Genomic DNA, 144,179 nt, shown 5'->3' on the forward strand with positions numbered 1-144,179 from the left:
CTCCACCTCACTGGGAGGGGGCCAGAGACAATTACTCAATGCCGACACATCTTTCTAGCTAATTTACACGCTGTAGCTATGTCGTGCTTCGTGACCTCTGACTGTTTCATCCGAACATCATTGGTGTCGACGTGGATAACAATATCCCTATACTCTCTACACTCTCCAGTTCTAGACTTAGCCAGCACCTTCTTCAGATTTGCCTTAACGCCAGTAGCTCTGCCACCTGGTGAACAGTGTATGATTGCTGGGTGATTATTTTAAGTCTAATACTGCGGGTAATGGAGTCGCCAATTACTCTTTTTTTTCAAATTGTCAGAGCTAATGGTGAGAGGCTTCGGTGGCACAGTCCCGGTAACGGGTGGAGGAGAGACCAGGGAAGGCTCGGCCTCTGACTCCGACTTGTTGCTTAATGGGGAGAACTGGTTGAAAGTTTCTGTCGACTGAATGAGTGACACCGGTAGAGCATACCGACAGCATTTCATTCCAGAAGCCTTGAGAAAGTTGTCTGGCTGCGGGGACTGTGCAGGGGGATTTATACTACTATCTGCACTTACTGGTGGCACAGATGCTGTTTCATCCTTTCCTACACTAAAATGACCCTTGCCTAACGATTGCATCTCAAGCTGGGCTCGCAGCACGGCTATCCGGACGTGCAGCTACTGGTTACCATTGACGAGCAGCTACTAATAGCTAGCTGGTGGCTATCTCTCCTTGTATTTCTCCTGAAATTGTATGTGTAACGATTCTCGTCCTCTTCTTCTGATGAGGAGTAGCAAGGATCGGACCAAAATGCAGCGTGGTATGTATCCATAATGATTTAATGATTTAATGAATACAAAATACAAAAGAACAAGCGAATCAACATGAAAACCGAAACAGTCCCGAATGGTGCAAACACTGAGACGGAAAAATAAAACACCCACAACTCAAAAGTGAAACCAGGCTACCTAAGTATGATTCTCAATCAGGGACAACGATTGACAGCTGCCTCTGATTGAGAACCATACCAGGCCGAACACAGAAAATCCCAAATTATAGAAAAAAGAACATAGACAACCCACCCAACTCACGCCCTGACCATACTAAAACAAAAGACATAATAAAATGACTTAAGGTCAGAACGTGACAGTATGATTCTTTGTGAGCGCTGTTCAGATGAACTTTTAAGTTGCTTGGGTTTTCCCTTTCATCTCTGTTCCACACGCTGCCATCTCCTGACACTACATTTGCTTTTGTCCTTTCCAGCAACATACTCAAAACAATCCCATACAGCACTTTTCCTTTTGTTGCCGCCATTGTTCACACCTATGGTTCACACCTGGAGCTCGCCCTCGGATGTCTTCCCTGTTAGCTACGGATGTCTAGTGATAGTGATGCACAAGCAAAGCCTATTTGAACCATTGCCATTTGCTGGCAGCATTTACCTGTCAGATTCAGTAGCTTGAAAACCCCATTCGATTTTTGCCCAATGGAGGAAAAAAAACGAAAACTAAACTATTTATGATGCTTTTCATTTTATTTTGCAGTCAAAGACAATAGTTTCAGTATAGTTTTTTAAAATGTTTAAGTGTTTTTACTCATTATTTTATTTCATTTATTAAATTGTTTATCCAAATTGCATTTTTATTTTAGTATCAGTTTTTGTTGACTGTAATAACCTTGAATCGACGGATAAATATCAAGAATTTAAATGACCATTGAGTAAACTCTGGGATCCTAGACAGTACCTTTAAGAATCCTGTTACAATTATGGCAGTATCATTCACGTTTAATAGTGACTCAAAAGAGAAAACACAATGTCTACTCCAGTTTTATTGACAATAAACAACAAAAGCAACACTCAACATATATGAACGACAACTAACTCAAAGTTACAGTTGACAGAAACAACTCATCTTTACAAAAAAATGTGACTTTACCATAAAGACTGTTCAGTTGGGTGTTGGCACTATGGAGTATCATTGTTGGTTTCAGTTCTTCTGGATTTCACACATTCTTTTGGAGCACATCGAGGGAAAGCTGCTTCCACAGTTTATATCGTTCCAGCCATATTTACCTTAAAAGGAAACATGGCACAGAAATGACCTCTCAAATAATCTCAGGTGTTCACACAACAATAGTATAGTGTGTTTGCGGTGTGTGTGTGTGTGTGTGTCAGCTTTATTTGATGAATGGATCAGTGAATGATACTGGGCCTACTGTACCTTCCCAGTTAATCACTAAACATGGCTCTCTGCCACCGCTATTATTGGGCTCTCCTTTCTTCCAGTTCTGGTAATCAAATTCAGAGCCGTCACTCCAAAACCATAGTCTGTCCTGTGGGGAAGAAGTGAGGTCTCAGTATCAAATAAATCCCATGTTATTATTATAATTGTATGCCAATAGATACTGCAGTGACCTTTTTGTTGTTGTTGAGTACATCTATAAGATCTTCCAAACAGAGATCTGACTTTATCAGTGACCCTTGAGGTATTGATGAGTTTACCAAAGATATTACTGATCTGTGAGTATACTCCACCTGAACAGCATCAAATCCTCCGATCCAGGTAGTTGAGAAACCGCCAGTCTTGCTCGCCACCACTTCCTGTAGAGATTGATACTCCGCAGAGCTGTGCACAGATGCCAGGTTTGCTCCAAGGGACACACAGTGGCGCTACAGTGAGAGGTAGACAGGGACAAAGACATTTCGTAATGTAAGTATTAGTCAGCAGTCCAGTCTGTGATAACTTATCTTCTGGACTCTCACAATCAAATATTGTCCATCGCAATTAATGCTCCTTTAAAAAAATGCTCGAGGAGATATTAGATTATCTCTGTCTTAACCAATGTCATGTAGGTTCCAATATACAGTAGGCCTTAATTAACATACATATATTTATAAATATGCCACGCTTTAAGGGTAACCTCAAACCAAATAAGCGAGTTGATTTCGATCGAACTTTCCCTTTAATTCACAGTAGAGAGTAACCATAATACCTCTGCTAGGGGCCATGACCTTGCAGTCTCGACGAACATGAAGCAGCGCGATCCAAATTGGAACCAGCCTGTGGGGCATTGGTTCCTGTTCTCTGCTGCCACTACTCCCTCCTCTTCTCCCTTAGCTCCTGGAAGGAGGACAGACAGGCAGGAATTCAAAATGGACAAGTCATAGCAATGTTGTTCACAAACAACCGCCCCTGCACACAACTGTTATTCTGATTAGTAGAATCATCAACCTGTGAGAGGTGTCTACCTAGTAGATTAATCTACTGACATAAGTTTCATGGACAGAGATTAAAAACTATAATTACCCAGAAGCAAAGCCTGCTCAAAGTCCTGGAACAGTTCTAAAACTGGAACACAAAAAAGAGTGAAGGTAGGGCCTCAGCACCCGGACAACAACAACTTCAACTAGCTGGAGTTCCAGGGATCGACAGGTAAGGAGTGTTTTGTAAAAAAAATGCTGTAAAGTGTGAACTAAAGTGTATATTCTTGGTTTGCTGTGTGTCCTACCTGTTGCTCCATTCAGAGCAACGGCAGCACAGAGCAGCAGAGATATGGTCAACATTGCCATGGTGGTGATGATGGTCTCCTATAATCAAGGTACTGGAACAATCAGAGGCCAATAATGCTAGAAACATCCAGAATTCTCTGAAAAACAGCATAACAGCAAATTAAACAGTTTATTACTTAATGTACATGAATGGAGGACTTACCTGTTAATGTGAATCACTGGTACGTTCTGCAGGTTCTGTTCATCCGGAGAAAGAGGAGCACTTTTACACTGTCAGCTACAAATAAGTAGCAATTTCAAACAATTGTTAGCTGGTAATGGTGTTCCATAGAGCTGATTTGAGGTGTGTTCAAATTCCAGATATGAATGGCTTTTCATGGCAATGTCCTTTGGAATGTTTACCTATCGTGTGAGCTATTAAAGATTATCCCAAAAATTAATGGTTACCTAGTAAATGGTTTTCCATGGAACTAGTATCCTGTTGAATACAGTTCAAATGCCATATTCATGATAATGTTATTGGGAATAGTGTTGCATCCAGGGTTGGGGCCAACTAAAATAGAAATTCTTGACATCAAATAAAATCAAGTCAAATTTGATTGGTCACATACACATATTTAGCAGATGTTATTGCGGGTGTATTGAAATGCTTGTGGTCCTAGCTCTACCAGTACAGTAATAAACTAACAATTCACAATAATACACACAAATCTAAAAGTAAAAGAATGGATTCAAGAAATATCTAAATATTAGGACTAGCAATGTTGGAGTGGCATTGACTAAAATACAGTAGAATAGAATACAGTATATACATATGAAATTAGTAAAACAGTATGTAAACATTATTAAAGTGACTAGTGATTCATTATTAAAGTGACCAGTGATCCCATGTACATAGGGCAGCAGCCTCTAAGGTGCAGGGTTGAGTAACCGGGTGGTGGCCTTGGGATGTGGTGGCCCTGTTCCCTGATTTAAGAGGTGATGACCACTCCACTCCACTACCATTGTCAACTCTCTCCTGACATGAACTGAAGCCTCATGTGCCCACTGATCCACTGGCACATTCAATGTTTCCTCTCCAAGTACTGTGAGGACCCCAATCTGTTTTCTCTCATTACTGTATGTAGAGTCAATCACAAACACAATCACATTATTACACATCAATGATTTTACTCCTTGCTTGGACAAACTCATTCTTAGCTCTTTTGTCTAACTGTATAGTGTGTTGTGTTATTGTTTTTTGTCTTCCCAGTCAAACCCTGTCCTGCACTGGTCAAGCCTCTGAACACCTCAACTCATGCCTCATACCCTCATTCAATCACTGCTGTGATCCCTTCCCGACACTGTGGAAGTAACTCATAATATGGTCATTTAAATGTCTTTATTAAACTCTTTAGGTTAAAATAGTTTGTCTTTGATGATTTTTGAAACACACTTTGTCGTCTCTGTGCGTTCCGCGCCTATACCCTGGGTCTCCCATCCTCCTCAATGTTTCAAGTCCCCAGCCTCCACTGGCCCAGTAATATGGTCAAGTGCCACAAAAAGGAAAATTACAGTTGGCCCAGAACAAAGCAGCTGGCCCTTAAAGCTCACATTAATAATATGCATGTCAATCTCTCTTGGCGCAAAGAAGAGGAAAGATTGACTTCATCACTACTTGAACAGTGCCTTGCGAAAGTATTCGGCCCCGTTGAACTTTGCGACCTTTTGCCAATTCAGGCTTGAAACATAAAGATATAAAACTGTATTTTTTTGTGAAGAATCAACAACAAGTGGGACACAATCATGAAGTGGAACGACATTTATTGGATATTTCAAACTTTTTTAACAAATCAAAAACTGAAAAATTGGGCGTGCAAAATTATTCAGCCCCCTTAAGTTAATATTTTGTAGCGCCACCTTTTGCTGCGATTACAGCTGTAAGTTGCTTGGGGTATGTCTCTATCAGTTTTGCACATCGAGAGACTGAAATTTTTTCCCATTCCTCCTTGCAAAACAGCTCGAGCTCAGTGAGGTTGGATGGAGAGCATTTGTGAACAGCAGTTTTCAGTTCTTTCCACAGATTCTCGATTGGATTCAGGTCTGGACTTTGACTTGGCCACTCTAACACCTGGATATGTTTATTTTTGAACCATTCCATTGTAGATTTTGCTTTATGTTTTGGATCATTGTCTTGTTGGAAGACAAATCTCCGTCCCAGTCTCAGGTCTTTTGCAGACTCCATCAGGTTTTCTTCCAGAATGGTCCTGTATTTGGCTCCATCCATCTTCCCATCAATTTTAACCATCTTCCCTGTCCCTGCTGAAGAAAAGCAGGCCCAAACCATGATGCTGCCACCACCATGTTTGACAGTGGGGATGTTGTGTTCAGGGTGATGAGCTGTGTTGCTTTTACGCCAAACATAACGTTTTGCATTGTTGCCAAAAAGTTCAATTTTGGTTTCATCTGACCAGAGCACCTTCTTCCACATGTTTGGTGTGTCTCCCAGGTGGCTTGTGGCAAACTTTAAACAACACTTTTTATGGATATCTTTAAGAAATGGCTTTCTTCTTGCCACTCTTCCATAAAGGCCAGATTTGTGCAATATACGACTGAATGTTGTCCTATGGACAGAGTCTCCCACCTCAGCTGTAGATCTCTGCAGTTCATCCAGAGTGATCATGGGCCTCTTGGCTGCATCTCTGATCAGTCTTCTCCTTGTATGAGCTGAAATTTTAGAGGGACGGCCAGGTCTTGGTAGATTTGCAGTGGTCTGATACTCCTTCAATTTCAATATTATCGCTTGCACAGTGCTCCTTGGGATGTTTAAAGCTTGGGAAATCTTTTTGTATCCAAATCCGGCTTTAAACTTCTTCACAACAGTATCTCGGACCTGCCTGGTGTGTTCCTTGTTCTTCATGATGCTCTCTGCGCTTTTAACGGACCTCTGAGACTATCACAGTGCAGGTGCATTTATACGGAGACTTGATTACACACAGGTGGATTGTATTTATCATCATTAGTCATTTAGGTCAACATTGGATCATTCAGAGATCCTCACTGAACTTCTGAAGAGAGTTTGCTGTACTGAAAGTAAAGGGGCTGAATATTTTTGCATGCCCAATTTTTCAGTTTTTGATTTGTTAAAAAAGTTTGAAATATCCAATAAATGTCATTCCACTTCATGATTGTGTCCCACTTGTTGTTGATTCTTCACAAAAAAATACAGTTTTATATCTTTATGTTTAAAATCTGAAATGTGGCAAAAGGTCGCAAAGTTCAAGGGGGCCGAATACTTTCGCAAGGCACTGTATTTGTGAGAAGTATTGACATGTTGAAAGCACTAAGCTGTCTGTTTAAATGACTAGCATACAGCTCAGACACCCATGCATACCCCACAAGATATTCCACCAGAGGTCTCTTCACAGTCCCCAAGTCCAGAACAGACTACCCGAAACACACAGTACTATATAGAGCCATGACTACATGCAACTCTATTCCACATCAAGTAACTCATACAAGCAGTCAAATCAGCTAAAAAAAAACAGTTAAAACTACACCTTATGGAACAGTGTGGGCTGTGAAGAGACACAAACACAGGCACAGACACACGCATAAGCACACACACTCTACCCATGTACATATGGATTTTGTATTGTAGATATGTTGCAGTAGAGTAGTGTCTAACAATGTGTTGTGAAATGTAATGTTTTATTGTATGTAATTGCCTTAATGTCGCTGGACACTTGGAAGAGTAGCTGCTGCCTTGGCATAATAAAATAATAAATACAAAATACAAGCACAGCACGCATTGGTCAACCTCCATCGGATTTAGCATCCCCACACCGGAGAGGTAACTGACTGCACATTGAACACATGGGACATAGCAGAGGAGAAGATCCTACTCTTCGGAACTGACAACGGGGCGAACATGGTCAAGGCTATTACAGTATAGACAAGAGAATACCTGTGATCAACAACAACCAGGCCTGGCCTTAGCTTTGAACGGTGCGGCAGAAATGTCTGAATCTGACTCGGGCACCGATGATTATTCTTATAAAGGCTAGGCACCACAGCCTAATTTTTCTCCCCTTTACCAGTTGGATGTAGACACAAATATCATACTTTATTGTATTGCAATGTTCCTGAAATATATTTTAAAAATATGCAAATATAGTAATATCTCGTTAAATATGTGCATATTGTCATATCGCGCGAAATCCATTTTTCTTGACACTGGATGAAGTCAAGTCTATCATTTTGGTTTCATTTTGTTAAGACACTCCAGGACTTGACTTGTCCAGAGAAGATTGCGGAGAAATACTTTTTTTCATCATTCTATCTGTTAAATACTAAAGACATGCACGTGAATAGCATTTTTGGTGCATTTCAACAAATCTTTCTGGGCAAATCTGGAGAATGTATCTAAGGATAACCAAACAAAGTGGGGTATGTAGTATGGTAAACTAAATAACATTTACATGAGACTTCAGGAGACAGCAGAGGGAGCACGCCAGCATCCACATCGACAGGACCGCAGTGAAGAAGGTGAAAAGCTTCAATTTCCTCAACGTACACATCACTGACAAAACAGTGTGGTGAAGAAGGTGCAACAACAGCGCCTCTTCAACCTCGGGAGGCTGAAGAAATTAAATTTGTCTTGGCACCTAAGACCCTCATAAACTTTTACAGATGCACAATTGATGGTATCCTGACGGCTTGTATCACCGCCTTGTACGGCAACTGCACCGCCCACGCATCACTGGGTGCACACTGCATGCCCTCCAGGATACCTACAGCACTCGATGTCACAGGAAGGCCAAAACGTTCATCAAGGACATCAACCACCCAAGTCACAGCCTGTTCACCCTGCTATCATCCAGAAGGCGAGGTCAGTACAGGTGCATCAAAGCTGGGACCGAGAGGCTGAAAAACAGCTTCTATCTCAAGGCCATCAGACTGCTAAATAGCCTTCACTAGCCGGCTACCACCCGGTTACTCAACCCTGCACCTTAGAGGCTGCTGCCCTATGTGTACATAGACATGGAATCACTGGTCACTTTAATAATGGAACACTAGTCACTTTAATAATGTTTACATACTGTATTTTAGTCAATGCCACTCATCCTAATATTTAGATATTTCTTGAATCCATTCTTTTACTTTTAGATTTGTGTGTATTATTGTGAATTGTTAGTTTATTACTGCACTGGTGGAGCTAGGACCACAAGCATTTCACTACACCTGCAATTTGAACTTTATTCAACAGGATACTAGTTCCATGGAAAACCATTTACTAGGTAACCATTAATTTTTTTAATAATCTTTAATAGCTCACACGATAGGTAAACATTCCAAAGGACATTGCCATGAAAAGCCATTCATATCTGGAATTTGAACACGCCTCAAATCAGCTCTATGGAACACCATTACCAGCTAACAATTGTTTGAAATGGCTATTTATTTGTAGCTGACAGTGTAAAAGTGCTCCTCTTTCTCCGGATGAACAGAACCTGCAGAACTTACCAGTGATTCACATTAACAGGTAAGTCCTCCATTTATGTACATTAAGTAATAAACTGTTTAATTTGCTGTTATGCTGTTTTTCAGAGAATTCTGGATGTTTCTAGCATTATTGGCCTCTGATTGTTCCAGTACCTTGATTATAGGAGACCATCATCACCACCATGGCAATGTTGACCATATCTCTGCTGCTCTGTGCTGCCGTTGTTATGAATGGAGCAACAGGTAGGACAAAAATATACACTTTAGTTCACACTTTACAGCATTTTTTACAAAACACTCCTTTCCTGTCGATCCCTGGAACTCCAGCTAGTTGATGTTGTTGTTGTCCAGGTGCTGAGGCCCTACCTTCACAATTTTTTGTGTGTACCAGTTCTTGTTTCAGAACCTTTGCTGGAGAAAAACACTGAGAAAAGTGTGTGCCTAGTTAGTTGCACTTGTTTTGAATTTGGCCAGTACGATAGTAACTTTTTCACAATACTGAGTCGAGTTGAACTGCACTGGGCTGGCCTGGTTACGAATCCACTGTAGTTGCTGGAACTGTGCTGGGAAAGGCAATGTGAAAATAAAATATCTGAGCCAGCACATGACAGTTCGGGTCGGCAAAGGGTATAGAACAGTCCCATGAACTTTGCAAAGGCAGCGTTGATTTTATGTGTTTTCTTGTCTTTAACTGCATTCTCTATAGAGTCCCTTGAAAAGACAATTTACTTTGAGCAGGCTTTGCATCTGGGTAATTGTAGTTTTTAATCTCTGTCCATAAAACGTATCTCAGTAGATTCATCCGCAGTACTACTAGGTAGACACCTCTCACAGGTTGATGATTCTACTAATCAGAATAACAGTTGTGTGCAGGGGCGGTTGTTTGTGAACAACATTGCTATGACTTGTCCATTTGAATTCCTGCCTGTCTGTCCTTCTTCCAGGAGCTAAGGGAGAAGAGGAGGGAGTAGTGGCAGCAGAGAACAGGAACCAATGCCCCACAGGCTGGTTCCAATTTGGATCGCGTTGCTTCATGTTCGTCGAGACTGCAAGGACATGGCCCCTAGCAGAGGTATTATGGTTACTCTCTACTGTGAATTAAAGGGAAAGTTCAATCAAAATCAACTCGCATATTTGGTTTGAGGTTACCCTTAAAGTTGATTTGGCCTCATTTTTTTTATAGGCACCGCACGTGTCATGTAAAATATTGAACCTCCCCTTGAAGTTATTGTTTCATTGGAATTTTCTTTAAGCGTGGCATATTCATAAATATATTTATGTTAATTAAGGCCTACTGTATATTGGTTAAGACAGAGATAATCTAATATCTCCTAGAGTATTTTTAAAGGAGCATTAATTGCGATGGACAATATTTGATTGTGAGAGTCCAGAAGATAAGTTATCACAGACTGGACTGCTGACTAATACTTACATTACGAAATGTCTTTGTCCCTGTCTACCTCTCACTGTAGCGCCACTGTGTGTCCCTTGGAGCAAACCTGGCGTCTGTGCACAGCTCTGCGGAGTATCAATTTCTACAGGCAATTGCGGGGTGCAAGACTGGCGGTTTATCAACTACCTGGATTGGAGGATTTGATGCTGTTCAGGTGGAGTATACTCACAGATCAGTAATATCTTTGGTAAACTCATCAATACCTCAAGGGTCACTGATAAAGTCAGATCTCTGTTTGGAAGATCTTATAGATGTACTCAACAACAACAAAAAGGTCACTGCAGTATCTATTGGCATACAATTATAATAATAACATGGGATTTATTTGATACTGAGACCTCACTTCTTCCCCACAGGACAGACTATGGTTTTGGAGTGACGGCTCTGAATTTGATTACCAGAACTGGAAGAAAGGAGAGCCCAATAATAGAGGTGGCAGAGAGCCATGTTTAGTGATTAACTGGGAAGGTACAGTAGGCCCAGTATCATTCACTGATCCATTCATCAAATAAAGCTGACACACACACACACACACCGCAAACAGACTATACTATTGTTGTGTGAACACCTGAGATTATTTGAGAGGTCATTTCTGTGCCATGTTTCCTTTTAAGGTAAATATGGCTGGAACGATATAAACTGCGGCAACAAATTTCCCTCGGTGTGCTCCAAAAGAATGTGTGAAATCCAGAAGAACTGAAACCAACAATGATACTCCATAGTGCCAACACCCAACTGAACAGTCTTTAAATATTCAGTAAAGATTATTTGTACTTGTTTTGTTGTTTATTGTCAATAAAACGGGAGTAGACATTGTGTTTTCTCTTAAGAGTCATTATTAAACATGACTGATACTGCCATAATTGTAACAGGATTCTTAAAGGTACAGTCTAGGATCTCAGAGTTTGATCAAAGAATTATACAAACAATTTCAGTATAAATTCCAGGTGAGATAGCCACCAGCTAGCTATTAGTAGCTGCACGTCAACCAGTAGCTGCACGTCAGGACAACCAACTTCAGCAGATTGCATGAAAAGAGCAGAAACATAGCAACCATAGCAACCTCAAATGAGTTTCAAAAAAAGAGAAGAAGCACTGGTTAATTCATTCCTACAGTCCGAAAATTCCACGAGACTGCGATGAGCCAGCCTTCAGAAAATTCAACCGAACACTTGATACCAAATGTAAAACTCCTGCTGCTGTTAGAGCGAACGGCTTGATTGCTTCGCAAAACTATACAGCAACCCAGAACGTTAAGGAGATTCTGAAAGAGGCATGAAAAATAACCATGTGGATAGACGGATGGAGCAAGAAAGGACTGACTGCTTCGTTTATGGGCATATCAGCCTGTTTCTATCACCCCACCTCCATCAAGGAAATTGAGCAAGCTGAGGAGACTAAACTGCTCGGTGTAACCTTGGATTGTAAACTGTCTGGTCAAAACGTATTGATGCAAAGGTAGCTAAGATGGGCAGCGGTCTGTCCGTAATAAAGCGCTGCTCTGCTTTCTTGACAAGGCTATCAACAAAACAAGTCCTACAGGCCCTAGTTTTGTCACACCTGGACTACTGCCCAGTCCAGTGGAGGCTCCGCAGAAGAAGAATGAGAGTACCATCCTCATCAGTAAAATTTAATACAAATAAAAATAGTGAAACAATAAAAAAAGTTATCATTTTTTAGATTAAACTATACTAAATACATTCATGTCAGCAAATAATTGATTAAAACATATCGTTTTGCAATGAAGGTCTATAGCAACAGTACTCGCTGGGGTAGCACCATGGTGTAGCCGGAGGATGGTGTAGCCGGAGGACAGCTATCTTCTGTCCTCCTCTGGGTACTATATTTGCAATGAAGTACATTGATCTTTCAGCTAAATGCCAAAACAAAATCATGGAGCACATAAATGCCTACATCAGATCGAAGCTGGGAAAAAGCTGAATCAATCATGACGAAGGTCTGCGTATTCAAACCTCACTACACAACGGGAAAGTAAGAAGAAAGAGGGATGTTGTCAAGCGGCATATCAACACCACTGCATTTTGGGTCAGGCCAGAATTGGCTACTAGAGGACATGACACAAGGGCAACTACAAGGAGCTTGCAGCGTTAAGATGCTTTACTTGCTGAACATATGGAACTTTCGACTGTGCTTTCTGGGATGTCGGTAGGGCCTCGGGTAGGGCCTCGGGTAGGGCCTCGGGTAGGGCCTCGGGTAGGGCCTCGGGTAGGGCCTCAGCACCTGGACAACAAAAACTTAAACGAGCTGGAGTACCAGGGATTGACAGGAAAGGAGTGTTTTGTAAAGAATGCTGTAAAGTGTGAACTAAAGTGTATATTATTGGTTTGCTGTGTGTCCTACCTGTTGCTCCATTCAGAGCAAAGGCAGCACAGAGCAGCAGATATATGGTCAACATTGCCATGGTGGTGATGATGGTCTCCTAAAAACAAGGTACTAGAACAATCAGAGGGCAATAATGCTAGAAACATCCAGAATTCTCTGAAAAACAGTAAACAGTAAACAGTTTATTTTGAAATGTACATGAATTGAGGACTTACCTGTTAATGTGAATCACTGGTACGTTCTGCAGGTTCTGTTCATCTGGAGAAAGAGGAGCACTTTTACACTGTCAGCTACAAATAAATAGTTAGCAATTTCAAACAATTGTTAGTAATGGTGTTCCATAGAGCTGATTTGAGGTATGTTCAAATTCCAGATATGAAGGGCAAAGAATGTTCTTTGGAATGGTTACCGATCGTGTGAGCTATAAAAGATTATCAATTTTAAAAAATGATTAACTAGTATTGGTGTTCCATGGAACTACGGTAGTATTCTGTTGAACAAAGTTCAAATACCATATTAATGGTAATGTTATTTGGAATGGTTTTGCATCCAGGGTTGGGGCCAACTAATATAGAAATTCCTATTCAATTATTGACATCACTTATGAAGTGGAGAATTGACGTGGTATTCAATTCGAATTCCAACAAAAATACCTTAAAGGGGCAATCAAACAGTCGAAACAATAACAAAGCGTCCTAACACTAACCTTAACCCTACCTTAACCCCTAACCCCTAGCCTAGCTAATGTTAGCCACCTAGCTAATGTTAGCCACAACAAATTAGTAACTTATATCAAACATGGATTTTTTAAAAAGCACCTGGAAGATACTTGGAAGAATATTCTATGGATCGATGAGTCAGAAGTATAACTTTTTGGATGACATGTGTCCCATTATGTCTGGCGAAAACCAAACAGTGCATTCCACAGTAACAACAGTCAAGCATGGTGGTGGTAGTGTGATGGTTGGCTTCCTCAGGACCTAGACGACTTAATAGAAGGAAGCATGAATTCTGCTCTGTGTCAGAGAATCTGATAAGAGAATGTCTGGCCAACAGTCTGTGAGCTGAAGCTAAAGCGCAGCTGGGTCATGCAGCAAGACAATGATCCAAAACACACAATCAAGTCTACATGAAAATGGCTAATTTGAAGTTTTGGAATTGCCTAGTCCTAATTCCACTTGAGAGGTTGTGGCAGGACTTGAAATGAGCAGTTAATGCTTGAAAACCCACAAATGTCACTGAGTTTAAGCAGTTCTGCATGGAAGAGACGTGAGAGACTGATCAACAACTACACAAAACGTTTGGTTGGAGTCATTGCAGCTAAAGGTGGCACGACCAGTTATTGAGTGTAAGGGGGCAATGACTTTTTCACACAGTGGCATTGGGTGTTGCATAACTTTGTTTATTAAATCAATTAAATAAGTATGTAATTGTTGTGTTATTTGTTCACTCAGGTTCCCTTTATTCAATATTAACTTTTGATTTGATAACATTCAGTATGTAAAGTATGCATAAGTAGAGAACATTTGAAAGGGGGATAATACCTTTTCACCGCCCTGTATACATTTTATTTGGGGAAAAAAAACATTTGGGATGTTAATTGTTTTCAGTGCAAACTTAAAACTATAACCAGAAAAAGTATGTAGAAAATATAAATATATTTTGAATAAGATCTGAGAACTAACAATCATTAAAATAAAAGCTAAACAGTCAGGGAAAATAAACAAAATTCCCAAAATGATGCATTTATAAGTCATTTTGTCATGGCATGGGACCCCAATGGATTTCGTTATGTTTGAGACACTCCGGTAGCATTGCAATAAACTAGCTTTAAAACAGCTAATTCTATCAGCCCCTGGCATGAAATGTAGAATTGCAGGACATTTGCTTTGCCACTGCACATTTCAATCTCAGACTGATGTAAAACTGTAAAATTGCAGGAAATTTGTATTAAAACTGCAAATTCTCTCAGCCCCATGGCAAGATGTGTAGAATTGAAGAAAATGTGCTTTCAAACCGCAAAACTATCACTGCGTCCAACAGGAGGACCTCAAAAGAAATTGGTCGGCAAAACGCACCATTGGCCACTGCCACCACCTAAGCCCCATTTGGATCCAGAAAAGGCCCTGACATCAGATCATACTAATTTGAGTGTCCCGGATTTACATTTATGTCCACACCTTCGTCGAGGTTGCAGCAAGAGTTGGTCCAAGTGGCTGCATAGCACGATCCCTAATAAACACTGTTCGATTGTTGGACCTCTGCACATGTGTAGTTGTTGACCAAAAACCACTAACTGATAATGAAATGGTACATATGCAGAAATACACTGCCATTGGAGCTGCCATTGGAGCTGCTGTCTTTTAACAATCAATACTTCTGGCTTTGTAGGATATGTTTGTTCTTTTATCAAAAATAACCAAAAGGTGACATGTGAAAGTGATGTTTCAAACATGTTACTCAGTCTGACACAATAACAACAAGGGCTCATAGGAGTTATCACTTTATTAAATGAGCTCATTTCATACAGACAAAAAAACAGATCGTTGGGTTCTCTCCCTCCTTCCCTCTCCTCCCTCTGTCCCAAAAGCACACCAGGTCTCCTGACCAGGAAGATACAATAGAAACAGGATTGGAATGAAAAATTACTGATAACAATTTTACTCACAGAACATTAAAAAGTGACCTCACTTGTTTTGCTATACACAGAACAGGGTACTTCTAGTATAATTAGCTAGTAGCCTGATCCTGCTGAGATTTAGTTATGAAACCAGCAAAAAGGCATGTACATCAACACACAGAACAGGAGGGAGGGGGTTGATAACTGGTTTGTACTTAAGTCGCTGCATTTTGTCCGTGGCTGACATTTTGAAAGCAGCAAGTCGGAATTGTCCGTGATGGGCGTCGGCATTGTCAGGGGAGGGAGGCTGGCTGCACCATCCGACCCCGTGTCGCCATCAAGCCCCTCAGGTTTACCCTTCACATCCAGCGGGTATTTTTTAAACATTTATTATGGCTTCTCTGCAGTACAACATGACACTTTCACACAATTTAAATCTCTTACATTGGGCGCCCATTGTAATGAATGGGTACAGGGGCCGTGCATTGGCCAAATGGTTGTCTGGTAAACTCACAGCCCACAATCACATTTCCCTGTCAAAAGGTCAGTACGTAGGTGACTTAAGGTTAAAACATTTTTTTTAAAAACAACATTAAAAACCAGGGAAATATATTAGTTGGAATCGTACCACAGATATAGTCTGATCAAATCTGGATATATCCAACCAAACATTTTCAGTACAACTTTCCAAACATACCAATGTCGTGGGTTCCAAGTACAGTACATGTATTCTGGAACACTCTACATAATGCCCACAAAACAGTCGGTGCCTCAACCTCTCCCTACACGAGAACACCAAGTGAGGTAATAAATAAAGCCGAGAGATACAGTACAATCACACGTTATGGAGGCGCGCGACCAGAGAGAGAGAGGAGAGAGAGACATCAACAAACAGGGAGGGAAAATGTGGTCTTTTGTTTTGTATTTAAATCTTGAAATCAGGCCATTGAAACTGATTGTATTTACAGACTTTTGAATGGAACTGAAAGTGGTCCGTGACGAGTTCAACAGGTAACGGAAAAATAAAACACTGTAATAAAAATAACGAGGGGAAATTAAAAGTTGGTGATATTTACAGGGCGGGAGAAGAAAAGAAGAAAAGGAATCCAAACCAATATGCTCCATTTCACGCAAATCAATTGGGATTCCGGGCTAGGAAGAAGATGGCTTCAGAGAGATAGGAAGAAAAAATGTGTTCTTTAAACCAACGTCAGCACATGTGACGGTTGTTTCTACAAGTGGGTGGTAGAGGTGGTACAATATAACACGCGTGTACTAGAAAGCTTTCAAGTGGTCAGTACTGAGAACTGATCTAAATCTACAACACTGGCTTTTCAAAACGGTGCAGATTGGATTCGGAGTACGATTATTCACATGAACAACAACACATTATCATCACACACACACACACACAAAAAAAACACTGCCATTCCCTCACCCGCATCAATTTCTCACTCATTCTCATTCACTCCCACAAGCACAAGACTGTAGGGCTACTATGAACTCGCTATCGGCCACACTACACCAGTAACAGAGTACGCGTCTTCACACACAAGATCTAGACTCCATTTGAGAATTAACAGAACGGAACTGGAATCATGGTCTGTTTCAAATGTCCAAACTGGAGTCAGCTACTCCATGTAGGATACTGGTATGTCCACATGGCTGAACCCATAGTTGATAATCCCTTGGTCCTCTACAATGATGGGTGCAACACTGACAAAGATTCTAACAAGTGTGCTGTGAAAGTCCACTTTCTATATACACGCCGTCAAGCACAGCGTGTATATACTTACATTTTTTTTTTTTTTAATCAGGAGTTCTGGAAAGTTCATGCTATGAATGCATGAGTGCCAAATTAGCCAGAACCAGTTTTTGAAATCAAACATGTAACCTCACCATACAATATCTTTTATGGTATGCCATATATTGAAGCCAATAGGAAGGTGACATTTCACTACCACAGCAGTCTTAAATACAGGAATGAAGGTCCTATAGATGGTTGTCTTCCCATGGACAGTAAAGGGATGCTCAGTTTGGGACTGTCTGAGAGATGCTGCTACACAGATGTGAATCATGGATGTCTCAGTCTCCACACGAACACCACCAGCCTCACCATCTGTCAAACCCTTTCCTTCAGATCCTCAACACACACACTGGAAATTTGCTAGCAAGTATGGCTACCAATTATAAACTTGAACCCTCCCCTTTCCATGTAAAAATTCACAGTGCCTTCGAAGCAAAAAATAAAAAATAAACGGAAAAAAAAATTAAGCAGCTGTCATTTCATATTTTTAAATATAATTTTATAAAAAGTATTAAAACAAAACACGGCATCTTCCTCCCTCCATCTGGCAACCAGAACCATTTTATCCAATTTGTCTACAAATGACTGTAACAGGGAAACACCTCAACTAGCTTGTAGAGACAAACTCCTGTAGAATTTGTGTGTGGTTGTGGCAGAACTCTTCATGAAGTCTTCAGTTAAATAAATACACATTAGAATAAAAAGACAAAAAAAAAAAAACTTGATTAAAAAAAATATATATTATAGAGAGGACCTGCCCCACCTACTGAACCTTCGAATGCCACCCTCAACAGCAGGAACATGAGTGTTATAAACAGGCAGAGAGAAAGAGGGAGCTGGGCCAAAGGAGATGCAGCCAGGGAGTGGAATAATACTTAAGGTGTCATCAATACATGAGAAAGTGTGTGTGTGTGTGTGTGTGTGTGTGAGAGAGAGTGTCGAACTCTGCCTGTAGTGCTGATCTAGTTTCAATGAAATGTAACAAAACTACCTTGTCAGCTAATGATACCCTCTAACGCTATAAATGGTTTGTTCAATGTATGTACAGTACAAAAAGGTATGTTTGTAACCGATGGGGAGAAATAACAAGCAGCGAAGTAGAAAGAAGCAATATAGTGTGTGTGTGAGGGGGGCTGGCAGACAGAGGGTTGGCAGGGATGTTTCAGGTGCTGTTGTTGAGTGATCCGGGTACTGAGCTGTGCTGAGAGGAGCCGTCTAACCCAGAGCCATCTACTGAGGGATAGAGGATAGAGAGGAACAGAAGTGGTAGAGAAGAGGACAGTGTTAGATATTTTGAACGGGTATAACAGATTGATTTTGCTAGTCAAGTATAAACTGTAAACATATGCCATTACGCAGCCAAATTGTAGTAAGACCTCAACTAAAACAGATCAGAAAACATTTTCCAGATTTCCAGATAGAGGACCTCCTTAAGACTACAAACATTTACAATGCACAAAGGTGTGGTTACTAAAACATAAAAGGAGACAGACGTGTGGTTCTCAGGCTAGTGCCCCTTTGGTTGGCTGCTGTCTTATACAGAAAGGATTACAATGACCAGAAACATGGACAAAGAATATTTGAAGCAATAATGGAAGAGCCATTATTTTTGCCATTTGTAAGAGCAGTCATCTTACTATCCATTTCCCTCATTTCATGTGGATTTAGCCTAGAACTCCACCGAACCCATGTCTGCAAGCCAATTACTACTCCATGAGGCTAGCTGCAGATACGGGAATGAATGATTGACAGCTACTCTATCCACTGTGTGGCACTGAAGTGACATGGGTAGCCAATTACTATGTTTGGGATTGGGGGGTCGTACCAGATGAACTGGACTGTGCGCGGGCATGAGGAGGAATTAGGGTGGATTTCAGTTGGGGCTGGATTGACAGCTCTGGAAGGATAGGAGAGAAAAAGAAAGATAGGAAAAAGCATTAGATTTATAAGAAAGAACTGGTACAAGACTGTGGCAATTTTAAACACCCCAACACATAGCTATACAATGTTACACATAGAAAACAAACAAATATATTTCGAAACTTTCTATTGTAGATATCCTAAAAGGACATGCAGAATATATGCATGGGTCAGGTCCATCTCAATTCTTGAATGGGAGTTTCAATTGATTCCCTGAATTTTAATTGAATCAACCACTTTTGGGTTACAAAAAGGTCAGGGGGTCAACATGGTGTACAGACCAGTGGTGCTGAAGTTGAAGAGCAGGGGCAGCTGTCGGCCGCTAGGCAGCCGGGCGTTGGGCTGGCGCAGCTCGTCGAAGAAGGCGTGAGCGCAGGCCTCCAGGGGTGAAAAGCGGGTGACCGGGGTGTACTCCAGCAGGCGCGAGCACAGGGCGACGGCCTCCGGAGGGGAGCGAGGCTTAAACACCTGCGAGAGGAGGTACAAGTACACACACAGCATGAAACAGTTTCAGAAAAAAATAAAGACATTACTTGAAAGACAAAAACATAACCAGGTTGACATAACTATTTTTTTTTTAGAACCATTTACCTTTGTCCAGGGATGTGCTTTGATTTGGGGGAATTTGAACTCTGTGTAGTTGGGGTTCATTTCTCGGATCTGTTCCCGTGTCGGAGTTCCCAAAACCTGAGTAGCAGACATACAAGTACACAGTTAGTAGCGTACAATGGTTGTCATTTTGAATCTCCCCACGTCACTGATTATTATAAACTGGGTGGTTCGAGCCCTGAATGCTGATTGGTTGACGGCCGTGGGGCTGTTCTTAGGCACGATGCAACGCGCGCCTTATTGTTTAATTATATCACTGATTATTACTCCCCTTGCTTTCCCCCACCACTCACACAAAACATTCTCATTAGCCAAATGTCCTCCTAATGTTGGTATGCAATCAGAATGGAAGGTATTTTGTCCCTGTAGTGTAAACCACATACAAACACACATTCCTCCTATTTACTCACCTTGATGATCTCCACTAGCTGGTCCACTCCGCTGTCCCCGGGGAAGATAGGCTGTCCCAGTAGCAGTTCGGCCAGCACGCAGCCCGCCGACCAGATGTCGATGTTGGCCGTGTAGTCGGTGGCGCCGAAGATGAGCTCTGGGGCGCGGTAGTACCGTGAGCAGATGTACGACACATTGGGCTCCCCGCGAATCAGCTGCTTCGCGCTGAAGGTAGGGTAAACCGCAGAGGTTGAAGGTTAGACTAATAGTCTTCGAAGCTAAATCTAGGTTAGGCTAATATAGTATTCTAAGCTAAGTCTAGGTTAGGCTAATACAGTCTCCTAAGCTAAGTCTAGGTTAGGAGGCTAATACAGTCTCCTAAGTCTAGGTTAGGCTAATACAGTCTCCTAAGCTAAGTCTAGGTTAGGAGGCTAATACAGTCTCCTAAGTCTAGGTTAGGAAGCTAATACAGTCTCCTAAGCTAAGTCTAGGTTAGGCTAATACAGTCTCCTAAGCTAAGTCTAGGTTAGGCAAATACAGTCTCCTAAGCTAAGTCTAGGTTAGGGTAATACCAAATACTTTTTATAACTAACCCAAGATAGAACAGAGCCTGTCGTTCCCAATGGGAGCAAATTAATCATAGTGGGAAGAACAAGCAAGGAGATAGGCAGAGCCAAGCACGAGCTAGTGAGATCCTATTGGTGCATTCTAGCATTTATTAGCATATTTGCATAAGGGAACACCTACTCTGTGAAGTGCACTTGTGCAATAACTCAATTTGTCCCAAAGCCCCAACATTTTTTAAGGAAGCTTTGGCAAAGGGTAAGGTCTACAAAACACAATCCACTCCGTTACAGATTCTAGTCCTACTAAATCTAGCTTAATAAGCTAATGCAGTCTTCTAAGCCGAGTCTAGGTTATTCTAATACAGCCGTGTTACAATACTTTCATCTCTACCTACTGCAACAGTTATCGCTGGTAAGGTAAGCAGTAGATGCTCAGCAGTAGAGGCTAATACTGAGCCCTGCAGGTCTAACCATGTGGTATAGGATTATACACGACCACATGAGACCACCTGACCCATTGACATTTGGCGATAACTGTGTTATACAGTTGCTTGATAAACCCGATGAATGAGGGGTGGAGCTCACGCGTCTCAGTGTAAATTATTTTTTCAATGCTGAAGTAAATATCTTAAGTGACATTTTTACTTATTGATTTACAATTAAGACAGTCACAGTACACTTTCTATAGAAAAGCAGCCCTGTGTCTGCACAGTAACAGCAATGGATGTAATATGTGCAAAATACACAATGAAAAGGGTGTGAGTAGGAGATTGTAACTAAGGATACAACTGGATCAGTGTTCAGTGGATCATTTCACATTGTGTCTGGTTGAGCCCATTTATTCAACACATTCAGTCAGGACACATAGGACCCAGGTTTACTTCAATATTTCGGTACCAGTCAGTAATTTCGGTTCAATAGTATATAAAACACCGTCTATGTGGAGGGAAATACCTGACCAGCTTACCTCCCAAAGTCACAGAGCTTTAGGATGGCAGTTTCAGGGTCCACCAGCAGGTTCTGGGGTTTGATGTCTCGATGGCAGACACCCTGGGAATGGATATAGGCCAGGCTGCGAAAAAGCTGGTACATGTACACCTAAGGAGACACAAAATGGCCAACGTAGACCAATTAGAACCATAAACAAATCAATAAGGTGGCTTATTTTGTGTCAATGCCAAGCCTGTTTGGGAGTGTAAAAAAAGTATAGTTCATAGTTGAATGACTTATACTAGACAATCAAAGTCTAATGAAAAGACATTGAGGCAAGCGAAAGTTGGACAATGAAAGAGAAAGGGAGGGAGTTTACCTTGACGTAAATGATAGGAATGATGCTTTTGGCCTTGTTGAAATGCCGGGCCACCCTGTACACGGTCTCCGGGACAAAGTCCAGCACCAGGTTGAGATACACCTCATCCTTCTGTATAGGGGGGGGGGGAGAAGAACAGACTATCATTATACGCCAAATGACTGCACCAGTCATAACTCGATATGTACTCAAGTTATTCATGCGTTTTGAAAATCCCAACTTCGTAGTGGGAAGAATGACTCGTATGAAGAGGAAACAGACCGCTCAGGTCCTCAGCATTCTCATTTCAGGATTAAGGTGTGCCAAAAACAATGGATGGCAACCTACCTTTTCTCCACTAGAGTAGAAGAAGAAGCGCAGCCTCACGATATTGCAGTGGTCCAACTTTCGCATGATCTGTAGCTCTCGGTTCTGCATAGGAAAGGTATTAAACAAAAGCACAGTTCGGGAATTGAACAGTGGAAAAGGGTTTCTAATTGCCCTGTAAGTGAATTGATCTTTACAATGCGTGGGATATGTGTTTGTTCAGTAAGGTGAAGGCAAAGTGTCCATTTCGGTCACAGAAAAACATAGGCTACAAATACAAATTTCCTCCTACAAAGTCATATGGAAATGTTTCTTCTAAAATGACAAAAGGTGTGTCCTGTATTCAGAAAAACAAAGTAGCCTACTCATAACATTATAGGAATTTACGAGACAAATCCAAAAATGGATATTCCTCATCTCATGACATAAAGAATAAGACAATTTAGTGTTGCCATGATACAGTATCACGATACTACATTTTCTATGGCAATACCCCCCAAAGCAGACTCAGAGTTATGGTCTGTTAAAAACCAGATTTATATAGAGTACCAGTCAAAAGTTAGGACACCTTCTCATTCAAGAGTTTTTCTTTATTTTTGTACTTAATTTTCCACATTGTAGAATAAGGGCGAAGACATCAAAACTATGAAATAACACATATGGAATCATGTAATAACTCCCCCCCCCCCCCAAAAAAAGTGTTAAACAAATCAAAATATATTTGATATTCTTCAAAGGTAGCCACCCTTTGCCTTGACAGCTTTGCACACTTTTGGCATTCTCTCAACCAGCTTCACACGGAACACTTTTCTAGCCGTCTTGAAGGAGTTCCCACATACACTGAGCACTTGTTGACTGCTTTTCCTTCACTCTGCGGTCCAACTCATCCCAAACCATCTCAATTGGGTTGAGGTCGGGTGATTGTGGAGGACAGGTCATCTGATGCAGCACTCCATCACTCTCCTTCTTGGTCAAATAGCTCTCACACAGCCTGGAGGTGTGTTTTGGGTCATTGTCCTGTTGAAAAACAAATTATAGTGGGACTAAGGGCAAACCAGATGGGATGACGTATCGTTGCAGAATACTGTGATAGTCATGCTGGTTAAGTGTGCCTTGAATTGTAAATAAAATCACTGACAGTGTCACCAGCAAAGCACCCCCACACCATCACACCTCCTCCGTGCTTCATGGTGGGAACCACACATGCGGAGATCATCCGTTCACCTACTCAAATTTGGAGTCATCAGACCAAAAGGATAGGTTTCCACCTGTCTAACTAATGTCCAGTCCTCGTGTTTCTTGGCACAAGCAAGTCTCTTCTTATTGGTGTCCTTTAGAGGTTGGTCATTTGCAGAAATTCGACCATGAAGGCCTGATTCACGCAGTCTCCTCTGAACAGTTGACGTCGAGATGTGTCTGTTACTTGAACTCTGCAGCATTTATTTGGGCTGCAATTTCTGAGGCTGGTAACTCTAATGAACTTATCCTCTGCAGCAGAGGCAACTCTGGGTCTCTCCTGTGGCGGTCCTCATGAGAGCCAGTTTCATAATAGTGCTTGATAGTTTTTGCGACGGCACTTAAAGAAACTTTTTTTTAAATCTTGAAATTTTCCACATTGACTGAACTTCATGTCTTAAGGTAATGATACTGTCGTTTCTCTTTGCTTATTTGAGCTATTCTTGCCATATTAGGGCTATCTTCTGTATACCACCCCAACCTTGTCACACCACAAATGATTGGCTCAAACCCATTAAGGAAAGAAACAAGAAACAAGACACATCTGTTCATTGAAATGCATTTCAGGTGACTACCTCATGAAGCCGGTTGAGAGAATGCCAAGTGTGTGCAATGCCATCAAGGCAAAAGGTGGCTACTTTGAAGAATCAAACATATATTTGGATTTGTTTAACACTTTTGGTTACTACATGATTCTGTGTGTTATTTCATAGTTTTGATGTCTTCACTATTCTACAATGTAGAAAATCGTACAAATAAAGAAAAACACTTGAATGGGTAAGTGTGTCGAAACTTTTGATATATACACATACACACTGACCAAAAATATAAACAACATGTAAAAAAAGTGTCAGGCCAATGTTTCAGGAGGTGAAATAAAATATCCTAGAAATGTTTCATACACACACAAAAAAACAAAAAAAACCTCTAAAATGTTGCGCACAAATTTGTTTATCCCCGTTAGTGAGCATTTTTCTTTCACCAAGACATACAGGTGTGCCATATCAAGAAACGGATTAAACAGCATGATCATGAAGTTGTCACAACATAATGCCAAAGATGTCGCAAGTTGAGGGAGCATGCAATTGGCATGCTGACTGCATTTATGTCCACTAGAGCTGCTGCCAGAGAATTGAATGTTCATTTCGCTATCATAAGCTGCCTCCAACATCGTTCTAGAAAATTCGTCAGACCACGTGTATGACGTCGTGCGGGCAAGTGGTTTGCTGATGTCATCATTGTGAACAGAGTGCCCCATGGTGGCGGTGGAGTTACGGCATGGGCTACGGACAATGAACACAATTGCATTTTATTTTATGACAATTTGAATGCACAGAGATACCGTGACGAGATCCTGAGGCCCATTGTGCCCATGTTTCAGCATGATAATGCAGGTCCCCATGTTGCAAGGATCTGTACACAATTCATGGACGCTATAAATGTCCCGGTTACCAATCTATTGCATCTTGCCTATGCCGCTCGGTCATCCATATGTACTGTTAGGTTCTAATTTTCAGACTTAAAAAAAAAAAAAAAAAAAAAAAAAAAAAAAAACTCTACGGACACTATAGAAGCTTAACCAAGTTGATTCTTCCCAGAGGGTCCATACAGCTGCATTCAGACAAAAACATGGTTTCACCTGTGGTAATATGCAAACCCCACTTTGATAAAGAGGAGACTCCCCCCACTAAACATTGCATCATTATTGCGTATTAGGCAGTTGTGGAATTGTTAGATTACGTGTTAGATGGTACTGCACAGTCGGAACTAGAAGAATTTCACTTCACTCACATTAACATCTGCTAACCATGTGTATGTGACCAATACAATTTTATTTGAGTTCTTCCATGGCCTGCATACTCACCAAACATGTCAGCCATTGCGCATGTTCGTGATGATCTGGATCGACAGCGTGTTCCAGTTCCCGCCAATATCCAACAACTTCGCACAACCATTGAAGAAGTGTGGGCCAACATTCCACACCGGTATTTGGGGAATGTCTCCCATTCTTCTCTGCAGATCCTCTCAAGCACTGTCAGGTTGGATGGGGAGTGTCGCTGGACAGCTATTTTCAGGTCTCCAGAGATGTTCGATGGGGTTCAAGTCCGGGCTCTGGCAGGGCCACTCGAGGACATTCAGAGATTTGTCCTGAAGCCACGCCTGCGTTGTCTTGGCTGTATGTTTAGGGTTGTTGTCCTGTTGGAAGGTGAACCTTCACCCCAGTCAGACCCTGAGTACTCTGGAGCAGGTTTTCGTCAAGGATCTCTCCGTACTTTGCTCAGTTCATCTTTCCCTCGATTCTGACTCGTCTCCCAGTCCCTGCCGCTCAAAAAGATCCCAGCAGTATGATGCTGCCACCACCATGCTTCACTGTTGGGATGGTGCCAGGTTTCCTCCAGAAGTGACGCTTGGCGTACAGGTTAAAGAGTTCAATCTTGGTTTCATCAGACCAGAGAATCTTGTTTCTCATTGTCTGAGAGTCCTTTAGGTGCCTTTTGGCAAACTCCAAGCGGGCTGTCATGTGCCTTTTACTGAGGAATGGCTTCTGTCTGGCCACTCTACCATGAAAGGCCTGGTTGGTGGAGTGTTGTAGACATGGTTGTCCTTCTGGAAGGCTCTCCCATCTCCACAGAGGAACTCTGGAGCTCTGTCAGAGCAACCATTGGGTTCTTGGTCACCTCTCTGACCAAGGCCATTCTCCCCCGATTGCTCAGTTTGGCCAGGCGGCCAGCTCTAGGAAGACTCTTGGTGGTTCCAAACTTCTTCCAGAACGATGGAGATGATGAGGCAGCTGTGTTCCTGGGGCCCTTCAATGCTTGATAAAATCCTGCCTCGGAACTCTACGGACAATTTGTTCGACCTTGTGGCTTTTTGCTCTGACATGCATTGTCAACTGTGGGACCTTATATAGACAGGTGTGTGCCTTTCCAAATCATGTTCAATCAATTTAATTTATGACAGGTGGACTCCAAGTTGTAGAAACATCTCAAGCATGATCAATGGAAACAGGATGCACCTGAGCTCAATTTAGAGTCTCATAGCAAATGGTCTGGATACTTATGTAAATAAGGTGTTTCTGTTTTTTTTAAACAGTTTTCATTTGTCATTATGGGGTATTGTGTGTAAATGGAAGAGAAGAAAAAAAACATTACTTTAAAAAAAATAAGGCTGTAACATCAAAATGTGGAAATGCATGTGTCTGAATACTTTCCAAATACACTGTAAATTATGTGCTACAGATTTGAAAATAAACAAATGTGACTCTGGGTGACAACAAGGTTGTATTTCTCCAAGAGACTGGCCGCCATACCTTGAACCTCTTATCCTGCAGCACCTTCTTTATGGCCACCATCTCCTGGCTGTCGATGAGGCGTGCCTGGTACACCACACCGAAAGAGCCATTCCCGATCACCTTGATGTCCGTGTAGGACACCTCCTGTGGGCGGTCGGGACCCTGCCCAGATGTGGCCACCACCGTAGTCACCTTCCCACTGTCCCCTGGGAAATAAGGACACAAGTCATGTCAAAAAAAAAATAGACCTCTTTTCAGATTTGAAATAGAGGAGATTAAGAGGGTTTTGTTCATTCAGTGGGTACAAAACTGAAGAAAACAGACCAAAACGGGGTTGTAGGCCTATTATCTGTACTCTAAGAAAAGCTGTTTTGCTAACGGTGTGACATAATGAACATGACCAAGGACATTGTTGCTAATATATGGTTAATTTATACGTAAACAAGGGCTCAAGTGTATTGACATTTTTGGCCTGGAGTGGTGTAGTGGTTAACATCCCCGTCTTCAACAGCGTGACGGCGTGGGTCGGAATGCTCTACCCACCGCTACTTTGTCACATACCCTCACTGACTTCCTTACTTATAGACTCTTAAAAAATATATATCTGAGGCTTATGGCATTGACAGCATTTAGGGCAAATGATAATAGGCCTTTACATAGCCAAAACAGAGTAAGCAATTACTCAGCATAGAAAATAGGCCTAAAGGGTCATGTTAAGTAAGGATATATTTTTTTAAAGTGGGTGAAATACCATCTAGACTTGTTTCAATAAATTATTTGTCGTTGAAAAATGAGTTACTGAATGTCCTACTGAACTCAACCCAGGGCTCGTGTTATTAACTACCTCGTGTTTGTGTAACCACTACAGTAGCTACCTGCCTTGTTGGAGGACGTGTGCTCCTTTGAACATCATTTGACCTAAGGAACACGAGACTTGCGATCCTCCAATAGGGCCCATCATCGATCTAACCCAATACACTTGAACTCAAAACAACGGTTACCTACAGGCCACCTCAAACAACTGTGTGTTTGGTGGCATGGGACAGAGAGTTCAGATGACAGAGTTCTGAGGACAGAGAGTTCTGAGGACAGGACAGGGCCAGTTGGCTGGTTGAACTGGAGACCTTAACACTTTGCACGGAGAATGACCCCGCTCTAACTCTGCTCAGATCACTCAGCCTCCCACAAACAAATGATGTGTGTGTGTGCACAATCACCATGGTGATGACATAATACAGTGTGCTCCTGCAGAATGACATGTCCAGGTGTATCAATTCCACACCCTCATGTGCAGAAATAGAGGGAGTTGTTTTTAAAGAAATGGTTGAATTTATGGACCTGTGAACTTGTGCAATAAATACCAGAGATCTGAGACAAAATTCAACTTTGGTTAATTTAGTCAAACGCAATCAACGGCTAGACCAGTAGCCTATATTCTTGCTAGTGTCAAATCCAAACCACAGAAATCTTAATGACTTGTCCCACATGAAGCATGAAAAAAACTTGACAAAAAAGGAGACCGGTCATCATTTGGAACGCCACTTCACCATTTCAAAAGCATCAGCATGTCCGGTTGTCCACATCTTTGCTTAGTGTTTCACCAAGATTGACTTATACCATTAGGTTTGAGCTCCAACTTTCACCATCACATATAATACGATGTGGCTGCAGATCAGACTTGCCCCAGAACTTGTTTCCTCCGGACTAAAGATCCCAAAGCTTCTGCGCATGTGTTTATTCTCTACTTTACACACAGTCTCTGTTCTAGCCATAGAGAACAGGCTACTTTGGCAAATGGAGGTCATTTAATAAAAGATGGATAAAAGCTGAATCAATGTCTGCAAGATCACACAATGATAGGTAGAATACTAACAGAACCGAATATAATAGCATAGTATAACGTTACTGTAAGACAGGCAAAATTCGCTCACTGTACATCACCTCATCATAAGGTGAATGCACCAATTTGTAAGTCGCTCTGGATAAGAGCGTCTGCTAAATGACTTAAATGTATGTTAAATGTTAAATCACTCAAAACAACACTGCAGGCTACTGCGAAAATAACACTAACTCAGGGAGATCTAAACGCATACGGACATTTCACCAGTAAAACTTGAAAAATTATCATTCACCATTGACAGTGAGAAATGTGCAAGGGACCACAAATCTGTGCAGTAAAGACACACATGAAGAATGTGATCTGCACATATGCTGAAGCTTCGAGACCTTTAGTCAGGGGGAAGAAGGTCTGGGAAAAGTCAGATCCACAGCCAACAAAATGTACTCTGCATGACAAACATTGATCATCATGGTGGATAAAGCCATCCAATTCCAATGTCCACTACAAGGCACAAAGTGGAAACATGCTCTAACAAAAAAACAAAAAACATGTGCAAAGGACGCATGGAAGTTGTTGATGTGCCATGTAAGCAAGTATTTCAGCTTGTCATCTTCCTTTTCTATATCTACTAGCCTACTTCTTGGAGAATTACTAGCTCATAATATATTATACAGCTGGCTAGTAGTTACATGTTTCACCACTTTTTATCAAGTTCTGTATCACCTGTTAACAGTCACTGTATAACTGGAGATTTCTTTCTAGGCTGGTTACTTATCTGAGCTACTGGATAGATACGTATCCACTATCGACCTAATTTGAACAATAGGTAAGCGTGTGCTTAACATGAATCAGTGTTGGGAAGCACAAAGCTAGTTGTTTTCTGGCTAGCTTACTTGTCAGCCGTTATGAACAAACAATTAGGCTACCTATGAACCAACAATTAGGCTACCTTGCCTATGCAATATTTATTTCAATTAATACTGTCGTTTGTAGTGTCACGTAACTAGCTCATTAGGTAAAGAATTGTTGTTTGAACTAGCTAGTTATCACTGATTCGTTTGCTTGTTAAAACATCAAAAGCACTCTACTGCTACTGTAGCTAACTAGATTGAATCTCCTTGTAAACTAGTTAACGTTACCACATAGCCATCTAAAACCCATCTGAGATGCTAGTTATCCATCTGCTATAGCTGCTGCTTACAAGTTAGCTGGCATGCCTTAGCACACGTAGCTACGGTTGTTTATGTTGCTTATGGTTTCTTGATATTTAGCTAGCGTTACAGTATGGTACCTCGAGGTCATTAATTAGCTAGCATGCTAATATACACGGAACAAAAATATAAACGCAACATGTAAAGTGTTGGTTCCATCTTTCATGGGCTGAAATAAAAGAGCCCAGAAATGTTTCATACACACATCCTCAAATGTTGTGCACAACACGTGTTTACATCCCTGTTTAGTGAGCATTTCTCCTTTCACCTGACAGGTGTGGTATATCATTATCCTGATTAAACAGCACGATCAGTACACAGGTGCACCTTGTGCTGGGGACAATAAAAGGCCAATGTACAGTTGTCTCAAGTTGAGAGAGCGTGCAATTGACATGCTGACATGTCCACCAGAGATGTTGCCTGATAATGTATCTACTATAAGCAGCCTACAACTTCGATTTAGAGAATTCGACTGTTTGCCCAACTAGCCCCACATCCGCAGACCACGTGTATGGCGTCGTATGGGCAAGCAGTTTGCTGATGTCAATGTTGTGAACAGAGTGTCCCGTGGTGGTGGTGGGGTTATGGTATGTGCAGGCATAAGCTATGGACAATGAACACAATTACATGTTATCGATGGCAATTTGAATGCACAGAAATACCACGACAAGATCCGGAGGCCCATTTTTTTAAAGGTATCTGTGACCAACAGATGCATATCTATATTCCCAGTCATGTGAAATCCATAGATTAGGGCCTATTGAATTTGTCAATTGACTGATTTCCTCAATCATATGAATTGCAGCTCAGTAAAATCTTTGAATTTTTGACATTAATATTTTTGTTTAGTATAACTAATCTAGACCTAGCAAGCTAGCTAGCTAACGCGAATTACTTAGTTTTTGGCGTGGGTTAGCAAGTTACAGTAACTAGTCTGCTAACTGACAACTCAACCGTTCAGACAACGACAGTTAATCAAGGCAGTTAACTAGCTAACTCGTTTTTAAATAACTAACGTTACAACAACAATGTTCGCCCTGGCAATCGTGCAAAATTGACCACATTCGCTACGACACTGGACTGTAGCTACAATGTGTGTCTTTCAATCAGCCAAGGCAATATTTTTCAGAAAACACATCATAATAAACTTACTGGCCAGCTTTAAATTTGAGCATCCAGACGAACTGCTCCCCGAGGCCTGCTGGACCCCGGTCTTTCCTGTGCTGCTCCCCACCGCAGCGGCTGATCCGGTGGATGCTGCAGCGGCTCCGGGATTACTTTGTGGCTCAGCAAACGAGCTAGTTCTGGGCCGCCCGCTGCCGCTCATATCTCTGTGCAAGGGTAGCGGGCGGGGGGCTAGAGATTCACACCAAGTGAGTTTAAATGTTGCCTCTTTTGACTGCAAATGCAATAATCGTTGTAAAACAGACAGAATTTGACACCGTTCCGATGAGTCCTCCCTTGCACTGCCTGTCTGAGCTCGTAGACAGTAGAAACTGACAAATTGCATTTTCTCCTGGGAAATGAAGTTCGATTTGGCTGTGGCTCACGACTGTTCCCTTGTCTTTGAAAATACCCATAGAACTACACTGCTAAAATAAGTGTTGAGTTTCACCAGAGGTGGCGCTTCCGTCTGGGATTTCTTGATTTCTACCGTGACAGTAAAAATAATGTATACACGAAAGGGAGTACAGACATGAAAACTACAAATCCCATTATGTTTGAGATAAGAGGAGATCTCGTAAGAGTAAGAGTTTCACATAAAATAAGGGTGATTGCTTTCCGGCATCCTTTGGACCCTAACTGTAACCATTTTTACATTTCAATGGGGTTATAGTTAAGGTTTCAATGGGGAGAATCCCAAATAGCAGACTTAAAAAAGAATCCTTAATATTTATTTCAATACCCTTCACATGCCTCTGGTGGCCTTACAGCAGAGCCCTCCCACTTCTCACACCATTTTAGCAAATTCGGGGGTTTCCTGACCTGGACTTGAACCCAGGTGTCTGTTTCAGAGGCAAATACACAGTTCACAACAATGATGTCAGAAGTGGAAAGTGACTCAAATGTAGTGCCTGATGTCAACTAAAGGACAAACAAATAGTGTCACCCAGGTATTGGTTCTTTAAATCAACACACTGCCCAAGATCTCTGAATGGTCTGGTACACCAAGTTTTGGATTGACGAGCATGAGATTGAGCTCACATCTCCACCTGCCTTGGCAGGAAGGATCTTGACATTGTAATTGCAGGTAATCCCACTTTAACATGACTGATGGACAGCTGTGACATGTCTACTTGTGTATAGAAAATCAATCAACAAAGGGAATCTCAAAATACTGGGGATTTCACTTCGTGGAAGCAGCCATAGTCGACTGTGTGGGGGAGTCACAGGTTCGCGTTCTCTGAATTCAGATTCTCTTCCAGTCATCATTTCAAGTATCAGTACTCACTCAACCTTCAGGCATAACATCTACAATTGGATAAAGTAGTTATTTGTTATTACCGACCTTACAGGGGCACTTCCGTTAGAATCTTGGGTCAGTTGTACAGAGATGGATTCCATCAAACCAGCACACTCACATTCACTAATCTGACTCAGAACAAAGTCGAAGACCAAGGATATTGTGTTAGGTCTTTTAATATTTTCAATATTTAGTTGTTTATTTTGCTTAGAAATATTGCACATGGTCAACATGCCTGTTTATGAGCTCACACTCATCTCTCTCATTCTAAAATTCCTTCTCCAAGGTATGGACAGTTTATTTTAAGCACAATCATACAGTGTACACGCATTCGTGTGTGTGTGTGTGTGTGTGTGTGTGTGTGTGTGTGTGTGTATGTATGTCTGTGTGTTTGCGTGCGCACATGCATGTTCATGGAATCATTTCACGCCTCACCTTTGCAAGACTCAACAAATCTTTGATAAATTCTATGCGTTTGATCTTGGACTATCTCATTAATATAACAGTCAAGGTGGCATATAATAGTCCTGGTGACTGTAAAAAAAATACTGCCTCCAGTATATGTGAAGAACATATATGATTGATAATGTCTTATTGTATGTTATGTGAAGGGTGTGGCCGAGTCCATACATGCATGTGCGCAAACACACACACACAACATCTATATGCACATATGGAAATATAGATATTTTTCACACATCCAAATGTATACAGAGAAATAAAGGTACACCCATAACTACCCCAACTCTTCCCAAAACAAGTGAAGAGGCAAAAAGTGCTATTTGAATGTCTTTGACTTTAGTTAGTTAGCTATGCTCTATCTCTTCAAATATAGCAATCTCAGAGAGTTCTTCTTATGCCATAGTTGCTAGAATGGGTCTTCTGACTGTACTGTAAATATCTATGGCACAGACCCACATAACCCACCCATTCCAAATGTCCTATTGCACCATTTAATAAGGAAAAAAATAAAGTGGCAGAGGGAAGAGAGAGGGCTCCAGAGAATGCCCTACGGGGCTGGTCTAGGATCTGTTTTCCCTGAACTAAACTCTAACCAGAGCCATCCTGAGCTACGTAACAGAACTGACCCCGGACCAGTGCTTAAGGGCACTTTCTAACAACACTTAGTTAGTTAGAGGGGCAGGGAAAGGAAGCAAGGGGGAAAGGGGCTCCAAATGGAAGAAGGGGGGATTGATAACATTGAACAACAAGGTTATTTCTAAGAAACAATCTCTAAAAATAATACTTTCCTGATTTAAATTGCAGTCACAAGACCACACATTGTGCAAACACCTGATTTCAACGTTTAAAAACAAACTGCCTGCCCCCTCCTCTATGTGTCTACTGAGCAGTCATGGGAGAGGGGGAATGGCCCAAAGTAAAATTTAGAAGAGGGGTTGCGTGGGCTGTTTCCAAACCCCTTTTATATAAGTTTATGCTGGAGATACACCAATGAGAGCCACAAGAGAGAAAACAGGCCACAGAAAAAACGTGTTATTTCCACTGCAACAATACAAGATAAAGCAACATATCCACTGGGTGACTCCTAGACGTTGGTTATAAATCTACTTTTGCTTGTCAACTGTCACTTGGGAGCCAAGTGAGCCATGTCACATCATCTGCTTCCGGCTTCCTTGGTGGAATCCGCAGCCTCTTGAGTTGACCAATGAATGGACGATGTGTCTCGTTCAGCCTTTCTCTGTGCTCGTTTACAGCCAACCAATGTTGAGTTTGTTGCTTTGTCACGCATCACCCTTCAAGCTTTACATATTTCATATCTCATAACGGCGTCCACAAGGGGGGAAACCTCAATATACAACATCCTCTCCAGCCAATAGGAACTCAGCCTGTCTGTGACGTTGATTACTGATTGGGCCAGGGATTGGTCAATGGTCACGCTGAGTCCAGCCTCCCTTTTTCGGGAGCCAATGGTTGACTCACTTTCTCCAATCTCTAAAAACTGTGCAGGCCAAAGGCTTGGTCAGGCGAGTGTTGAGTTGACTGGCAGACTGTGTGTGTGCAGTGTGTGTCCAGTTCAGTGCTGTCTGTTGTTGCAGCATAGAGGGGCTGTGGAATTTCAGTGGATGTTACATTGGATACATCCCAACCACTGTGCTGAGGAGTGGAGGGAGGGAAGTCAATGGCAACAGAGGGCTGCAAACTGAATCCGCACAAATTGTTACAAAGTGCCATTGTGTACATCTGTGTGACAATGCTCGTGACTGCCACCCAAGAGTAACAGTCTGAGTTGGTGGGGTGTGTGTGCGCGAGAGAGAGACAGTAAGAATGTGTGTACCAGTGGAGGCTGGTGGGGGGGGAGCTATAGGAGGACGGGCTCGTTGTAAGGGCTGGAGTGGAATAAATGGAACGGTATCAAACATATGGAAACCACGTGCTTTACTCCGTTCCTTTAATTACATTCCAGCCATTACAATGAATCCATTCCAGCCATCCCCCTCTCCTATAGCTTCTCCCACCAGCCTCCACTGGTGTGTACCACAGAATGTTCTGTGTCAAACTACAAATGTGCTGAGGGTACAGCCAGTACAGAACTGTGCCGAAGTGAAACTGATGTCCTGTTACTACATGTACAAGGACATGCTGTGGGACACAACAACACTCCTCTCTCTCTTTTGGCACTTTCTCTCCACCTACTATTCTCCATTCTCTTGCTTTTCTCCTTCTTTCCATCTCTCCTTCTTTCCATTCCTACAATTTGCCCACGTTCCTGGGCTCCTCGGGACTCCGCCCTCTTTCTCCTGGCTCCGTCCCTGTACCATCTCGAGTGTTGGTATTGGAGGAGCCGATGGCGGCCGAGACGGAGTCCGTTGAACCCATGACCCCTGTTGTTGACCCGCCGGGCTCAGAGATTCCGGGGGTTCCAGGTGTGGCTGTCTGCATTATCTTCTGCCTCACCTCCCTGATCTTCAGCTGCAGACACAGTTTGGTGGGGAAGGTGTCTGAGTATCGTGCCTGGAAGGCTGCAGTGGCCTGAGCTAGATGGGGGGGGGGGCAGAGGACGAGAGGAGAGGGAAAGAAGATGAGCCCTCTCTGAAGAAAAATAATTGCAGTGCAACCTTTGCCTGGTTGTATCAGAGACTAGTTGGTTGTAATCTGGCCTTGCTCAACCACAAAATCAGTATACAAGGTGACCAATGACAGTCAACAATTTGGCTACATGAGCCAATGAGAGAAGAAGATGGTGCCGGGCGGTTACCTGAAGGGAAGAAGCCGTGTTCCTGGAAGAGCTGCATAACGAGAGCCCTGCGCTGGTCCAGAGTCCTCCGGAGAGAGGAGTACGGCACTTTGTCCATCTCCCCCAGGACATCCTCAGACTCAGCACCTACAGTAGAGAAATGACGGTGATTGAGAGAAGGGAGGGATGAGAGATAGTTGAGAAGCATGAGTTAAATGAAGAGAGAGTGAGAGGAGAGGGTGGTGATTGAGAGAAGAGAGGGATGAGAAGAATGGAGAAAAGAGGAGGCACCGAGGGGAATCCAAACTAATGAGTGAGAAAAGAATGCGAGGAGGAAGGGAAAACTAACTAAGGAAAAAGCTACAGGGGCCTAGCCAAAAGTAGTGCACTGCATAAGGCACCATTTAGGACACAAGACATCACCTATAACAGACCTCCGTACACTCCACACTACATACCAGCTCTGTCGAAGGTGAAGATGTCCCCCTCACACTTGACCTCGCTCTTTGGTGTGTTGGGCTCCGAGCTGCAGCTGGAGAGACGGCTCCGAGCGGCAGCCTTCCTCCTGGGAGAGCTGGGGTCCTCTGCAGACGAGTCCAGGTCTGAAGGGGAGGAGAAGAGGAGGAAGAACAAGAGAATGGGGGGAGAATGATACAGAAGAGGAGGAGGAGGAAGATACAGAGGAAAAGGAGATGGGAGTGAGTGAAGAAGGCGGAGGATAGAGGATGAAGAGAAGGCGTTTTAACCACAGAATCCAATAGAACACCCAACCACAATATATCCTACCTCTGTTTTCAACGGAGGAAAGAAACCTGTTCAAATTCATTTTAGCGGCCATGCTAGATTCTTAATACATTTTCTTTTGAATATGTTCGACAACTCTCTCCCCAGTCATGCTTGTTTCAGGATAAGGTTTAACCCGACAGCGCAGCTCAAAGCCTGAATCTTGAAACTGACCAAGATAGCAGGGAAGAGTATTTGGCATGACACTTCCCTCCTCTCTCCGGTTCATTTTCCAGGAGACCGTCATCAGACAGGCCAGAAAGGTCATATCGGACCCCATACGCAGAGTTCCAGCTAATGACAGCGATGAGGCGTTATATGGTGCCTAGATGCAGGCTGAACAGTTATAAACATCAGTTTGTCCCCCTGTCAATAAAAGTGCTTAACAGCAAGGGAGACATAGAGGCAGACTGAAGCTGGCATGAAAAGGCCTTAAAGGGATACTTTTGGATTTTGGCAATGAAGCCCTTTATCTACTTCCACAAAGTCAGATGAACTTACGGTTACCATTTTAAATGTCTCTGTGTCCAGTATGAAGGAAGTTAAGTTTTGCGAGCTAATCCTAAATCCGTTTTTCATTTAACCCTGGCAAGTCAGTTTAAGAACAAATTCTTATTCACAATGACACCGGCCAAACCCGGACGACGCTGGTCCAATTGTGCGCCGCCCTATGGGACTCCCAATCACGGCCGGTTGTGATACAGCCTGGATTCGAACCAGGTTCTCTTTAGTTACGCCTCGAGCACTGAGATGCAGGGCCTGAGACCTCTGCGCCACTCGGGAGCCGTGAAACTGAAAGCGTTATACAGCGTTAGCGCAATGACTGGAAGTCTATGGGTATGTGCTAGCATTGCCAGAATCCCAAAGTATCTCTTTAATCGTGTGGAACTGCCACCTGGTCGCAGTCTTGCCTGACATGAACTTATGAGCTTTTTGTGTGATTGGGGAGGGGTGTGTATAATGGGGTGTTCTTCTCAACTGATTCTATGTATTTATGTGGAAGCAGAAGCACTTTTTGAACATTTTGTTTGATTTAACTAGGCAAGTCAACTAAGAACAAATTCTTATTTACAATGACGGCCTACCAAGAGGCAAAATGTAGGACAAACCTCACATCACAACAAAATCTCTCTCTCTCTCTCTCTCTCTCACCTGTGGAGTTCCTCCTCTTCTTCCGGTAGCTGCCCAGTATGGCTCGGGGGGAGGTGGCCAGACTCTGTAGGGTGGGAGAGGGCAGCACTTCTTCTGGTCTGAACTCTGGCAGCTCGGCAAAGCGCTCCTCGAAATAGGACCCCGACAGGACCCTGTACAGTTGAAATATAGTTTGATTTTATGACACCCATGTTGGGATCCAACCATACCCGGTTCCACGAGTGGGCAAAAAAAAGGGGCTTGTGCACCTCAGTTTTATTTTCACTATATAAAAATAGTGTGACAGGTTGGGTCAAAAAAAAATATGCATCTCCACTGTGGAGAGAGCGCCACGGTGTGTGTAGGGGGGCTCTCGAAAGCCACTGGGGCGGTTAGGTATGACTCCTCTGGGTTTCCATAAAAAGCAGGGGGGAAAACACTTCTCATCTTTGCGGTAGGCTAAGTGAATAATGTGATACGCCACCGCCTGTCATTTTTTGATTTATACTATAAGGGCGGGTTCAAGTTTACCAGTCTGGCCCTGGTGAGGACGCCGTGTTGGAGACTGAACTGTCTCCTTCCTGGTTCTCTCCTGTTGCTATGGGGGGGAGGGGGGGGCTCTGCAGGAGTGTCTCCGGAGCCTGGAGAAGAGAGGGTGTGCTCTGACCCTTTCCCCGGGAAAATGACTGCACTGCAATATGTTCCTGGGTGTGGCATGGAGGTTGTGTCACTGCTGGGGCGTCTGGAGACAACCCCAGTGTCCACTGTGCCTCTTTCAGGAGGGAATGTATCTTTCTGGATCGAACCCTCAACGCTAGTGATGTAAGCACCAAGCTCCAACCAACTGATTCCCTGGCTACAAATTCTTCTCCACTTGGTCTTAACTGTCAACTGTCAAAAATGTACCACATAGTGACAACAGAGAGAAGCAACGCGATGGTGATGTGTTTTCAGATCCTCCCATTGCACCCCTCCCCCATCCCTGTCACTCACTTTTCAATGGCGTCTGAGGGCTTTTTGAGCGGCGGGGGGCGGAATTTGGTCTTCTTGGCTGAGGGGGGCACGTCCCTGTCAGTCTGTGGGGGAGGCGGAGGAGGGTCCAGTCCTGTGGTAGGGTGGAGAGGTTCCCTCGGTCCAGCCTGGGGGAGAGAGAGAGAGAGAAGAGAGAAGAGAGAAGAGAGAAGAGAGGAGAGAGGAGAGAGAGAGAGAGAGAGAGAGAGAGAGAGAGAGAGAGAGAGAGAGAGAGAGAGAGAGAGAGAGAGAGAGAGAGAGAGAGAGAGAGAGCCTTGTCCTTGATAAGTGCTTGTGATAATTGTTTACATCTCGATAATCCAATTGTTTGCATTGCGTTTTGCAATCTCTACAGAAGTCATTGTTTTCGATGGGTGCTTAATCTTCAGCAAAACCCAGAGTCTCGTACCTCTTTGCTGTGGCCCCCGTTGCCACTGTCCCCTTTGTTGTGGCCCTCATGGGGCCAATCTTCTGCCTCCCTGGACTCCTCTGGTTCAGGCGTCCCAATCTCCTTCTTTATCTCACTCTCCCTCTCTCCATTCCCTCTGGCATAATCTCGGTCATCGTCCGTATTCTCTTCTTTCATGTGGCTGGCTCGACCACCGTCTTCTTCACTCCCTGCAGGAAAATGCACAATAGTGGCTCATGATTCCTAGTAATAATATATTGTAACATAGCTAGTTATAAAAGAGGCAACTATAGCAAAATACATGCACTGAAAGTACATTCAAAAAGGCCATAAGCAGAGAAGGGAAGAAAGGGGAGGTGGAAGGAGAAATGGAGGCGAGAAAGTGAGGGGAGGCGGACTACAGTTTCGACGTACCTGCTGGTATTTTGCTGCTGGACATAGCCATTGAGTTAGCACCAGGTTTGCTATATGCCTCGGCATCCTCCGTCGTATTCTCTTTCTTTATCTGAGCCTTGTTCTTCCGTTGGGCCTGGCCCTCCACCTGTGACTTTTGCTCCAACTCTGCAGTCAGGTGTGGCATTCCCTCTTCATGTGACCGGGTAACGTCCTTTGAACCCTGCACGCCGACAGCCGAGGCTGATGATTGGCCAGACACTTCTTGAGCCAAATTGGGGGGCACGGAGGTCATGGCGACCACACCTGACGCTAGGGTGATGCTTGGGGCCGGGTAGATGGCGGTGAGGAGTTGACGTCCCGTCCCCGGGGCTCCAGGGGAAAGGGCTGGGGCTAGCAAGGGCGGTTGGCCCGCTACGAGAGGCTGCATCAGGGCCTGGCCGGCCGGAGAAATGGCGGTGAAGCCCAGAGACTTCAGGGACGACGGCAGGTAGGTGGGTCCTGGAGAGAGAGGGGCCTGGACCGTTGCCGTGGAGACCACTCCAGTGCTGGATTGGACATAAGTGATCCTAGAGTGAAGAAGAGACAAAAAGCAGATGGGTTAGCTATGAACACACTGTTCTGATGAAGGTCAATTGACCAGCCACAATAAACTAAAAGCAACTGCCATGTGAAAGTAATAGTGGGACATACAGTGCATTGGAAAGTATTCAGACCAATTGACTTTTTCCACATTTTGTTACGCTACAGCCTTACTCTAAAATTGATTAAATTGTTTTTTCCCCCCTCAATCTACATACAGTACCCCATAATGACAAAGGAAAAACTGTTTTCAGATCCTTTACTCAGTACTTTGTTGAATCAGCTTTGGCAGCAATTAAAGCCCCGAGTCTTTTTGGGTATGCCACTACAAGCTTGGCACAGCTATATCTGGGGAGTTTCTCCCATTCTTCTCTGCAGATCCTCTCAAGCTCTATCAGGTTGGATAGGGATCGTCGCTGCACAGCTATTTTCAGGTCTCTCCAGAGATGTTAGATCGGGTTCAAGTCCGGGCTGTGGCTGGGCCACTCAAGGACATTCAGAGACTTGACCCGAAACCACTCCTGCTTTGTCTTGGCTGCGTGCTTAGGGTTGTTGTCCTGTTGGAAGGTGACCTTTGCCCCAGTCTGAAGTCCTGAACGCTCTGGAACAGGCTTTCATCAAGGATCTCTCTGTACTTTGCTCCATTCATCTTTCCCTCGATCATGTCTCCCAGTCCCTGCCCCTGAAAAACTTCCCCACAGCATGATGCTGCCACCACCATGCTTCACCACCGTAGGGATGATGCCAGGTGTCCTCCAGACGTGACTCTTGGCATTCAGGCCCAAGAGTTCAATCTTGGTTTCATCAGACCAAAGAATCTTGTTTCTCATGGTCTGAGAGTCTTTAGGTGACTTTTTGCTCAAAGCAGGCTGTCATGTGCCTTTTACTGAGGAGTGTCTTCTGTCTGGCAACTCCACCATAAAGGCCTGATTGCTGGTTGTCCTTCTGGAAGGTTCTCCCATCTCCACAGAGGAACTCTGGGGCTCTGTCAATGTGACCATTGCGTTCTTGGTCACCCCCTTCTCCCCCGATTGCTCAGTTTGACCAGGTGGTCAGCTCTAGGAAGAGTCTTGGTGGTTCCAAACTTCTTCCATTTAATAATGATGGAGGCCACTGTGTTCTTGGGGACCTTCAATGCTGCAGAAGTGTTTTGGTACCCTTCCCCATATCTGTGCTTCGACACAATCCTGCCTCGGGGCTCTACGAACAATTCCTTTGATGTCAAGGCTTGTGTATTGCTCTGCCATGCACTGTCAACTGTGGGACCTAAATATAGACAGGTGTGTACCTTTCCAAATCATGTCCGATCAATTGAATTTACCACAAGCGGACTCCAATCAAGTTGTAGACACATTTCAAGGATGATCAATGGAAACAGGATGCCCCAGAGCTCAATTTCGAGTCACATAGCAAAGGGTCTGAATACATTTGCAAACATTTCTAAACACCTGTTTTCGCTTTGTCATAATGGGGCATTGTGTATAGATTGATGAGGACACTTTTAAAAAATCCAGTCTGTAACGTAACAAAATGTGGAAAAAGTCAAGGAGTCTGAATACTTTCCGAATGCACTGAACATACTGTATAATCAGACGTTTATTGTAGGTTTAAAGTGAGTACCTTGTTGGAGGCGAGGTCAGCAACACAGTCTGAGGGGGTTTGATGCCCGGAGTCATCAAAGTGGCTGTTGCCATGGATACAGGGAAGGGACTCCCAGGATGCACTGCTCCAGCAGGGTGGACATTTGTCTGGACCATTGGCATGGGGGCGATGTGGATGATCTGTGCAGGACAACACACACACACACACACACACACACACACACACACACACACACACACACAGGTCAGCAAGGAGGCTAGTGGTCCACATGCATACTTGCACCATCAGAGTTGTGGTTTTATTCCCGCAGTAACAACAAATTGAACTGTAGATCATGTTTGCTTTATGCCTATATTGTGATCATCACAGTGTGTGCCTATGTATTTGACCGATGTTCAAGCCTTTTTTTCCCGGAAAGAGGTCTACAAGTTGCTGTTCTGTGGTATGCTTGTGTGTAATAACCACTACCTTGTTTCCTGGTAGAGCACCATTTTGCACAGGAAGGGGAGGGGCCACGTGGGAGATGGGCTGAGGAGGAGTAGAGCCTGTTCTCACTGTTGCCATGGGAACCAACATCTTGCTCTGCAAGACTGGAGACTGGGCTGATGAAAGAGAGAGAGAGAGAGAGAGAGAGAGAGAGAGAGAGAGAGAGAGAGAGAGAGAGAGAGAGAGAGAGAGAGAGAGAGAGAGAGAGAGAGAAACAGAGAGAGAAATAAAGAGAGAAACAGGGAGACAGAGAGAGCAGTTGAGGTAAGACTGTTGACATGACAACTAATGACAATCATAAGGTGATGAATTCTCTCTCCCGGAGTATGCAAATATTGGAGATAGTTAGATTCGCATAACAGTTTGATGAAAACATTTACATGCTTTGCAAGAAGAACGATTTCCCTAATAATCCTGTTCACACATGGACACATCTGAAATCAGGCTACCTGATGGCACTCTGTTAAATGCAGGAAATCCCCAGTTCAACCACAGCGAATCATTTGGTTCCACCATTTGGTTCCACCGCTGGAACGTCGATTAAGGTTTTAACATGTCATAATCATTTGAAAGATTGTTCTGAAAACCAGGCGTTTTAACCTGCGTATTGCTCACTTCGATTTTGACCTTATGCTGATGAAGATAAGCAGCGTAAAGTGTTGCATAATCTGTCTACTGCCATAATCCGATTAATATTGAATTATTTGCGTGCATGTAAATGTACTCACTTACAGGTAATATTAATATTAAAGAGCAGGGGGAAATGAAGCGAAGACTAAATTAGCCAAATAATTTGGTTACTGTTTTAGGTCGATCACCACTTTATTTTAAGAATGAAATCAGAATAATAGGGAGCTTTTTGTATTTCACCACATTCCCAGTGGGTCAGAAGTTTACATACACTCAATTAGTATTTGGTAGCATTGCCTTTAAATTGTTTAACTTAGGTCAATCTTTTGGGGTAGCCTTCCACAAGCTTTCCACAATAAATTGGGTGATTTTTGGGCCATTCCTCCTGACAGAGCTGGTGTAACTGAGTCAGGTTTGTAGGCCTCCTTGCTCACACACTCTTTTTCAATTCTGCCCACAAATTTCTATAGGATTGAGGTCAGGGCTTTGTGATGGCCACTCCAATACCATGACTTTGTTGTCCTTAAGCCATTTTGCCACAACTTTGGAAGTATGTTTGGGGTCATTGTCCATTTGGAAGACTCATTTGCGACCAAGCATTAACTTCTTGACTGATGTCTTGAGATGTTGCTTCAATATATCCACATAATTTTGCTTTCTCATGATGCCATATATCTTGTGAAGTGCACCAGACCCTCCCGCAGCAAAGCACCCCCACAACATGATGCTGCCGCCCCTGTGCTTCATGGATGGGATGGTGTCTTCAGCTTGCAAGCCTCCCCCTTTTTCCTCCAAACATGACAATGGTCATTATGGCCAAACAGTTCTATTTTGGTTTAATCAGACCAGAGGAAATTTCTACAAAAAGTATGATCTTTGTCCCCATGTGCAGTTGCAAACTGTAGTCTGGCTTCGTTTTACTGTGGATACAGATACTTTTGTACCCGTTTCCTCCAGCATCTTCACAAGGTCCGTTGCTGTTGTTCTGGGATTGATTTGCACTTTTCGGACCAAAGTCCGTTCATCTCTAAGGAGACAGAACGCGTCTCCTTCCTGAGCGGTATGATGGCTGCCATGGAGTTTATACTTGTGTACTATTGTTTGTACAAATGAACGTGGTACCTTCAGTTGTTTGGAAAAAAATGTTTCTGAGATCTTGGCTGATTTATTTTGATTTTCCCATAATGTCAAGCAAAGAGGCACTTAACAAAGAAGGTAGGCCTTGAAATACATCCACAGGTACACCTCCAATTGACTCAAACTCAATTATCCTATCAGAACCTTCTAAAGCCATGACATAATTTTCTGGAATTTTCCAAGCTGTTTAAAGGCACAGTCAATTTAGTGTATGTAAATTTCTGACCCACTGGAATTGTGATACAGTGAACTATAAGTGAAATAATCTGTCTGTAAACAATTGTTGTAAAAATGACTTGTGTCATGCACAAAGTAGATGTCCTAACCGACTTGCCAAAACTATAGTTTGTTAACTTCTTTGGGACAGGGGGGCAAGTATTGAGTAGCTTGGATAAAAAGGTGCCCAAAGTAAACTGCCTGCTACTCAGTCCTAAAAGCTAGAATATGCATATAATTAGTCTATTTGGATAGAAAACACTCTGAAGTTTCTAAAACTGTTTAATTGATGTCTGTGAGTGTAACATAACTCATATTTCAGAAATAAAAGCCTGAGAATAAATCCAACCAGGAAGTGGGAAAACTCTTCGCCTATCCAATATACAGTGGAAATGGGGTCATATTGCACTTCCTAAAGCTTCCACTAGATGTCAACAGTCTTTAGAACCTTGTTTGATGATTATACTGTGAAGGAGGGGGGAATGGGAGCTGAATGATTAAGAGGTCTGCCGGAGGTATTTGGACATAAATTATTAACTTTATCGATCAAATCAAACATTTATTGTGGAACTGGGATTCCTGGGAGTGCATTCTGACGAAGAGCATCAAAGGTAAGTTAATATTTATAATGATATTATGACTTTGTTGACTCCAAAACATGGCAGATAGCTTTATGGCTTGCTTTGTTGTCTGAGCGCCGTACCAGATTATTGCATGGTGTGCTTTTTTGGTAAAGCTTTTTTGAAGTCTGACACAGCGGTTGCAGGAGAAGTGGATCTAAAATTCCACTTGTATCTTTTAGCAATGTTTATTATGAGTATTTCTGTAAATTGATGTGGCTCTCTGCAAAATCACTGGATGTTTTGGAACTACTGAAAGTAACACGCCAATGTAAACTGAGATTTTTGGATATGAACTTTATCGAACAAAACACACATGTATTGTGTAACATGAAGTCCTATGAGTGTCATCTGATGAAGATCATCAAAGGTTAGTGATTAATTTTATCTCTATTTCTGCTTTTTGTGACTGAAAAATGGCTGTGTTTTTCTGCGACTAGGTACTGACCTAACATAATCGTTTGGTGTGCTTTCGTCGTAAAGCCTTTTTGAAATCGGACACTGTGGCTGGATTTACAACAAGTTTATCTTTAAAATGGTGTGAAATACTTGTTTGAGGAATTTCACTGGCTGTTGTTGAGGTGGGATGCTACCGTCCCGAATATCCCAGAGAGGTTAACAAGAAATTTGTGGAGTGGTTGAAAAACTAGTTTTAATGACTCCAACCTAAGTGTATGTAAACTTCCGACTTCAACTGTATGAATCTTGGATGATTGTTAGAATATCCCCTTGTATATAGCAAAGTACCCTCCCCTTTTCCATAGGTCCACCCCTTTTCCATTCCTGTCAGCCAATCACTCCTCTCTCTCACCTCTTGCTCCAGGACTGACCCCTCCCACTGCGGCATATCTTATTCCCGCTCCTGCCCCCGAATGTATTCCATTGGCCTGGAAGACATGGGTGGGCGGAGTGGAGGGCAGCGTGAGGATGCCGGTTGGCTGCTGGGTTAGCTGTGGGGAGGGGCTCTTGGGGTTGGCACTGACAGAAGACAGGATGGGCAGGATGTACTGCACCTGGGTGAGGCCAGGCTTGGCACCGCCAGCGGAGGTGAGAGAGGCGGCAGGAAGGAACTGGGGCTGCAGCAGGGGGAGGGGAAGTGGCAGGGTGCTGTGGGTGGGACTTAAGAGATGCTGAGGCGGGGCTATGAGCTGTATAGACTGGTTGGGGAAAGCTCCTCCCAGCACTAGACTGGTGACCTGCAGCCCCCCCGGCCCCACACTCACGGGATTGGGAGAGGACGAGGACAAGTACCCACCCCCTGCTGTGATAGGCCCACCTATTGCTCCCGGTCCACCAATCAGAAGCGTGGCTTTCTTCTCCCCAGGGAGGGCACTGAGGGCGATGTGACCTTCCATTGGCTTGCTGGTGATAGGGATTGGCGTGCTGGCGATGGGGCATACCACATTGGTCACCATGGTGGGGGCCATCCGGACTGCACCGAGCACCTGGGTGAGTCCATAACCCAGAGCGGGGGTCGAGGTGAAGGGCGCCGATCCAGGGATGGAATTAGAGGGAACCTGCCCCCCTCCACCTCCTTTTTTGGATTCTCCACTTCCCTCTTCTCCTCCCTCCATCCCTCGTTTTCTCTTCCTCTCAGAGCTCTCTCCAGTGCTCCCCCCTGTGTTCCCCTTGGTAGAGTCGGAGTGAGAGTCGGCGTGGGAGGTGCTGGTGGCATAGGGGAGAGAGGAGCGGACCACTGGCTGGAAAACTCGCTGGACGGGGAGAGATCAAAGAGAAACGTTAACTAAGGTCCCTCCTCAATTAAGTCTCTCAGTGCACCAGTGTAGAATTCAAAACTGGTGGGGGAATGAAACAGATCAGACTCACACCATCTTAGCATGGGTGGGAGGAAAGAGTGGGAATTGAATATATATCTTTTCAAATTCAGTATGGCTATGCTACTTCATTTGGCACTTCCATTACCCATGAAATCTAAATTGTAGCTAGTTCATAGCACCTACAGTCCAAAGGGCTAAGAGGCTATACGGCTAAACGTGTAGAGTACCTGTCCATCCGGCTCATCCTCGTCACTGTCAGTCACTCTCTCTTTACACTTGAGGTCTATGGATCCCTCAGGGCACGAATCCTCTGGAAATAAAGAGGATCCGATAGGTCCAATCAGACATGATAGGACAGTAAAGACATGGAAATAAAACAATAGTGAATGTGCCATTAAAAACGGACCAATATGAGACAGACAAGCAACACAGCAGCTATAGGAGTCTCTAGGATAGTTACTGTAGTAAAACATATATAGACCATTCTAAAATGGATTATCAATCTACACACCATACCCCATAATGACAAAGCAAAAACAGTTATATAAATATATATATACATTTTCATAAGTATTCAAACCATTTACTCAGTACTTTGTTGAAGCACCTTTGGCAGCGATTACAAGTCTTGAGTCTTCTTATGTATGACGCTACAAGCTTGGCACACCTGTATTTGGGGAGTTTCTCCCATTCTTCTATATTCATTATTTTCTCCCATTCTTCTTCTTCTCTTCTCTCAAGCTGTCAGGTTGGATGGGAAGCGTCACTGCACAGCTATTTTCAGGTCTCTCCAGAGATGTTCGATCGGGTTCAATTCCAGGCTGTGGCTGGGCCACTTTCAGGACATTCAGAGACTTGTCACTCCTGCCACTCCTGCGTCGTTTTGGCTGTGTGTTTAGGATTGTTTTCCTGTTGGAAGGTGAAACTTTGCTCCAGTCTGAAGTCCTCAGCAAGTTTTCATCAAATATATCGCTGTACTTTGCTAAGTTCATCTTTCCCTCGATCCTGACTAGTCTCCCAGTCCCTGCCCAGGCCAAAGAGTTCAATCTTGGTTTCATCAGACCAGAGAATCTTGTTTCTCATAGTCTGAGAGTCCTTTAGGTGCCCTTTGGCAAACTCCAAACGGGCTGTCATGTGCCTTTTACTGAGGAATGGCTTCCGTCTCCAACTGCACCATAAAGGCCTGATTGGTAGAGTGCTGCAGAGATGGTTGTTCTTCTGGAAGGTTCTCCCATCTCCACAGAGGAACTCTGGAGCTCTCTTAGAGTGACCATCAGGTTCTTGGTCAACTCCCTGACCAAGGCGCTTCTCTCCCGATTGCTCAGTTTGGACGGGCAGCCAGATGTAGGAAGAGTCTTGGTGGTTCCAAACTTCTTCAATTTAAGAATTATGGAGGCCAGTGTTTTTGGGGACCTTCAATGCTGCAGAAATGGTAGATCTGTGCCTTGACATAATCCTGTCTTGGAGCTCTACAGACAATTCCTTCAACCTCATGGCTTGGTTTTTGCTCTGATATGCACTGTCAACTGTGGGACCTAAATATAAACAGGTGTGTGCCTTTCCAAATCATGTTCAATCAATTGAATTTACCATAGGTGGACTCCAATCAAGTTGTCAAAACAGGATGCACCTGGGGTCAATTTTGAGTCTCATAGCAAAGGGTCTGAATACTTATGTAAATACCTTTTTATTTTATTTGAAAAATTAAATAATTTGAAAAAATGTATAAAAAACAGTTTTATAAACAAAAATAATATTAATCCATTTTAGAATAAGGCTGAATAGTTTCAGAATGCAGTGTAAATAGAATAGGGAATCTACTATTTTATTTCAGAGAATGAGACAGTGGGCACACAGAGTAGTCACCATAGAGATCCTATTAAATGACTAGAAAGGCTATGTCATTAACCTTCCAAGTTCCACGATAACGGAGGCCATTTTGGTCAGGGAGAAATCCAAACAAAGTCTAATTGAAATGAATGGCGGTAGAGGCATAGGTGATGCATTTCCTGCTTTCATTTTTTTTTAAATTCTACTTCCCAATTCTATGGTAGCCACACTAAATATGACTGCGACCTCACCCATGACATCATCGTCCCCCTCTTCCTCACAGATGACCATGCGCTCCTCGTCGCTGGTCACGTCCTCGCTGGCCCCACACTGTGTCAGGGAGAGAGTAGGGGGGCGGCTGCGGAATGAGCCTGCCCCATCTCGACACAACTGAGAGTGAAACACAGAGCTAGAAGTTAGCTCCACTGTGATAGAAGGTTTGGCTCAAAATAGCCACCGTGCATGACCTGGGTGTGGGTGCTAGACATTGGTGGTGAAGGTGAGGGAGTTTCCTATTTACTATGCTAAGTGCTTTTAGATATAATGCAGTATTTTACTGGAAAACTATTACTAAACAGAGAGAGAAGAAATATGGAGAAATAGGAAAAATTAAAGACAAAAAAAAGGGGAGAAAATGGTGTACAAAACAGGTAGAACAGAAGAAAAAGAGATGTCACCAACTATATCAGTACCTTCTCCACATCTCTGGCCCGCTCCCTCCTCTCCAGGCTGTGTACTGCACTCTGGGAGAAGGCCCGGGGGCGAGGGAGCTGACCACTGTAGGCCCCCACATGACGCTCAGAGCCCCCAGGCCAGTCCGGGCCTGCCGCACCCTTCGCCTCCATTCCCTGAGAGACTGACTCAGGCTCTATGGCGGAGGAGGGGGGTAAAATAGTCTTAGTAAAACACAGATTCCCAGACACAGATTCACTCCTGGACTAAAAAGCACATTCAATGGAGATTTTCAAATGAGCTTGCCATTTAGTCCAGTGTCCGGGAAACAGGCCAATAGAATAGAGGACGTTGTATACAAGACATACCAAAATAGCAAATACAAGCACACAATCACACAATTACACACAACCAAGAAGCTTAAAAATAGCTTGCATAAGCACAGGAAAAAACAAACCCACCCACACACATGCACCCTCAGAGGAGTGGAGCACGGAAATATACAAATAAGTGTGTAACACTTTTCATCAAAGTGCTCTCATTACTATGTACATTTTCCTGTAAGTAACGTGTAAGACCTTAAGATGATAAATAAGCACACACAAAACACACCTATAGTAAAAAGACATGCAAACACACACACGCACGCACGCACACACACAAAACACACCTATAGTAAAAAGACATGCAAACACACACACGCACGCACACACACAAAACACACCTATAGTAAAAAGACATGCAAACACACACACACACGCACGCACGTAAACAGACATGCAAAAACACACCTATAGTAAAAAGACATGCAAACACACACACACACACACACACACACACACACACACACACACACACACACACACACACACACCTATAGTAAAAAGACATGCAAACACACACACGCACGCACACACACAAAACACACCTATAGTAAAAAGACATGCAAACACACACACGCACGCACGCACACACACAAAACACACCTATAGTAAAAAAGACATGCAAACGCACACACGCACGCACGCACGCACGCACGCACGCACGCACGCACACACACACACACACACACACACACACACACACACACACACCTATAGTAAAAAGACATACAAACACACACACTGGTCCTTCTGTAGCTCAGTTGGTAGAGCATGGCGCTTGTAACGCCAGGGTAGTGGGTTCGATTCCCGGGACCACCCATACGTAGAATGTATGCACACATGACTGTAAGTCGCTTTGGATAATAGCGTCTGCTAAATGGCATATATTACACACGCACGCACACACACACACACGTTAACACACACGCACTCTGACCTGTGCTCTCCGACATGCTCCTCTCGCGTGCCTCTTTGGCTCCTGGGGTCTCTCGGCCCTCAGAGATAGACTTCCTCCTGTCCTTGTTGCACCACTTCCAGTCTGGGTGGGCCTTGAAGTGAGCCTCTTTCACCTGGGAGACAGTGAGGGAGGGAGGGAGAATGGAGGGAGAGAGAGAAAATGGAGTCAGACACGGAGTCATAACATGAAAAGGATAGAAGGAAGGACGGAAAGAAAACAGAATATCCTATTCTCCGGTTTAGAGTCCTTGGGTGTATTGAAAGGCACAATAAACAATACAATCAATTGATATAAACATCATTAATATAGCCTGGTCCCAGATCTGTTTTTTTCTGTATGGTATATGTATGAGAGGTCGACTGACCGGCATGGCCGATTAATTAGGGCCGATTTCATAACAGTCGGTAATCTGCCTTTTTGGACACCGATTATGGCCGATTACATTGCAATCCACGAGGAGACTGTGTGGCAGGCTGACCACCTGTTACGCGAGTGCAGCATCAAAAGGACTTGTGGCTGCAAGGAGCCAAGGTAAGTTGCTAGCTAACATTAAACGTATCTTATAAAAAACAATCAATCTTCACGTAATCCCTAGTTAACTACACATGGTTGATATTACTAGGTTAACTAGCTTGCCCTGCGTTGTATATAATCAATGCGGTGGCTGTTCATTTATTATCGAATCACAGCCTACTTCAACTTCACCAAACGGGTGATGATTTAACAAAAGCGCATTTGCGAAAAAAGCACAATCGTTGCACAAATGTACCTAACCATAAACATCAATGCCTTTCTTAAAATCAATACACAGAAGTATATTTTTTTAACTTGCATATTTAGTTCAAATAAATTCATTTTAGCAGGCAATATTATGTCAGTTCTTTGCGTTCAGTGCAAGCAGAGTCAGGGTATACAGTTTGGGCCACCTGGCTCGTGTGAAGACCATTTCTTCCTAACAAAGACCGTAATTAATTTGTCAGAATGTTACATAATTACGACATAACATTGAAGGTTGTGCAATGTAACAGCAATATTTAGACTTAGGGATGCAACCCGTTAGATAAAATACGGAACAGTTCCGAATTTCACTGAAAGAATAAACGTTTTGTTTTCAAAATGATAGTTTCCGGATTTGACCATATTAATGACCAAAGGCTCGTATTTATGTGTGTTTATTATATTATAATTTAGTCTATGATTTGATAGAGCAGTCTGACTGAGCAGTGGTATGCAGCAGCAGGCTCGTAAGCATTCATTCAAACAGCACTTTACTGCGTTTGCCAGCAGCTTTTAGCAATGCTTGAGGCACAGCGCTGTTTATGACTTCAAGCCTATTAACTCTAGAGATTAAGCTGGTAATACTAAAGTGCCTATAAGAACATCCAATAGACAAAGATATACGAAATACAAATGGTATTGAGAGAAACAGTCGACGCGTCATATTTCATAGAATAACTTGGTGGTGAAACATGAAAGGGGTTCCTTCGTTATTTTACCGTTCATGTCTTCCATAGGGAATGTCTTGATCTACTTCAAATAAAGTCTGTGTTTCGTGCAGGCTTAAACCGCCTCGGCGTTTTGATACCCGTGTAAATCTGGCTAGGATAAGGTAACGTTTGTCAACATATTTTAATAAATCCACTCTGCAAAAAATGTTTTTTTTCTTATATTTAGCCAATATTGATCAGAGTTACTGTGTCCTATGGATATCTACACAGTTATCAAACTGGCAAGGTAGTGTAAGCCTACACGAAACACAGACCTTATTTGAAGTGAATCTAAAAATATCCTATGGAATAAATGAATGAAGGAACGGCTTTTCAGATTTTGCTGGAAGGTGGCATGGGAATTATGAGTCACACTTTGGTAGTCAATTCTTACCATGTCCATTATTAAAATAAGATTTCCTGCATATAGAAATTACAGTTTATGTTTTCAACATTCATCACAGGTAACTGAAACTCTAGTTTTTTTATTATTCAAACATTTGAGAGTATTTGTGTCTCCTAAGCAGACTCTTCAGTATCATTGTCACGTCAGAGAGCTGTGTGTGTGTGTGTGTGTGTGTGTGTGTGTGTGTGTGTGTGTGTGTGTGTGTGTGTGTGTGTGTGTGTGTGTGTGTGTGTGTGTGTGTGTGTGTGTGTACGATTATATTCATTTTACAGATGGCTGAGAAAAGCAGAGCACCAGTGTGGGATTATTTCATTGAATTGGCACCAGGGAAAGCCATGTGTCTTATTTGTGATAACTGTCATAATTACAAATATATATATAAAAACCGGCCAATTAATCGGTATCTGCTTTTTTTGGGGTCCTAGAATAATCGGTATCGGCATTGAAATATCATAATCGGTCGATCTCTAATTTGTACCAATGATGTATATAAACCCTGGATTGCTGATGCTTTGTATTGGCTACTGAGAGGCTTTGAAGACACTGGTCAGCCATATTGGCACTCCCCAGTAGGAGCAGTCCATAGTAATGAAAGGAATTGTACACTATTTCAAATAAATGTTTCAAGGACAAAATTACATGTATTTAAGTTTTTTTTTGTAGTGGGGACAGTAACATTAGTACTCTCAAATAAATAATTGAATATATTTTTATTAGATTTATGTTTAGTTAACATAATTGAATTTGCATTAAGGTGTCTGTAACAGAAGATGAATGTAGACATTAATAAATGCATTTCTATAGCTATATCAAAATCGTTTTCACAATGGAGGAGTACCAAGATGGCTGTGCGGTGGCTTCAATACAGAGCCCCCTGTCAGTCATCCAGGGTTTATATACATCATTGGTATGTACCTGGAAGGCGAGGTCGTGGTACTTCTGCTTCTCTTTGGGCCCCAGGGCGTACCACCACTCGCCCAGGATCTTGCTGACCGTGCGGTTGTCCTGGTTGGGGTGCCTCTGATGAACCAGTGCCCGGTGACGCTTGCTGAAAATCATGAACGCGTTCATTGGCCGCCGAATGTGGTCCTTTTCCCTCTAAGAGAGAGAGAGAGAGAAAGATACATGTGAAAAGGGGGTGCATGGAAGGGATGAGCCACAAAGACTAGGTCGAATTTGCCCCTAATCACTGATACAGGGTCAGTTATCTTTTTGCCCCCTAATGGTAAGATTGGGATTGGGGGTCAGGTAATCTGATCCTCGATCTGTAGATAATGGCAATTTCTAGTTTGAGCTAATAGCACACAGAGAGAAGGACACATAATGTATGTGAGTGGGAGATATTGGACTGAGAGACACAGATAAGAAAATAAAAGCCAGAGACAGACAAGCAGAGAGCTCACCTTTCTGTCTCCATCTTTGGGAAGGGCGCTGAGGGACTGAGTGCGCCTCTTGATAGGGCCCGTAGACGGGGCAGGATCATTGGCTACACCCGGAAAAAACCTGCCAATCAGAAACTCAATGTGATAGCGGCCTGCCAATCAGAAAGTCCGTGTGAATATGGCCTGCCAATCAGAAACTTAATGTGAATATGGCCTGCCAATCAGAAACGTAATGTGAATATGGCCTGCCAATCAGAAACATTTAATAATGTATGAATGTGTAGGACAGATTTTCCAATCATCTTCAATTCTGTGCTAATAGCTATTTCTTCAAGAGAATATGCCATTAGTAACATACTGTACCTGGATAAAGAAAGGTTGAAGAGGGCAAAAAGCTTGTATCCTTCTTCATCACTTAAATACCAAGCTAATGTTGTGGTTTTAAGTGGTACATTCTATGGTATACAAACACAACTATGACACTTTCTCTATGTAGGTCTCTCCATCAAACTAAGATAATTCAACAATCAATGACGCCAGGGCAATTGAAAGGAACTGGTCTTTCCAACTGCAATGCAAGCATTTGTGATGGACTGTTCTAGAAAGCCATAGTGGGGCTGTCAAAGACTACAGACAACATTATTTCCTTTGACATCCCACTTGTAGTGTGTCACCTGCAATTAAAACAGTCGACACACCTTCGAACGACCATTCAACAACCTAGGAAAAAACAAAACGTACGGGTCGTCTGCATCGCTCTCCGTCTCGCTGTCGGCTCCACCTCTTTCTGCTCTTCCAGCTGGGGGGTCGTTGTCATTGGAGGAGGGTGGTGGGCGGGATGGAGACCCTTGCTCTGCGTCTGGTGGACCCACCCATCCGTCACTCACTACGGCCACCCCACAACGGGGCTCTGAGACAAGTGAGAAGGGAGTTAGTTGGTGGACGCTGGTTGTTTTTCAGCTCCGTGTCGTGGCACCCACCTTCTGCACAGTGCATTACTTCCAGAGAACGCATAGCCCCTAGTTGATTATCCCTTACAATAAGAAGCTAAAATGGTTTAATAGAGAAATTATGATTATTGGACGCAATAATCAACTCAATGTAACCCAATGTAACTAGATCTCAAGGTAATTGCAAAAACATGCAGGTCGAATGTCACCAACATAAATGTATTTTTTTTAAATGTACTGAGAGTTATTTATTTATGAAGTGATGCAGCAAATAGTGAAAGATGCAATAAGGTATACTGTACACTAAATATCTTTACAAAATAAGTAAGTACAACACATGAGTTGTGTATGCAACCTGCCTAGAATAGGCCTATTTATTTCAACACGAGTGAAGTGTTAAACAAATCCTCACCTTTGCTCTGATTGACAAGCTGTTGGCCATCAGCGGGCTGGGCAGCCGCACTCGATTGGCTGGGCTCCAGGAAAGGGACCAATGAATGCCAAGGAAACACTGGCACTGAACGAGGCTCCACATTGGTCCATACTGTGGGAGGAAAAGGCAGATTCGGAAGGAAAATATTAAGAATAGTTGGTGATTTATTTTAAGTCTCAAATAGCAAGGGTTAACTGCAGTGGTTCCCAAACGTCTTTGTGCAGTGACGGCGTGACCATACTGAATTCTCCGCCATTTGAATTCTCTTGTGACCCTTAAGAAAAACAAAATATTTCCTGTCTGAGCAGTATTTAGTCATGCCCCTCTCAGCCCCATTGGGAATTGACCCACCATTTTGGAAAACACACACTCTTAGAAAAAAAGGGTTCCAAAAAGGGTTCTTCGGCTGTCCCCATAGGATAACCCTTTTTGGTTTCAGATAAAACTATTTTGGGTTCCATGTAGAACCCTCTCTGTAAAGGGTTCTACGTGGAACTCAAAAGGGTTCTACCTGGAACCAGAAAGGGTTCTCCAAAAGGTTATCCGATGGGGATAGCCAAAGAACCCTTTTAGGCTCTGGATAGAACTTTTTTTTCTAAGAGTACACTGGTTAACAGTCATTGAGTCAAACAGTTCAAGGGAAAACTGATATATAGGGGGGTCTCATTGGAAAAGCAACATAGGTCTTGATTAGTATATAATATGCTTCCATTATTTTAGATATTTAGGAAGTACATAATTGAGATCAAATTCTCTTTTACAATGACAACCTAGTTGGTCAAGAACAACGTATATTCATTTTTGTATCCTATGCTTACTTACCTATGCTTGCTGAAAAATGAGCTCCTGTATATATTGAGATTTAAATGTTTTTTTAGAGTGAAGTACATCGAAAAAATCAAGAGAAAACTGCAAGACTCAATAGAAGACAAAACAAGGAACAAGCCAAAAAAGACAGGCTTTTGAAAAATTAACTATTTTTCATAAAATTGTACAGTTATCTTAGCTAGCTGAATTGCTAGCAGAATTGTTTACTTGTTGCTAAGCAGTTGCTAGGGACTCTCCTGGAAGAAGCTAGCTAGCTTACAAAGAATAACAACAAAAAATATCTAGTTAACAGAAGAAAGGAAGACAAAATAAGGACAAAAGAAGGACAGAAGAAAAAGGAAAAGAAAGAGGACAACAAAGTGAAACAGTCAGCACTTCTATTGCAACTTCGTATTTCGTCGTCCTAACATAGTCTACACTGCTATCTGCCCAGCAGCTAGCCAGCTAGCAAACGTCCACCGTCTACCGAATAGCAGCACTGTAGAAACTATTACACTCAACTGAACGACTTGATTAGTGTAGTGTTAGCTAGCTACATAGTTGTCTTTGCTGTCTTCGTATCCAAGATAATTGTGTAGTTTAGAGCGTGTAGTCTTAGAGTGATTATCTTAATTTACCGAGGTTAGCTAGCCAGCTATTTGTCGTCCTTAACATAGGAGACACTGCTAGCTAGCCAACAGCTAGCCAACGTCTACTGAATAGAACTTCCGCACTCAACAACCCGGTCGCATTCCGCTTCGCTCCACAGGTAGTATCACATTTTCATTTCATTTCATTACAGCACAACGGTTTGATTTGTTTGATCGTAGCTAGCTACATAGCTAGCTACATAGCCGTCTGTGTATCAAAGATAATTGTGTAGTCTAGAGCGATTTTCTAGGTTAGCTAGCCAGCTATTGTCGTTCTTTTAACGCAACGTAACGTAATCAACACTGCTAGCTAGCTAGCTAGCCCCGAATAGCAGCACTGTAGAAACTATTACACTCAACGGAACGACTTGATTAGTGTAGTGTCAACAACGCAGCCACTGCCAGCTAGTCTACAAAGTCAACAACGCAGCCACTGCCAGCTAGCCTACTTCAGCAGTACTGTATCATTTTTATCATTTTAGTCAATAAGATTCTTGCTACGTAAGCTTAACTTTCTGAACATTCGAGACGTGTAGTCCACTTGTCATTCCAATCTCCTTGCATTAGCGTAGCCTCTTCTGTAGCCTGTCAACTATGTGTCTGTCTATCCCTGTTATCTCCTCTCTGCACAGACCATACAAACGCTCCACACCGCGTGGCCGCGGCCACCTAATCTGGTGGTCCCAGCGCGCACGACCCACGTGGAGTTCCAGGTCTCCGGTAGCCTCTGGAACTGCCGATCTGCGGCCAACAAGGCAGAGTTCATCTCAGCCTATGCCTCCCTCCAGTCCCTCGACTTCTTGGCACTGACGGAAACATGGATCACCACAGATAACACTGCTACTCCTACTGCTCTCTCTTCGTCCGCCCACGTGTTCTCGCACACCCCGAGAGCTTCTGGTCAGCGGGGTGGTGGCACCGGGATCCTCATCTCTCCCAAGTGGTCATTCTCTCTTTCTCCCCTTACCCATCTGTCTATCGCCTCCTTTGAATTTCATGCTGTCACAGTTACCAGCCCTTTCAAGCTTAACATCCTTATCATTTATCGCCCTCCAGGTCCCCTCGGAGAGTTCATCAATGAGCTTGATGTCTTGATAAGCTCCTTTCCTGAGGACGGCTCACCTCTCACAGTTCTGGGCGACTTTAACCTCCCCACGTCTACCTTTGACTCATTCCTCTCTGCCTCCTTCTTTCCACTCCTTTCCTCTTTTGACCTCACCCTCTCACCTTCCCCCTACTCACAAGGCAGGCAATACGCTCGACCTCATCTTTACTAGATGCTGTTCTTCCACTAACCTCATTGCAACTCCCCTCCAAGTCTCCGACCACTACCTTGTATCCTTTTCCCTCTCGCTCTCATCCAACACTTCCCACACTGCCCCTACTCGGATGGTATCGCGCCGTCCCAACCTTCGCTCTCTCTCCCCCGCTACTCTCTCCTCTTCCATCCTATCATCTCTTCCCTCTGCTCAAACCTTCTCCAACCTATCTCCTGATTCTGCCTCCTCAACCCTCCTCTCCTCCCTTTCTGCATCCTTTGACTCTCTATGTCCCCTATCTTCCAGGCCGGCTCGGTCCTCCCCTCCCGCTCCGTGGCTCGACGACTCATTGCGAGCTCACAGAACAGGGCTCCGGGCAGCCGAGCGGAAATGAAGGAAAACTTGCCTCCCTGAGGACCTGTCATCCTTTCGCTCCCTCCTCTCTACATTTTCCTCCTCTGTCTCTGCTGCTAAAGCCACTTTCTACCACTCTAAATTCCAAGCATCTGCCTCTAACCCTAGGAAGCTCTTTGCCACCTTCTCCTCCCTCCTGAATCCTCCTCCCCCTCCCCCCCTCCTCCCTCTCTGCAGATGACTTCGTCAACCATTTTGAAAAGAAGGTCGACGACATCCGATCCTCGTTTGCTAAGTCAAACGACACCGCTGGTTCTGCTCACACTGCCCTACCCGGTGCTCTGACCTCTTTCTCCCTCTCTCTCCAGATGAAATCTCGCGTCTTGTGACGGCCGGCCGCCCAACAACCTGCCCGCTCGACCCTATCCCCTCCTCTCTTCTCCAGACCATTTCCGGAGACCTTCTCCCTTACCTCACCTCGCTCATCAACTCATCCCTGACCGCTGGCTACGTCCCTTCCGTCTTCAAGAGAGCGAGAGTTGCACCCCTTCTGAAAAAACCTACACTCGATCCCTCCGATGTCAACAACTACAGACCAGTATCCCTTCTTTCTTTTCTCTCCAAAACTCTTGAACGTGCCGTCCTTGGCCAGCTCTCCCGCTATCTCTCTCAGAATGACCTTCTTGATCCAAATCAGTCAGGTTTCAAGACTAGTCATTCAACTAAGACTGCTCTTCTCTGTATCACGGAGGCGCTCCGCACCGCTAAAGCTAACTCTCCTCTGCTCTCATCCTTCTAGACCTATCGGCTGCCTTCGATACTGTGAACCATCAGATCCTCCTCTCCACCCTCTCCGAGTTGGGCATCTCCGGCGCGGCCCACGCTTGGATTGCGTCCTACCTGACAGGTCGCTCCTACCAGGTGGCGTGGCGAGAATCTGTCTCCTCACCACGCGCTCTCACCACTGGTGTCCCCCAGGGCTCTGTTCTAGGCCCTCTCCTATTCTCGCTATACACCAAGTCACTTGGCTCTGTCATAACCTCACATGGTCTCTCCTATCATTGCTATGCAGACGACACACAATTAATCTTCTCCTTTCCTCCTTCTGATGACCAGGTGGTGAATCGCATCTCTGCATGTCTGGCAGACATATCAGTGTGGATGACGGATCACCACCTCAAGCTGAACCTCGGCAAGACGGAGCTGCTCTTCCTCCCGGGAAGGACTGCCCGTTCCATGATCTCGCCATCACGGTTGACAACTCCATTGTGTCCTCCTCCCAGAGCGCTAAGAACCTTGGCGTGATCCTGGACAACACCCTGTCGTTCTCAACTAACATCAAGGCGGTAGCCCGTTCCTGTAGGTTCATGCTCTACAACATCCGCAGAGTACGACCCTGCCTCACACAGGAAGCGGCGCAGGTCCTAATCCAGGCACTTGTCATCTCCCGTCTGGATTACTGCAACTCGCTGTTGGCTGGGCTCCCTGCCTGTGCCATTAAACCCCTACAACTCATCCAGAACGCCGCAGCCCGTCTGGTGTTCAACCTTCCCAAGTTCTCTCACGTCACCCCGCTCCTCCGCTCTCTCCACTGGCTTCCAGTTGAAGCTCGCATCCGCTACAAGACCATGGTGCTTGCCTACGGAGCTGTGAGGGGAACGGCACCTCAGTACCTCCAGGCTCTGATCAGTCCCTACACCCAAACAAGGGCACTGCGTTCATCCACCTCTGGCCTGCTCGCCTCCCTACCACTGAGGAAGTACAGTTCCCGCTCAGCCCAGTCAAAACTGTTCGCTGCTCTGGCTCCCCAATGGTGGAACACACTCCCTCACGACGCCAGGACAGCGGAGTCAATCACCACCTTCCGGAGACACCTGAAACCCCACCTCTTTAAGGAATACCTAGGATAGGATAAAGTAATCCCCCCCACCTTAAAAGATTTAGATGCACTATTGTAAAGTGGCTGTTCCACTGGATGTCATAAGGTGAATGCACCAATTTGTAAGTCGCTCTGGATAAGAGCGTCTGCTAAATGACTTAAATGTAATGTAAATGTATACTTATATGGGCTTTTGCACATTAGAGCTGCTTAAGATTTTTGAGTCACATTGAGATTGATCCCTTGACATTTTCATATCACCAAGGATCTACTATGGTCCACACATACCAACACAGTCAGGAGAAGGGCACGATAACACCTCTTCCCCCTCAGGAGGCTGAAAAGATTTGGCATGGGTTGAGAGCATCTTGACTGGCCGCATCACCGCTTGGTATGGCAACTGCTTGGCATCCGACCACAAGGCGATACAGAGGGTAGTGCATACAGCCCAGTACATCACCGGGGCAGAGCTCCCTGCCTTCCAGGACCTCTATACCAGGTGGTGTCAGTTCTCTCTGCTACAGCACGGCATGTCCCAAGTCTGGAACCAACAGGACCCTGAACAGCTTCTACCCGCATTCAGTCACAAGCACTTTAGTCGGGCACTGATGTTGGGCGATTAGGCCTGGATCGCAGTCTGTTTCAATTCATCACAAAGGTGTTCGATGGGGTTGAAGTCAGGGCTCTGGCAGGCCAGTCAAGTTCTTCCACACCGATCTCGACAAACCATTTCTGTATGGACCTTGCTTTGTGAACGGGGGAATTGTCATGCTGAAACAGGAAAGGGCCTTCGCCAAACTGTTTCCAAAAAGTTGGAAGCACAGTATTGTCTAGAATGTCATTGTTTGCTGTAGCGATAAGATTTCCCTTCACTGGAACTAAGGGGCCTTGACCAAATCATGAAAAACAGCCCCAGACAATTATTCCTCCTCCACCAAACTTTACAGTTCAAATTTAATTTTATCGGTCAAATACACATATTTAGCAGATGTTATTGTGGGTGTGGCGAAATGCTTGGCACTATGCATTTTGGCAGGTAGCGTCCTCCTGGCATCCGCCAAACCCAGATTCGTCCGTCGGACTGCCAGATGGTGAAGCGTGATTTATCACTCCAGAGAACGCATTTCCACTGCTCCAAAGTCCAATGGCGGCGAGCTTAACACCACTCCAGCCAATGCTTGGCATTGCACATGGGGATCTTAGGCTTGTGTGCAGTTGATTGGCCCTGGAAACCCAGTTCATGAAGCTTCAGACAAACAGTTATTGTGTTGACGTTGCTTCTAGTAGTGGCCTACCACTTCGTGGCTGAGCCGTTGTTGACCGGGGCAGTTGACAGGGGCAACTCTACCAGGGCAGAAATTTGACAAACTGACTTGTTGGAAAGGTGGCATCCTATGACGGTGCCACGTTGAAAGTCACTAAGCTCTTCAGTAAGGCCATTCTACTGACAAATGTTTGTCTATGGAGATTGCATGGCGGTGTGCTTGACTTTACCTGTCAGCAACGCGTGTGGCTGAAATAGCCAAATCCACTCATTTGAAGGGTTGTCCACATACTTTTGTATATATAGTGTATCTACCTCAATTACCTCATACCTATATATAGCCAAGTTGTCGTTACTCATTGCGCATCTATTATTATGTGTTTGACTTATTATTCTATTATTTCTCTATTTTCTTTAGCTCTGCATTGATAGGAAGAGCCCCCTAAGTAAGCATTCCACTGTTAGTCTACACCGGTTGTGTATGTGACAAATAACATTTGATTTAATTTGATGTTGGCCAGGTGAGATACTGTACATGACGAAGGATGACTGAGTTGCCTTTAGAGGATAGAGGGGTTTCTTCTCAGAAGTGTTTGAAGTCTTGAACTTGCAAGCCCTCCTCGGGTAATCTCATGACACATGGGAGGGTGATGGCGGAGCACATTACTTCATGCACACACGCTGATACTACTGCTCTAGACAGGGCTAGCTTTAAACATTCACTTCATCTCCCATTGACTTCAACGGGACCAAGTGAACCCCCCCCCCCATAGAGTATAACGTGACAGAATGGTGGAGAGAAGCACGATCCAATAAGCAAAGAGAGCTGCACTAATTCCATCGAGAGGCAAATTATCCATGACAACACTGTAATACTTTTGGTCCTTCCCATTTCGGTGGGATAAAATAAAACCACTGGACTTGCCCTTGGTTACTCTGCCCGGGGTTGTGTATCGTCTGCTATACTGGGCTCTGTGTGTTTGTTTGTGTGAGTCCTCCCTGCTCTCAGCAGCCTTGCATGTTGAGACACGTCCCTCTTTCAAAGTTGAACTGAAACTGAAGCACACAGACCCACACCCCTTATCGCACACTCGTTAACCCCCCCTGCCCCACCACACACACCCACACCCCTTATCGCACACTCGTTGACCACTCCTGCCCCACCACACACACACACACACACAGACCCACACCCCTTATCGCACACTCGTTGACCCCCCCCTGCCCCACCACACACACCCCTTGTCGCACACTCGTTGACCCCCCCTGGCCCACCACACACACAGACCCACACCCCTTATCGCATACTCGTTGACCACCCCTGCACCACAAACACACACACACACACTGAGCCACACCCCTACAAACATTCTGAAAGACATAACAGACGACAACCACAAAACGTTATGCTACCTTACGCCTGACACAGCACTCTTGCGGCCATGTTGCACCATTTCACCACACTCAAATGTACAATTATTGTCGCTGAAGTCACTCATTTTTAAACATACGTAACTGCCAAAAATAATGAAAATACTTGAGTAAATGAGGGTTCTGGCGCCTCTGCTATGGTGTGGGGGTGCATTTTCCTGGCATGGTTGAGATCCACACAACCCCTTAGAGGGCAAGGTAAACGGCAAAAAATACACAGCCATTCTGAGTGATCACCTTCAACCTGTGGTGAATCGTTTCTACCCTGATGGGAGTGGTCTCCCTCTCTTCCAGGTTGACAATGCCCCCATCTGCAGGGCACGAGTGATCACTGAATGGTCTGATGAGCATGAAAACGATGTAAACCATATGCCGTGGCTGTCTCAGTCACCAGACCTCTACCCAATTGAACACTTATGGGAGATTCTGGAGCAGCGCCTGAATGAGCCTTTTCCACCGCAGTCAACAAAACACCAACTGATGTAATTTATTGTGGAAGAATGATGTCGCATAACTGCAATAATAACTCTTCCCATATCACTGATGTATGTTACTATGATGTCTATAAACCACTAACATCTATAGACCGCTATATACTAACCCCTATACAACTCTATTAACTAACCCCTATACACCTCTATATACTAACCCCTATACACCTCTATATACTAACCCCTATACACCTCTATATACTAACCCCTATACACCTCTATATACTAACCCCTATACACCTCTATATACTAACCCCTATACACCTCTATATACTAACCCCTATACACCTCTATATACTAACCCCTATACACCTGTATATACTAACCACTATACACCTCTATATACTAACCTCTATACAACTCTATTAACTAACCCCTATACACCTCTATATACTAACCCCTATACACCTCTATATACTAACCCCTATACACCTCTATATACTAACCCCTATACACCTCTATATACTAACCCCTATACAACTCTATTAACTAACCCCTATACACCTCTATATACTAACCCCTATATACCTCTATATACTAACCCCTATACACCTCTATATACTAACCCCTATACACCTCTATATACTAACCCCTAAACACCTCTATATACTAACCCCTATACACCTCTATATACTAACCCCTATACACCTCTATATACTAACCCCTATAAACCTCTATATACTAACCCCTATACATCTCTATATACTAACCTCTATAGACCTCTATATACTAACCCCTATACACCCCTATATACTAACCCTTATACACCTCTACATACTAATCATATACACCTCTATATACTAACCCCTATACACCTCTATAGATTTCTATATACTAACCCCTATATACCCCTATACACCTCTATATACTAACCCCTATACACCTCTCTATACTAACCCCTATACACCTCTATATACTAACCCCTATACACCTCTATATACTAACCCCTATACACCTCTATCCACTAACTCCTATACACCTCTATATACTAACCCCTATACACCTCTATATACTAACCCCTATACACCTCTATATACTAACCCCTATACACCTCTATATACTAACCCCTATACACCTCTATATACTAACCCCTATACACCTCTATCCACTAACTCCTATACACCTCTATATACTAACCCCTATACACCTCTATATACTAACCCCTATACACCTCTATATACTAACCCCTATACACCTCTATATACTAACCCCTATACAACTCTATATACTAACCCCTATACACCTCTATATACTAACCCCTATACACCTCTATATACTAACCCCTATACACCTGTATATACTAACCACTATACACCTCTATACATTAACCCCTACACACCTCTATATACTAACCCTTATACACCTCTATATACCTCTATATACTAACCCCTATAAACCTCTATATACTAACTCTATATACTAACCCCTATATACCTCTATATACTAATCTCTATACACCTTTATAAACTAACTCCTATACACGTCTATATACTAACCCCTATACACCTCTATATACTAACCTCTATACACCTCTAAAAAAAACTATACACCTCTATATACTAACCCCTATACACCTCTATATACTAACCCCTATACACCTCTCTATACAACTCTATATACTAACCCCGATACACCTCGTATACTAACCCCTATACACCTCTATATACTAACCCCTATAAACCTCTATATACTAACCCCTATACACCTCTATATACTAACCCCTATACACCTCTATATACTAACCCCTAAACACCTCTATATACTAACCCCTATACACCTCTATATACTAACCCCTATACACCTCTATATACTAACCCCTATAAACCTCTATATACTAACCCCTATACATCTCTATATACTAACCTCTATAGACCTCTATATACTAACCCCTATACACCCCTATATACTAACCCTTATACACCTCTACATACTAATCATATACACCTCTATATACTAACCCCTATACACCTCTATAGATTTCTATATACTAACCCCTATATACCCCTATACACCTCTATATACTAACCCCTATACACCTCTCTATACTAACCCCTATACACCTCAATATACTAACCCCTATACAACTCTATATACTAACCCCGATACACCTCGTATACTAACCCCTATACACCTCTATATACTAACCCCTATAGACCTCTATATACTAACCCATATACACCTCTATAGACCTCTATATACTAACCCCTATACAACTCTATAGACCAACTCTATATACTAACCCCTATACACCTCTATATACTAACCCCTATATACCTTTCTATACTAACCCCTATACACCTCTATATACTAACCCCTATATACCTTTCTATACTAACCCCTATACACCTCTATATACTAACCCCTATACAACTCTATATACTAACCCCTATACACCTCTATATACTAACCCCTATAGACCTCTATATACTAACCCCTATATACCTTTCTATACTAACCCCTATACACCTCTATAGATTTCTATATACTAACCCCTATACACCTCTACATACTAACCCCTATACACCTCTATAGATTTCTATATACTAACCCCTATACACCTCTATATACTAACCCCTATACACCTCCATAGACCTCTATATACTAACCTCTATACACCTCTATATACTAACCCCTATACACCTAGACATACTAACCTCTATACACCTCTATATACTAACCCCTATTCACCTCTATATACTAACCACTATACACTCTATATACTAACCCTATACACCTCTATACATTAACCCCTACACACCTCTCTATACTAATCCTTATACACCTCTATATACTAACCCCTATTCACCTCTATATACCAACCCCTATACACCTCTATATACTAACCCCTATACACCTCTATAGACATCTATATACTAACCCCTATACAACTCTATATACTAACCCCGATACACCTCGTATACTAACCCCTATACACCTCTATATACTAACCCCTATACACCTCTATATACTAACCCCTATACACCTCTATATACTAACCCCTATACACCTCTATATACTAACCTCTATACACCATTATATACATACCCCTATACACCTCTATATACTAACCCCTATACAACTCTATATACTAACCTCTATACACCCCTACATACTAACCCCTATACACCTCTATATACTAACCCCTATACACCTCTATATACTAACCCCTAAACACCTCTATATACTAACCCCTATACACCTCTATATACTAACCCCTATACACCTCTATATACTAACCCCTATACATCTCTATATACTAACCTCTATAGACCTCTATATACTAACCCCTATACACCCCTATATACTAACCCTTATACACCTCTACATACTAATCATATACACCTCTATATACTAACCCCTATACACCTCTATAGATTTCTATATACTAACCCCTATACACCTCTATATACTAACCCCTATACACCTCAATATACTAACCCCTATACACCTCAATATACTAACCCCTATACAACTCTATATACTAACCCCGATACAACTCGTATACTAACCCCTATACACCTCTATATACTAACCCCTATAGACCTCTATATACTAACCCATATACACCTCTATACACCTCTATATACTAACCCCTATACACCTCTATATACTAACCCCTATATACCTTTCTATACTAACCCCTATACACCTCAATATACTAACCCCTATACACCTCTATATACTAACCCCTATACAACTCTATATACTAACCCCTATAGACCTCTATATACTAACCCCTTTACACCCTTATATACTAACCCCTATACACCTCTACATACTAACCCCTATACACCTCTATAGATTTCTATATACTAACCCCTATACACCTCTATATACTAACCCCTATACACCTCCATAGACCTCTATATACTAACCTCTATACACCTCTATATACTAACCCCTATACACCTCTATATACTAACCCCTATACACCTCTATATACTAACTCTATATACTAATCCCTATACACCTCTATATACTAACCCCTATATACCTCTATATACTAACCCCTATACACCTCTATATACTAACCACTATACACATAGACATACTAACCTCTATACACCTCTATATACTAACCCATATTCACCTCTATATACTAACCACTATACACTCTATATACTAACCCTATACACCTCTATACATTAACCCCTATACACCTCTCTATACTAATCCTTATACACCTCTATATACTAACCCCTATTCACCTCTATATACTAACCCCTATACACCTCTATATACTAACCCCTATAGACCTCTATATACTAACCCATATACACCTCTATAGACATCTATATACTAACCCCTATACAACTCTATATACTAACCCCGATACACCTCGTACACTAACCCCTATACACCTCTATATACTAACCCCTATACACCTCTATATACTAACCCCTATACACCTCTATATACTAACCCCTATACAACTCTATATACTAACCCCTATAGACCTCTATATACTAACCCCTTTACACCCTTATATACTAACCCCTATACACCTCTACATACTAACCCCTATACACATCTATAGATTTCTATATACTAACCCCTATACACCTCTATATACTAACCCCTATACACCTCCATAGACCTCTATATACTAACCTCTATACACCTCTATATACTAACCCCTATACACCTCTATATACTAACCCCTATACACCTCTATATACTAACTCTATATACTAATCCCTATACACCTCTATATACTAACCCCTATATACCTCTATATACTAACCCCTATACACCTCTATATACTAACCACTATACACCTAGACATACTAACCTCTATACACCTCTATATACTAACCCCTATTCACCTCTATATACTAACCACTATACACTCTATATACTAACCCTATACACCTCTATACATTAACCCCTACACACCTCTCTATACTAATCCTTATACACCTCTATATACTAACCCCTATTCACCTCTATATACTAACCCCTATACACCTCTATATACTAACCCCTATAGACCTCTATATACTAACCCATATACACCTCTATAGACATCTATATACTAACCCCTATACAACTCTATATACTAACCCCGATACACCTCGTATACTAACCCCTATACACCTCTATATACTAACCCCTATACACCTCTATATACTAACCCCTATACACCTCTATATACTAACCCCTATACACCTCTATATACTAACCCCTATACACCTCTATATACTAACCCCTATACACCTCTATATACTAACCCCTATACAACTCTATATACTAACCCCGATACACCTTGTATACTAACCCCTTTACACCCTTATATACTAACCCCTATACACCTCTATATACTAACCCCTATACACCTCTATATACTAACCCATATACACCTCTATCCACTAACCCCTATACACCTCTATATACTAACCCCTATACACCTCTATATACTAACCCCGATACACCTCGTATACTAACCCCTATACACCTAGACATACTAACCTCTATACACCTCTATATACTAACCCCTATTCACCTCTATATACTAACCACTATACACTCTATATACTAACCCTATACACCTCTATACATTAACCCCTACACACCTCTCTATACTAATCCTTATACACCTCTATATACTAACCCCTATTCACCTCTATATACTAACCCCTATACACCTCTATATACTAACCCCGATACACCTCGTATACTAACCCCTATACACCTCTATATACTAACCCCTATACAACTCTATATACTAACCCCGATACACCTCGTATACTAACCCCTATACACCTCTATATACTAACCCCTATAGACCTCTATATACTAACCCCTATACACCTCTATATACTAACCTCTATACAACTCTATATACTAACCCCGATACACCTCGTATACTAACCCCTATACACCTCTATATACTAACCCCTATACACCTCTATATACTAACCCCTATACACCTCTATATACTAACCCCTATACACCTCTATATACTAACCCCTATACACCTCTATAGACATCTATATACTAACCCCTATACAACTCTATATACTAACCCCGATACACCTCGTATACTAACCCCTATACAACTCTATATACTAACCCCTATACCTCTCTATATACTAACCCCTATACACCTCTACATACTAACCCCTATACACCTCTATACACCTCTATATACTAACCCCTATACACCTAGACATACTAACCTCTATACACCTCTATATACTAACCCCTATTCACCTCTATATACTAACCACTATACACTCTATATACTAACCCTATACACCTCTATACATTAACCCCTACACACCTCTCTATACTAATCCTTATACACCTCTATATACTAACCCCTATTCACCTCTATATACCAACCCCTATACACCTCTATATACTAACCCCTATACACCTCTATATACTAACCCCTATACACCTCTATATACTAACCTACCTCTATATACTAATCTATATACTAATGGCATATATTATTATAACCCCTATACACCTCTATATACTAACCCCTATACACCTCTATAGACATCTATATACTAACCCCTATACACCTCTATATACTAACCCCTATACACCTCTATATACTAACCCCTATACACCTCTATATACTAACCCCTATACACCTCTATAGACATCTATATACTAACCCCTATACAACTCTATATACTAACCCCGATACACCTCGTATACTAACCCCTATACACCTCTATATACTAACCCCTATACAACTCTATATACTAACCCCGATACACCTCGTATACTAACCCCTATACACCTCTATATACTAACCCCTATAGACCTCTATATACTAACCCCTATACACCTCTATATACTAACCTCTATACACCATTATATACTAACCCCGATACACCTCGTATACTAACCCCTATACACCTCTATCCACTAACCCCTATACACCTCTATATACTAACCCCTATACACCTCTATCCACTAACTCCTATACACCTCTATATACTATCCCCTATACACCTCTATATACTAACCCCTATACATCTCTATATACTAACCCCTATCCTATACACCTCTGTCCACTAACCCCTATACACCTCTATATACTAACCCCTATACACCTCTATATACTAACCCCGATACACCTCGTATACTAACCCCTATACACCTCTATATACTAACCCCTATACACCTCTATATACTAACCCCTATACACCTCTATATACTAACCCCTATACACCTCTATCCACTAACCCCTATACACCTCTATATACTAACCCCTATACACCTCTATATACTAACCCCTATACATCTCTATATACTAACCCCTATCCTATACACCTCTATATACCAACCCCTATCCTATACACCTCTATATAGTAACCCCTATACAACCCAATAATAATTGTTGTCTTACCTGTCCCGGGTCGTCCAATGATGATGTCCTTGCGGGGTGCAGGGTGAGGGGACTCGGCTGGTAGGATGAGGGGCAGCAGGGCGGTTGGAGAGGGGTGGCAGGCTACCGGCTGGGGCAATGCCCCTCCAATGGCGTCCTGGTGCCCGCCGGGCTTCCTCTCCCACTCCCTACCTCCTGATCCAGAGCTGGAGAGGGCGGAGCCAGTCGAGGAGATGGAGGCGGAGCCACCACCGAGGGTGGGGCTGGAGTGTGTAGGGTGTCCGGCGACGGCTGGGGTCAGGGACTGGGAGGAGGTTACAAGGACAAGGGTGGAGGCAGGGTTTCGCAGGAGGACTGCGCCATTGGTGGCGGCGCCGTTGATGGGCACGGGTGCTTGAGGCCGGTGGCAAGGTGCAGGGGCTGGCTGTGCTCTCTGGAGGAGCGGCCTCCTCCTCCCCTCCTCACCAGGGGTCCATCTGTGAACTTGGCCAGGGGGACGTCGGGGTTCCGCACGATGACGGGGGAGTCTCGCAGGGGCACGACGCGGCGGGGACTGGGGTCCTGGGGAAGGGGGGAGGGAGGGGTGGGAGAAACCAGCATTGGCGGGGGGGTGGAGGCGGCGGAGGACGGGGGGCGGCTGGTGGCGCTCCGGGGCCGGGGGAAGGAGAGGGAGGAGGGGGTGGTGGGCTGGCTCTGAGGAGAGAGCACCCTGAAGGCGGCTGGGCTTAGGCCTATATTCTCCCCTAACTGCTGGTCGGGCTTGGAGTAATCCTGGGCAGAGAGGGGCAGGGGCGGAGGAAGGGCATCAAGTTTCCGCTTGCTGGGGCTCATGGGCACAGTGAAGGTGAGGTTGGTCTGGAAGGTGGGTACGATGCCCGACAGATGGCGCTCGCGCTCCAAGCCCGGCGTACCCACCTTAGTGCCGCTCAGGTGGCGGTGGCGGCGAGGGGTGAGCGAAGGCGGCGCCGTGATGGGGCTGAAGGTGGCCGGGCGGAAGACGAAAAGCGGGGAAGGCGAGGGCGACGGTGTGGGCGAGAAGGGTGACTGGTTGGAGATGGGAGAGAAGGAAGGCGTGACCGAGCGGGAGCTGCCCAGAGATACCAGCATTGTGGCCGCCTCGCACTCATCAAAGTCGAAGCGTGATAAGTCCTGGGGCAGGAGCGAGGGCAGGACCAGGCGGGGTCGTGAATCCCCTCCCCTACTGCTCGCTTCGCTGCTGTCTCGCGACGTATTGTCCCAGTCGAACTCTGAACTGGTCCGGCCGCCGCCCAGCCTCAGGTCTGACGGGGTTAGGGTGCCCGTACTGCTGGCCCCGCCACGGTCTCTGCCCCCTCCGCTGGCCTCCATCTCTTTAGTTCTCATGGAGAGATGACGCGAGCAGTAGCCTCTTCTCTGGGACTCCTTAGAGCAGCCCTCTCTGGAGCACAGCCTCCTCCACTGCTTGCCGTTGAATTTCTTGCGGATGCCCGTGGGGGTACACACCACGTCGCCCTTCTTGTACTTCTGCTGGGCCGCCGTGAGCGGGGTGCGGGAGCGCGACGAGGAAGTCGAACCCGAGCACGAGCCTCCACCCCTCCAGATGCGCTGTGGGAGTTGGAATTTGAAGAGGGCGGCTTATCCAGGGAGCCGCGGGAGGATGAGGAGGAAAGAGGAGGGAGCTGAGAGGTGGCGATGACGGCCGCCCCCGCTGCCAGCGCTCCCGACTCAAGCCCTAGTAGCACCGTGGGGGAGGGAGGGGGGTGGGGGTTGAGGGCCAGGTGGGGGCCCACCAGCGGGGTGCCTCCGAGGCTCCGGACCACAGACAGGTGGGGGCTGAGGTAGCCCGGGGGCGGCTTGGAGAGTATGTGCCTGTGTTGGGACACCGTCAGTGGGCCTGTGTTGACCGCCCCCCCCGCCGCCCCCATGGGCACCATGCTGAAGTGAGACACCTCTATGTCCTCCTCGGGGGTCAGGGGCATGAAGTGGTGGTGCTGCTTGGCCCTCTCTCTGTTATCTCTCTCTTGTTTCCTCTGGAGCTCCCGCTCTCTCTCCACCAGGTCCTTCTCTCGCTCCCAGTCTCTTCCGGGCACCAGACTCAGCACCGAGGCGGGGGTGACGGGGGAGCTGACAGTGGAGGAAGACGAGGAGGCGGGGGCCGTTCCAGGGTATGAAAGCCTCCCCAACACGGACCCAGCCACAGCCGCGCTGAGCCCCATCCCACGGCTGAGGCGACACAGCTCCTGCTCCACCTCTATCTCATCCCTGTCCTCTTTCTCTCTCTCCCTCTCTCGCCCTCTCTTGGCGGCGGCATCGCTTTCCTCTCGCCCCCCTCCGCAGGGTCCCAGGTCCAGGTCCCAGGGGGGCACCAGCAGGCGGAGGCTCTGGCGGGACACCCACACAGCGGTCGGAGTGCCCACCCTGCCATCCCCTTCCTCATCCCCTGGGGGCACTCTATCCTCTAACAACACTCTATAGGGGTAGGACACAGCCGGGTGGGAGTCCACCTGGGTGACCAGGCCCTCTCGGTACCACTGGCGCTGGGCCTCTGTGGTGCCGCCGTCCTCGTTGCCTCCGAAGGGCACGCACACAGGGGTGCCGATGGGGACGGCTTGGGAGCCGGGTGGCGGGGCGTCCATGATAATGTCCACGGGTCCCTGGGCGCCCTGACGAAATGGGTAGCGGTAAAGCTCCTTCTCGCCGTTCAGCTGCACCTCCAGGCTGCCGTGCTCGCCGCTCACCCGCCGAACCACGCCCGCTCTGAACACTGAGTCCATGCTCTCCCTACCCCCTCCTCTGTTCTCCTCTTCCCCCTTTCCAGTCCTCCTCCGAGCCTGCCTGGCTAGCACCCGCTGGTTCTTTAGACCTTTGGCCAGGGCGTCGGCTAGCGCGTCCGACAGGCTCTGTGGGGTCGGAGTTTGCGGGGTGCTACGTTGCACCAGGGCCAGGGTGTGTGCTTCGGGGGTGGGGTTGGCGTGGTGAGAGTTGGAGCGGTGTGGCTCGCTCACGTCCAGGTCGTGTTCGCTGGCCGTGTCTGTAGAGGAGCAGCGGACAGGGCTGGGGGAGATTTCTCTGCCTCCCTCTGGGCCTCTCCTGTCTCTGTCCCCTGTGGGAGGGGGTCCAGGTGTGTTGTCCCTGTCCTGTGGTGGAGCTATGGTGGTAATGTAGTCCTCCACTGGTCTCCTGGTCTGACTGTTGATGTCAGTGAGCGAACCGCCCTCCCTCGCCGCCGACCCAGGCCCCGAAGATAAGCTCGACAACTGACTTCCGGCGTTACTGTCACTGTGAGCACTATTTCTGTTCAGTGGAGGCGCGCCGGTGTTGCCGGGGCCTCCGTGGTTGGCGGCGGCAGCGGCGGCGGCAGCACAGTGCTCAGAGGTGTACTTCTTCTTGGGGACGCGGGCCTTAAAGGTGGCCGTCTTGCGGTTGGACGAGGGGTTGGGGCTGTTGGCAGCGCTGGTGGCGCTGCTGCTGCTGTCTGTGCTGTGGGCGCTCAGCGATTTGAAGCTCCCCGGGAGGGAGTCCTCCGACTTCCCAGGGAGGGACCCTGCTGCTGCGGCCGCTGTCTCTGGGACCCGGGGCCCCTCTCTGTGGCCCTCCCTCTCTGGCGTGGCCATCGTTGTGAGTGTCACCGACTCCTCCTGAGAAGACTCTGAGTGAGATGAGGTTTGGGGTGAGGTCTGACTTTTGGGGGATCGGTCTCTGTTCTCGTCCGAGTCTCTTTTCTCTCCACTGTCCCCTGTCCCCCGTCTCTTCCCCCCTTTGGCTCGGGTCGACGGGGGCGAGCGCCTTCCTTGCTTTTTAATCGGCTTCATCTCTGCATTGGGAGGTTTCTTGACTATTTACAGTGGCTTAATTTTCCAGAATCTTTGTTCCTCTCTCCTCCCTCTATTTCCCTGCTCTTCCAGCTCCTCTCTCTCTTCTCTTCCTTTCCTCTTTCTGTTTCTCCAGCTCTTTCCACCTTATTCCAGACCCTGAAACAGAGCAGAGCGTAACAAGGGATGGATTATTCATGTGGCGAATGCATTGTGACATTATACAAATCCTATTCACCAGGTAAGGTAGCGGTGGGGAGAAGTGGTCGTCAAAGAAGAACTGGGCCCAGTTTGACCAAATAATTTCAAATACAGACCTATTCTATAAAGCCATGTATTTTGTGTCCTTGGTAATGCATTCATTCTTGATATGAACGATGTATCATTCAACTCAAGAAGTAATGGGTATTACCATTTTATTACAAAATCATTTCACATGAATTTCACTGAGTGTACAAAATATTAGGGAAAACGGCTCTTTTTCCATTACATAGACTGACCACATGAATCCAGGTGAAAGCTAAGTCTTGATACAACTGAGACACGGATTGTGTGTGTGTGTGTGTGTGTGTGTGTGTGTGTGTGTGTGTGTGTGTGTGTGTGTGTGTGTGTGTGTGTGTGTGTGTGTGTGTGTGTGTGTGTGTGTGTGTGTGTGTGTGTGTGTGTGTGTGTGTCATTCAGAGGGTGAATGGGCAAGAGAAAAGATTTAAGTATCACATATAATTATACACATAACACTGTGTGAATACAAATGAAACCATAATGAAGCAATCTTATATAGTGTGTAAAGTAATATAACAATATAGCAGAATAGTGGGGAGCACATTTGGAAATGCTTGTCCAGACAAGTCTGCACCCACACACACACACAGAGGCACACACACAGACACACAGAGACACACTGTCTCTATCTCTCTCTCTCTGGTTTCTTGGCTATGACAGTTGAGGAGGGGGAATTCCTTCTTGTTCACTCGCATTTCTCTCTTTATCTTACTCACTCGTTCTTTCTCTCTCTCTCTCTCTGGTTCTCGGTGGTGACCTTCATCTATTTCGTAGCTGAACCAATCCGCCCCTACAATCCACACTTCCTGTCATGGACCATTACCTAACTTCCTGCTACTTCATTATCCTCTCTCTTTAGTCCTCTCTTCTCCTTAGATTTCATACCAACAACCACTCTCTCATTTAGAGGCATTTTTCACTGCCAGGGAAAACATTGATGTTGCTCGAATGCTGACAAATTTGGTTGACAGAGACGAACTGAAAACCAACAGGTTTGGTTTGGGTTTTCTATTGAAATAGGCAGCGCAATGTGTTGTAGGCCTAGCATGCTTACATTCTGGGTCGTTTGTTCCAGCACACAGTTCCCGTCCGCCTCAGAGTTTCAGACAACACAACGCCGTGATTCAACAAAAAGTCTATCTAATCCTCTAACAAAGCAGGACCAAAGACAAACATCAAAGTCTAGACAAAATGATATTGTGGAGTATGAGTTTGCTTTCATCACGTTAGGATTGAATGCTGCATGTCATGGAGAAATGATATTTATTGAATATTAGGTTGTTACAATGTCATGTACGTCTAGTAAAATTATTTTTGCTGTACAGAAGAACTCCAAGGTATCTATCTACTTGTAATGAGAAACTACAGACCTGCGTTTGTTGTGACCACACTACACGTAGACTGCTGTTTGATAACACACACAGTTACAAACCAGTACCTGTGTTATGCAAATTATATTTGGGAGACTTGCGATTGCTTTCAAAGAACTGTCATCATAAAAGTCATTTGTTGCCTCACTTTTTTCAAGTTAGAAGTGTGCACATTTGTTTACTCAATAGTGGACACCTGGTAAGTATGTGGGTGAGTGTCATAATTATAACAATTTTCGATAAATGAAGGTACGACGCATTTCCCTTCTAAATGTATGAGCCTTATCCATTTATCAATATTGCATCAACGTTCCCTTTGGGCTCCAGAGTGGCGCAGCTGTCTCAGACACTGGATCTCAGTGCTAGAGGCGTCACTCGTTCAAATCCCTGGTTTGAATCCAGGCTGTTTCACAACCGGCCGTGATTGGGAGTCCCATAGGGAGGGCGTCACACAAATGGCCCAGCGTCGTCCGGGTTTGGCCGGTGTTCTTAGTTAAATACAGGTTACAAAAATATATATTTGCCCATATCTATGCTGTATAAACCCTAGCATGCTGAACCATTACCATGTTATAGCATTGTCATTGGTCACCATTGGAGAACTTGTGGTAATATCCTATGTGAGCATAATGAAAATCAATGTTCACATAACATCCCCATGTGCACAGACGTCAATTCTACGTTGGTTAAACGTAATTTAATTTAAACGAAGTGTGGGGGGCGTTGATTCAACCGGTGTGTGCACAGTGGGATGAATTTCCACCTCTACAATTTCGATACATAACTATAAAACGATGAGAACTACTGGAGAACATTGACCTATAGTGCAACTACCGGATAATTTACAAACTTCACGTAGGGCCTGCCTACCAAAGTACTTAGGCTGAATGTAGATCGAAAAACAAGCAACAACCCTAAACTGAAGTACTGTTACATGCAAACGAATGCAAGAACCGGGGAACTGTTACTATTGCTGAATAGTAACGTTGCCGTGCGATATATGTGTCAACCACTCTTATTGGTCGTAGTGCTTTTGCGATTACTATCAGCTTACTACACAACAGGGCCGTGAAGTCCAGTGACGCAGGTCTAACAACACAAGGCCGCTTAGCAAAATCTTCTTCGTGGAACATTTAACACGGGACATTAAACACTTAAAGGCCTAGTAATTCCAAAATATGGGGCTGTGGAACAACTCATCAAAAGGTATTGACAAACAGATTTAGGCTTAATTAAATCGAACAATATGTCATGAACGTTACATCGTGCGACAGCAGCCAAAGTAATTATGCTGCGAATTCATTCGTGACAACCGTTGTCAAATGTGGACATTACTCGATGCAACTTAGGAACTAATTTACCGGCGAGTGCAAACTGCAACGTTGTACATTAAGTTACAATAAAAAGTAAAAAATTGTGGACACAACGCAGAAACGCGGCCCACAAGCCTGCAGGCGAAGGACGGATTCAAATAGACATTTTGTATCGCGAATAGTAGCCTAGGTAGAGATAATAAAGCTAATAACTATGTGGGTGATGCAGATTGCTTCGATGTTTGCTTTCAATCGCAACCTAAAGAAAAACACTTCTAGGGAGTCTCAGTCTTAATAATGGCAGTTATGGCGTTGAATATTTTCTGGGGGAAAAGTTTTAGGCTGACAATCCACCCGCACCGCTCCCTTTTCATTAAGTGTGGCATCCAATCCTCTCTTTACTTCTCTCCGTAGAGTATTATAAAAAATGAATATATAATTGTATTAGTAGTTACAGAGAGTGCTTATTATTGGCAACGTATACAACGTAGCAGGTCGACAAAGCAAAACAGGCTACTGCAGCGCTGCAGAAGAAAGATTTGTAGGTTTTACTCACCACAAAATTATTTTCAATGCAGATATTTATCGAGTCAGTAGCGAAATCGTTAGTAGGCCTATAGTCGGATATCCAGGGTTGACATTTAACAGACTGTCACATTATCTTTCTTCTGTAAAGCAACTTAAAGGAGGAAAAACTACTGACTGCTCTGTACATTCTACTCTACAGTCGCAAAATGGTGAATGAAGCCCAAAGCCTTGACACTAGTCCATCTAGCCAATCAGAGGACACATTTGAGTACAGTAGCCAGTAGATTTCATGAATCCAAGGAACTACATGGCCATGTATATTTGATTGACACCGTGTTTAGTCGAATCGTGCTGTGGCAAAACACCAAACAGCTGTTTAGGACAGGGCTGCGGCATCCAATAAAAGTGCTTTAGGGGAGGTCTGCTGACAGGGAGTAGGCGGGCGAATGGAATAAAAATAATACTCCTCACCAATCTACAAACGCATACAGCGGAGATAACAGTCCTATAAAAATTGGAATTTGGGACCTGATGTTCTTTAACGCTCGTGTTTTGCAGTTGTGGTAATATAAGGACATCTGTTGTAAAATAATATTAATTAAAAAACATTTAACCTGTAGCTTACATGACCAGTATAGAAGAGGCAAGTGACGTTCAACCAGCAAGTAAATGGGGAGGGGAATGGGATAGAAAAAAAGTTGAGCTGTTTATTTTCGCTGATCAATGCGCTTAAGCAAGTGACATCGAAAACCTAGACATTATGAATGTCAATTTTTGCTATTTATTTCGAATATATGTTTTTTTAACCGTGTTTTTCCCCTATTGTATCCTTTGATATTTTCATTCTTCTCCTTTACATTAGCCAGTCTAGCCAATCACAGCGCTCTATATGCTATCGTTGACGTCAGTGCGCGCTTTGTCCCGCCTCCACATCCAACCGATAGACTGTAAAGCTGACGTCACCAAATCAATCTACGATTGGCCAAATGATAGAGGGTCTCTAGGCCAATGACCAAGTACTGTGATGAGGTCATCGTGCTTGTTGCCATCAGCTGAGTCAAACAGGAAGGGTCCAGAGTAAATTAGTCTAAACCTAGGATTACTGTTCCTAAGGGAATGAGCCATATATATTCCTCTATAACATTTCATAATGATGATAGGTATCATGTTCGTGGATTGGTTTGTAGCAGTGCAACACACTGTGCACTGTTTCCTGCATGTACAGACGGTGAACTGACTGGTCTTGGTCAACACTATAGTTCTGCTTACTGTGGCAATGATGTGTGTTTGTCACGCACATACCATGTAGTTATAACATGTTAGGGTGTTACGTAACCTTTGTGCGTAGAAGTGCACACACACACGCACACACAGAGCAGGTTCATACACACATACATGCATGCATAGACGCGCATACACACATGCCAAGCTCGTACACATATATGCGCATGCATAGGCCTACATACCAGGCTCATACACACATACTGCACATGCACACACACACGCTGTACGTGCACGCACGCACACACACACACACACACACACACACACACACACACACACACACACACACACACACACACACTCACACACACAAGGTGCACAGACAGACATGCACACACACACACACACACACAGGGATATGCAAGCCGTTCCACGCTTTGATGGGTAGAGCACTGCAGTCTCTCAGCAGTCTGTGTTCATTCACAGTGTCTACGCATCATCAGAAATGTAGGACAACAGAATACGAGAGAAGTAACTTTGAGAAAGGATTTCGTAAGCCGGTGACATAGAGATGCAAACATCATACAGAATCTCTCGTTTTTGAATGAGCTCGTTGAGTAATCTAGTAACCTTTTACCTACAGTAAAGCCTGCAGGTATAATGGTTTATAACTCTGAATAAAAACATTACAATTACTTATAATAAGGCTTATATTATTTCATACTATTTTAAAATAATCCTAAAAAGCAATTTGTCAAAAATCATTATGTGATGATTATAAGGCTTTTACAAGGGGACTATGCGTGGGCATGACAAGTCTTACAATGCATTATAGCTGCATCATAACCCATTACACCTAATCCTGTTCTTATATCAGAGCCCTTTTTAGGAGCATGATAAATACTCCATGTAGGAAAGCAAAAATCTTATATCCACATTACATAAACGCATACCTATGTGGGAACGCTCAATCTCTCTGTGACACTGGCTCACTGAGGGTATCTGCATGAACAGAGAGGAGACAGCACACAGTAAACATGCACTGACACGCAACGCTGCTACTGTGGGCAGAGTTCAAGTGGTGAGTCTGGTCAGGTTTGAAAAGTAGCTCTCCCATTCACATGACACACTGGTAATGAATCCCGATCACAGGGATCTGGCTCACATGCTGTCCAGGCCAATCTCTCTCCCTAAATACACAAACACACACACACACGCAAGCATACTCCTGCACACACGTATGCTCTCACACACAATAACTCTTGGGCTTTGAGTTTCTGTTTACAAAAGGAGCTTGATGCAGTCTGTGTCTTCAATTGGTTGCAAGGACCCTGGAATAAAAGTACTTTCACTGTAAATTGTACATTGAACATGCTTTGTACTCCAAGGTTTACCTTGGGTCCATGCAACCAGCACCTTATGTTCAGAAAAGGATTATAATGGAGGTCTCCTCGAAAAATTGCAGAGAACAATATGTGTTGTAACCCAATGTAAACAAAGGCAAGGACAAGTGTACACTATGTAACCCATGATGCAATAAGCTGGAGTTCTAAAGATGCATACCATCTGAAGCCTATAGACCTGCACAAAGCAGACAAGGCCCACAGTTCTATTGATATAACTTTATTTTACAGCACATAGTTGAATATTGACTACAAAATGTTAATTCCATTTTAATAACCTTTGAATAACTTATTTGTTTCTGCTAATTATAAATAAATTATGTTAACGTTATGTAGTCACCAGTTGTGTAGAATTTGTATTTTTATTTTTAGAAAACTACCGTAAAAAAAACAAATGTAAGTGCTACCATTCTATCAAATAGTTTCCTCAATCACGGAAAAGTTCTGTCAAATAAATCATTTCAATATTTTTTTGCACAAAATAAACAATTTGCTATATATACCCACTAGTTGACACACAACATTATCTGTCTGTGTTGAGTTAGTGAGAGTATAAAACAGTGGGTTACTACGGCAACGCACACAACTGAGGATAATTAGCAGTCTTTGTGATCTTGTTCTTCGGCCCGGCCTCCATCTCTTCTCAAAATGTTGACCTCTGCCCTCAGCCTAGGGCCAGGCAACAAACCCTCCCAGCGGGCAGCTCAAAGTGTCCTGTCAATCAACTTTTGTGGAACGGAGCCCCCTGGTGAGCTGCTCTGCATAAGATTTGATGAAAGTTAGACTGGCAAATGTAGAGCAGGGAGAGATCACCTGATGACATTCGCTCCAATGAGAGGTGACAGTGAGAGACGATGATGGAGGAGGAGTCTGATAGGGCGATAAAAGCATAGAGGAGAGATACATTTACATGTTGTTGGGACAGGTCCTAAAGCATGAGGAACTGTCAGGGATAATAGAGGGAGTGTTAAACACTGCAAGGTATCAAAGGGTGATATTCTGCAATGTTTTTAGAGTGATATAATATCCAATATTCCTAAGGCTAGGGGGTCGGGTGAGGTTTTGTCGTGACCGTCTTCTGGTTCTCTGAATAACCCGCAAAAGGTCCTTCAAAAAAGCATGTTAACACATCCATGTTCAAGACAGGCCATTTCCCCTCAGATACATTTTGGCAATGCAGCATCTTTTATGCAATTGTCCAATCATAAAAGCCTTTTTATCTTAAGATTTTATATGTGTATGTCTGTCCCTAAATGCCTCTTGGTATGTGTTTTTGAGTGGCAGACTTGTTTATATTTAGTCAAGTTAAAGTAACAAGCAATGCGTTGTAGCTTTTATATCATTTTAAGCACTTACATGTCTCTCGGATTAAAGGATAAATATCACAAATAAGGAATGTAAAAAGTGGATGTTTTAAAGTCCGGAATGTCCCCTCTTACCCTTTGCCTCAATCAACATGGAGTGGCCACCTGACCTCTCTCTAGGACAACTAAACTAGGCTTTATGATCTTAATTGAGGACATTTTTCCTCTTATTAGGACATGTCTTCATTTTTAAAGGACACTTTTTGTACATTTCTGTACTCAAACAGCCCCTTTCTCCCCATTTTGAGGACAGCATATCTGTATGCAAAATCGGTATGTGCATACATCATTTAACAAGGGACTGTTAGCCCTAACAATGTATTTTGCAGTCCTATTTCATCTAGTATTTACTATAGAAAGATATACTAGTTATAATTATATAACCATCATAAACCATCATTACCATCTGTAAAAAAAAATATATATTATTTTGTATTCAACGATATAGTTCTGATATTTCCTATCGTATCCGTCTCCTGCGTACGTTACTGGTTGGAGACACTGACATAGTACACTACTGAACTTGTCTCAAAGCAGCACCGTAAATGACCAGCAGAGGGGGGGGCAGTCTCCAAGTTAAGGAAAGCCATGGGAAAATCCCAGGTCAGTTCCTGCATCTTTCAGTGCAGCCTACTTCTCCGTTAAGGAGTTTGGTTGGTCGTGAGGTTCACTGGCCTTCAACAACAAGAGCTAGTTGTTCGTGATATTTACTAGCTTTCAAGTTTAAAAAATATATATTTTAAGCACAGCAATAAGAGTCCAGTTATGGATGGGTTTGAACATGTCACAGAATCAAGGGTGTGGAATCTGAATAGTGAAGGATGTATAATGACACCCAAGACAGATAGAATATGGAATAACACCATACAAAAGGATTTAAACAAACAGTTACACTCTTCAAAGAAACACACATACATGCACACTCAATTCCTGTCTGAGTACTTCCATTACACTGGCCACAGTGCCTTTAGAAAATATTCATACCCCTTAAATTATTCTACATTTTGTTGTGTTACAGCCTGAATTCAAAATGGATTCAATATTTTCTATCACCCATCTAAACACAATAGTCCATAATGACATTGAAAACATGTTTAAAAGTTTAGCAAATGTAGTGAAAATGTCATGCAGAAATATCTAATTTACATAAGTATTCACACCCCTTTGCTTTGACACTTCAAACTGAGCTCAGGTGCATCCAATTTCCTTTGGTCATCCTTGAGATGTCGCTAAAACTTGATTGGCGTCCACTTGTGGCCAATTCAATTGTTTGGACATGATTTGGAAAGAAACACACCCGTCAGTCCCACAGTTGACAGTGCATGTCAAAGCAGAAACTATACCGTGAACTCCAAGGAACTGTCCGTAGATCACCAAGATAGAATTGTGATGAGGCATATATCTGGGGAAGGGTATAACACTTGCCAGAGTGTTGAAAGCTTCCAAAAGCACAGTGGTCTCAATCATTGGGAAATTGAAAAAATACTTAACTACCCAGACTCTGCCTAGAGCTGGACATCCGACCAAACTGAAAAACCGGGCAAGAAGAACTTTGTTCAGGAAGGTGACCAAGACCCCAATGACCACTCTGACAGAACTACAGAAGTTCCTTGGCTGAGATGGGAGAACCGGCCAAAAGTACAACATTCTCTACAACACTTCACCGATCTGGGCTTTATGGGAGACTGGCCAGACAGAAGCCACTCCTGAGAAAAAGGCACGACGGCACGCCTGGAGTTTGCAAGAAAGCACGTGAAAGACTCCGATCATAAAAGCCCCAAAATCTGTGGTCAGATGAGACCAATTGAACTCGTTGGCCTGATTGCAAAGTGCTTTGTCTGCAGAAAACCAGGTACAACTCATCACCTGTCTAACACCATGTCTACCGTGAAGCATGGTGGTGGCAGCATTGTGCTACGGGGATGCTTTTCACTGTCAGGGAGTGAGGGACTGGTAAGGATAACGCAAACAATAAATGGAGCCAAATACAGGAAAATCCTTGATGATAACCTGCTTCAGAGTACAAACAACCTTAGACTGGGGCGAAAATGTACGTTCCAACAGAACAATGACTCCAAGCGTACATCCAAAGCAACGCTTGAATGGCTTCTGAAAAAGAATGTGAGAAGTCTTTGAGTTGCCCAGCCAAAGCACAGACTTGATTGCCATTGAAAATCTGCGGAAAGACTTGAAGATTGCTGTTCACTGCCGCTCCCCATCGAATTTAGGAGAATGGGAGAAAATCCCCAAATCCACATGTGCAAAGCTAATACAGACGTACCAAAGACAACTCAAAGCTGTAATCGCCACAAAACATGCTTCCACAAAGTCCTGACTCAGGGGTGTGAATATCGAATCAAACTTTATTTGTCGCATGAGCCAAATACAACAGGTGTAGATGTTTACAGTGAAATTCTTATTACAAGCCCTTAACCAACAGTGCAGTTCATGAAGAGTTAAGGAAATATTTACCAAGGAGACAAAAAGTAACACAATAACAATAACAAGGCTATATATGAGGGGCACCAGTACCGAGTCAATGTGCGGGAGTACAGGTTAGTTGAGGTATTTTGTACATGCAGGTGGGGGTGAAGTGACTATGCATAGATAATAAACCACGAGTAGCAGCAGTGTACAAAATGGGGGGGGTTAATGTAAATTGTCGAGTGGGGCAGTGTGGAGTGCGATTGAGTTATCTGTGGATCTGTTGGGGCGGTATACGAATTGGAGTGGGTCTAGGGTGTCCGGGAGGATGCTGTTGATGTGAGCCATGACCAGCCTTTCAAAGCACTTCATGGCTACTGATGTGAGTGCCACAGGGAGGTAATCATTTAGGCAGGTTACCTTCGGTTCCTTGGGCACGGGGACTATGGTGGTCTGCTTGAAACATGTAGGTATTACAGACTCAGTCCGGGAGAGGTTGAAAATATCAGTGAAGACACTTGACAGTTGGTCTATGCTTTGAGTACACGTCCTGGTAATCCCTTGGGCACAGCGGCTTTGTGAATGTTGACCTGCTTAATGGTTTTGTTCACATCGGCTACCGAGAGTGTTATCACACAGTCATCCAGAACAGCTGGTGCTATCATGCATGCTTCAGTGCTGCTTGCCTCAAATCGAGCACTGAAAAAAAAAGGCATTTAGCTCTGGTAGGCTCGTGTCACTGGGCAGCTCGCGTCTGGTTTTCCCTTTGAGTTTCCCTTTGTAATAGTTTTCAAGCCCTGCCACATCCGAAGAGCATCAGAGCCGGTGTAGTAGGATTCAATCTTAATCCTGTATTGACACTCTGCTTGTTTGATTGTTTGTCTGAGGGCATAGCAGGATTTCTTATAAGTGTCCGGATTAGTCTCCCGCTCCTTGAAAGCGGCAGCTCTAGCCTTTAGCTCAATCCAGATGTTGCCTGTAATCCATGGCTTCTGGTTGGGATATGTACATCCAGTCACTGTGGGGACAACGTAGTCGATGCACTTATTGATGAAGCTGATGACTGAGGTGGTATACTCAATGCCATTGGATGAATCCCGGAACACATTCCAGTCTGTGCTAGCAAAACAGTCCTGTAGTGCAGCATCTGTCCACTTCCGTATTGAGCTCGTCACTGGTACTGCCTGCTTTAGTCTGATACTTACAACACCAGTCAAAAGTTTTAGAACAGTTTTAGTACAAAGGGTTTTTCTTTATTTGTACTATTTTCTACATTATAGAATAATATTGAAGACATTAAAACTATCAATTAACACATATGGAATCATGTAGTAACCAAAAAGTGTTAAACAAATCAAAATATATTTTATATATTTGAGATTCTTCAAATAGCCACCCTTTGCCTTGATGACAGCTTTGCACACTCTTGGCATTCTCTCAACCAGCTTCATGAGGTAGTCACCTGGAATGCATTTCAATTAACAGGTGTGCCTTCTTAAAAAGTACATTTGTGGAATTTCTTTCCTTAATGCGTTTGAGCCAATCAGTTGTGGTGTGACAGGGTTGGGGTGGTATACAGAAGATAACCCTATTATGGCAAGAACAGCTCAAATAAGCAAAGAGAAACGACAGTCCATCATTACTTTAAGAGGGTCAGTCAATACGGAACATTAAGAACTTTGAAAGTTTCTTCAAGTGCAGTCGCAAAAACCATCAAGCGCTATGATGAAACTGGCTCTCATGAGGACCGCCACAGGAATGGAAGACCCAGAGTTACTTCTGCTGCAGAGGATAAGTTCATTAAAGTTACCAGCCTCAGAAATTGCAGCCCAAATAAATGCTTCACAGAGTTCATGTAACAGAAACATCTCAACATCAACTGTTCAGAGGAGACTGCGTGAATCAGGACTTCATGGTCGAATTGCTTCAAAGAAACCACTACTAAAGGACCCCAATAATAAGAAGAGATTTGCTTGGGCCAATAAAATGAGCAATGGACATTAGACCGGTGTAAATTTGTCCTTTGGTCTGGAGTCCAAATGTAAGATTTTTGGTTCCATTTGCTGTGTCTTTCTGAGACGCGCTGTGGGTGAACAGATCTCTGCATGTGTATTTCCCACCGTAAATCATGGCGGTGGTGTTATGGTGTGGGGGTGCGTTGCTGGTGACACCGTCTGTGATTTATTTACAATAAGGCACACTTAACCAGCATGGCTACCACAGCATTCTGGTTTGGGCATTGTGGGACTATCATTTCTTTTTCAACAGGCCGTGTAAGGCTATTTTACCAAGAAGGAGAGTGATGGAGTGCTGCATCAGATGACCTGGCCTCCACAATCCCCCGACCTCAACCAAATTGAGATAGTTCGGGCTGAGTCGGGCCCGTAGAGTGAAGGAAAAGCAGGCAACAAGTGCTCAGCATGTGGGAACTCCTTCAAGACTGTTAGAAAAGCATTCCAGGTGAAGCTGGTTGAGAGAATTCCAAGAGTCTGCAAAGCTGTCAAGGCAAAAAGTAGCTATTTGAATAATCTCAAACATAAAATCTATTTGGATTTGTTTAAGCCTTTTTTTGGTCACTACACGATTCCATGTGTTATTTCATAGTTGATGATTTCATTTTTAAATAAATCTGCTAACATTTCTAAAAACACATTTTCACTTTGACATTATGGGGTATTGTGTGTAGAATTCAGGCTGTAACATGTAGAATAAGTCAAGGGTTCTGAAAACCTCTGAAGGCACTTGTAAATGACTTGTTCCAGTCATACTTTGCAATGGCTGTCACGAGAGTCATTTGCGAGAGATGGCCATTGTCGGTTGTTCAGGAGAAAAATGTACGAAAAGTTACATCTGCACAAACCTCGACATGAAGACAACATTATTGTTAACGGAGTTGTGAAGCTGGCTTAACAGCATAAATATTTGATTAAATTTAAATTGACTGATTTCCTTATAGGAACCGTAACTCGGTAAAATCTTAGAAAGTTGTTTTGTTTTTGTTTAGTGTATATGAATACTAGGCCCTAATCTATGGATTTCAAATGGCTGGGAATAGAGGCATGTTGGTCAACCACCCTAATTAAAATTAAAATAAATGTATCCATTCACTATCTGGTGTGACCATTTGCCTCTTTCAATGGCTGTGTGAAACTGCTGGATATTGAAAACATGGTCAATGGATGACATGACTTAAGAGTATGCAAGGACATTTTCAACTTCCAGGAATTGTGTACAGATACTTGCGACATGGGGCGTGCATCATCATCATCATGCTGGAACAGGTGGTGATCGCGGCAGATGAATGGTATGCCAATGGGCCTCAGGATCTCGTCACAGTATCTCTGTGCATTCAAATTGCCATCGATAAAACGCAATTGTGTTAGTTGTCCTTAGCTTATGCCTGTCCATAACATAACACCACCATAACACCACCATGCACATCAGCGAACCGCTCGCCCACACGATGCCATACACGCTGTCTGCCATCTGCCTGGTACAGTTGAAACCGGGACTCAGCCATGGAGAGCACACGTCTCAAGCATGCCAGTGGCCATCGAAGGTGAGCATTTGCCCACTGAAGTCGGTTATGACCCCAAACTGCAGTCAGGTCAAGAGCATGGGGAGGACAACGAGCATGCAGATGAGCTTCCCCGAGACAGTTGAAATTCTTCAGTTGCACAAACCCAGTTTCATCACTTGTCCGGGTGCCTGGTCTTAAGATGATCCTGCAGGTGAAGAAGACTGATTTGGAGGCCCTGGGCTGGCGTGGTTACACATGGTCTGTGGTTGTGAGGGCGGTTGGACGTACTGCCAAATTCTCAAAAACAACGTTGGAGGCGGCTTGTGGTAGAGAAATGAACATTCAATTCTCTGGCAACAGCTCTGGTGGACATTCCTGCAGTCAGCATGCCAGTTGCATGCTCCCTCAACTTGAGATATATGTGGCATTGTGTTGTGTGACAAAAGTGCACATTTTAGAGTGGCCTTTTATTGTCCCTAGCACAATGTGTAATGATTATGCTGTTTAATCAGCTTCTTGATACTCCAGCCACCTAACAGGTGTGGCATATCTTGGCAAAGGAGAAATGCTCACTAACAGGGATTTAAATGAATTAGTGCACAACATTTGAGATAAATAAGCTGTTTGTGCATATGGACAACTTCTGGGATCTTTTATTTCAGCTCCTGAAACATGGGACCAACACTTTACATGTTGCGTTTATATTTTTGTTCAGTCTATATCTATGACTAACACATTCACAGGTACAAAGGCATTGCCCTGGACTAACTAATGTAATAAACCTCATGTGTAAGTCCTCTATTAAAAAACACAGACACTTGTCAATTTTTACCTGTTTTAATGAACCCTGATTACAATTGAATTACAAATAAGGGGTGAAAAATACAAGAGAAACAGAAGGTACACTTCCTCAAGGCATGGAGTCTCATCTCAGTTTGAGTGTTAAATAACCGCTGAGAAGAGTGAACGAAGAGAGAGAGGGAGGATAGAGGGAGAGAGATGGTCACCTTTCAAATAATACAATATCTTTTTCCTCACAGAGTCCTCCCAAAAGTGAAAAATAATATATATACACAAGACCAAAAAAAGATATTTCAAAACGAAGGTAATGTGATAGGATTATGTGAGCCCCTCTTTTCCATGTGTCCACAATTACAAATACAACCAGCTTAGTTGAAGTTATAACTACTATTTTAGTTCAGATAAGTGTAAGATGGAGGAGTTGTCATTGTCTGGAAAATACGTACTGAAAAATAAAACACTAAACCCATGAGAGATTCAAATAGCCATGGAAAAGAGGTAGGCCCAGAGTACAAAATAATCAAATAGTAAATCATGTTAATAATAATAATAATAATAATAATATATTTTGAAAAATAAACAGCAATGATGATATTGAGGGAAAAGTATCAACATAGTATGGAAAACAAATTGTGATTTAATTTTTCTTTCTAAGCAACAATTAAGGCAGCTGTCAGTTACAATGCAAGATGGGACAAAAGACTAGCTGGGTGGCTAAAGGCATCAGCGTGCTTCTGTTTGACTGGTCCCGAACCGAATGACTGTGTTCGCAAAACTCCCTTAAAGACATTCGCTTGAAAAACAAGAAGAGAAAAAAAGCGGCAATAGTACGGTTTGTCCATTTTGAGACACTGTAGCCAGTATACACTTCCTCAAAATAGTCAGAATAACTCAAGAAATATGTAATTAATTGAAGTTTTTGCAGAGAAGCTCTTAGTCGCGCAATTTTAAACCAAACTAAGTGGGTGCAGTATGTCTAAACAAAAACAATGTGCATGAAAATGAGTCGTCTCTCCTTGAATGACAACTAAGACATTATTTAAGAATCCCTACTGTTGATCAATCACCGAAGAAGGGGCATAAACTTCAGCTACTGACGTCGGTTTCCTTCGAGAAAAAATATAATGTGCCCAAACAGCCGAAAAAACCTTACCGAAGTCCAAAATGTAACAAAATGTTAGCATAATATATCCACAAACTCTTCTGAGCAGTTTCTGCTGGGAAGCATGCGGACGCCTTAAGGCAACACCAACAGCTGCTTAGACACCCACTCACGCCACACTAGCGCTATGAACAAACTCTGGGCAAGTCTTATTTTGGCCTGGATCTTGTTGTGTTACCCAGCTGGAGGGGCCTATACGCAGTAGATGGCACCTACAAAGCGTCTTCTCAGATTACGGGAAGTCACTCTCCGAGGTTTTGTGATGTCATATCCTGCTTGGGCGGTGGTGGCTTCTCTGGTTAAGCGTCTGCAAAGCCAGAGGGACTAGTACGGGGGTGGGAAATCATGTCGCTAGCGATGTCACCTTCCTTTTACTCTAGGTTAGCCGCATTTCCACCCCTCTCAGCAGACCAGGTCTACCTCACATGTGTACACACATGTGGTGGAGTGTTGCTGATTCATTCTCCTAGTATAGTTCATGGTCCAAGACAAAAGGCAGGTTCAGTAGACCTCAAAAGGCTCCTAGTCCCTGTGTTCCCAGGAGCATTTGGGGTGTCGAGAAGGAGTGAGCCTGGTCGTAAAAGCTGAGGTTCAGGGTCCAAGATCTAACATTTCTCCATTATTTGTTCATTTACTGTCCCTTTACACTCACCATCCTTCAACCCCTAAACAGAATACTTGTTTTTACATTACAAACAGAACCGTGGTCCGATTCCTCCTGCACAAGGACCCTTTTCAATGCAGTTCCACAGTCAAGAGGGGCAAGGAGAGAAGAGGGCTCCCTCATATATGCCCAACATATAGTTACCATTACAATTCCTGATTCATAATCAAATTATACATTTTTTTGAAATATAACATTTGTACTTAATATATTCAAATAAAATATGTGTAGTATTGGTTTAAGTTATTCAGCATCTGTTTCTTTAATGGTATAAAAAAAAATAAGGCAAAGTGGCAATCAGTGTATGCGGTCTGTTCCCACGCCACACCAACTCATTTCAGTACGATATGCTCGAGGCTTCTACAGAAGTATGTGTGTGTGTGTGTGTGTTTGTGGGGAGGTACCATGTGAGTTAACAATGAGATTTTTTTTAACGTTAGTGTGAACGTCAGGGAACAACATTGTGTCTGTGTGTGGGAGAGTGTGAGCACATTATTTGGCAGGGGTAATTCCTTTAAGTCACCTGTCAGTTTTAAAAAAAGGCACAATCTCAAGTTGTCCGGTTTGTTCATTAAAACGGGCAAAGTTCAAATATCACTAAAAAGGCTTTGTGAAGTTGCCTGACATCACCTCGGTACTCACATTCATGGTATACTTTCTTGGGGAGGGAGGGGAAAATCTATTAATTTCAGTCTCGGTTCAAGAACATTGTATATACAAAGGTACTTCTAACCCTCCGTTCACTGCAAATGCCCCACCGCATCTCCCCAAATACGGCACTTTTCTTCTTTTTTTTTTTTTTTTCCTGAGGCACCCTCTATGGGAGAAACAGGAGCGGCTTAAACGAGGGGAGAGGAGACCTTTAAGATAATATTTCAACACCATTCCAAGCGCGGACTAACATTTCCTCGATCCACTCTTCTTATAAGATTGTGCAAAAGTCTTGTAGGGTCCCCAAAAGCTGTCCATTAAGGCCTGGCTGGGTTGGGTACTGCATTGTTACCATGGTAGGTGTCAATCAACACTTGAGTGACAGGAAGGCCATGAGAGACGACGACGACGGGGGGTCTCCAGTCAGTCCATCCACGTCCTCTATAGATCTGCACGCCATTATGGTTTTTGTCCCTACGCTCAAGTCTGGGGAGAGACGATTATCAAAGAGCGTCTGGTGAAAAGGAGGGCTCACTCAGACACATTCAGTCTTAAGTCAGTCCTTGTCGAAGAGGTCTTGATTAGACATTCGCGGACAAGGAGGTCTCTGTTTTGAATCCTGAGATCCCTTCCCAGTCATAAAAGGTGATGGAACAGTTGACAAGAGTTGGTAGGAGGTCCCCATCAAGACAAGCACTTCTGTAATCTCTTTTCAAGTCTGTTGAAGGTAGAAGGCATTGTCGTGATGTCACCCCCCCAGTGTCAGCAATATTAAGGTCCTTCTGGGAGAGTGGGTCTGAAGGGACTCTTTCCCATCTGTTTTGATGCAACATAAAAGGCTAAGGAGCTAAGGGCATTACTGGGAGGAGATGTTGAGAGGGGAGATGGAGGCACCTTAAGGCAGCGTACAGGTCTAAGGGATGGATCCTGGAACTAGGCCCTGAAGGGTCTTCTGTTTAGAGGGGATATCTAATGGCCAGCCTTAGTGTCTCAGTCACAGCATGTTGAGCTGTGTGTTAATGTTCACTATTAAATCAGTTCAAAATGAGAGTAAAAAAAGCCTTCCGCACAGGCACTTGTGTATATGCGTAAGCTTGGTTATAAGAGTGAGTGAGTGTGTATATGTAGGTATGGGCATGAGATTGTCTCTCTCTCTCTGTGTGTGTATTCCTGCCTCAACAGGCTCCGTGGTTCTCCAGAGACAGCTGGGCTGTGGCTCTTTGCAGCTCGGAGCTGGCCCTGCGCTGGGCCGGAGGAGCCCCCAGACTCATGGACGGGCTTTTCCTTGGCCCCTCCCCATTCTCTGACTCCCTCCTTGCCGGCTCCTCCACCACCTCCTTCTCTGCCCGCACTTTCTTATCCTCGGCCTCCTCGCGCTCGCCATAGGCCTCCATCTTCTGGTCCTCGCTCCAGCGGCGCTTGAAGCGCAGCTTGAGGGGGATACAGAGGGTGCTGCCGGGGCTAATGGGAGGTCCCTGGCCTGGCTCGCTCTTGAGGCCCAGCAGGGAGGGAGTCAGAGGGCCCATGGGAGGGGCGGCGGGGGTCTTGAACACATCCTCATCCAGGTCGTCAGTGGCGATGACACCCAGGTTGGTAATGGCGGTAGGGGCGGTTCCGTTGGTGGGATGAGGGGGGGTGAAGACGTCGCCCTCGTAGTCGTCGAGCAGCTCGTCCTCCTCGCTGATGTCGGTCACCTCCACCTCCTCATCGGACTCGATGTCGGAGACGGGCTCCACCTAGTCAACAGAGGAGTCATTGATGAGCACATCTCTTTTTACATTAAACTAGGGGTTAGTCAGGCGAACCTTGATTCTGGTTAGTGATTGGCTCACCTTGATTTTGGGAGGGCCCACTGAGGAAGAGTTAGAGAGCAGCCCTAAAGCAGCGTAGGAGGAGCCTAGGCTGGAGGAGGACCCACCGGTAGAGGAGGCGGAGCAGTCCCTCTGTTTACGCCCCAGCGGAGGCGGCTGCAGCTTGAACTTGAAGGGCGAGGGGTGCTGCTCCTCCCCTTGATGGTGGTGCAGCGAATGGGAGTGGGGCATGGGCGGGGCATGGTGGTGGGCTGTTATGGGCTTGTCAGGGGCGGCAGAAGGCCTGTGGGGCTGGGGGACCACGATGTTGGGGTAGTGGAAGAAGGCTCTGGGGCTGAGGTGGTAGTTGTAGACACTCTGGTGGTGGGCCTGCAGGTAGCGCTTCATGTCGTCCGGGTTGAAGGAGAAGTGGGAGCCCAGCATGGGGCTGAGGGAGGGGGACGGGGTGTAGGGCAGGTGGGAGCCAGGGGTCATGGACAGGGCTGGGGACAGGGTGGACCCCAGGAGGCCCCCAGGGCCCGGCAGTGGGGACACAGGGAACGGAGACATGGGGTCACCGTGGACCCTGTGGCCGGGCGGGGGACGGCCTAGCCCGCCGGGTCCCCCGTAGGCACGAAACAGCGAGTCATGGGAGAGGCGGGGGTGGAGGAGGCCGCGGAACGCCCGTTCGGGGCCCACGCCGCCACGATCTTCACCCCCCACGCCTTCCTCCAGCTCAGAATTGGTGGAGGTGCCATCGCTGCAGTCGGAGACAGAGCCGCGGCCCATACGGCGGGCCACGCTGCTGAACACGCCCGGGCTGCGCAGGTCCTCATTGGGGGAGAGCACCTCGGACGGGGTGGAGGGGGGGAAGCGGAAGTGGCTGCCCCCGGTCGGCACGGGAGGGGCGCTCTGGGGGACTCCCCTACCTGGAGACAGAGAACAGGACAAGTTAGAGGGTAGAGGGTAGGAATGAAACAGAGAGCGAGAGAGAGAGTGAGCAGTTAGTGTGCGGCAATGGGTGACAGAAGGAGAATCAGAGTCAAAGTGAAACCAAGTCAGAAAAAGCAGGTGAGTGAGAGTAAAAGTTACTGTACACAGAATCACAGACAGAGAGAGAGAAAACCCACTGCTCACGTGTTACATTCCCCTTTTCTGCCCTGCGATACCAAATTGTGGCGCACAACAAGTTCTTGGCATCCTCGCCCGTGCCAAAATTAAATATTGGAAAGTCGTTCTTTTTGCCATCACAAACACGAGTCGGGTAGCTCCATTTTCCTAAAACCGCTGAGTGAGTTAACGTCGGAGAGGCATGGGTGTGTGTGACCACGATATCAAAACATGTCAAAACCCAGACCACATCAAATATGGAGTATAATAAAAACTCCATGCAAAAAGCTATGTCACGTGGTATCAGGCTTCAAGTGTGCCCTATTTATACTGTGTGGCTGTGATTACTGCCCCAGGGACTTAAAAGAAAAAGAGGAAACACTTGGTATGAAGCATATAAACAAATATGCAATATGCAAACATCGCTCCACTACATAAACCTGATAGGAGATGGAAGAGTATTTTAAGCATTTAGTCCACGTCATTACCTGTCAGTCATTGTAGCCGCTTCCACAACAAAATGGCGCCAATACGTGTTAGGCTCTCAGGCACATTAGGGCTCTGTATTGGCGTAGCTAGCCTTTAAAACGTTTAGAACTGGACAGATACAGAAATCAAATCTCCCAACGATCAGACGTCAGTAAATGCATGAGGACTTTGTGGAAGTGCTTTAAGACTTGCAAATTATGGACATTTACAACGTATTAATCTATAGTATCTTTAAAACTGTGCCAGTGATGGTCTCCTGGTGAATTTTCGACCAGACTAGAGACAGTACTGACCAGAGCCCATGTCGATGAAGGGGTAGTTGACCAGCACCAGCTTGTTGAAGTTGAACTTGTAGGTAAACCTCTTCCCTTTGGTCTTGTGGAGGATTCTCTTGTTGTAGTAATATCTGCGGGGTCAAGGTTTACACGGTTACTCGCTATTTGTTCAATTTGCACGGTTAAATAAAGATGAAATACATTCGATGGCACACAAAGACAGCACATTATGTGGTCCTACTGAGTGTGATACACAGAACCCCCCCCAAATAAAAAATAAAAGACATGCAGTATCTATTACTATGTAATTGTATTACAATGTAATTGTATTGCTATTTATCTAAGGCAAGGGTTTGCAACCCTGTTTCCTAGAGAGTTACCCTCCTCCAACCACAGTTGTAACCAACCTGGTTCAGCTTATCAACCAGACGACTGCAATCAGGTGGGCTCGATGAGGGTTGGAGTGAAAACCTACAGGACGGTAGCTGTCCAGCAACGGGGTTGGAGGGCCCTGATCTAAGGGTATCATTGGGTGCGGTAACCATGACAATACGAAACGTAATGAGCGCACACACACACTGGAGAATAGTAGGATATGTTTCACCTCAGTGAGACAGACCTTTCCAAACAATGGCCAAATGAACACGCAGGGACTCAGTCTAAAGACTTCAGTTGCACTAGGAGTGGAAGGAAGTCCTCAGCTATTGTAGCCGGTGAACCAAAAGGTAGCTAGCTCTGGCTCGTCTCACTGCTGAACCTCTCGTGCCGGCACAGTGAGGACTCAATGGATGAAGGGCCTCTCCCGATTGCAGCGGCTACCACTATGACTAGAGGGCTCCCACCTACACACGCTAAATGGCAGTAATAGTAGGAGGCTTCCTAGTGCTTACTTTGATATAGATGTGAAGTGGAGACAGGTTTGGACTGGAACGTAAATGTTCACAGGCGCAGAGAGAGAGCACTCGAACACATGGGGGAAAGGCCAGAAAGAAAGGCCAGCAAGAAAGAAAGGCCAGCAAGAAAGAAAGGCCAGAAAGGAAGAAAGGCCAGAAAGGAAGAAAGGCCAGAAAGGAAGAAAGGCCAGAAAGGAAGAAAGGCCAGAAAGAAAGAAAGGCCAGCCAGAAAGAAAGGACAGAAAGAAAGAAAGGCCAGCCAGAAAGAAAGGCCAGCCAGAAAGAAAGGCCAGCCAGAAAGAAAGGCCAGCCAGAAAGAAAGGCCAGCCAGCCAGCCAGCCAGGTGATACGGTGAATGACTTTACTGGAGTTGACACATGCAAGCAAGCACACACACAAAGCACACACACACACACAAACGCAAGCAGAGAGAGCTGGGAGAAACATGCAGACACACAAGGGCTCAAGCTTGCTCTACGGTGCTTTGAAGAACAATTGAACTCACTTCAAACAAAGAGCTAACGTTAGTACTGCCTCTATGACACAGCTTTAAAGTACATTCTAAACACTAACACACACACACACTTCGCAGCCCCTAATCCAAACCTAAACCCTAATGAGGGAAGAACATTGCCATGTTTCAATTACTTCAGAATTGAAAAAGCTCCTTTCATTGCAGAGTTTTATGACAGAAGAGAGTACCATAGACGTTAGGTCAGACCGGTCGAGGAGACTGGTACACCATAGAAACAAACCCACAAGGCGCAGATGGGATGGAGGAGGACTGGCAGAGAAAGCAGCTGTGACGAGTTATTGGTAGGATGAGCACTATCTGACCCACACCAACCTACGACATGAAGGTGACGCTGACAAGCCAGTGTGTGGCAGCCAGAGATATGCGTGTGGTGTGTGTGTGTGTGTGAAATTGAGTGAGTGAAAAGAAGAGAAAAAAAAGAAGAGCGAGAACAGACTGCGGACTAAATAAAAGCTCTGGGCTTCCCACGTGTGCTCTGCAGCGTGTGTTTCTAAAGACAAGGTTGTCTAAATGAGCGGTCACGTTAAAACGAGGGACCTTGACGTACATCCGAGATCAACAAGTCGTGATGAACCGCGCTCCCACTTTCTCCTCTGTTCTCCTCCCTTTCTCTTTGAAAAACAAACAGGGGAGGGGGGAGCCACTCCAGGCCCGTCTTAAATCAGCTAAAAACACTCTTCTAATAACAGCTATTAGTTGAGGCCGGTGCGTTAGAGCTCGGCTGGAGTAAAAGGTTAAACACACTGTAGCCCACTAGGACTACAGATTCCCCCACTTCAGGTCTGTATTTACATAGGTTTGTTACACTTAGATTCAATCTATTTTGCAAGAGAGACCAGTTTACTTCCTTTCTTCGTCCTACAATACCCAGAATCCCTAAGTCGAGTCGATAGTTGTTCCCCTTTCTTACCTAAGCGCTCTGCTCAGCTTGTCGTAGTTCATCTGCGGTTTGCACTTGCGGGCACCCCACAGTCGGGCCACCTCTTCGGGGTCCTTGATGACAAACTCTCCGTAGTCGCCCTGCCAAGCGATGACTTCATGGTACTCCTCCTTCCGCAGCAGCTCTAGGATGAAGCACCAGAGCTGAATCTGTCGTGAGCCGGGGCTCGACTCAGGTTTGTAGGCCCAGTCGGGGAAGGCAAACCCTGGGGAGGAGGGAGGAGGGGAAAGGGGGTTATATGGAGGTGTAGTGCTCAAATGCTGGGGATGATGGAGCGAAGAACAGAGGCGACAGGGAAAGGCTGGTAGTGGAGAGTCGACAAAGGGTTTGTGAGTCGTGGGTTTGATCACCAGGTGACAGGTCACATGTAGATTATTGACCAAGTCACCTTGGATAAAAAGAGTCTTACAGAGCTGTACTGGGGGATCAGTGTTCAAAAACAAAAAATACATTATTTTTTTGGGGCGGGTAACTTTGTTTGAGTTTAAAATCCAAGCTGTACAGGCCTGGTGCTTTCGTATCAGTTCCATGTTTATCATTAATCAAAACGGCCTTGAGTATGAAGACAAAATAAAAGCTATAACAAGCATTAGACACACGTGAGAACAGGGAGCGCAAGTATGTGTTTTAGAGATGTAGGTTGTGCTTAAAGACTCAACACCACTTCAACACAAGGCCAGGCAGAGACATAAACCCCCCCCACACACACACACACACACACCTCATTAGGACCAGATGTGCTCTAGGAAGCAGGCCGAGAAATCACCCTCGGAGAAACACATGGGCACAGCGCAACATAAAACCACACCACGGCGTACATACCAGAGGCATTTATGTTATAATAGAAAACAGAAGGACATCATATCTAGAATACTAGAGTAAACACTGAGATAAGAACACAAACAGCAATACCGACAACTGGTACCCTATTGCCCCATTGAACCACCTGTTGAGCCAAAGTCCACAATTGTCACTATAAACCTTCATTCCAGGTCAAATGCTGCTGCACCAGAGGGACTTCGACGCCCTTTGTCACACACAAAAAAAAAAACTCTTTGTATGAAGGAAGGAAGATTCGATTTTGCGAGTGGCCCAGATAAAAGCCTATGACACGTGACTCACACAAAGTAATTGGATAGGGATAACAGGCTAAACCGTTGAACTACTTCAATTGTCTCGTCTGAATTGGACAGAACAGTGAATGGTTCTGATGGCAAGCCGACACTTCACAGCTCCTAAAGCATAGGCGTATAATTCCCACAACGACGACAAGGCCGGCCAGATCAATGGCGCCACTTTAGCGCCTGTGCCACTTGGGCAGATGTTGGGAAGCTGGTGGCAAAGCACATGTAAAGCCCGGCAGGAGCAGATAAAACGAGAGCGAGTGAGCAAATTGAACACACACACATGTTCAGAAAAGGTAAAGTGGGTGCATGCGTGGGAGAAGAGTGCTCACACATACAAATAGCAGCAATGCCCACAGAGTGCGTCAGTGCTGACTCATGGCCTCTTCTTGTTTGTCATTCAGTTTTCACATGGAGCGCGCCTTTCCCCTCCGCGCTGCCTTCCCTTTCTTTCCCTCACTCCCTCTGACACCATTGCTTAGCAACAGGACATTTTAGCTCTATAAATAAAACACCAGAAAACACACTGAACATAAAACTGTAACTCAATTAAAAAAAGGTATCTATAGTTCAGAGAGTGTTTGGGGGCAAAGAGGTAAAAGACAAAATGAGCGAGGGAGGACTGAGAGAAGGAGGCATCACAGGAAAAGAGAACTTGTCATCTGTGGTTTCACTGATGAAAGGTCGCGGTCCTGCTCTGCTGTCCCTTAGCCGACATACACTGTCGTGTCCGTCACATACTACAAATCTCTTAACTCAAATCACTGACACTCACAACGCTGCTCCTCTCTAGACGGATGCGGGCACACACACACACACACACACACACACACACACACACACAGCATAACAGCCATTACAAGCCCGTCTTCTGCTCTGCTGTGCTCACTACCAGTGGTCCTGGTGGGACTGCTGCTGATCCTGCGGGTGACAGTAACTATGACAGGAATTACACATGGATAAACACAACCCTGGTTACACGCCATAATAACACACATCACTTCCCATGTGTGGTGTGCTGATACCTGGGAGAGTCATGTAGCGGGGCCACAATGATCCGACGAACATCAGGTGTACGAGGTCAGTAAGAAGAAACAGTTGTCAAACCATTTCCCCTGGGTCTCTAAAGGAAATAACTGAAGGAGTAGGGACAAAAAAAGTGCATTTTTATGGTTACCACAAGAGTGGGAGACCATTATTCGAGGCACCCGAATTTCCCTTCCAACAGAAATATACGATCTCTAAACGAGAACCATTTTCATACGAGGATTTCAATACGGCTACTTGATGTTAGCAGCCGTATGACGTCATGTGTTTATAATAGTAGCTTTAAATAACAGATAGTCATCTCGTGCATTGTCCTGAACGCCTGCTGGTCTGAGACCAGGGGCTCCATCGCCTCTTTTTCACCCTGTTCCCTCCATCAATCCCCCCCATTTTCCCTCCCTTCCTCCTATTCTTTGCTGGCTCTATATTTAGCTGGAGGAAAAGGTCAGCCTCCGTCTGCTAGTGACGGCTGCCTGGACACAGAGGGAGGTAGGAGGGGGCACGGACTTGTTCTCTGAGTGAGTAGTCCATCACCACTGGACTACCCTCCATTGAACTTCAATGGGGACATGCCACGGTGCATTGAGAGGGCGAACACACACGAATAAAAAAACAAGGTAAGCGCTAAAAAGTCTTGTAGCTAAAAGAAGGTGGATGCTAACATTGACTCATGCTAGCCTGAAGGCTAATAGCTCCCTATTCTAAAGACATTGCCATCAACACCAACTCATGAAAGGTTGCTAGATCGAATCCCCGAGCAGACAAGGTAAATCTGTCGTTCTGACCCTGAACAAGGCAGTTAACCCACTGTTCCTAGGCTGTCATTGTAAATAAGAATTTGTTCTTAAACTGACTTGCCTAGAACCTGTTAATCCTACCCCCTACTTTTTCGAACATTCTGTTAAAAATCGCGCAACATTTCAGCGTCCTGCTACTCATGCCAGGAATATAGTATATGCATATGATTAGTATGTGTGGATAGAAAACACTGACGCTTCTAAAACTGGTTAAATCACAGCTGTGACTATAACAGAGCCTGCGTTTCATCGAAAAGCGGAAGAAAAACTGATCACTGAAAACTGGAAAAAGTATCAATGCGCTACTTGCATGTATTGTTGAATGGAAACCAAATTACCTGGAGCCGAGATTGGAATTCCTACAGCTTCCACACGATGTCACCAGCCTTGTCAATTGCCTAGGCTTTGTTTCTTGGTCAAACGAACAAGAGACAGCCCATTTCCTCTGGTCTCCGACAGGATGTTTTGGAGTAGAAATTTCTGAACATGATTTGAAGACGTGGAGCTATTGAATATACATCGCCCCGTGATCAATTTGATAGATTATTAACGTTTACTATTACCTAAAGTTGCATTACAAAAGTTGCATTACAAAGTGTTTTGTGAAAGTTTATCGCCAACTTTTTTCATTTTAAAAAATGACGTTGCGTTATAAAACGCTGTTTGTTCCTTGATCACAGTCTTCATAGATCGATATCTAGGCTATATATGGACCCATTTAATAGAAAAAAGACCCAATAGTGATGTTTATGGGACATCTAGGAGTGCCAACAAAGAAGATCGTCAAAGGTAATGAATGTTTTATATTTTATTTCTGCGTTTTGTGTAGCGCCGACTATGCTAATTATTTTGTTTACGCCCCCTGCGGGTCTTTTGGGGTGTTGCATGCTATCAGATAATAGTTTCTCATGCTTTCACCGAAAAGCATTTTAAAAATCTGACTTGTTGGCTGGATTCACAACTAGTGTAGCTTTAATTCAGTACCCTGCATGTGTGTTTTAATGAACGTTTGAGTTTTAACGAGTGCTATTAGCATTTAGCGTAGCTCATTTGCATTTCCTGATGTCTAGATGGGACGCATGCGTCCCGGGTCGACCCAAGAGGTCAAATAAAATGGAAAAATGTCAGAGTCCAGGTGGCGAAGCATTAATAGTGAGACAAGGAGGGGCAACTTAAAAACCCAGGAAGACAGGAAAAAAAACAGATAGTAGGAGGGGCTAAGGACCCAGGTAGGAAAAACACCCCGATGTAGATCAAAGAGGCCAGTCAGAGCTGCAGGTGCACCACATGAACTTTCACCCCTCTCCCGATTCTAGAAGTCAACTGTTACATAAGCGAGAGAGAGAGAGAGTGGAGGCATGAAAAACTCAAATCAGCACAGAGTACTGTGAAAGAGACTAGAAGAGAGATCGGAAAATCTCTCTCTGGCTCTTAAGTACATAAAAATATAAAAATGTAAAGGCATATTAGGCTGTGTGGCCTTTCCAAAGATATAAGGCGCAAAGGGAATAAGCTATACATTGGTTGTGTTTGCTGTGTGCGATTGGCCCCCTATGCACTAAGCTCTGGGATGTTTATGCATCCAGCAGCCACCATGCAGGTGCACCAGACCCCAAGCAATGTAGCAGCCCAAAACAAAAAAAAAGACAGGGCTGTGTGGTGTTGTCATGGCAGTACCGTCACAAAGACGCAACTCCACCACACTGCAGACCCTCGATATGTTACCTTCATCTTTACATCAACAATTGCCAATGTCAACGCCACCGAGATGAAATCAAGTTGGAGCATGACGGTGGTTGGACAGTCATAGGGGCTGGACTGCGACGGTGTAATGGATCCCGGGGCGCGACGGCCAACTCTGCCCAGACAGAAACCAGACGCGTCTTGGAGAGTTCCGTGCAGTGCAAGCTGTGATTAAAAAAAAAAAAAATCAGCCTTAGATGGTTAGACAGGGCGCCTGTTTGCGCCAATTTTCCTGCTATGTGAGGACTGTCGAGTATGAGTGCAGGCCTTGTCCCGTGCAGAGAGGACACAGAGCCAGTGTTTATGAGCACGCCTGTGCAGGCCCTCAACGCTCAGCAATAGATCCCTGGGACAGACATCCTAAATACTAGCCTTGAAAACCTGAGGTTAGGAAATGGAGTTGATCTCCATAATAAACTTGATTTGTGCGTATATTATTAGAAACTAATACAACACTCATAATTCACTATAAAGTATTTATAATCTTTGGTAAACCTCAACCAATTTGAAGACTTGAGTAGGAATTGCTTAACCGAGCTTGACCCTTAACACTAGAAACGTTAAAGCAGTCATTTGTATTACTCTGGCATTTGTAAAGTCATGCCCCCTTCCGTCCTTTAATTTTCCTAAATAAGTATATATAACACACGGTCATTGTTAGAATCTTAATATCACAAACAGAACTAGAGTTAAACAGTTTTAGGATGGCATGTCATTGTTTGAATGGTTTTCCCGTTGCCCCTCCTCCTCCCAACAGTAGGGCCTGCTCCCCTTCTCCTGGAAGTTGAAGACACCCGCCAAGTCGTCGAAACGGAACCGAAACTACATTTCACACGTAACAGATTAAATAAATGAAGTAAAGTATGATGGGGGGAAAGGGGGGAGAATAGGTGAGTTGAAGAGTGAACGATGTAATTATGTAATCACTAATTGTGAATGAAGAACAGGCCCTTCTATTGTATTGACCTACTCCACTTATAATCTCTAAAATGGTATGTACCCTATATCAGTCCACTGAATCGAAGCAGCCTTAACAGTGTTCTCAGGAGTACACAGTGAGAGCGTGCGTCATTTACAATGGCAAGAAGACTAAGTCAAATGGATGCAGATGCTCAGTTAGAGCTGCTACAAAATCGAAATGAAAATGCTCAGAGGGTGGGGAAGAAACGAATCATGACATCCCTGATGATTAATCTTCTGATTCTGAGCCTCAGCCGACACCACAAAAACAGAACGGTGCACACTGAGCAGGCCTCAAATTTCCCGGCGGCATCGCCCGACAAGGCCGTGTGGATGCAACGCCCCCTAAAAACAATTCCATGTCTTGTGGCCAAATTGGCCATTATGCCCTTAGCCTGAATATAATAATTATAATTCCCATTTCCTGGCTGCCAATCGTTGTGCTTCGAAGCTACCTCTCACTTACATTGCGCTCAGGTATCTCAATCCTTATAAGGCAATGCCATGAGAAGGACACGATTCTCGGGCATCGCAGCTCCGAAGTACAAGACAGACACATTGGGACACACAAGCGCGTGTCTTTCTTGTTGAATTCCCTGGGTGCACATTGATGTTAGAAGAACTGTCCACATTTACTTTTCCTCAGCCAACAAGATGAGTAACGGACAGCAAAAGGCCAAATAACCTTGCCCCTAAAATCTAAAAATTCCGGGCCTGCCGAGCAGGTGCCCCCGCCACCATCAAATGAAACGCCACCACCAGCTTTGGTTGTTTATGTGGCATGCTCCAACTGATGTTATTTCATGACAATGCTTTACTTGGCTGACAAGCGGACAATACATTGACTTTGTTTGACTGCTGCCATAATCAACACATTCATTATGATGCCATTTATTGCTTTTGTGATGATTTTCAGTATTTATCAAGCACACTTGGCACTTAATGATGTTTAGGCTGAATGAGATTGTAATCATTTGACCACGTGTCAAATAGCACATTTCTTGGTGGCTGTTATTGTATTTTTTTATAACAAAAAGCTCTTACCGCATTCCAACACATATGCTTTCTGTTTCATAGTTGTAACAATGGCACTGCACCAATAAAATGTATGACACTTTATTTGTGCAAAGCAGTCATCAAGGCAAAGGGTGTCTACTTTGAAGAATCTCAAATATATTTTGATTTCTTTAACACTTTTTTCATTACTACATGATTCCATGTGTTATTTCATAGTTTTGATGTCTTCACTATAATTCAACAATGTATAAAATAGTAAAAAAATAAATTTAAAAAAAACCCTTGAATGAGTAGGTGTATCCTAACTTCTGACAGGTTCTGTATACATTTATAAACTGGGTGGTTCGAGCCCTGAATGCTGATTGGCTGACAGCCGTGGCATACCACAGGTATGGCAAATCATTTATTTTTTACTGCTCTAATTAGGTTGGTAACCATTTTATAATAGCAATAAGGCACGTCAGGGGTTTGAGGTATATGGCCAATATAGCATGGCCGCAATGCGTCGTGCCTAAGAAAAGCCCTTAACCATGGTATATCGACCTTATACCACACCCATCTGTGCCTTATTGTTTAAATATATATAGCCTACAGTAACATACTAATGAAAATGCTATTGTGTGATTTAACTTTTTTATTTATTTTTAAATACAATATTGCCAAAGAACTTTAGAAACACAGGCAAATTATTATTTTTGCAATAGCATATATGAAATGTATTAATTACACTGTTAGAATGTTAAGTCAGAATGACTGCTCATTAATTTGAAGGGGGGGGGGGGCCTCGAGGGCCAGCGGTTCTAGTGTTAAGAGGATGGTAGAATAGCAACAAAAAATAATCCACTTGAGAGGTATTTGCACATCCTTAATCTAAGCTTCATCATCCCATCGACCGTTAAGCCCGCTGTGAACCATGTGACTGAGTAGAGTGTAGAGGCAGTGACCTGAAGAAGACCTGGAAGTGATCAGAGGGGACATGGAGGGGTCGGTTGGGTGAGCCGGGCTTCGCGCAGGCTTTTCCCTCCATGCTCTGGGATGGTACTAACAGGGTAATGTGCAAGACCCCTGGACAAAATCAGGTCATGTCCAAGTGAGAGGACGACCATGTGTTGTCTAAATCCCCACTACTCCAGAGAGGAACTCTGCCTACGGAAAGTGGGGCATGCTGTTGAAAGAAGTCAGCTCTGATTGGCTTTTTCCTCATAGACAAGCATCCTTGCTGTGACTTGGAAATGAGTCTATCCAGAGGGCAGTGGTCTGAAAGTGGGTTCTGACTGGTCAGTCCAGACAGCCTCCCAGTGGGGTGGACCCAGATCGGCCCGTTCGCACAGCTGGTCCTTTCAGCCCCCTGTGGGTGACAGACAGAGTCAGTCGTCTGGGCCCAAGTCACTGGTGGTGGTACAGGGGCCTGGCTTCTGGTGCGGGATATTTGGTGGTGGACTAGGGATCACAAGCACTCTATGGGGAGAAATGCAAGTAAGTTCCACTGTCTTAACTCGTCGCTCATCTCAGTCTGTTATATCTTATCCCCTGCTCCCCTGTTATTTTGTCCTATAATTTGAGGCACACATTTTATCTCCTGGCTGTCTTCAGATTCTTATTCTGCAAAGGAGGGAGGGGGGTGCCCTAAAGTTCTCTTCTGAACTCAGGGGGATCCAGGCATAGCTGTGGGAAATAGGGGTGCTTAGGGTGCTGCACCCTCTGAAAAAATACAATTGGAATAAAAATGAAATATTTTGTTTTTGTTTAGAAAGATCTCCCAAAAGTAGCGCACTGGGCCTTTACTAGTCCTGTATTAGCGGACCCATATAGCCGTCTGTAGGGCGGGCAAAGTTTTTTCCCCCTTGCACCCCTCCTCCCAAAGTCAGGAAAAAAAAAAACGCAGCACCCCCACCCCCAAACATATTCCCGCGGCTATGCATCCAGGCAGCACAGATTAGAGGTCTGGCCTGTGCTCTGTTGGAGGCAGACAGGACTTTGGCCTCTGTAGACAGCAGCCGTGTCTGGCTTCTTCTAAGCCAATTCTGTCTCTTCGATTCGTCAGACGGCACACGCTACAAACTTCACTCAAAGACGTATGAAATCTCAGGTTTGTGAGTTCGCAAAAACACCAAGACTTGCAGGATGATGGGAGAGATTCTGGAAAAGTAACAGCAAACAGAGCAGGAGAAAGTGAGGGGGAGTGAGAAAGGTGACATGGAAGAGAGGACAAGGAGCTAACATTGAGACATTCAGAAAGTCGGTGAGAGAAAGATGAAGACGTAGGCCTAGACAGAGCAGAAGATCAAGGAAATGCAAGCGATAAAAAAATAAGTGGTCAGGGTGGGTTAACGCAGTGGAAAGGGGGCTGGAAACGGGAGGAAGAATCAGAGAAAAGGATAGATTGCCCAGTTTTACAAAGTTCTATGTTGAGGTTAGGTCTCCAGACAGTCTTTACTTTCATTTCTCTCCACAACCACAGACAGCGGCTGACGACAACTTGGTGGCTACAGCTGTGAGATTAGCGCACAGTCGACATCAGGGCTCCCTCCCCTAACCGACGGCTGTCACCACAGCCCAGAATAAACCACCAAACCAAGGGAACGAGATAAATCAGTCAGAACTGAAGCTGCCAATCTCTTCAATGATGGCTAATGCATCTTTAAATGTTCCATATTTCCATAGAGACAAAAAAAAAAAAGTCTTCATAGTCATTGGTGATAGTAGAGTCTTGGTGGCAGTACACTGTGCTTCTCATGATCTAGAACTAGCTTCAAATTGACTTGATACTAATACCCAACAGAGTAGGTTATATGGAAGCATTTTGCTGTAATTTATTTGCCGTGATCAATATCAGGGCATCATTAAGGATGTTTACACAAATCGGTCTCAGGCAGCCTGCATATAGGGGTAACTGTAATGTTATCACGTTGTAAAGTCCATGTTTCAGCAGAAACAAACTCAATGGCACCAAAGGCCGGCCGTCCCTCCCGTGTACAGTCAGCTGTCAATATCAGGGCATCATTAATGATGTTTACACAGATCGGTCTCAGGCAGCCTGCATACAGGCTTACTGTAATGTCTAACGTCGTCACGTTGTAGAGGCCATGTTTCAGCAGAAACAAACTCATTGGCACCGAAGTCCAGCCGTCCTGTCTTCAGTAAGCTGCTCGTTCCATCCACCTCCCGAAAAAAAGTATTTTAATCTGACGAAGGTCTTCCCCCATAGCCGCCGGTTACACGGTCATTGTGCCAGCCCTAAATGTAGGCGGTACGCAAATCATACACTTCAGGAAAGCTACATGGTTTATTTTAGTGGGGCATGCAACACATCTACTTGTTTGTCATTGATGATAGGATGTATGCAAAAACACTGGGCCTGAGGTGGCCATTTTAACCATCTCGGTGTTCACATTTTCCTAATTCGGTTAAATCCAAGTCCTATTGCATTAGCACTGGATCCTCCTCAGACTAAATTGGGTGCGTAGAAATATAAGAGGGAGCCAATGTGGCGTCACCACAAAGATGGCAACCAACATCAGCACTAGCGTGAGAATTGAGAGTGTGCTGCGCGTGTCTGTGTAGTGGGTCTGTGTATGTAATGCAACACAGACGTCAGCATTTTAACTGGTATGTGGGGGGTCCGGCCCCCGTAATAAACTGTTGTGTGAGAGTGTGTGTGTGTTCAGCATAGAACACAAATGCAGAGTAAATCTTCATTACCCTGAGTCTAGCTCTTGTAAGTACAATCAGTCTGATAGAAGGGGGGTTCTCAGTCGAGTCAGGGAAAATAACAAATGTGCCGCTTATTTAACTCTGAGCTGTGGTCTCTGGCTGTAAAGCTTACCAACTGGAGAGGAGACGGAGGGAGAAAACAGACATACTGAAGGAGTTTTAAACCTCCCCTGATAAGATGGAACCATTTGATGACTAACAGGAACAGGGCTGAGATTCCCTTCTGTTCTGTCACAGCCTGTAAACAGGCTTCCCCTTCAGCTTTCTCCTTCTTCACACCTTACCTGCTTTGATCTTGCTCTGGTGAAGAATCGGGTGCAAGTTGTCATGTTTTGTGTGAAGTAGCGTGAGAAAGGAGGGGTCCACACCGCAGCGTTCTCACCAGTTCAGCCTTCACAAACGCCCATGTTCACGGAGATGCACTTTAGAATATCACAGAGTACACCACTAACACAAACATTAGTTTGAAGTAAAACACACTACCACACACTCATGTGGAAAAGCCAAAGCCGCAGGGATTCAGAGCGAGTTCTGACAGACACAGGCGAGACAAAACCTCAGGGTTCCCACCAAACCCAGGGCTGGAGCAGACAAAACACCCAGGCTGCTCCCCTCTGTCCACAAGCCACAGGACAGAGCAACCTGCACTTTTGACAGCTTGGCTAAACACTGGGACACAGATGGCCATGGGTGAATGACGTGATGTGTTAATATTTTGTCCAAACAGTACTTTCGCATTAAAAACATTTTACTAGAAAAACTGCATGTACAGATCTGTTAAACACCAAATATTATACTTTGTAACTGATATTTGTCAGACATTTTAGTCCCTTTGACACATTGACTAACACAACCGTACCATCTGATTAAGTGAAGCCCAACGGCATTGATGGTAACATTCCAGCTCAGAAGAGAGAAGTTAGCATATCTATGCTAAATATTCAATTCTGTATTTTAGATTAGGGGTTTGGTAATGATTTTGAAGATTTTAAAAACCTTCTACATAATCTGTCCTTAAACCTTGTGTCATAGTACAGGACAAAGTTGATCTTTCACTGATATGGCCTGTTTGATTTAGGCTAGACTTAAACCTTCGGAATGTCAGTTGAAGACCAAATGTCTAGATTTGAAAGCAAAAAAAAAGCAAAACAACAAACAGTCTGTTCAACAGATTTCAAATGGGGGAGAAAAGCACAAAAAAATAAGCATAAGAATTCATGTCATTCTAGAAAGATATGCTCTATCATCGAGAGTAAAATGGACCCAAGTTGACTTAAATTGGTTTGGTCACATCAAGCTCCTTCTTGGAGTTTGTGAAGAAGCCGGAACCTCTGCATCCTGTCAGGTGTTCACAGATAGAGGCCCTGACATGTTATCTGCTCAGCGGCCCGACTATTTTTTTGGTTCCACTTGGGCTAGCCTGGTGTTTCATCTACACTGCAGGATCCTTTCAAGCGTGGAGCCGGGTGGGGGAGCAACCCTACTGTAGTAGTACAAATAGTCTACTGTATTCAGTGGGTAATGAACTATGGCGCGTGCCTTTGTTTTACCTGGGCCTGGTGTGCTTTCTTTCCCTCACAATAGGGGTAATAACCAAAGCACATTTCCAGGGGAAAAAAATCTCTTCCCGTCATCACGGGTCAGAGTACGGAGTTCACTTGCGATCGTGCAGGTTTCCAATCTGACGACACCAGCATAACCTGCTTATTAAGGGTTTTCAATAACATTGATCCATTACTTGGTCAGCTAGGCCTAGTCAACATGTTGGGAATATGCTGTTGAGAAAGCCTCTCTTTTATAGCCTAGGACAATTTCAACCCACTATGCTTACTAATTTCCTTTCCTGACATTCATGTTGTTTAAATGCAGACGGGAACCATGTTGAATATTCCCACTGACAAACATGAGCACCCCCAGCAGTCACTTGCAGTGGCCTGTGCAGGCTAATTCCTCGTGTATGGGTCCTTTCACCTCGTACACTGGGGAAGACAACAAAAAGTGCCCGGCTACAGCTGTGACGTCGCACATGTGGCGGATTGTTGATATAATGAGTAACACAAGTGGAAAATTGGGAGCTAGCAGCTCAGACTGCTTGCACCCTGGTCGGATGCGGTGTGGAGTGTGACCCATAGAACTGGAATCCCAGTGCTGTTGACAGATGTCAAGGCGCCTTTGAGCTGTTTCACCTGGGCCAGAGTCAGCCGGGAGCGTGCAATGTTCAGAATGGAACAGACAGATGTACTATAGGCCTATGCATTGGACTTCAGTCTCTATCATGTGGATCCAAGAGCCATGTAAACCTGTGTGACATTCTATAATCTACAACATAAATATGTGCCTGAATACCATTGCCTATTGAGAAACAAATTCATGCCAATGATATTTTCCTGGAATGTTGGCATCAGTCTCCATTACAATACTAATGAAGAGTAGCACAAAGTAACTCCCATACAGCATAACGATCCAGTTATTAGACAACAGAGTTGCCACACAAAGATGTGGGAGGACAGCAGCTTAGCCTACAAGATGGATTCCCGAGATGTGAAGCATTCGGGAACAAATTGAACCAATGAGTGCAGATGAGTGAACGCCATGAAACTACTTAGGGACACTAAATCTGCCACCCCAAATTCCCCATTTTACATTGACCCTTCAGCTTCCCAGTTCCCACATCCCGTATGTAGGATACCTCGCAACCGGTGTCCATACTCCTCAAAATATTGTGTAATATTTGCAGTGTGACAGGATGAGTTTGTGTTGTGGCAAACATAAAGCAATATCTCCTAGAATTCCAAATTCCCAACATTTTCTGGCTCATTAGACGCTACAGGACAGGACAAAAGAAATATGGGCGTTCTATTTATGGGAAAATAGTGTGTGATCAAGCATAAATGTTTTTTTGCGAGTGTGAGACCAACTGTAAGCCATGTCCCAAGTGAGAGGTGTAGCTCAAATGAGGTGGGGGAAAAGGTACACCTACATAGAGCCAACTCATATGGAAAACAGTCCCATACTCTAAATAAGTTATTTCATGTGTGGGTGTACCTGAGACTGGGGGGAGGGGAATGGAATAATCTGCTAATGGTTTAATGCATGTGAACATGATTTCACTGGCAATGCACTTATTTTTATTCAACCAGAGAGAGGGGAATCAATCTTGCCAACTAGACCTACTCAGAGTGTGATTGCGGAATGCAATTCCGGGCGTTCTTTATACTTCTATTGATGCCAACCATCGATAAACCCAACAGAAGAAGAAGAGATGAAACAGACATGGGTGTCACCAGTAGCTAGCTAGGACACCGGTAGAAAGTGTCATTCTACGAGCACTGCTTTCCCGTAGTTCTGTTAACATTACAGCGAGGGCAGGTGCTGGCAGCAAGTACTAACGTTACTAAGTACACTGGTAACTAATTACTAGGACACCAGTAGACAGTGACCCCCCTCCTATTAAAGTTGTGCCTGAGTTGGGACGGCAGGTAGCCTAGTGGTTAGAGCTTTGGGCCAGTAACCGAAAGGTTGCTATTTCTAATCCCCGAGCTGACAATCTGTCGTTCTGCCCCTGAACAAGGCAGTTAACCCACTGTTCCTAGGCCGTCATCGTAAATAAGAATTTGCTCTTAACTAGTTAAATAAAAACAAATATGAATTCAACCTCATTCATTATACCCAGCACCATATCAGTGTCTACTACATATGTGAAAATTGCACGTGTATATGATGTGGTATAAAAAGATAAAGGTCCTAAAAAAAAATGTTTCTCTGACATCACAGGGTAGGATAAAAAAAATAAGAAAAAAGGTGATTTTCAAAACCTGCAACGTTTCTAGTCAGAGGGTGGGTATTTATTTTCCCCACGTCATCGCGAATCTGTGTTTAACTTTTGATGTAATCGGATAGAATTTGTTTTTTTACATTATATGTGTTTCTACAAAACGTAGAAATGTGCCGTTCACACATTATGTAGACATTGATTTTGTGCTGGAAATAATTAAATGACGTTGAAAAGCGGTGGTTAAATGTCGAATGAGTGTCCTGGCATGCCCAACTAGCAACCCTGGTAAATAGTTAAGTAATGGAGAACTAAACAAATAAACAAACGGTTTATTAACAGGTCTGTGTCCGTTTGATAGCGTAAGCAGGGTTACGTTAGCTAACACTAAATGTTACTCGCCAGGAATGTCCATTTTGGGGGGAATTGGTTAGCAAGCTAGTCAAATGTGGAAGTTCGAGAGTTGGTTAGCTAACTAGCTGGAATAATAGCCAAGTTTATCAGACACCGATACAGTAAGCTGTTTGCTAACTAATACACAGTGGTGTGAGCAAATGGTTTAGCGTGGTTATTTTACAAACTTTCCACGCCGAGTTAGCTAGCTCTGCTTGGACTCGAGTAGGAAATTGCGGCAATCAGCTAGCTAATTAGCCTAGCGCCCTAGCCTGTCTGGGGATTCCAACGTCTCATTACGCAGAGTTCTTAAATCAGTAGTTATTTACGATAACCATTGGTCATTGCGACCACACAAGGGTACATCATTACAAGTTGATCATTTTGCCATTACCAAATGATCCAGTTGTGATTGTGTTGTTACGTGAAACAATAACAACCGCCAGTCGAGCGCCATAAAGTATCAAGCACTTCCAGTGGACAACAACAGGAACACAAGAGTTCCATTCGGACAATAGTTGGTCCGCGAACATTATCGTAACTTACCCGTGTCCCCGGGGGTTTTCATGGTGACTCTGGTCAATTCAGAAAGTTTCCCGTTTGGTTGTTAGTTAGCGTGGTATTGGACACCCAGCCTTCGTTGTTCTTGACAAATTAAAATCGAAAAATTCCTCGCTGGCTTGAAAACTTTTCCGTTTCTAAGCTTAGCCTAAACCCCTCTGTTCTCATGCGCTCTAACCCCCCAGCCCCCCTACTGTTCCCCAGTTACTTCTGAGCTCCTAACTTTATTTTGTATTTTCTTTTTCACAAACCGTAGAGACGAATGCTGCTCTAGCTTGGTATAAAGCCACTCGTCAGCACTGAATGGCGTTGAACTTTGAGTCCGTCGTGCTGATAGTGGGGGAATGCCTTGTAGCACTGTTATAGTTCTTTAGCTAATCAGTTTAGCCGCATTAAAATGTTGCAATTGTCGAATCTTCCACATCGTCATTGCAGCAGTCAAAACATCGCATGAAAAACTCTCAATCTGAGTATGGAACCACGTTTTTTTTCTCTTTCTACAGACTTTTATTTTTCCACTCACTCCGTATTCTCAACCCCCAGCCCCCCCCTTCCTCTCTCGGGGTGTCGTGTTTCTCTCTCCCTACCACACGGGGCCGCCCACGCGGACCTGGGAAGGAGCTTACGCCTACTTGCCATTCGCCTGGTTGGCGTCACTACACCACACGGCGTTGCTGTGGAGACCCACCGCCGCCGGTAATGTTGATGTATCCCGTTTGCCGCGAATATGTTACCGCATCAAATCATAGTCAGTGGTTATTTGATACTCTTCCCAGTTAGTTTACTGCAGGGTTGCCAGGTCTAGCTAAAATGTGTAGGCCAAAACATGCCAACAAGGTCTAGGAACTAGCCAAAATGTTTCGCAGTGAGAGAGGAGCTGCCAATTTAGACAAATAAATTATTTTCAATAAAGTTATCGAGGGAATTATAAAGGAATCTCGATTTAACTTCTAACGACCTAAGAAGCTACATTCTTTTTTTTCTCCAGAAAAATACGAATTAATGTGACGAAATTGAATTTGTCGCAAGAGAAAAGATCATTCGACATTTTTATGAATGTTAGGCTATTTTCTGGCAATTTTGTCGTTATTATGTAGAGGATGTTAAAACCGCAATCCGTTATAAATGGCATATTTACGAGATTGACTTGTCGTTTCAATAGGCATAGGCTAGGCCTACTGACTCAAATCTGGGTTTATGATTGTAATTAAATGTTGCCATTGTTTGGTTAGCGAGATGCAGGTAGCCTATAGCCCTTTTAGGCCTAATGCAGTTTACTTAGTTCAAATTGACAGACTCATTTATCCAACATGAACAGCGAGGCGATTTCGAGTGAAGTAGTGCTTCCTTTGCCCAATATAGCCATTTGGAACAGGCTTGCATATGCTTGTCAATGGGCTATTTGTTGTTGCCTATATCCTAGTCCGACTGACTGTTACCTAATAAAAATGTATTTGAAATTATTTGATTTCTAACAACAGTTGATCAGCAATTGCGATAGAACTGTGACCATGATCACAATTGATAACTTCCAATTTCATTAACTAAACATGGCCATTAATAACTGCATTAATAAAACAAGCCTACAACAATAAACTGAAGCTATATGCTATTTATTCAATCAGTTTGCCAGGTCTAGGTAGGCTAAACAAGTGGCACAAATTGATATGCAATGACTCCAGTGATAACGTCATTTCAACATATTTAGTGTATAAAATGGTAGGCTACAGTAGCCTTCATAGGTATGTAAATTAATAGGCTAATTGATAGCCAACAGATGCAAATGTTTCATTCTCCACATTTAATGCCAGTTTCATTGTGGATTTTTCCATATAACAGAAGCACACAGGGGAGTTCCATAACTTCCATTTCAAAATTCCACTCGTGCAGCGCTCGAGACACAATACATTGGAATGCAGTTTAAACCACCCCGAGCGAATTTTTCTAGTGCGCTCTAAGAGCCCCTTGAGTCATTTTCCTGTGCTTTCTTGCCGTTGTTTATTCATGCCCATCAGTTCTAGAACGTTAATATGTTGTATGGGAAAAAAAGGGTTTGAAATAAGTGTCGCCATAATGACAATCTAAATAGCTTGCCAACAACTGGTAAAAAGTTGTCAAAACGTGCGCGCGTGCCTCTGTCTCCTCTCACGCCTCAACACACTAAAAGGGTTTTTGCATTTTGGGACACCACAAGTACATTCATTTCCAATGGAACGCTGCGTTTGCCTTGTTGCATTGCGTTGCAGAGGCAGTTGCAATGCGTTCTGTGTGGTGCATATGTTGGCTTTATCGAAGTACGAGTCAAACTGTATGGGTCGACGGCTTGACAGAAATGGTAGAAGAAGGTGAATATTGAAATTGTGAGGACACATAGCTGCAAAAAACACTCAAACTGGACAGTTTTATCTTAATGTCATTCAAAGACTCAAAAGTGGACGCTTACTGACAGTTGTGGCTGCTTTGTGTGATGTATTGTTGTCTCTACCTTTGTGACCTTTGTGCTGTTGTCTGTGCCCAATAATGTTTGTACCATGTTTTGTGCTGCTACCATGTTGTGTTGCTACCATGTTGTTGTCATGTTGTGTTGCTACCATGCTGTGTTGTCATGTGTTGCTGCATTGTACTTCCGGCGCCGACAGAGATGGCCGCCTCGCTTCGCGTTCCTAGGAAACTATGCAGTTTTTTGGTTTTTTACGTGTTATTTCTTACATTAGTACCCCAGGTCATCTTAGGTTTCATTACATACAGTCGAGAAGAACTACTGAATATAAGATCAGCGTCAACTCACCATCAGTACGACCAAGAATATGTTTTCCGCGACGCGGATCCTGTGTTCTGCCTTACAAACAGGACAACGGAATGGATCGCATGCAGCGACCCAAGAAAACGACTCCGAAAAAGAGGGAAACGAGGCGGTCTTCTGGTCAGACTCCGAAAAAGGGCACATAGTGCACCACTCCCCAGCATTCTTCTTGCCAATGTCCAGTCTCTTGACAACAAGGTTGACGAAATCCGAGCAAGGGTGGCATTCCAGAGGGACATCAGAGACTGCAACGTTCTCTGCTTCACGGAAACATGGCTCACTGGAGAGACGCTATCCGATGCGGTGCAGCCAACGGGTTTCTCCACGCATCGCGCTGACAGAAACAAACATCTTTCTGGTTAGAAGAGTGGCGGGGGCGTATGCCTCATGACTAACGAGACATGGTGTGATGAAGGAAACATACAGGAACTCAAATCCTTCTGTTCACCTGATTTAGAATTCCTCACAATAATATATGCCATTTAGCTGACGCTTTTATCCAAAGCGACTTACAGTCATGTGTGCATACATTCTACGATGGGTGGTCCCGGAATCGAACCCACTACCCTGGCGTTACAAGCGCCATGCTCTACCAACTGAGCCACAGAAGGACCAATCAAATGTAGACTGCATTATCTTCCAAGAGAATTCTCTTCGATTATAATCACAGCCGTATATATCCCCCAAGCAGACACATCGATGGCTCTGAACGAACTTTATTTAACTCTTTGCAAACTGGAAACCATTTATCCGGAGGCTGCATTCATTGTAGCTGGGGATTTTAACAAAGCTAATCTGAAAACAAGACTCCCTAAATTTTATCAGCATATCGATTGCGCAACCAGGGGTGGTAAAACCTTGGATCATTGTTACTCTAACTGCCGCGACGCATATAAGGCACTGACCCGCCCCCCTTTCGGAAAAACTGACCACGACTCCATTTTGCTGATCCCTGCCTACAGGCAGAAACTAAAACAAGAGGCTCCCACGCTGAGGTCTGTCCAACGCTGGTCAGACCAAGCTGACTCCACACTCCAAGAGTGCTTCCATCACGTGGACTGGGACATGTTTCGTATTGCGTCAGATAAAAATATTGACGAATACGCTGATTCGGTGTGCGAGTTCATTAGAACGTGCGTCGAAGATGTCGTTCATATAGCAACGATAAAAACATTCCCTAACCAGAAACCGTGGATTGATAGCAGCATTCGCGTGAAACTGAAAGCGCGAACCACTGCTTTTAATCAGGGCAAGGTGTCTGGTAACATGTCCGAATATAAACAATGCAGCTATTCCCTCCGCAAGGCTATTAAACAAGCTAAGCGTCAGTACAGAGACAAAGTGGAATCTCAATTCAATGGCTCAGACACAAGAGGCATGTGGCAGGGTCTACAGTCAATCACGGACTACAAGAAGAAACCCAGCCCAGTCACGGACCAGGATGTCTTGCTCCCAAGCAGACTAAATAACTTTTTTGCCCGCTTTGAGGACAATACAGTGCCACTGACACGGCCTGCAACGAAAACATGCGGTCTCTCCTTCACTGCAGCCGAGGTGAGTAAGACATTTAAACGTGTTAACCCTCGCAAGGCTGCAGGCCCAGACGGCATCCCCAGCCGCGCCCTCAGAGCATGCGCAGACCAGCTGGCCGGTGTGTTTACGGACATATTCAATCAATCCCTATACCAGTCTGCTGTTCCCACATGCTTCAAGAGGGCCACCATTGTTCCTGTTCCCAAGAAAGCTAAGGTAACTGAGCTAAACGACTACCGCCCGTAGCACTCACTTCCGTCATCATGAAGTGCTTTGAGAGACTAGTCAAGGACCATATCACCTCCACCCTACCTGACACCCTAGACCCACTCCAATTTGCTTACCGCCCAAATAGGTCCACAGACGATGCAATCTCAATCACACTGCACACTGCCCTAACCCACCTGGACAAGAGGAATACCTATGTGAGAATGCTGTTCATCGACTACAGCTCGGCATTCAACACCATAGTACCCTCCAAGCTCGTCATCAAGCTCGAGACCCTGGGTCTCGACCCCGCCCTGTGCAACTGGGTACTGGACTTCCTGACGGGCCGCCCCCAGGTGGTGATGGTAGGCAACAACATCTCCTCCCCGCTGATCCTCAACACGGGGGCCCCACAAGGGTGCGTTCTGAGCCCTCTCCTGTACTCCCTGTTCACCCACGACTGCGTGGCCACGCACGCCTCCAACTCAATCATCAAGTTTGCGGACGACACAACAGTGGTAGGCTTGATTACCAACAACGACGAGACGGCCTACAGGGAGGAGGTGAGGGCCCTCGGAGTGTGGTGTCAGGAAAATAACCTCACACTCAACGTCAACAAAACTAAGGAGATGATTGTGGACTTCAGGAAACAGCAGAGGGAACACCCCCCTATCCACATCGATGGAACAGTAGTGGAGAGGGTAGCAAGTTTTAAGTTCCTCGGTATACACATCACAGACAAACTGAATTGGTCCACTCACACTGGCAGCGTCGTGAAGAAGGCGCAGCAGCGCCTCTTCAACCTCAGGAGGCTGAAGAAATTTGGCTTGTCACCAAAAGCACTCACAAACTTCTACAGATGCACAATCGAGAGCATCCTGGCGGGCTGTATCACCGCCTGGTACGGCAACTGCTCCGCCCTCAACCGTAAGGCTCTCCAGAGGGTAGTGAGGTCTGCACAACGCATCACCGGGTGCAAACTACCTGCCCTCCAGGACACCTACACCACCCGATGTTACAGGAAGGCCATAAAGATCATCAAGGACATCAACCACCCGAACCACTGCCTGTTCACCCCGCTATCATCCAGAAGGCGAGGTCAGTACAGGTGCATCAAAGCTGGGACCGAGAGACTGAAAAACAGCTTCTATCTCAAGGCCATCAGACTGTTAAACAGCCACCACTAACATTGAGTGGCTGCTGCCAACACACTGTCATTGACACTGACCCAACTCCAGCCACTTTAATAATGGGAATTGATGGGAAATGATGTAAATATATCACTAGCCACTTTAAACAATGCTACCTTATATAATGTTACTTACCCTACATTATTCATCTCATATGCATACGTATATACTGTACTCTACATCATCGACTGCATCCTTATGTAATACATGTATCACTAGCCACTTTAACTATGCCACTTTGTTTACTTTGTCTACATATTCATCTCATATGTATATACTGTACTCGATAACATCTACTGTATGCTGCTCTGTACCATCACTCATTCATATATCCTTATGTACATATTCTTTATCCCCTTACACTGTATATAAGACAGTAGTTTTGGAATTGTTAGTTAGATTAATTGTTGGTTATCACTGCATTGTCGGAACTAGAAGCACAAGCATTTCGCTACACTCGCATTAACATCTGCTAACCATGTGTATGTGACAAATAAAATTTGATTTGATTTGCTATGTTGTTGTCTTGGGTCTCTATTTATGTAGTATTGTGTTGTCTCTTGTCGTGATGTGTGTTTTGTTCTATATTTATTTATTTTTTATTTTGAATCCCAAAGCAAGTGAAATAGATAATAAACTAAAGTGAAATAAACAATCTAAAATAAACAGTAAACATTACACACAAAAATTCCAAAGGAGTAGAGATATTTCAAATGTCAGATTGTGGCTATATACAATGTTGTAAGGATGTGCAAATAATTAAAGTACAAAAGTAAAATAAGAAAATAAATAAACATAAATATGGGTTTAATTTACAATGGGGTTTGTTCTTCACTGGTTGGCCTTTTCTTGTGGCAACAGGTCACACATCTTGCTGCTGTGATGGCACACTGGTATTTCACCCAATAGATATGGGAGTTTATCAAAATTGCATTTGTTTTCAAATTCTTTGTGGGTCTGTGTAATCTGAGGGAAATACGTGTCTCTAATTGGTCATACATTTAGCAGGAGGTTAGGAAGTGCAGCTCAGTTTCCACCTTATTTTGTGGGCGGTGCGCACATAGCATGTCTTCTCTTGAGAGCCAGGTCTGCCTATGGCAGCCTCTCTCTATAACAAGGCTATGCTTATGTAACAGTGTAGCTTCCGTCCCTCTCCTTGCCCCTACCTGGGCTCAAACCAGGAGCCCTCTGCAAACATAGACAACAGCCACCCTCGAAGCATTGTTACACAAAACCGTGCCCCTTGCTGAGCAAGGGAAACAACTACTTCAAGGTGTCAGAGCGAGTGATGTCACCGATTGAAGCGCTATTAGCGTGCACCCTGCTAACTAGCTCGCCATTTCACACCGGTTACCCTCACTGAGTCTGTACATAGTCAAAGCTTTCCTTCATTTTGGGTCTGTCACTGTTTAGGACCAAATAGCATTCTAGATTGCTCTGTTTTTTTTGTTAATTCTTTCCATTGTGTCAAATAATGATCTTTTTGTTTTCTGATCATTTGGTTGGGTCTAATTGTGTTGCTGTCCTGTGGCTCTGGGGGTCTGTTTGTGTTTGTGAACAGAGCCCCAGGACCAGCTGCCAATGGGACTCTTCTCCAGGTTCATCTCTCTGTAAGTGATGGCTTTGTTTCGGAATCTCTTCCGTTTAGGTGGTTGAGGAATTGAACATCTCTTTTCTGGGATTTTGATAATTTGCGGGTATCGGCCATTATTTGGTGTTTTACATTGTACATTGAGGATATGTTTGCAGAATTCTGCATGCAGTGTCTCAATTTAGTGTTTGTCCCATTTTGTGAATTATTGGCTGGTGTGTGGACCCCAGACCTCACAACCATGAAGATCAATGGGTTCTATAACTGATTCAAGTATTTTTAGCCAGATCCTAACTAGTATGTTAAATTTTATGTTCCTTTTGTTGGCGCAGAAGGCCCTTCTTGCCTTGTCTCTCAGATCATTGACAGCTTTGTGGAAGTTACCTGTGATGCTGATGTTTAGGCCGAGGTATGTATAGATTTTTTTGTGCTCTAGGGCAACGGTGTCTAGATAGAACTTCTATTTGTGGAACACCATTATTACTGTCAGGGCCCAGGTCTGACAGATTCTGTGCAGAAAATCTAGGTGCTGCTGTAGGCCCTGCTTGGTTGGGGACAGAATCACCAGGTCATCAGCAAACAGTAGACATTTGACTTCGGATTCTAGTAGGGTGAGGCCGGGTGCTGCAGACTGTTCTAGCGCCCTTGCCAATTCGCTGATATATATGTTGAAGAGGGTGAGGCTCAAGCTGCATCCCTGTCTCACTCCACAGCCCTGTGGAAAGAAATGTGTGTGTTTTCTGCCAATTTTAATCACAATTTGTGTACATGGGTTTTATAATGTCAAATGTTTTTCCCCAAACACTGCTTTCCATCAATTTTTATAGCAGGCCCTCATGCCAAATTGAGTCAAAAGCTTTTTTGAAATCAACAAAGCATGAGAAGACTACCTTTGTTTGTCAATTAGGGTGTGCAGGGTGAATAGGTGGTCTGTCATACAGTCATTTGGTAAAAAGCCAATTTGACATTTCCTCAGTACATTGTTTTCAATTAGGAAATGTGTGAGTCTGCTGTTAATGATAATGCAGAGGATCTTCCCAAGGTTGCTGTTGACGGTAGTTATTAGGGTCAAATTTGTCTCCACTTTTGTGGATTGGGGTGATCAGTCCTTGGTTCCAAATATTGGGGAAGATTCCAAAGCTGAGGATGATGTATAGTCAATTTGAATTTTGTCTGTATATTTTATCATTTCATTTAGGATATCATCAACACCGCTGTCCTTTTTGGGTTGGTGTCACGTCCTGACCTTAGTTCCTTTTGTATGTTTCTATTTTAGGGTGGTCAGGGGGTGGGCATTCAATGTTTTTATTCTATGTTTGGGTATTTCTATGTGTTTGATTGGGAACCATACCAGGCCAGAGGCAGCTGTCAATCGTTGTCTCTGATTGAGAACCATACTTAGGTAGCCTGTTTTCCCACTCTTGTTTGTGGGTGGTTGTTTTCTTATTTAGTGTATGTCACCTTGCAGAACTGTTTCGTTTCTTCCATTCACTTCGTGATTTTGTTTTGTGTGTTCAGTTAATAAATTAACATGGACACTTACCACGCTGCGCATTGGTCCGATAGTTCATACTCGTCGTCAGACGACGAAGAGATCGATCCGTTACAGTTGGAGGGTTTGTATTTTGTCCTGTAGTTCAATCAATGTAATTGTAGGGTCTAGTGGCTTTAGGTAGTCTTTAATAGTTGGTTCTAAGATTTGTATTTCATCGTGTATATGTTTTTGCTGTTTGTTCTTTGTTATAGAGCCCAAAAGATTGGATAAGTGGTTTATCCATACATCTTCATTTTGGATACAAAACTCTTTGTGTTGTTGTTTGTTTAGATTAGATTCTATGGATTCTTAAATTACATTGAGCTGATTTCTGATGTGTTTTTACTTTTTCTGTAGTGTGTTTCTGTATTGTTTTAGTGATTCACCATAGTGAAGGCTCAAGTTTTCTGGGTCTCTATGTTTTTGGTTGGATCTGTTTCTCAATTTCGTTCTTAGGTTTTTACATTCTTCATCAAACCATTTGTCATTGTTAATTTTCTTAGGTTGTCTGCTTGAAATGTTTAGCAGAGAGGTCAAATATACTGTCTAGGTTTTCTACTGCCAAGTTTACACCTTCACTATTACAGTGAAACATTTAGTCCAGGAAGTTGTCTAAAAGGGATTGAATGTGTTTGTTTTTTAAAAATGTTTTTTATTTTGTTTGTTTAAGGGGTAGATAAGCTTTAATTTTGCAGATTGTTGCTTCCATCAATGTAATTGTCTGCATAATTTCCAATCCACCATATATATTGTTTGTAAATATATACAGTACCAGTCAAAAGTTTGGACACATACTCAGTCAAGGGTTTTTATTTATTTGTACTATTTTCTACATTATAGAATAAAAGTGAAGACATCAAAACTATGAAATAACACATGGAATCATGTAGTAACCAAAAAAGTGTTAAACAAATTAAAATATATTTTTGATTATTCAAAGTAGCCACCCTTTGCCTTGATGACAGCTTTGCATTCTCTCAACCAGCTCCATGTGGTATTCACCTGGAATGCTTTTTTTCCACAGTCTCGAAGGAGTTCCCACATATGCTGAGCACTTGTTGCCTGCTTTTCCTTTACTCTCTGGTCCTACTCATAAAAATCCCCCATCTCAATTGTTGAGGTCGGATGATTGTGGATGCCATGTCATATGATGCAGCACTCCATCACTCTCCTTCTCCATCACTCTCCTTCTTTATTTACCCCTCTGTTTCCCCCATGTTTGTGTGCATGTTTGTATATAATGTTCAGGTCGTTACTTGTTGGCTGGTATTGTTTGCCGGGTTCGTTATTACTCCTGTAATTTGACCGGTAATTTCACGCACCTGTAGTATTTGTTTTATACTGGTGCTGTTCGTGGAATAAATTACCTTCTACACTCATCTCTGCTCTCCTGCTCCTGATTCCATGCACCAGTTACCCACAGCCTGACAAACAGTTGATGTTGAGATGTGTCTGTTACTTTAACTCTGTGAGGTGAAATTTGAGGTGCAGTTAATTGCCGATATCTGAGGCTGTTCACTCTAATGAACTTATCCTCTGCAGCAGAGGTAACCCTGGGTCTTCATTTCCTGTGGCGGTCCTCATGAAAGCTAGTTTCATCATAACGCTTGATGGTTTTTGTGAATGCACTTTCAAAGTTATTGAAATTGTCCGGATTGACTGACCTTCATGTCTTAAAGTAATGATGGACTGTCATTTATCTTTGCTTATTTGAGCTGTTCCTGCCATAAAATGGACTTGGTCTTTTACCAAATTGGGTTATCTTCTGTATACCACCCCTACCGTGTCACAACACAACTGATTGGCTCAAACGCATGAAGAAGGAAAAAAATTCCACAAATTAACTTGTAACAAGGCACACCTGTTAATTGAAATGCATTCCAGGTGACTACCTCATGAAGCTGGTTGAGAGAATGCCAAGAGCTGTCATCAAGGCAAGGGGTGGCTACTTGAAGAATTGTTCTACAATGTAGAAACTTTTGACTGGTAGTGTATATATTTTAAAAGAAGCATGGATCATCATTTAAGAATGATGGAGGCCAATGTGTTCTTGGGGACCTTCAATGCTGCATGAATGTTTTGGTACCCTTCCTCAGATCTGTGCCTCGACAGAACGCTATCTCGGAGCTCTATTGACAATTCCTTCAACATCATGGCTTGGTTTCTGCTCTGACATGCACTGTCAATTGCGGGACCTTATATAGACAGGTGCATGCCTTTCCAAATCATGTCCAATCAATTGAATTTACCACAGGTGGACTCCAATCAAGTTGTAGAAACATCTCAAGGATGATCAATGGAAACAGGATGCAACTGAGCTCAATTTCGAGTCTCATAGCAAAGGGTCTGAATACTTATGTTTTTTATTTGTAATACATTTGAAAAGATTTCAGAAAGAAAATGTTGCTTTTCATTATGGGATATCTTGTGTAGATTAATGAACATTTGATTTGATCCACTTTAGAATAAGACTGTAATGTAACAAAATATAGAAAAAGTAGTTGGGTCTGAATACTTTCCGAATGCACTGTATGTAGAGAACAGTTTAGTTGTAAACTTACCATTAAAAAGCACCATAATGATTGAGTGTCCATATAGCTGTTCCATGGTATTTGCACTGCTACTGAGTAAAGCTCCACTTATTCTCCACTATTCCACCCGCTAAAACCTCCCCCAATCCCAAGTTGGATTGTCGTCCCATTGACTGGGAGACCACCCATGTCCACCTGTGTTCTAGGGCCTTTGAGAGATTGGGACCCGTCCTTTAAAAAGAGCACACAGTGCCACCCACAGAACTGAAGCAGATTAACTGTCAAAAGCATTTCCAATGCACTCACCACAATTGTATTGTATACAGTTATATATATATATACAGTGGGGCAAAAAAGTATTTAGTCAGCCACCAATTGTCAAGTTCTCCCACTTAAAAAGATGACAGGCCTGTAATTTTCATCATAGGTACACTTCAACTATGACAGACAAAATGAGCGAAAAAATGTTCAGAAAATCACATTGTAGGATTTTTAATGAATTTATTTGCAAATTATGGTGGAAAATAAGTATTTGGTCATCTACAAACAAGCAAGATTTCTGGCTCTCACAGACCCTTAACTTCTTCTTTAAGAGGCTCCTCTGTCCTCCACTCGTTACCTGTATTAATGGCACCCGTTTTAACTTGTTATCAGTATAAAAGACACCTGTCCACAACCTCAAACAGTCACACTCCAAACTCCACTATGGCCAAGACCAAAGAGCTGTCAAAGGACACCAGAAACAAAATTATAGACCTGCACCAGGCTGGGAAGACTGAATCTGCAATAGGTAAGCAGCTTGGTTTGAAGAAATCAACTGTGGGAGCAATTATTAGGAAATGGAAGACATACAAGACCACTGATAATCTCCCTCGATCTGAGGCTCCACGCAAGATCTCACCCTGTGGGGTCAAAATGATCACAAGAACGGTGAGCAAAAATCCCAGAACCACACGGGGGACCTAGTGAATGACCTGCAGAGAGATGGGACCAAAGTAACAAAGCCTACCATCAGTAACACACTACGCCGCCAGGGACTCAAATCCTGCAGTGCCAGACTTGTCCCTCTGCTTAAGCCAGTACATGTCCAGGCCCGTCTGAAGTTTGCTAGTGAGCATTTGGATGATCCAGAAGAAGATTGGGAGAATGTCATATGGTCAGATGAAACCAAAATATAACTTTTTGGTAAAAACTCAACTCGTCGTGTTTGAAGGACAAAGAATGCTGAGTTGCATCCAAAGAACACCATACCTACTGTGAAGCATGGGGGTGGAAACATCATGCTTTGGGGCTGTTTTTCTGCAAAGGGACCAGGATGACTGATCCGTGTAAAGGAAAGAATGAATGGGGCCATGTATCGTGAGATTTTGAGTGAAAACCTCCTTCCATCAGCAAGGGCATTGAAGATGAAACGTGGCTGGGTCTTTCAGCATGACAATGATCCCAAACACACCGCCCGGGCAACGAAGGAGTGGCTTCGTAAGAAGCATTTCAAGGTCCTGGAGTGGCCTAGCCAGTCTCCAGATCTCAACCCCATAGAAAATATTTCGAGGGAGTTGAAAGTCCGTGTTGCCCAGCAACAGCCCCAAAACAGCACTGCTCTAGAGGAGATCTGCATGGAGGAATGGGCCAAAATACCAGCAACAGTGTTTGAAAACCTCGTGAAGACTTACAGAAAAACGTTTGACCTCTGTCATTGCCAACAAAGGGTATATAACAAAGTATTGAGATAAACTTTTGTTATTGACCAAATACTTATGTTCCACCATAATTTGCAAATAAATTAATTAAAAATCCTACAATGTGATTTTCTGAACATTTTTTCCCTCATTTTGTCTGTCATAGTTGAAGTGTACCTATGATGAAAATTACAGGCCTCTCATCTTTCTAAGTGGGAGAACTTGCAGAATTGGTGGCTGACTAAATATCTTTTTGCCCCACTGTATATATACACATACAGTTGAAGTCGGAAGTTTACATACACCTTAGAAAAATACATTTAAACTCAATTTTTTATAATTCCTAACATTTAATCCCAGTAAAAGTTCCCTATCTTAGGGCAGTTGGGATCACCACTTTAATTTAAGAATGTGAAATGTCAGAATAATAGTAGAGAGTGATTTATTTCAGCTTTTATTTCTTTCATCACATTCCCAGTGGGTCAGAAGTTTACATACACCCAATTAGTATTTGGGAGAATTGCCTTTAAATTGTTTAACTTGGGTCAAATGTTTCGTGTAGCCTTCCTCAAGCTTCCCACAATAAGTTGGGTACATTTTGGGCCATTCCTCCTGACAGAGCTGGTGTAACTGAGTCAGGTTTGTAGGCCTCCTTGCTCGCACACACTTTTTCAGTTCTGCCCACACATTTTCTATAGGGTTGAGGTTATTGCTTTGTGATGGCCACTCCAATACCTTGACTTTGTTGTCCTTAAACCATTTTGCCACAACTTTGGAAGTATGCTTGGGGTCATTGTCCATTTGGAAGACCCATTTGCGACCCAGCTTTAACTTCCTGACTGATGTCTTGAGATGTTGCTTCAATATATCCACATAATTTTCCTTTCACATGTTTCCATCTATTTTGTGAAGTGCACCAGTCCCTCCTGCAGCAAAGCACTCCCACAACAAGATCCTGCCACCCCCGTGTGTAAGGGTTTTCTTCTGGTGAAAGAGAGTCAGACCAAAATGCGGCGTGGCTATTGCGATCCATGTTTAATGAAACAAAGTAAACACGAATCAAATACAATAACAATAAACGTACCACGAAAACCGAAACAGCCTAATACTGGTGCAAAGTAACACAGAGACAGTAACAAGGACAATCACCCACAAAACCCAACACCAAACAGGCTACCTAAATATGGTTCCCAATCAGAGACAATGACGAACACCTGCCTCTGATTGAGAACCATATCAGGCCAAACATAGAACTAGACAAACTAGACATGTAACATAGAATGTCCACCCAGCTCACACCCTGACCAACCAAAACATAGAAACATACAAAGCAAACTATGGTCAGGGTGTGACACCGTGCTTCACGGTTGGGAAGGTGTTCTTCTGCTTGCAAGCCTCCCCCTTTTTCCTCCAAACATGACGATGGTCATTATGGCCAAACAGTTATATTTTTGTTTCATCAGACCAGAGGACATTTCTCCAAAAAGTACGATCTTTGTCCCCAAGTGCAAACAATAGTCTGGCTATTTATGGCGGTTTTGGAGCAGTGGCTTCTTGCTGAGCGGCCTTTCTGGTTATGTAGATATAGTACTATTTTTACTGTGAATATAGATACTTTTGTACCTGTTTCCTTCAGCATCTGTACCTGTTGTTCTGGGATTGATTTGCACTTTTCGCACCAAAGTACGTTCATATCTAGGAGACAGAACGCGTCTCCTTCCTGAGCGGTATGACGGCTGCGTGGTTCCATGGTGTTTATACTTGTGTACTATTGTTTGTACAGATTAACATGGTACCTTCAGACACTTGGAAATTGCTCCCAAGGATGATCCAGACTTGTGGAGGTCTACAATTTTTTTTCTGAGGTCTTGGCTGATTTTGTTTGATTTTCCCATGATGTCAAGCAAAGAGGCACTGTGCTTGAAGGTAGGCCTTGAAATACATCCACAGGTACACCTCCAATTGACTCAAATTATGTCAATTAGCCTATCAGAAGCTTCTAAAACCATGACATTTTCTGGAATTTTCCAAGCTGTTTAAAGGCACAGTCAACTTAGTGTATGTACACTTCTGACTCACTGGAATTGTGATACAGTGAATTATAAGTGAAATAATCTGTCTGTAAACAATTGCTGGAAAAATTACATGTGTCATGCACAAAGTAGATGTCCTAACCGACTTGCCAAAACTATAGTTTGTTAACAAGAGATGTGTGGAGTGGTTGAAAAACAAGTTTTAATGACTCCAACCTAAGTGTATGTAAACTTCAACTGTATATAAACAAATCTTGCATATCTTAATTTATTTCCACAATTAACAAATAATATGCATAATAATGTTGACAGTTCATACGAAGAATTGTTTCCCATAACCAGGATTGGCATTACAAAAATGACATTTTTTGCAACCAACTCTTATTTTGGCATCAATTTGTGATTCACCCTATATTGTCCCTAACGTCATTACCCCATAGCAACAGATGTGGGATACACACTCACACACACACACAGACAGACAGACTCCCCACCCTTCCCCCACAAACAACCACAAGCTCAGATGTTCAACATCAAGAGAAGACTTGATGTGTGAATGCATATACAGCTGTAGCTGTTTGAGAAGGCATACAATTTGAGCAAGAATGGGGAGATTTGATTAACCAATGTCAGGTCCTAGCTGATGGCACCCAGATACACCCCCAACCCTGAAACACAGACACGCTGGTTCCCCGTTATGACCATTTTTCAAGCATCTCTGTGCAGTCAAACCTTTTGATTATTTTGTGCCACCAGGGCCACAATAATTTGCCCCCTCTCTGTTTGTCTGAGTGTGACCCCCTCCCCATGGTTTAAATTTGTTGAATTTGTTGTTGCCTAATCTATTGAGATAATTTCCTTATTAATTTCCGGCCAGATGTAAAATGTTCATGTTTTTACTAATTTAATAGAGTGGGTTAGGTCTGCTCTATACTAAATGAGCATAACCCCTGTGTTCCATAGGGTCTATTGTTGTTTTTGTGTGGTTTAGGCTCAGACCATTTCAGTAGGTGTGAGCAGAAACAGGCTCCCTCACTTCCTGACAGTTAGCAGCAGCAGGTCACAGTGAAATATACACTGCTCAAAAAATAAAGGGTACACTTAAACAACACAATGTAACTCCAAGTCAATCACACTTCTTTGAAATGAAATCAAACTGTCCACTTAGGAAGCAACACTGATTGACAATACATTTCACATGCTGTTGTGCAAATGGCATAGACAACAGGTGGAAATTATAGGCAATTAGCAAGACACTCCCAATAAAGGAGTGGTTCTGCAGTTTGTGACCACAGACCACTTCTCAGTTCCTATGCTTCCTGGCTGATGTTTTGGTCACTTTTGAATGCTGGCGGTGCTTTAACTCTAGTGGTAGCATGAGATGGAGTCTACAACCCACACAAGTGGCTCAGGTAGTGCAGCTCATCCAGGATGGCACATCAATGCGAGCTGTGGCAAGAAGGTTTGCTGAGTCTGTCAGCGTAGTGTCCAGAGCATGGAGGCGCTACCAGGAGACAGGCCAGTACATCAGGAGACGTGGAGGAGGCCATAGGAGGGCAACAACCCAGCAGGACCGCTACCTCCGCCTTTGTGCAAGGAGGAGCACTGCCAGAGCCCTGCAAAATGACCTCCAGCAGGCCACAAATGTGCATGTGTCTGCTCAAACGGTCAGAAACAGACTCCATGAGGGTGGTATGAGGGCCCAACGTCCACAGGTGGGGATTGTGCTTACAGTCCAATACCGTGCAGGACGTTTGGCATTTGCCAGAGAACACCAAGATTGGAAAATTCGCCACTGGCGCCCTGTGCTCTTCGCAGATGAAAGCAGGTTCACACTGAGCACATGTGACAGACGTGGCAGTCTGGAGACGCAGTGGAGAACGTTCTGCTGCCTGCATCATCCTCCAGCATGACCGGTTTGGCGGTGGGTCAGTCATGGTGTGGGGTGGCATTTCTTTGGGGGGCCGCACAGCCCTCTATGTGCTTGCCAGAGGTAGCCTGACTGCCATTAGGTACCGAGATGAGATCCTCAGACCTCTTGGTGCGGTTGGCCCTGGGTTCCTCCTAATGCAAGACAATGCTAGACCTCATGTGGCTGGAGTGTGTCAGCAGTTCCTGCAAGAGGAAGGAATTGATGCTATGGACTGGCCCGCCTGTTCCCCAGACCTGAATCCAATTGAGCACATCTGGTACATCATGTCTTGCTCCATCCACCAACGCCACGTTGCACCACAGACTGTCCAGGAGTTGGCGGATGCTTTAGTCCAGGTCTGGGAGGAGATCCCTCAGGAGACCATCTGCCACCTCATCAGGAGTATGCCCAGGCGTTGTAGGGAGGTCATACAGGCACGTGGAGGCCACACACACTACTGAGCCTTATTTTGACTTGTTTTAAGGACATTACATCAACGTTGGATCAGCCTATAGTGTGGTTTTCCACTTTAATTTTGAGTGTGACTGCAAATCCAGACCTCCATGGGTTGAGAAATGTGATTTCCATTGATAATTTCTGTGTGATTTTGTTGTCAGCACATTCAACTTTGTAAAGAAAAAAGTATTTAATAAGAATATTTCATTCATTCAGATCTAGGATGTGTTATTTTAGTTCCCTTTATTTAGTTCCCTTTATTTTTTTGAGCAGTGTATATATATATATATATGTAAACTTAGCAAAAACAGAAACGCCCTGTAGCACACAGCGTTGAGATCGCCTGCAATGACAACAAGCTTAGTCCGATGATGCTGTGACACACCGCCCCAGACCATGATGGACCCTCCACCTCCAAATCGATCCCTCTCCAGAGTACAGGCCTCGGTGTAACGCTCATTCCTTCAACGATAAACATGAATTCGACCATCACCCCTGGTGAGACAATACCACAACTTGTCAGTGAAGAGCACTTTTTGCCAGTCCTTTCTGGTCCAGCGACGGTGGGTTTGTGCCCATAGGCGACATTATTGCCGGTGATGTCTGGTGAGGACCTGCCTTACAACAGGCCTACAAGCCCTCAGTCCAGCCTCTCTCAGCCTATTGTGGACAGTCTGAGCACTGATGGAGGGATTGTCTGTTCTGTAACTCTGGCAGTTGTTGTTGCCATCCTGTACTTGTCCCGCAGGTGTGATGTTTGGATGTACCGATCCTGTGCAGGTGTTACACGTGGTTTGCCACTGCGAGGACGATCAGATGTCCGTCCTGTCTCCCTGTGGCGCTTTTCACAGTTTTCATAACTGTGACCTTAATTGCCTACCGTCTGTAAGCTGTTAGTGTCTTAACGATCGTTCCACAGGTGCATGTTCATTAATTGTTTATGGTTCATTGAACAAGCATGGGAAACAGTGCTTAAACCCTCTACAATGAAGATCTGCAAAGTTATTTGGATTTTTACAAATTATCTTTGAAAGACAGGGTCCTGATAAAGGCAGTTTCTTTGTTGTTGCTGAGGTTATTGTAAGAAATTGGCATGGCAGCCGCGGTGCAATTTCAAATCAAATCAAATGTCACATACACATGGTTAGCAGATGTTAATGCGAGTGTAGCGAAATGCTTGTGCTTCTAGTTCCCGACTATGCAGTAAAATCTAACAAGTAATCTTAACAAATTCACAGCTACCTTATACACACACACACATGTAAAGGGATGAATAAGAATATGTACATATAAATATATGGATGAGCGATGGCCGTGCGGCATAGGCAAGATGCAGTAGATGGTGTAGAATACGGTATATACATATGAGATGAGTTATGTAGAATATGTAAAACATTATTATAGTGGCATTATTTAAAGTGACTAGCGATACCTCCATGTAAACATTATTAAAGTGGCGTTATTTAAAGTGACTAGCGATACCTCCATGTAAACATTATTAAAGTGGCATTATTTAAAGGGACTAGCGATACCTCCATGTAAACATTATTAAAGTTGCATTATTTAAAGTGACTAGCGATACCTCCATGTAAACATTATTAAAGTGGCGTTATTTAAAGGGATTTAAAGCGATACCTCCATGTAAACATTATTAAAGTGCCATTATTTAAAGTGACTAGGACTAGTAAACATTATTAAAGTGGCGTTATTTAAAGTGACTAGCGATACCTCCATGTAAACATTATTACCTCCATGTAAACATTATTAAAGTGGCGTTATTTAAAGGGACTAGCGATACCTCCATGTAAACATTATTAAAGTGTCATTATTTAAAGGGACTAGCGATACCTCCATGTAAACATTATTAAAGTGGCATTATTTAAAGACTGATACCTCCATGTAAACATTATTAAAGTGTTATTTAAAGTGACTAGCGATACCTCCATGTAAACATTATTAAAGATACCTCCATTAAACATTATTAAAGTGGCGTTATTTAGTGCTATCGATACCTCCATGTAAACATTATTAAAGTGGCATTATTTAAAGTGACATTATTAAAGTGGCATTATTTAAAGTGACGATACCTCCATGTAAACATTATTAAAGTGGCGTTACTTAAAGTGACTAGCGATACCTCCATGTAAACATTATTAAAGTGGCGTTATTTAAAGTGACTAGCGATACCTCCAAGTAAACATTATTAAAGTGGCATTATTTAAAGGGACTAGCGATACCTCCATGTAAACATTATTAAAGTGGCGTTATTTAAAGTGACTAGCATTATTTAAAGGATACCTCCATGTAAACATTATTAAAGTGGCATTATTTAAAGGGACTAGCGATACCTCCATGTAAACATTATTAAAGTGGCATTATTTAAAGTGACTAGCGATACCTCCATGTAAACATTATTAAAGTGGCATTATTTAAAGGGACTAGCGATACCTCCATGTAAACATTATTAAAGTGGCATTATTTAAAGGGACTAGCGATACCTCCATGTAAACATTATTAAAGTGGCATTATTTAAAGGGACTAGCGATACCTCCAAGTAAACATTATTAAAGTGGCATTATTTAAAGGGACTAGCGATACCTCCATGTAAACATTATTAAAGTGGCGTTATTTAAAGTGACTTTCGATACCTCCATGTAAACATTATTAAAGTGGCATTATTTAAAGGGACTAGCGATACCTCCATGTAAACATTATTAAAGTGGCGTTATTTAAAGTGACTAGCGATACCTCCATGTAAACATTATTAAAGTGGCGTTATTTAAAGTGACTAGCGATACCTCCATGTAAACATTATTAAAGTGGCATTATTTAAAGTGACTAGCGATACCTCCATGTAAACATTATTAAAGTGGCGTTATTTAAAGTGACTAGCGATACCTCCATGTAAACATTATTAAAGTGGCGTTATTTAAAGTGACTAGCGATACCTCCATGTAAACATTATTAAAGTGGCATTATTTAAAGGGACTAGCGATACCTCCATGTAAACATTATTAAAGTGGCGTTATTTAAAGTGACTAGCGATACCTCCATGTAAACATTATTAAAGTGGCGTTATTTAAAGGGACTAGCGATACCTCCATGTAAACATTATTAAAGTGGCGTTATTTAAAGTGACTAGCGATACCTCCATGTAAACATTATTAAAGTGGCGTTATTTAAAGTGACTAGCGATACCTCCATGTAAACATTATTAAAGTGCCGTTATTTAAAGTGACTAGCGATACCTCCATGTAAACATTATTAAAGTGCCGTTATTTAAAGTGACTAGCGATACCTCCATGTAAACATTATTAAAGTGCCGTTATTTAAAGTGACTAGCGATACCTCCATGTAAACATTATTAAAGTGGCGTTATTTAAAGTGACTAGCGATACCTCCATGTAAACATTATTAAAGTGGCGTTATTTAAAGGGACTAGCGATACCTCCATGTAAACATTATTAAAGTGGCATTATTTAAAGGGACTAGCGATAGCTTTATTAAGTCAGTTTATTTTAGTGGTCAGAGATCTGAGTCTGTATGTTGGCAGCAGCCTCTCTATGTTAGTGATGGCTGTTTAACAGTCTGATGGCCTTGAGATAGAAGCTGTTTTTCAGCCTGTCGGTCCCAGCTTTGATGCACCCATACGGACCTTGCCTTCTGGATGATAGGAAGTAGCCCAAAATCCAACAACCAATACATTTTCACCTGCGACATCGTTTTTAAAATAGGCCAATTGCGAGAAACAAACAGGAAACCAGGAAAGCAGTAGAAAATACCCCCCCCAACAAATAAAAGCAAGCATCAACAAACTTGACATACAGGATTGACCCCAGTTGTTATTATTTTGTTTGACCCTTTTCTGTTTCCATCTACGTAGGCCTCCACCTGTGTGTCACTGGGCCATGACTCCTGCGGACCAACTCTCACTCTGGGTCAAAGCCAGGCTCCCGGTACTTTTCAGCTGTAATTTACATACCACTGGCTAACTGTAAATTTGACCACCTTCTGACAAAGCAACAATTTTGATTATGCAGAGGTTGTTGTGCTCTTCACAAGGTCTTACTGTCAGCCTGGCTATGGAAACACAATTTCCCTAGTGTACCACGAGGCTGTATATACTATGCACTAGTGTAACACTGGTGTTCCAGTCAAAAAGCAACATGTTTTGTGTATTGATGGTAAGATAAAGGCTAGTTCAACATTGCGGGCCCAATGTGAACCTGAATGCATCATCAACATGTCTTCTTATCATATTCAGTCAAAGTCTGCTGGTCTGATGTGCAATGTTCCCTCTGATCTGCGCAGGACTGCCGCGCAGAGCTTAGAAGAAATATCAGCCCACAGAGAGAAGCACGAGATTGAACTGCACTCAAGTTTTCCCTCTTAGTTATTAACACTATCAACATTTCCCTTTTGCTGTGGCAATTCAAATCAAATCTGACTTGATCCGAAGACCTTACAGTCAAATACTTCCTTACAAGCCCTTAACCAACAATGCAGTTTTAAGAAAAATAAGTGTTAGAATTAACAAATAATTAATGAGCAACAGTAAAATAATAGTAGTGATGCTATATACAAGGGGTACCGATACAGAGTCAACGTGCGGGGGCACCGGTTAGTCAAGGTAATATGTACATGTAGGTAAAGTTAAAGTGACTATGCATTGATAATAAGCAGAGAGTAGCAGCAGCTTAAAAAGCTGTGTGTGTGGGGGGACAATGCATATAGTCTGAGTAACCATTTGATTAGCTGTTCAGGAGTCTTATGGCTTGGGGGTAGAAGCTGTTGAAATGAAGAAGCCTTTTGGACCAAGACTTGGTGCTCTGGCACCGCTTGCCGTGCAGTAGCAGAGAGAACAGTCTATGGCTGGAGTCTTTGAACTTTTTGGGGGCCTTCCTCTGACACCAGCTGGTATAGAGGTCCTGGATGGCAGGAAGCTTGGCACCTGTGATGTACTGGGGCGTACACACTACCCTCTGTCGTGCCTTGCGGTAGGAGGCCGAGCAGTTGCCATACCAGGCAGTGATGCAATCAGTCAGGATACTCTCGATGGTGCAGCTGTAGGATCTGAGGACCCATGCCAAGTCGTTTTACTCTCATAAGAGGGAATAGGCTTTGTCATGCCCTCTTCACGACTGTCTTGGTGTGTTTGGACCATGATAGGTTGTTGGTGATGTGGACACCAAGGAACTTAAAGCGCTCAACCTGCTCCACTGCAGCTCCGTCGATGAGAATGGATGCGTGCTTGGTCCTCCTTTTCCTGTAGTCCACAATCATCTCCTTTTGTCTTCATCACGTTGAGGGAGTATCAGGGATCAAGGTAAGACCCAAGTGCAGACTGTGTGAAGTAACAATGCTTATTGTAACCACAGGGGCAGGCAAATGACAGTTTAAGGCAGGCAGAGACCAAGGTACAGGATGGCAGGCAGGCACAGGTCAGGCAGAGGTCGGTAATCCAGAGGTGGAGCAAAGGTACAGGACGGCAAGCAGGCTCAGGGTCAGTGACAGGCAGCGGTCAGGCAGGCCGGTACAGGCAAAGGTCAAAAACCAGGAGGATGAGGAAAACGAGAGACTAGGGAAAAACAGGAGCAGAGACAAAATGCTGGTAGGCTTGAACAAAGAAGATAAACTAGCAAAAGACAGAAAGAAAACACCGGTATAAATACCAAGGGGATAATGGGGAAGATGGGCGACACCTGAAGGGGAGTGGAGACGAGCACAAGGACAGGTGGAACAGATCAGGGCGTGACAGGGAGAGGTCGTTATCCTGGCACCACATGGCCAGGTCTCTGACCTCCTCCCTATAGTCTCATCGTTGTCGGTGATCAGGCTTACTACTGTTGTGTCACGGCAAACTTTTATTTATTTTATTTTATTTAACCTTTATTTAACTAGGCAAGCCGGTTAAGAACAAATTCTAATTTACAATGACGGCCTACGCGGCCAAACCTAGACTACACTGGGCCAATTGTGCGCCGCCCTATGGGACTCCCAATCTCGGCTGGATGTGATACAGCCTGGATTCAAACCAGGGAATGTAGTGACGCCTCTTGCACTGAGATGCAGTGCTTTAGACCACTGCGCCACTCGGGAGCCCAAACTTAATGATGGTGTTGGAGTCGTGCCTGGCCATGCAGTCATGAGTGAACAGGGAGTACAGGAGGGGACAGAGTACGCACCCCTGAGGGGCTCCCGTGTTGAGGATCAGCGTGGCGGATGTGTTCTTACCTACCCTTACCCCCTGGGGGCAGCCCGTCAGGAAGTCCCGGATCCAGTTGCAGAGGGAGGTGTTTAGTCCCAGGGTCCTTAACTTAGTGATGAGCTTTGGTGTTGAACAATGAGCTGTAGTCAATGAATAGCATTCTCTATTGTGATTGAGTCAACGCAATATTAGCCACGTTCCACTTTCCACATACCAAAACAAAACGAACTATGCAAGAGATTTTGTTGTAGGCAGACCGCATCGGAGCAGGATTCTATTGGGTACGACTCTACACTGGTCGGTGCGGCATAACCAATCAGAGCTGCAGTAGGCCAATATGCAAATAGACCCTTACAATTGTGGCCGTGAGTAGATGAACTTGTTTTGAGATCAAAGCAAGATCTGCATGAAGCCACATTTTGTTCATATCCTTTACTAGTTAGTAAGTTATTATCCCAGTCATAGATAATTTGTAGTCGTCAATAGGGGAGTGATTGCTTCCTACAAGAGCATGAAACGTCCACATTTCTAGACATATTTAAAAAGCAAGTCAGGTAAAGAATTTTTTTTCTTAAAGGGGCAGTGTTGTATTTTGAGACCGGCTTGAATAACCTAGTAGAAAATAGGCAGAGGGTAGAATAATTTGTCTGATTTTCTGTATTAATGGTATGGGAATAATAATACATTTTATTTTGTAAAGTGATTTCTTGCATCAAACAAAACAACATTTTCAGTCACCTCTTGAAGGACAAGTAGATAAACAGGTTAATGTCAAGCCCTGCATGTTTTTTTTTCAAAAGTCTCATGGAATGTAGGCCCACATTGAGTCCCACACATTGGCTGTTGCTGTAGGCTGAATGATAGAACAGCTATTTCCATGTTAGAATGTTATGCAATGCATTTTCTCCATTGTTTTTGATGGTAGGCCACTCTGGTAGGCCTACATTATGTTCAAATAGCCACAGCAGCCTACTTGGCCACTGTTAGAACTGTAACTTAAAGTGGGTACAGCCTCAGTGTTCACAGTAAATGCGCACTGAAATTTTTTCACAACGGTCAAGTTTGCCAACAAAAATTTGATGTAACATTGCTGATGGGTCTTTCTCTTAAAGGGGAACTTCCCGATTTAGCCTTGGTTTCAATTCTCCTCATTAGGAAATGCAACTGAGAATGAGATTTGGGTCTTGGAGGCGTGCTTTTGTGTGTAGGTGTGTGTTCAAACCAGAGGAGGCTGGGGGGATGAGCTATAGGAGGACAGACTCATTGTGTTGGCAGGAATGGAATGATGGAACAGAATCATACATGTAGTTTCCATATGTTTGATAGATACCTTTCCGTTAACTCCATTCCAGCCTCCTCTGGTTCGAACGTGTGAAGAGTTTGTACTTTCACTCTGCCAAAACAGTACACAGTTAGTCATTCACCCTAGATAACTTGAAAGTCTAAACAAATCTTGTGTCTGGAAGTAGCCTACACTAGCTAGCAAGATAACCAACTTCCTTCACTAATTAGCTTCAGCTGCCAATGAGCAACCATGGCAAAATTGGTTTAACTTTGGATAGCCTATCTCTGGGAATGTTGCACGACTTTTAGTTGTCTCATTAAATGTGTTCAATATTTGTATATTAATTACTACAATTTATAGTCGGTTTTTAAGTCATTGAAATTTGAAGTTTTTGACATTTTTAAAATGTACATTGTGTAATATACTGATAGTCCCTAACTAGCCCCATAGGGATATCAAATGCCAAACCAAATTGACCATGTGCTTCGAATTGAAGATTACTTGAGTGCTGCCAGCAGTTTTGAAATAAACCCAAACCAAGGAAAACTGTTACGCTACCCTTCATTTTGTGACATACCATTTTTTCCTAATTATCTCGCGAATCTCAGTTTTGAACAAGACTGACTTTATGACCAAAATGATCTTATTTACACTTTGCACTCAATTGACACGAATACATTCTTCGGACTGATATTGATGCCACATCGGCTGTTTTCTACCAAATAAGTTGTTTTTAATTGCACTCCTTTTTATTCAGTCTATCCTTTCAACCTTTTCGTTATAAGAGTATTTCTTTAAAGATCCAGGAGAGAACATACTGTAAATGAAGTTATAAGAGAAACTAGAAGTTGATGAGGCCCAAGGGGAGGGTTGGAGAACAGATGAAATATGCAGAGTTGAAGAAACGGATGGAGGGAAGTTGAAGTGGGGAACATGAGGGGATCGTGTAGTGCATTCAGAAAGTATTCAGACCCCTTCACTTTTTACCACATTTTGTTACGTTACAGCCTTACTCTGTATGTGGCCTTATCTTTCTTTTCATCCAACTCTCCCTCTGTCTCTCCCTCCCCTGCTCTTGTTTCCTCTAATTGGTTGTGTGTGGATACTGAAGGGAAGTAGATGACATTTCCTAAGCTGTCACACACAGGGACCCGGGTAACAGAACAGTTTTAACGTAGCAGAAACAGTCCTCCACCACTCTGCCTCTCTTCTACCACCCTTCTACCAAACCAAACCAAACCTCAATCCATATTCCTTTATTCTTTTCATCCCTCACTCTCATTCCTTCTCCAAAGAGTGTGAAGAGACTGTGAACCCCCCAGTAGCCAACTTGTCTAGGGTGAGGTAACAGCTCTGCAATGCTCTAGCTCCTGTCTCATTGATTTTCAACAATGACTGACAAAGCCATCAATCACATGACACCATTCATTCCTGTGTAAAGACTCAAGGAGCAACGAAGCCAGATTAAGTCGGTTAAAATGGCGTCTCACGGACACAACATCAGAGACGGAAGAGGAAGCGAGACACCCCACTAGCTGTTTTTTTTATGGTTCAATGAAAGTCAATTAACTTAGTAGACCAGACCCAGCTACTATTGCATTGATGTCTGTGGGTCACCCACGCTGTTAAGTAGACCGGAACTGACAATTTAAAAAAAGGAAAAGGTAAATGGCCTTAGTAAACTATCTTTATTTATCCACCATCTTTGCATAACATGCACAGTTTTAGGTACTCCAGGAAGTGACATTGCAGGCTAGCTCAGTGTTGCCCCCTCTCATTGATTAAAGGCATCAGCGTGCTTCAGTTCGTGGCCATTTTGAGACGCCATAGGCAGTATGCACCTCAAAAAGATAACTAAAGAAATCTGTCATTAATTTTGACGTTTTTGCAGAGGAGATCTCAGTCACGCAATTTTGCATCTGACTAGGATGTTTGGTGCAGTATTTCTCAAGTGAACAAATGTGCACGAGGACGATTTGTCTCTCGTCGAATGACAACAGGTTACCAACTTCGGCATACGTCAAGATAAAATGTTGTGTGGCCGAACAGCCAAAATAACGAGAGAGATAAACGTCACAAAATGTCATCGTGATATATGCATGAACTGCGAAGCATGCAGACGTCTTAATTCCAGTTGAAGGCCCACTGGGATACTAAAGGATGCCATTAGCAACTAAATTATCCTTTCTTTGTGTGATTTTAAAATAATAGTTCAACGACATACATCTGGTATATAGAATGAATTATTGGTACCACTAATTGTCTTGGATTTTAATGTTTTTTTTTTATTTACATGAAGACTGACCTCAAAGATTGCCATTTTCCCATTCACTTTAATAGGGGATCACTCCTGTTTTCTGCAAACAATGACTGCAGTACCGCGGTCTGCCTTGATATTCCACAGCTTCAATGAGAGGGAGCACTCATTCTCCCCTGATCTTGAGCCATTGATAGTCATGTTTGGACTTGTCCTTCCATAAAACCTTTTCTGAACCTTAGTGCATTGATAAGCCCTGGTTGAGTTTGAGACGATTAATCAGAACGTTAGAAGAACGTTAAGGGTTCTTCTCCTCCTTTGTGGGGTGACCTTGGCGTCCCTAATCAGAGTGACAGACAGACGCTGGGGGGAACAGAGAGACGGGGCATATTTTCAGGACCAACAGCGCCTTCAGAAACTATTCATACCCCTTGACTTATTTCACATATTTGTTGTTTTACAGCCTGAATTAAAAATGTTTTGTATAAAACTAATCTCACCCATCTACACACATTATCTCATAATGACAAAGTAAAAACATGTTTTTAGAAATGTTAGCAAATTTATTGAAAATGAAATACAGAAATATCTAATTTATATGAGTATTCACACCCCTGAGTCAATACTTTGTAGAAGCACCTTTTTCAGCAATTACAGCTGTGAATCCTTCTGGGTATGTCTCTAAGAGTGGTCTCAGGCACTGCATCTCAGTGCAAGAGGCATCACTACAGTCCCTGGGTTGAATCCAGGCTGTATCACATCCGGCCGTTATTGGGAGTCTCATAGGGCGGTGCACAATTGGCCCAGCGTCGTCCGGGTTTGGCCGGGGTAGGCAGTCATTGTAAATTTGTTCTTAACTGACTTGCCTAGTTAAATACAAAATAGCTTTCCACACCTAGATTGGGCAACACTTGCCCATTATTCTTTTCAAAATTATTCAAGCTTTGTCTAATTAGTTGTTAATCATTGCTAGATAAACAATTTAATGTCTAGCCATAGATGCTCAAGTAGATTTAAGTCAAAACTGTAACTCGGCCACTCATCTTGGTAAGCAACTCCAGTGTAGATTTGGCTTTGTGTTTTAGATTATTGTCCTGCTGAAAGGTGAATTAATCTCCCAGTGTCTGGTGAAAAGCGTCTAAATCAGCTTTTCCTCTGGGATTTTGCCTGTGCTTAGCTCCATTCCGTTTCTTTTTTTATCCTGAACAACTCCCCAGTCCTTAACGATTACAAGCATACCCATAACATGATGCATCACCGCTATGCTTGAAAATATGGAGAGTGTTACTCTGGATTTGTCCCAAACATAACACTTTGTATTCAGGACTAAAAGCTTTGCCACACTTTTTGCAGTATTACTTAAGTGCCTTGTTGCAAGCAGGATGCATGTTTTGGAAAATTTGTTTCATTATTTTCACTCTTTCATTTAGGTTAGTATTGTGAAGGACCTAGAATTGACAATGTTGTTGATCCATCCTCAGTTTTCTCCTCTCACAGCCATTAAACTCTGAAACTGTTTTAAAGTCACCATTTTAGTAAATACTTTAGTAAACACTTATTTTTCTTATAACTGCATTGTTGGTTAAGTGCTTGTAAGTAAGCATTTCACTGTAAGGTCTCTAAACCTGTTGTACTCGATGCCAGTGACACAAAACATTTTAAATTCAGGCTGTAACACAACAAAATAGTTAAAAACGGTTAATCAATGTTAGTCTATCCATATTGTGAGATTTGAAATATAGGGTAAGCAACCCGATGATTAGTTAAGGTTATATAAACTGACCAGAGGTTACATCAAATGTATTATTTTAAACCACAGTATTGTAATGAGGTCATCACTTTTCCTTTCCTAAGTGGTGCTGAGGGAATCACAATGAACAACAGAACACACAAGTGCCGACACTGATATGGGGAGAGACCAATTCACACCAACACATCTGCATTCATTTAAAAAACAAATAGGCACACACAAAAGAGCCATTGAGTAGGGGATGAAGGAGAGTTAAGTGAGGATGGCATTTGTCACTCACTACCATTTGAGTGTCAATGATGTTATGACGATGAAGACATTTTCAGTGTCACAGTCTCCTCAACACTATACAGCTCTCCTTCCCCCACGAGATGATAGGGGGCACACATATCTTCAAGGCTTTTTCAAAGCCCAAAGACAATATGAACTGAGGCCCTCAAGTCATACAAGTGACAGACACACAGCTGAGGCACAGCTCCTTAGGAAAAGAGGGGTGAGATGGAGGGAAGAGAGGGAGGAAGGTTTTTAAAGGAGGAAAGGGGATTAAGAAAGAGAAGGGTCTGGGGGAGAGAGGGAAAGTGGAGATTTAATGGCGAGAGTAGCAAGGGTAAGTGGAAGGCCTAGGACGGAGGGGGGAGGGGGAGAAGCAGAGAGCGAGAGAGGGAGACGGAGTGAATAGGGCCTTTGTGATCAAAAGGCTTGTTTATTTTCTTGGCGCTTGAACTCTTCAGGAAACACATTGGGTCTGTCTCTGCTGTCTGGCGTCCTCACCTTACAAACCCTTCCCAAGCTAACCTCTACTGTGCCTGCCTGTGCCCTGTCGCCTCTTACCAGCACTGAAATACTTCCAACATTAGATTACATACTTTAGACTGGAGAAAGGGGAGACAGACACCCGTACTATATAGACACACACATGGTTCATTTTCTCCTCTTCCCGCTCCTTCCCTCTCTCTCCCAGCTGGTATTCACACATGTGTAATGGGATTACTACGCTCTTGCCCTGGGGAAAGAGGGGACCGAAATGGAAGAAGAGGGGATGACGAGGCCCTGGAAGATAAGAGCCGGGGCGGAAGAGGCAAGGGAGGTTATAAAGGGGACGGTTCAGGGGGGGGGTGGGGGGGTTTATGAAAAGGCAAACAAAGGTCTAGATTCTAGAAGGAGAATACAAAGACAAGCAGGCAAGAAAGACCCTCAAATGATCCCTTTATTAGACTGTTGGAAGTTCATTGGAGGAAATCGGACAGTTTCACAAATGAATTTCAAGCCCAGCATTACATTTTAGAGGTTCTAAAATGCACGATATCTGCACATTGCAAACAAACACATCTCTGTGAAGCTGCTCTATGCGTTTAATTACAATTTCTATTCAAATTGTTTGGCTATAGTAAGCATTTCTAAAGCGGCACACATATAAAATATCTCAAACACGTAACCTCCCAAGGAAGTTTAAATAAAGTACTGTGGAACCTCAAAGAGAGAGAGAGGCCACACTGAATCTTTGAGGAAGACAAACTGCGGAGAGGAATGTGAGAGAGATAGTTGACCTATTTTTCCGGCTGTGCGCCAAATCTATAATGTACAGAAGTGTAGAGAGAGAGAGAGAGAGAGAGAGAGAGAGGAGAGATTAACAGTATGGGAGAGGGAAAGTTTACGAGTGGAATAGGAGGGGAGAGTGGGGGGAAAAAGTTACGGGAAAGTGTGTGTGTGTGTGTGTATATGACAGTGTGAGGGCTGGAGAAAGGGGGAGGGAGAGTGAGAGAGGCAGAAGTCAGAGGTATGCGTGGAACGATGTCAGTCTATATTGAGTTCAGTGTGCATGTGAGGACAGGGTCTCCTGTATCTCACCGAGGAACTTCCCCTTCCTATTCCGATTGGCAACATGCACACCACTTCCCACTTCTCTCTCTCTCTGCCCTCGCTCTTTCTCTACCCTTACTCTATCGTCGTTTTACGCCTGCCATCTCTTACTTTCTGTAAACTAGGTCTGAAATCAGACTGAATTTCAACACACCCACTATTTACATAGGATTAAAAAAAACCTGGACTGGGGAACAGAAACTTCTGCCTCAACCTTAAATTGCAGCTCTGGAAGGTTTCGTCGTTTTTCGGCTAGGGTGGAGTCTACATGCGATGGCTCCCTTTAGGCACATAAGGAAAATAAGCATGGCGGTTGGCACAGAGTGCCAGGACTGCTGAGCGGAGAACCAGCCAGCCGGCGGTCCAGACGCGAGCGCCAACTTCAACCATGTGTGGTCGCACACTGAGCAGACAGACAGTTGCGTCATCCGGGACTACGCATGTCTACAAGAGATGACACATGGAGAGGGTGGCAGTCATCAAAAGACATAGAGCAGCTCATCCTCGGGTCCCAAAGGAATCAGGAGGACTGTAGTTTATACTAAGGTCCCTGAGCTTTTCCCGGAAGTGTAGCAGCCTTATTTGATTTTATTCTGGGTCAGGTCATGTTAAGAGAGGAAGTCTTCTCTGTAACTAACTGACTCAACTGTGTAAATGATTACAGTGGTATTTGTTGTGATAGTTATTTGTGACAGGCAGAAATTAAGTAGACTACAGGTCAATATAGGTCCTCTGCATGTGATTCATTCATTATCACAATGAAACTTCCTACACATAAATGTGTGATTCATCCATTAACACAGTGGAAATCCTTTGTTAGTTCCCACCGGAATACACTTACCGGTCGGTATATGGCATTCATCATGCAGCTGCAGGATATCTTTCAAACAGGAAAAAGTCAAACGGGCCCTTTCTTATTCACGTCGGAATCGAACCAAACCGTACACATTTGCACATTTAGGCATAACATTTAAAGAACTGAATTGTTCCTCCTCAGTACACAGTGTTACCTGCACAAATACTTGTGTTTACCTCTAACTCAAATATGTATTCAAATGAGCTTAAACCTGCATGACGCGTCTGTACAGGTTGACGCTACCAGTTATTCTCAAGTCAGGAATGCAAAGTACTCAACTTCCAGTACATTTGTTTTATTTGTCATGCAGAAGGCCCTGCTCTGATTTTCAAGGAAAAGATTTATACTCCGTTCTATATTGGTCTGAATAAAAGATTAGGTCCCCTTCAAAATCATACCTGAAAAACACTTTTGTATATGTTAAATCGGCAGCAGTACATGGGTGCCATGATTGCCTGTTCCTACACATAGCTCAGCCAGGCCTTCTCAAAGCATGTTTTCTCATTCTTGTGTAGGTGTCCATCTAGTGGTGG

The 144,179-nt window shown here is 43.7% G+C and overlaps 5 protein-coding genes across 11 annotated transcripts; 1 reads left to right on the top strand and 4 right to left on the bottom strand.

Moving 5' to 3' along the window:
* Positions 1–1,797: 1,797 nt before the first annotated feature.
* On the bottom strand, positions 1,798–13,153 carry LOC118399288 (ladderlectin). Of its 4 annotated transcripts, none has more exons than XM_052472016.1 (7): positions 12,992–13,153; positions 3,496–3,574; positions 3,294–3,335; positions 2,980–3,107; positions 2,522–2,656; positions 2,208–2,319; positions 1,798–2,059 (listed from the first exon to the last, which is right to left on the bottom strand). In XM_052472016.1, exons 2-7 carry the CDS (start codon positions 3,554–3,556, stop codon positions 1,974–1,976), a joined length of 564 nt encoding a protein of 187 aa, XP_052327976.1. In that variant the 5' UTR covers positions 3,557–3,574; positions 12,992–13,153; the 3' UTR covers positions 1,798–1,973. The 4 variants fall into 4 exon arrangements, with proteins under 4 accessions (XP_052327976.1, XP_052327977.1, XP_035651154.1 ...); XM_052472017.1 differs by having other exon boundaries at positions 3,496–3,588; positions 12,992–13,150; XM_035795261.2 differs by lacking the exon at positions 12,992–13,153 and adding an exon at positions 3,699–3,871 and having other exon boundaries at positions 3,496–3,588.
* LOC118399048 (ladderlectin-like) lies at positions 8,761–11,249 on the top strand. 3 transcript variants are annotated; one of them, XM_052472019.1, is made up of 7 exons: positions 8,761–8,775; positions 8,946–9,020; positions 9,145–9,223; positions 9,925–10,052; positions 10,453–10,587; positions 10,790–10,901; positions 11,048–11,249. In XM_052472019.1, the coding sequence occupies exons 3-7, from the start codon at positions 9,163–9,165 to the stop codon at positions 11,131–11,133; spliced, it is 522 nt and encodes a 173-aa protein (XP_052327979.1). In that variant the 5' UTR covers positions 8,761–8,775; positions 8,946–9,020; positions 9,145–9,162; the 3' UTR covers positions 11,134–11,249. The 3 variants fall into 3 exon arrangements, with proteins under 3 accessions (XP_052327979.1, XP_052327978.1, XP_052327980.1); XM_052472018.1 differs by lacking the exon at positions 8,761–8,775 and having other exon boundaries at positions 8,853–9,020; XM_052472020.1 differs by lacking the exon at positions 8,761–8,775 and having other exon boundaries at positions 8,858–9,020; positions 9,131–9,223.
* Positions 13,154–15,266: 2,113 nt separating the features above from the next.
* LOC118399289 (glycogen synthase kinase-3 beta-like) lies at positions 15,267–31,461 on the bottom strand. Its single transcript, XM_035795264.2, has 10 exons — positions 31,035–31,461; positions 26,850–27,037; positions 22,325–22,408; positions 21,998–22,108; positions 21,656–21,786; positions 20,143–20,347; positions 19,715–19,810; positions 19,405–19,591; positions 19,029–19,100; positions 15,267–18,436 (listed from the first exon to the last, which is right to left on the bottom strand). The coding sequence occupies exons 1-10, from the start codon at positions 31,390–31,392 to the stop codon at positions 18,366–18,368; spliced, it is 1,503 nt and encodes a 500-aa protein (XP_035651157.1). The 5' UTR covers positions 31,393–31,461; the 3' UTR covers positions 15,267–18,365.
* A 1,043-nt stretch (positions 31,462–32,504) lies between these two features.
* Positions 32,505–74,095, bottom strand: LOC118398947 (protein capicua homolog). The gene is given in 22 exon segments (XM_052471834.1): positions 32,505–35,342; positions 35,564–35,689; positions 36,001–36,144; positions 37,478–37,629; positions 38,450–38,595; positions 38,877–39,085; positions 39,291–39,838; positions 41,472–41,632; positions 41,922–42,055; positions 45,354–46,254; positions 46,548–46,630; positions 48,402–48,540; positions 48,843–49,018; positions 50,143–50,275; positions 52,972–53,154; positions 53,460–53,559; positions 54,180–54,348; positions 54,801–54,932; positions 70,326–70,797; positions 70,800–71,918; positions 72,026–72,244; positions 72,338–74,095. Coding segments are annotated over 22 exon segments (7,491 nt in total). The 3' UTR covers positions 32,505–35,055.
* Positions 74,096–88,341: 14,246 nt separating this feature from the next.
* LOC118378282 (ETS domain-containing transcription factor ERF-like) lies at positions 88,342–112,591 on the bottom strand. Of its 2 annotated transcripts, XM_035765254.2 has the most exons (6): positions 111,947–112,591; positions 101,527–101,709; positions 96,804–97,038; positions 94,484–94,596; positions 92,634–93,520; positions 88,342–92,537 (listed from the first exon to the last, which is right to left on the bottom strand). In XM_035765254.2, exons 3-6 carry the CDS (start codon positions 96,833–96,835, stop codon positions 91,977–91,979), a joined length of 1,593 nt encoding a protein of 530 aa, XP_035621147.1. In that variant the 5' UTR covers positions 96,836–97,038; positions 101,527–101,709; positions 111,947–112,591; the 3' UTR covers positions 88,342–91,976. The 2 variants fall into 2 exon arrangements, with proteins under 2 accessions (XP_035621147.1, XP_035621146.1); XM_035765253.2 differs by lacking the exon at positions 101,527–101,709 and having other exon boundaries at positions 111,947–112,589.
* Between the last annotated feature and the right edge of the window lie 31,588 nt (positions 112,592–144,179).

The sequence above is a fragment of the Oncorhynchus keta genome, chromosome 20 (assembly GCF_023373465.1).
Source record: "Oncorhynchus keta strain PuntledgeMale-10-30-2019 chromosome 20, Oket_V2, whole genome shotgun sequence".
Taxonomy (NCBI): Eukaryota; Metazoa; Chordata; class Actinopteri; order Salmoniformes; family Salmonidae; genus Oncorhynchus; species Oncorhynchus keta.

Bases quoted from the DNA above. Each gene is read 5' to 3' on its own strand.
- LOC118399288 (XM_052472016.1), bottom strand. From the start codon at position 3,556: ATGGCAATGTTGACCATATCTCTGCTGCTCTGTGCTGCCGTTGCTCTG. The intron at 3,336-3,495 runs GTAGGACACACA...TTTGTGTTCCAG, and splicing joins TGCTCTGAATGGAGCAACAG to TTTTAGAACTGTTCCAGGAC. The intron at 2,657-2,979 runs GTATTATGGTTA...CTCTCACTGTAG, and splicing joins GGTCATGGCCCCTAGCAGAG to CGCCACTGTGTGTCCCTTGG.
- LOC118399048 (XM_052472019.1), top strand. From the start codon at position 9,163: ATGGCAATGTTGACCATATCTCTGCTGCTCTGTGCTGCCGTTGTTATG. The intron at 9,224-9,924 runs GTAGGACAAAAA...TCCTTCTTCCAG, and splicing joins TGTTATGAATGGAGCAACAG to GAGCTAAGGGAGAAGAGGAG. The intron at 10,902-11,047 runs GTACAGTAGGCC...TTTCCTTTTAAG, and splicing joins TTTAGTGATTAACTGGGAAG to GTAAATATGGCTGGAACGAT.
- LOC118399289 (XM_035795264.2), bottom strand. From the start codon at position 31,392: ATGCAATTTGTCAGTTTCTACTGTCTACGAGCTCAGACAGGCAGTGCA. The intron at 21,787-21,997 runs GTAAACTCCCTC...GTGTCTCCTTAG, and splicing joins TTCCTATCATTTACGTCAAG to GTGTACATGTACCAGCTTTT. The intron at 20,348-21,655 runs GTAAGCTGGTCA...CCCTACCTTCAG, and splicing joins AAGCTCTGTGACTTTGGGAG to CGCGAAGCAGCTGATTCGCG.
- LOC118378282 (XM_035765253.2), bottom strand. From the start codon at position 111,968: ATGAAAACCCCCGGGGACACGG. The intron at 97,039-111,946 runs GTAAGTTACGAT...CCTCCTCCCCAG, and splicing joins GAAAACCCCCGGGGACACGG to GGTTTGCCTTCCCCGACTGG. The intron at 93,521-94,483 runs GTCAGTACTGTC...CTCTGTCTCCAG, and splicing joins CTTCATCGACATGGGCTCTG to GTAGGGGAGTCCCCCAGAGC.